Here is a 144179-nt window from a genome sequence, read left to right on the forward strand (position 1 = left end):
TCAGATCATTTTACCATTTTAATTACATTTTTAATATCCTGGCTGCATAAACAAAGATAAATTACAAACCCTGCACAATCTGGCTGCTAGCTCAGGCATAGTCAGTAATAATATCAGCTTTTGTTTGTGCCTCCTCTAATTAGATTCTGAAATCTAGGCTTTGTCAATCAATAATTTTAATTTTAGAATCGCTTTTTGATCTTGCATTTCATGTTTGTTTGGGAAAATGATCAGTAGGACAAAGCTGATAATTTATGCAGAAACAATCGCTCAGCAGAGCTACATGCACATTCCTCCCCATCAACAGAAGCCTGCAGACTAAGCTTGACACAGGTCTAATTAGCATGCAGATACGTCGCTTCATTGGCAATTCAAATTGCTTTTTTATAATGTACCTCAAATTGTGCTACTCAAACATTGTATTTGATTTCCAAAGCCCCCTGGGCATCCCATAATGTCTCCCTTCATCCTGGGTATGAAGCATTTATTGAACAATCTGCTGAGACTGGCTGTCTTTTTGAAAACACCCAAACATCGTATTCCTGGGACCAGCTTTTCTTCTTGTCAGAGAGCAACTTGTTCTGCGGAATTCTTTGTGCCACATTTGTAGGTTTAGAGATGACATGCTACCTCATGAGTTGCTTCTCCCACGTGGTTGATCTATAGAGGGCTTCACTCCTGTGCCACTCATTTTTAAAGTGGGGGAGAATGTCTGGTAAGCACACATTAATATGCAACACATAACCACATCTCTGAATGCCAGTCCTCCATTCTTCATTAAACAAAAATGGCTGGATTGCAGGAATTGTTTTTCCTTTCTCCCACATACATATGCACACACACTCACATTTACTTTCTTGGGCACACCTACATGCACACAACCACATTCACGCGCATCTACACACCTATGCAAGACACCCACAGCATATCATTGTCAGGATGGAGTTATGTGTGAAAGTTGTCTGCTTCACACATGACAATTAAGGGGATTCCAGCATACACTGGGGCTTTTTAAAAATTCCTTTTTTTTAACCATGCAGCAACAAGTGGCAGAATCAATGGTGTACAGTTATTCAGCAATGTAATTCATTTCACTGGCTTTGGCTCCTAGCCAGATCCGCCATCTGTCTCTAGCTCTCCCTCTCCCCCTCTCTCTCCCTCTCCCTCTCTTTCGCTTGAATTTGTCCTACATTTCGTAATGTTACGTGCCTGCCATCCTTATCCTATGCCAGAGGTACAACACCAGTCTCACCCCCATTCCGGCGTGGAGCTCTCTGAGTTCGGTGGCACTTGGGATATTCCACTTCAGTGCCACGGGAAGAAAATGGTAAGCAAAAAGCAAAAGGAATAATGCAAAAAAAAAAAAAAAATTACAATGTTCTGGTATCCAGTTGCTCCTGCTTCAGCCTTTTATCCAAAGCCTTGAGATGGATCTGCCTCATCCAGGAAGTTTTCCTGCTTCGTTAGAGTATCTTCGTTTTCCTTATCAGACGCTGGCTGGCACTCCACGCCAGTGCACGGCTCCATGGAATGCCTGCTGTTGGACACTTGCAGAGCTCTGCCACCAAGCAACCTCCTGCATTGGAAATCGGGGGACTACTCCAGGATCTTATGCGTGCTTGCTGTTTGAAGCTGCAGAAAAGTGAATAATCAATTAAGTATTGATTTCTTGTAAGATTTGGTAAATTTCAAAGGCAAGACAAAGAGGATGGCTTAAGGAAACACTGCAGGGACTTGGCGTAAATTAGACAACTAACGGAAGCGCAGAATAAAATGACACCTCAACTGAAGATTTCCTTGGAAGAATTAGCACTAGCTATTGGAAGACAATGGTGGATTTAATCAAAACAGCAGGCATGCAAGAATTTTACCCGTGAACCAGAAAAAGGAGCTAATTATAACCACCTTTTTAATGGAGCTAATTTGACTGAATGGATGCAAATGCGCTTTATTTATGGATGAAGAAGCAAGCCTTACTGCATGATCTTGGGATCATCGGATCTGCTAAGCTTTGCAGCTCCTGTTACCTTCAGTACATTTTTTATTTCCGGAGAAGGTATTTATATGTAAACAACAGCTAACCATGCAAAAGATTCATCGGAACAATATACTGTGGTATATGAGATATAATCATAATTTTGCAGCCTCTCAGGATTTCCTCTAACTTGGAGGTTTCTCAACCTTTGTGTGCAATGGGTTATGGTAAACAATAAATGAATGATGCTAAAGTGTTGTGATTTTTCAATGTGTAGTTTATTAATTTTAGCTTTCTTAACATATTGATTCTGAATTATTTGCAATAAATCCATATGAAAGAAAGGGAATTGTTGGGTGGGGTTTTTTAATGCATTTGTAGTCTTCTTAGAGATCGGAATGTGTAGGTCCCACCAGCCCATGAGCTCTATAATTATAAAAGAATGGTAAAAAATTTGACAATCTGAAGAATTGGTTTTATAATGGGAACGATGTGTTATAATCAGTACAAGGAGACTTGTTTTCTCTCTGTGTAGAATGTTCTTCAGTGGTTAACTCCTCTGTTGCTGATGAGAAGTAAATACCAGGACTGGCAATAAGCAGAGATTGTAATGACAATGCTTTGTCCCTGTGCATCCTCCTATTTCAAGCTAAAGTGCATTTTAAGCATTTCCTTCTATTTCTATTATTTTCCTTTCTATTTTTGTTCTTTTCATCATTTTTTCTGTCTTGCAATCTACGTTCCCCGAGCAACCATAGGAACCAAGTTACATTAAGTTTCAACACAAAGACCTTGTAAGAATAATGAATCCTCATTTGCATCGACATTTGTATTCAGATTTGCCAGGCTATAAACTTGGCAGATCAAGCGGAATATTAAGTAGAGGCTTCCATGGTAAATTGTGGCTCTTGAAATTGCTAACTACCCCCTCCCCTTTTTTTTCTCTCTATCTGTGGTGGCAGGTGAAGTCTCATGACTACTGGCTTCTTAAGAAGCGTATTGGCTCCTTCATCTTTCATTATATGATGTCAGTCTCAAGCAGAAGAGGGGCAAAGCCAGTAGTAGGTGTTCTAGTTGAAGGTACAAAATGACATGTGACTGTAGCATTAATTCTAGAGTCCATATATCACAAGAGGTGTCTTTAAGTAGTTGAAGCTGTAAGAAAATTAATTCTCATGTGTGGGCTAAAGTTTGATCTTTCTGGTATGTTCAAAACGCATTAACCTCATGAAAGTTCACACTCATTTTTTACAGCCTCTAAAGGTTGGAGGAGGACCAAGGTAGCTCTTTACTCACAAAATAATTCAGTTACACCATTCTGAGTCATCCTCACTGATCTACTCATGCTCATTCTTGAAATATTTTAAATGCCTCATTCTATTAAGCCTCCATGGATTGACTGACTTAATCCTTAGTTTTGCTTGATTCTGAAATGGTAAAACAGGAATAGTTATACTTACTGCAAGCAAACTTATAAATTCAGCAATATGACCTATAAGGTCATTTCTACAACACAGCCAACAATGGGGTGAAAAATGTAGACTTTAATTTCCATGCTTGGTCCACCCTATGTGATGCCAAACAAGTGAGTAATTGGAAACATTTGTGCATAACTTAATTTTTCATGCATTACCCCAGTGTTTCAGATTTTTGTAAACAGAGCCTAAATCTATGACCTATTAACAAACTCTCACTTCTTGCCATCCCTTTTTCTCTCTAGAACATTTCACTAGTGGGGAGCAATAAAACATATTAGAACTAAAAAACTTACAATAGACATTTAATAGTGGTTTTCCTTTCTATTCTATTTTTTAAAATATAAATGGATTAAATGATAAAATGTAGACTGAATTTATCATAAAGACATTTTCTTATGGTATATTGCAAGGAACTATGAACTTTTAATAACTACTATAAGCAACTGACAGGTAAGCCTTACTCTAGGTTGAGGTAAAGTTTAATTGTATATGGAAAAAAATGGGAGAATGTTTCATGAAAGATGCTAGACCTTTTTCTGAAAAACATACCAGCAAGTATGTAGAATGAGGAGTCATATTTTATAAGCTTCCATAAACTTGTAAAAATATGTATAATGATCTTTCCATAGTGTATATTGGTATGATATTAATAAATCACAATGTAGCACATTTTAAAGTAGGGTTTTAGCTATTTTTCTTAGTAACTGAGTTTTAAATCTGAGAAGAAAAATGTAAATTATGACTTTTTGGGAAACTATGTGCTTGTATTCCACAATCTAACTTTTAAGGAAAATAAACTACTTGATAGTTTGGTACTAAGTACTTCTATATTGAAAAGCAAGAGTATTACTACTAACTGGCAATACTGTACTTTTGTATTTACTCTTTTATGTGACAAGATGGAAGCATGATAACTAACATAAAGTTGCCTTGATCTGGTAATAATAGAAATCTCTGATTACCGTCAGAGTTAGAAGCAATATTTAAATGGAACTCTTTTTCTAGGGTCCTAATGATAACATCTGATGACGGAGTATAACCATCAACTTTATAACACAATGCAAGCAAAGATTGGAGACTGATACATTAGTTTGAAACAATGTTGTTTATACATGTTAAACCAATACATGACTGCATCATTTTTAACATATATTTGCTGTTTCATATGAATCTGAAATTCAATTTATTAGTCTTCAAAATGATATTTTTTCTAATAGATGGTGTCAACCATTTTATTTAAAAAAGTAAGAATACATTTGGTTATATTCAGAGAATATATTTTGGTTGTAATTCAAATAAGATTTAGAAAGGAAAAGATCTATATTTATACATTTCTTCAGCACTGCCCATCAATTTGAAATTGTCTTCTTTAATAAATGCTAATGATTTGGTTGATTACGTTTGTGCATGTACTTACCATGCAGTTTTGGGAATCAACACACTGATGAATCTCTATCAAGAAGAGAAATTATAGCATTAGCTCATTTGCTTTCTAAACAGCAGGAGTGAAAATTCTATCCAAAATAATATTAATGATACTATTTTAACATCCGCACAGAAAAGCATGTACAATTTCTTATCAGTGTTTTGTAGATATGGTTCATATTTATTGGCTATTATCGCTTCCTTCTGTGTAGGAATACTACTGGGTACATATTTTAAACCAGAAAATCAAAACCAAAACCAAAAACAAACTAAAATGCCCACTTAAAACTGAAGTGTCTCATCCAAGTTTGAGAAGGGAGCAAGCCTATTTGTGCCCCTTGCATAGGAAAATAGTACGATGACATGAGTTCAGGGCAATTTCTCTGTGTTATCTTTCTGTTTATACTAGACGACTTTTTACTAACTGGTCAAAATGCACATTATTATTACGTTTTTCCCACCATAACTTATGTAGCCACTGTTATACTAACTAGTAAGGTTGTTAGCCAGAGGAACAAGGCCCAGAAAACAGGGCCGAGCATTCCAGGGCCAGTAAGTCCTTGTCCTGTACAGATTAGAGCCGTGGAGCCCCATGTGTGTTAAACTGAGAACTTCAGCCTTGCTGAATTTAACGTTAACATGTTTTGTTGGTCTTTTTAGTAGGGTAGCTAAGGGCTTTGCCACGTTTACAAAGCACTCAGAATTGTCAGACTTAGGCCACAAAATTTAGAACACACACGCATTCATGACTCGGCCTTTAAAGTCAGTTTAATATTTTCCTTTTACTAAGAAGGAAATAATCAACCGCACTGTTTTGATTACATTTTCTTCATTTTCTTCTACACAAATAATGAAGGGGAAATTTCTAGACCTATAAGAATATACATGTATATATATTTGAATAGATAAAATTATAAAAATAAACATATTTATTTAAGTAGCTATATATAAACTATATGAATATACAAATATATATAAACAGTATAGATACACAAAATAGTATAATAATTTATTCCCAACTATAGGAAGATATGTAGATAGATACAGATAGATATATATGTATATACATATAGATATTTGTATGATGTCAGTCTCAAACAGAAGAAAGGAAAGCCAGTAGTAGGTGCTCTAGTTGAAGATACAAAATGACATGTGACTGGAGCATTAATTCTGGAGGACATATATAGATATTTACATCTATAGGTGGATAGACAGATATAGGTATTTGCTTTCCTCTCAGATTTTAAATTATATATACATCATTGCTACTTAGAGAACTATTAACAGTTCATAACTACAAATTCTTTCAATTAAGAATAGAAAATGTGTGTGGACTTATATGGTATATGTATTTGCGTACATATGCAGGACCAAAAGTGTTTGATGGTAAAAATGGATGATTGACATATATAGACATCAAGAAATGAGGAAATCAAAGTAGAGGATAGAAAACATCCCCAAAACATAGGATCAAATAAAAATTATTCTTAGTTTTGGTATCACCTGACAGTCTCTATACTTAAATAAAAACATAGGTTTAATTTTTATATTTAAATACTTAGTCTGATCCTTTTCATAATTCATAGAAGAGGCCATTCCAGGAATAAATAGAAAGACTTACTAATATTTCAGTGATTTTGAGATCATTTGGAAGATTTTACTTTAATCATGAAAAAAACACATATTCTATGACAATTAAAATGACATAAGAGAATTAATGTGTATTTAAATCTCTGCCTTAAGAGTTCATTTTAAATACTAGTTACTTAAAAATAAATTGGAGCAAGATTTTATACAAGTAATATCTACTTTGTGTTATCAATTGTTACTGTAAAATAATTTTAAATAATCATTCAAAATCTTTTTTATAATAGTCTTATTTCTAAATATACTGAAAATTGTTAAGTATAATGATACTCATCTAGGTAGCTGTAAGAAAACAGTAAAAATTCTTATTTTTATTTCAACTATTATCTTCATCAAACTAGACTACATTCTTTCCCAGACACCTGAGGCATAAATCAAACATCTCTCTCCCTTTTCTCTCTGCAAGGACTCACCTACATCCAGTTCAATATTTTTTTTTCAATAAAATATTCACAGATTGACTACTCTCTCACCTATTGGACATTCTGACATTAGTAGGCAAGCCTCAATTTCAGGACCTAACTTGAAATGGACAGCTTCTCAGAAAAACACTTTTTTTCTAATTTTCTTATTTTGATTAATCTTCTAAGACAGTGCACTAGGTTGGTCAGCTATAATTTCAGGTGTGGGAAGGGCTTCCTGCCCTAAATTTTAAAATACCACCCAATCAGCTTCACAGTTTCCTCTGAAGGTGCTACTCACTCCTCCTTTGTTCATATAGGTAATCACATCTCAGCTGAGTCAGTTTCACATCTTCAATCAAAGGCCGTGTTCTTCATTCCTTAGTTCTCTTTCTAAATGAATTTACCTTCTTCCTCCTTCACTAAACTATTTATCATTTTGAATATTTTATATTGTCCCCAGTCTGTTCTTTTCATTGCTATTAATGCTGAAAAGTACCCTTTACTTTAGAAATCCAACCTCTTTCATGAAGCTATACTGATCAAGTAGTTATAAAATATATAAATTATATGAATATATAAATCTCATAGCCTGTATGATATGGGAAGATGCCAATGAAAGGAAATGTATCATGTACATGTAACTCATGATTGCTGTACATTTTGCTGTTTGAAAATGACAGAAATAGTTTTACTTTATAGCTACATATAAAACAATGCAACACAGATGCATGGAGCCTCTGTTTTGTGTTATGCACTTTTATAGAAGCTTTATGACTACAAAGGTGAGCTAGACAGAGAAAGTAGGCAAACTGTTAAAGTAGTAAGCAATACAAAAATCTGCTCAGGAAGATATACACAAACTTACAGCTAGACATTTTGTTCATTCTTATGTACATATGGAAGGTCTTTGGGAATTCAAAATACAATTCAAAATGCTACCTGAATAAATCATAACCTTTCTATTCTAATTCCATTTGGTAACCCTGTGGTGGTTCAACTATACTTAGCAATGACAGCTTAGAACAGACTACTCTACACTATTAAAAATCACTGAGATTATAACAGCTTTTGTTTATGCAGATAACAGTTAATCACATCTACCATATTACAAAATAAAACAGAAATTATATTTTAAAATTATTCCTCAATTAATTTAAAATAACTATAAACATATTAAATGTTAACATAAATAGTATATTATACTAAAACAATTATATTTTTCAAAATGAAAAAGCAAGGAAAATGTCATTGTATTACACTTTAGCAAATCTTTTTAACATGGCTTAATCCAAGATGCTGAATTTTAATATCTGTTGTTACATTTAGTCCTACAATATTTTATTTGGATGAGGTTATGAGGAAAATCCACATTTCCACAAATATATAATTGAAAAAAAGAAGGACATTTTAGTAGACTTTTCAGTTAATTGTAGATATTCTTCTTTGATACACCAAACATCAACAAGTAATCATTTCTTAAAAGTTAGTTGCAACAGGGAATGAGAAAACATATCAATGAATATTTCACTCTTAGGTTAAAATCTATCAACTATCTTGCATTTTTAATGGATCTTTGGCCCATGTATAATTTTGTAGCATCATGAATTGGTCTTCTATTAAATATTGGTTCACTGAGTTATGCAAATTTTGACACATTTCATTATCTAGTATCAAAAAGTAAGCACATGTATTAATACAACTTCTATGATCTTATCAGAAATATCATTAAGTATTGGCAATCTGTCATGCTCACGATGGCAGATAAAAATTCTCCAAAATTCTAATTCTCCTTGAACGTTAAAATCTTATCATTGACAACAAACATTGTGAGTTGTTTCACTTGTTGTAGATATTCAAGTAGATATTTGTATAAAAGGGGCTATTTCAGCTCAAACTGAATCACACAACTCCTTTACCTCAAAGTAGCCATCACAGTTAGTACTTCAGTATGTAGCACAAGTTCTTCATGGGCACTTCCCACTTTGTGATATAAAGTATTAAAAACATACACAACTAAGAGAAAACATTTAATTAAAGTAATTGCTTCTTCAAAGAGCAACACTTTTTTTTTTTTTTTTTTTTTAGTGGAAGTGTATCATCTTTGCTCAAAATGAAGAACACAATGATTTCTAGCAAAGTTTGGTGCTGTTGATTGATGCTAAGAAGCCAAGACTACTAAGGCTCCAGCACTGCGAGCAAATTTCAACCCAAGAAAAAAAGTAAATAACAAAAGTATTGATATAAAAGTGGTTTTGGACCTCCAGGACTCCTTAAAAATATGTCAGTGTTCCTCAGTGGTCTGGGCTTATGCTTTGAGAATCACTAGCCTAGAAAAAACTAAAATATCTATAAATATTTTCTAATCATTTACTAATAATCTGATATTCAGTATCACATAAAATTAACTAGAACTCACTACCACTTATAACAACACCTGTCATTTCTATATTGTTTTGCAATGCATTATGTATATAATTATATATATACACATATAATGTTCTCATAGTGTACATACTTGTTTATATGTATACGTATATATTTTGTTTAATCCTTTCAAAAACCCAATGCACTATCACCATTTTTTAAAAAGAGAAAATTACAGCTGCATTTAATGACCTTTTCAAGGTCACAAGAACTATAAATGGCAGAATCTAGATTTATATCCAGATTTTCTGAAGTTTAATGTTCTCGTTTTACCATAGCTGTTAAAAATAACTCTTTCACAGCCTCCTCTAATTTAAGGAATAGTGAACAAGTCCTGTACCATCAGCCTGTTAGCAAGTCTTTATTTAAGCACTATGAGAAAATTATATGTATATGTATAAATCTTATTTCAAATCCTTTCTGGCATGGAAGTCCCACATTATACCTATTTCATCACTGTTCAAAATTGCACTATAATCATGTGATATTCCTCATCATGCCTAGTTTTCTTAACTGCCATAATGATTGATAGCTGATTTGGTCATTATATTGGCTAAAATATCACCAACCAGTTCATGGTCCAGTTATTTCAACCTTCAAAATGATCATTTCAAATCAGCGTTGTGGTCTATTCAGCTGCATACAGGTCAGCTTTAACTGTATTGACTAAGAAAAACTTACCTAAATCTTAGGGGGTACAGGAATACAGGGAGCAGAAGTTTAAAAAATAATTTCTGAAATTTATGAAGTGCTCTTGTGTAAAACTTTTCAAGTAAAGGCAACAGAAGCCCTGAACACTAGTCTTGATGCTAACTATTTAGCTACGTTAAAAAAGTATTTACCATGGCCTGGGTGCGGTGGCTCACGCTTGTAATCCCAGCACTTTGGGAGGCCGAGGCAGGCAGATCACGAGGTCAGGAGATCGAGACCATCCTAGCTAACCCAGTGAAACCCGTCTCTACTAAAAATACAAAAAAATTGGCCGGGCGTGGTGGCGGGTGCCTGTAGTCCCAGCTACCTGGGAGGCTGAGGCAGGAGAATGGTGTGGACCCAGGAGGCGGAGCTTGCAGTGAGCTGAGATCACGCCACTGCACTCCCGCCTGGGCAACAGAGCGAGACTCCGTCTCAAAAAAAAAAAAAAAAAGTATTTATCATCACTATGCCTTGGTTTCCTTATCCATATGATGAAAGAGAATTACTACATGATCTGTTTCTCTTCTATTTTAATATTGTATAATTGTGCATAGAAAAAATGTACACCTCCCCTTGTGCATTCATAATTTTCTTAATTTAAAGTAAGTATTCTTTTCATGCCAGTCTGACTTTACACTCTATAGAGAAATTTTAAAAATCCAATTAATTACCCAAATTTACAAGGGAAAGTTTTATAGAAGCACTTTATCAGCCTCTTAAACCTCTTTAAAATATGATGTTTAATAAAATACACTCAGACACTCTCTGTTTTCTTTCACTAAATAAAAATGAAATTGTTTTTATAATTGTTTTATAATATTTATGTTATTATAAATTTGATAAAGGGACTTTGATTTCCTCTTTTAAAGATGAAGTATAATCCATCCTGAAATATTAATAAGAAATCTTCAGAGCAATGTTAGGGTGGCGAGGGGTAGATAAGCAAGTTTTTTGCTTGTTTGCAATTATTGAAATTATACAGACAGAATCCTTCCAGAGACAGAAATACAATCACAATTATCTGGCATGTAAAGAAATTGTTTTTATCTATGTAGCCAAAGGACAGCAAATTATAGGTATTGGGAGCCCTTTTTATAGAGAATCTTCTTTTGTATATCTGTAGTATTTGTTGTTTACAACATTTCCCCCTTCTATCTAATATTGGAATCAGAGACATCCTATTACCAATGAGAAAGTGTTTTAAAATCAGACTGTGCTCTGAAACCTGGGCTTTGCTGCTTGCAAACTACAGGAGTGTGATTCGGTGTTTTGCCCTTTCTAAATCTTGATGGAAGACAATAAACCAGTTCTCTCTAAGCTACTGAGAGACATGCAGGCAGTATCTTCATGGTCAGGTCATTGCTGTGCCTTCCACACAGCTTACTCTACCTCTGGATGGTGAGAAGATGGGATGGCACATCGTAGGCAATCAATGCACAGCGGTTTCCCCGTGCTGTTCATGCTATCCCTGAAGCTAAACTGTGAACTTGTAAAAAATGGAAATGGCATCTTGATTTGTGGAGTAATGTGGGGACATGGTTATAAAAATATTAACTGAAGATAGCAAACAAAAGTTTTATAGCCATTAATTCAATTGCATGCCCAAAACAAACACTGGGGAGAGGCCATTGTGTGATTCTCATTAGGTGACTGTTCAAATAAGTTAAGGTACATCAAAACAATAAAATACGATGTAGCAATTAAAATAATAATGTAGTGCTTTAATGCGTTTATATGGAATAATTTCCAAGATATGTTAAATAAAAAAGCAAGGTGCAGAAGAATGTAAATAATATGCTCCTATGTATGCAAAGATATGTACAGTAAGGCTGGGTGTGATGGCTCACGCCTGTAATCCCAACACTTTGGGAGGTTGAGGCATGCGAATAATCTCAGATCAGGAGTTCAAGACCAGCGTGGTCAACATGGCGAAACTTCTCTGCTAAAAATACAAAAAATTAGCCGGGTGCAGTGGCTCACGCCTATCATCTCAGCTACTTGGGAGGCTGAGGCAGGAGAATCACTTGAACTCGGGAGGCGGAGTTTGCAGTGAGCCGAGATCATGCCTCTGTATTCCAGCCTAGGCAACTGAGTGAGACTCCATCTCAAAAAAAAATACATATATGTGTATATGTATATGTGTCTGTGTGTGTGAAAGTACCCCCTATCTTCCAGGGGTACTTTCTAAGATACCCCAGTGGATGACTGAAACCTTGGATAACACTGACCCCTGTATATCCTATGTGTTTTTTCCTATACCTAACATACCTATGATAAAGTTTAATTTATAAATTAGGTACAGTAAAAGATTAACAACAATCATAAAATAGAAAAATTATAAATATATACTGTAAAAAATAGTCATGTGAATATGTTCTTTCTCAGTTTCTCTCAAAATGTTGTAATATTTTTGGACCTTGAATCGAAACCACAGAAAGCAAAACCATGAATAAAGGAGAATTACTGTACATGCATTTAATGGAATATGCAAATAATGATGCAAGGATCACAAACTAATAAAAACAGTTGTCTCTGTGGGAAAGAGTTTAATTTTCACCACATATGCTTTTGCATAGTTTGCTGCTTTTTAAACATGAGTACACTAATTTTAAGATAGAGAAGAGGAAATGTTTTGATGTAAAATAGAGAGGATTTATGTATTTATAAGGCAAATCCTTGATATACTCTCCACCCAAAAACAAAACAAAAATAATAATAAAAGATTCTCTCAGGTTTAAGGCATTAAAAGTTTATGCAACATGTAATCTGGCTACAATCTATCTTTTCAAATTTATATTCCCATATTTTCTTATTATCCCACTGTGTTACCAACAAATTAATTCTTCCTATGGTTTAGCAAACATGCCTTACCTGCTGAATACTCATTCAGTGCTGACTTTTCTACCTTTCTACCCATGTTAAAGGGGATCATGGATCTGAAATGTCAAGAGTCATCTTACTCTAACTGCTTCAGTTGAAAGGTAGTTTTCCTTCTGTGATCTCATTTGCAGAGTGCTTGTTTTACAATGTATTCCATTACTACAATGTGTGCACATGTCAGTGTCCCTAATGGATAAATAGAAGCACCATGAAAGTAGGAAGCAATCATTTCATCCAAATCTTTAATTGCTACATGTGTTCCAGCAGCCTGGCCTAGTATCTTCACAGAGGTTATAACCAACAGAGTCTGATAGATGTGTACGTGAATGGTAATGGATAGTTTAGTTCCTCTGAAGGTTAAATTCCAATCAACTTTGAATCTTTAAAGAAATTGCTACCTCAACTCAACATATAATAATACCTATTTATAGTTTAAAATAGTCATTATATTGATCTTCAACCATATTATTTCCAGGCTAAAGTAAAAATTAAATTCCATGTGCTTTACTTAATATTTCTATTTTATTTTCTAATTCCTTAATAATTTTTGCATTGCTTTTACTAGCCTCCAAGTTATTCAATTGTTCTTTAGGCTGTGGAGTGCAGAGGGGGCATTATATTCTAGTGAATTAGGTCAGTGATGAAAGATTTACTTCTTCATGTTCAACGCCTTTTGAGTCTTCCCAGTATAATGTTTTACAAAATAGCATATTAATTAACTTTTAGACCTATACATAGTCATTTCCTATATTTGGACAACTTGTTTCTCTTTTAAGTAGTCCTTATTAAGTGATTCTTGCAAATTAATTTAGTCCCTTCTTTTAGCAAGGACATTTTGATTGCTGTTTCTAACTACAAGGAGCTATTTCCCTGTTACACTGAAGCTATTGTAAAACACTCATGGTGCGCAATTAGTCTTACCTTTCAGTCAGTTACGTTTAAAACAATGATGCTCAAATCCTAGTCTGGTGCTGCTTCATGATGAAGTGTTCACTCTTCCATAAACAGTTAAATAATAGATGCTGGTAATTAGTTTTTTTTAATGAAACTTTATAAAGTTTTTTTCTCACTTTTATATCTTAAAGTATTTCTCTCATATACTGGGTAACAGATGGTAGTAATTATTTTTTAACTAACACTAAAGCATTGGACACTTTATGCCAGACCCTTCTTTGATTTTTAAAAATATTCTTCCATGGAATACCAATTTGGGAAATCACTAAGTTAACAGTATCCATAGAAGTTGTAATAAGAATAGCTAACACCTGAAAGTTAATTACTATGTGCAAAGGATTGCTCAAATAACTTTAGCTATATTAATTCAATGTAACGGTCGGGCGCGGTGGCTCACGCCTGTAATCCCAGCACTTTGGGAGGCCGAGGCGGGCGGATCACGAGGTCAGGAGATCGAGACCATCCTGGTTAACATGGTGAAACCCCATCTCTACTAAAAATACAAAAAATTAGCCAGGTGCAGTGGCGGGCGCCTGTAGTCCCAGCTACTCGGGGGGCTGAGGCAGGAGAATGGCGTGAACCCGGGAGGCGGAGCTTGCAGTGAGCCAAGATTGCGCCACTGCACTCCAGGCTGGGTGAAAGAGCGAGACCTCATCTGAAAAAAAAAAAAAAAAAATTCAATGTAACAACTCTCTGAGAAACTTGCCATTTAATATGGTTTATCTCTGTGTCCCCACCCAAGTCTCATGTTGATTGTAATCCCCAGTTTCAGGGGAGGGACCAGGTGGGAGGTGATTGCATCATGGGGGTGGATTCCCCCCATTGCTGTTTTCATCATAATGAGTCAGTTCTCACCAGATCTGGTTGTTTGAAAGGGTGTAGCATTTTCCCCTTCACTCTCTCTTTCTCCAGCCAGCCATGTGAAGATGTGCTTGCTTCCCCTCCACCTTCTGTCATGATTGTAAGTTTCCTAAGATGTCCCCAGAAGCAGAATCCTATAGAGCCCACAGAAAGATGAGCCCATTAAAACTCTTTTCTTTGTTACCCAATCTCAGGTATGTCTTTATAGCAGTGTGAGAACAGACTAATACACCATTATTATTCAAATGTTCATAATGAGAAAACTGAAATATAGAGAAGTTAAAAAACACATCCAAAGTCACACAACTGCCATATGAAGGAGCTGGAATTAACACAGGAAAGGTCCTTCAGACCTCGTGCCCCTAACTTCTGTGCTAACTGGCAACTCATGTTAGATATTAAGCCATTTTTATGCCCTGATACTAAAATTGAGCCGCTAAACTGCTTTAATTCTACCACATAGGCATTTGATAATGTTTTCCTACATCTTTTTCATGTTTTGAAATCTTTGAGGTAGGATAGAATCTAAAGTCACAATAGATTTCAACCAGTGTCCCTAATGAACACATTTCCCTCACATCATGTAGAATTCTCGCACTTCTGGAACTGCATGTTGATTTTTAAGATAATTCCTTTGCGAGTTCTCTCAATGTGCAAGAAACAGAATTGCAACTAGTCTGTGGAAAATCAGAAGTTTATCCTGGGGCCCTAAAATTTAGAGCACATAAGCTTTGAAAATAACAATTTTAAAAGGTTGCCATGTCATTAGCAGAGGTCACGAATTAAAATAGGAGCATTAGTGCCACATCAAAGATGACTGAGCAGCTCCACCTCCAATGTAAGCACAAAATATAAAGATATAATTAATAAAAAAAAATTAAGCAAGCTAAAAAGAAAAAATCAGTGCTAGGAAATAAAAATAAGAAACTCACAGCCAGAGTAGTAAGTAACCGAGCTCCTATCCTTGGGATCAAGGAAGATCCTATTAGATTTAGGCCCTAACACGTAGTGATTGTTATTTTAAAGGTCATGTAGGGATAAAAGAGAAAAAATACATCTTGAGTCTGGGGTGAGGCAGGGAGCATAAAGCTGGAACCCTTGTAGTCCAGATCCATTATCACTCTAGAAAACTAATAGCTCAGGGAAGTAGATGGGGACCTATCTCTGCCTGGGACTCTGTATGGAAGAAAAAAATAAAGTGAGTTGAAAATAAATTAAAATGCAAAGCCTATACCATACAAGTATGTGGAGTTTGAATTTCTGTTGCTCAAAATACGGTTATCTCAGACTGAGAAATTAAGATAAAACTGCCATCAAAATATGAAAGCTTTTATTCATTCAGGACTTTAACATTAACCATCCACGTCTTATTCCAAGGGACTTAGGGTGGGAAGGGTGAATGAATCAACTCTAATAGAAAATGAATTCATAATAAAAAGAATCACAAGCTATACAATAAAATAGACTTATAATAACTTGAGACAAATAATTTGAAAGATGATACTATACAAATATTAATGAAAGAAATAAAAATGAAATAGAAACCTTAATAAAATAACAGCTCACTGTGAAGAATAGAACTTCTAGAAAAAAAAAAATACTGAAATTTAAAATTCGATGAATGATTTGAACACCATATTAAATACAGCTAAAAAGTTAATTTGTGCTGGAAGGTTTATCTGTGAAATTTACCTAGAATGAGATAAGAAAAATTTGAGAAAATTTGAGGTTGTGAAGGACAGAATAAGCAAACCCAATATATATTTAATAGACGGCTGAAAAGAAGTAATTATAAAAGATGTGAGAGGAGGCCAAGTGCAGTGGCTCACACCTGTTATCTCAGCACTTTGGGAGGTCAAGGCGGGTGGATCACTTGAGGCCAGGTATTCAAGACCAGCCTGGACAACATGGCGAAAACCCATATCTACTAAAAATACAAAAAATTAGCCAGGTGTGGTGGCACACCCCTGTAATCCCAGCTACTTGAGAGGCTGAGGCACAAGAATCACTTGAACTTGGGAGGCAGAGGTTTCAGTGAGCTGATATTATACCACAGCACTCCAGCTGGATAAGAGAGTGACACTGTCTCAAAAAAAATAATAAAATAAAATAAAATAAAATAAAATAACATAACATAAAATAATAAAAGGAGAGGAAATATTCAAAGACACAAAACTTTAGATTTCCACACAGAATCATACCAATCTATGTGTTATATTAGCAAAAACAAATCTACATTCAGATATATCTAGCGAAACTGAACAAAACAAAGATACTCATCATCAATAGCAGAAGCAATAACGGAAAAACAATTTTAGTGTGTAATGCCAGATACTCAGGAAGCTGAGATGGGAGGATACTTTCAGCCCAGGGTTTTGAGACCAGCTTGGGGAACACAGCAAGACCCTGTCTCAAAAAAAGGAAGGACAATAAAAAGTAAAAAGACATAATAATTCTAAATTCTCAAGAGCAAATGTCTATCAAATAATAACTTTATACCCAGATAGACTACCATTCAAAGTTAAAAACATTTTCATACAAAGGGAACAGTTTTCTACCCATACTATCACTAAAATTACTAACATATGTACATCATTAATTTAAAGAGAAAAAAACAGAAGGGATGGGATGTATAATGCTATACTGAGCAAAAACCAAAGCTAAATCTAAATAAATACAGATTAAAAAGTAAAAACAGTAAAAGTAAAAATCATGTATTTTTAAAATTTAAAGAGTTGAAACTATACAGCGAGATGAAAGATGGAATAAGAGTAGAGATATTAAATTTACTGTCCTTTTGTTGTGTTCTCTGATTTGTTTTTCACTGCTGCATCCTCAGTACCAAGGACACAGTAGATGCTCAATAAGTATCTTTGAATAGATCACTGAACCAAAATTCCATAGTTAAAGGTGACTATAGACATGATCTTCAATTGCATTCCTCAGACTCTGAGCACAGCATGCGGTTTGCTCAGGGATCATCGAGGGTGTGCCCATGCATGTGGTCTTTGTAGGCAGCTGAATTCCTAAAAGTGTGATGGCCTTTGAGGTTCACCATTCTGATCTGCCTTGAAGGGAACATGCTGCACCTGCAGACTCAACTGACGACCTCCAGCTGCTGCCCCTTCTGATCACCTGTAGCTTTAACGCTGAGGCTGTGCTCCATAGCCTACTCCCAGTCATAACTGAGCACAGCGAGCGGAGGTCCCACAGCATGGCAGGTCTGCCCAAGGCAGAACTCCTCAAAGGGGAAACTTTGCCGTGGGGCATCCCCACAGCCTGGCCAAGCTTTTCTGAACCTCACTATAGACCCAGGCTCTTTCTACCTAATCCTCCTTCTTTCCCTCTCCTATCAAAGGTATTAGACATGCATTGAGGTCTAAGAGCTCTCTCTGCCTTCTCTTTCCTCTTCCCACTCCCTTTTAGTCTTCACAGTGACTTCTACCGATGAATCTCTTTTATAACGAAGTTTGTCTTGATATCTGTGTGCATCTTGGAGGACCCACACTGACATATAAGGCAGAAGGTTTTCTTCTCTGGAGACAGAGGGGACCAGGATGAACAGGATGGTCCCTTCATCTGAAGGAAGAGCAGTCATGAATTAACTGGGTATACTCAGGGTGTAGACTTCCTGGAGTGGGAAACCTGCGGCATACCTCTTACACGTTTTGTACCTCGACTTTAGCAGAGCTGAGACATCCTGATAAACAACCAAGTTTCAGGGCTATGATTTTCTTACGTATTCAGTCTGTGTTCTAACTTGGGAAGGTGGTTCAGACCTAAGAACTTTAAAGTCAATTATCATTCTACTTTATGGCAGTAAGCTATATTACCTGAAAACTCTCATGGACTGACATCCTTCACACTTTTTAAGATTGTTGGAGACAGGTCAAGTTTTCTGGTCTTTTCTAAACCTCACCATCCTTTTGTTGAAATCATCATATTTGTGAGTTATCCATAAATCACAGTAACATCTAAATTTCATGAGCCTTGCGCAGTGATACATTCATTCAGTGCTGTGGTTACATTAGGACCACACACTACCTCTGATACTTTCAATTCAAATTTCCCATTTCTGAACACAACCTCTGATACCTCCAGCTTGCATCATAACATCATTATGTCACTGAACCTGTTTTTATCTTTTTATTACTTCTTGCCAGGCACTCTTCTATATTCATTCTATGTATCCATTCCCTACTATCCTCACTTCCCACTATATCCAGCCTATATGCTATGATGGATCTTTTTTATATTTTTGATTCTTTATTTCCTTGAAACATATTGTAAACAACCAACTGAGTAATGAAGTAACACAATGTCAGTAGATAGAGCTAAAAATATAGGATTGGTTGGGGGGCGGTTTCTTATTACATGAGACCCAGCATAATAAGCATTCAGTGGGTTGTAATAGTCACAAGCATAGGTCTCGTCCTTTATAAAAATAAATGATTATTTGTTGTTGTTCACTACCCAAAGCAATATTATTTTGTTGCATGTATATTTATATGTTGCATTGACACTTATCTTTATTGAAAGGCTATTATAAATTGGACTGCATCAAAATTTAGAGTCTAGTGAAAAGTCACGTGGAAAAAAGTCTTCAAGTTGTTTCTAAGTTGTAATTTGCTTAAATATTTTTAGCAGGTCTTTCAATTCTTGATTTTCTATCTGCCCTGTTATAATATGCCAGCTTTAGTTTTAAATTTTAACTCAGTATAGATTGAATTAGTTAAAATAAACCGCTGAAAAGCTCAGCTTTTTTTTTTTTTTTTGAATCATTCTTTCTTTCACACATTTTGTTAAAGTCCCAAAAGTTGTTTTGACATTTTTATAGTTTTATTTCTCTCTGGTGCATTACCGGAGCCACAAGGATTGAAAAACCGTGAGTAAAGATCTCTCTTGTACTATTTCTTATATGACAAAGATAAAAACATTATCCAAGATAATTCAATTTTAATTTATATACATTTCTAAACTAGTTCAGAAAACATGAGAAAACCATAGAAAATGTGTGGTTACTAAAACTACTCATCTTAACTTCTTTAAGGTTATTTCATCACATATAGATGCACATCATTGCTGGAGTTATTAATAAAAATCAGTTTCCTAAAGTCAAGATAACTTAACAATGGAATGATTTTAGGTACATAAAATATCCAGAATTCATGAGCTATGGAAACCAGACCTTTCTGCTCTGCCTTTTCTGACTAATTCACAACAAATAGAGTATCTATTGCTCTGGCTCCTTATGTCCCCTGCTCAGTCTCAAATAGCTAGCCTGGGAATTAGAAGACTATGTATTTTATATCAATGTCAGAAAATTCTATTTCTTTGGTCTACAAATTATAAAGTTAGTCCAATAACTTCTATAAAGGTTATTTGGTAACACTAATAGATACATGAAAACTTTTTTATTTTCTTCATAAAGAATCCATACATGGCAGAAAAAACTAGTAACAGTTTTAGAAATAAGAAGAAAATAACAATTTTAATATTTATTTTGGTAACTTAGTGATTTTTTTTTGCAAATCTTCCTTTAGTAGAGGAAATATATCCTTATTAAGTAAAATAAAGCTGGGGCTCATAGTCAAAGGCAAAACACCTTACATGAAGAAGGTTACATACACTTAAAAGATCACTTAAAAGAAACACTTAAAAGACCAAGTCTTGTTCCAAGTTGTTTAGCCAAGAAACATGTGGAACCCAGAGTCTAATTTATAAATTAATTCATATTATCCTTTGACTCTCATGCCTAAAATCACCCATTTTTAAAGAGGAAAAAGTATTCATTCTGTTCCATTTTCTTCACTATTTGATAGATAACTAAAATAATGTATTAAAAATAGATATTAAGTAAAATCTGTCATAGAAATGTAGTTATTACATACACAAAAAAATAAAAGAAAAATAAATAAGTTCTGTTATCCCAAATAACTGCCTGAGTGGGACGATGGGCTGTGAATGTTTTGAGGCCAAAAGAACACACAAACATTCTTTTTCCACTTCTACTGCATTTTTATATTTCAAATGCACAGAGTGAATCCCTGCTCAGAGAATCACCAGTCCAGAGTACACAAAACCCAGATGTACTTACCACATAGACCTACTCCTGACTCTCGACATGTTATTGTAATCACAAAATAAATAAACTAAAAGTCTCTCTATTGCAAAAGCCTGACAGAGTCATGTCCGAAGAGCCTAAAAAATGGTCACTGGATTTAAGAAAAGTGGTAGATCATATGGTGTTTGGCTAATCTAAGTAACAATTTGTGTGTGTGTGTGTGTGTGTGTGTGTGTGTGCGTGCATGTGAGAAATGCTCAGAAGCAGCAATTATAAAAGCAAAAGTTTTAAAATGCAATTATGGGCACATGCATTTCTAGAGTAATTATGTCTTCTATTTATATGAAAATCTAAACTTATATGAGCCAGGTTAACAATATGTTTAGTAAATTTTCAAAAATTTTGTAGAGAAAAATACGTGGGAAAATTCTTGTACTTTCTATTTTGTAAGTTTAGCATGGTATATTTAAACTTTTGCTTCACCATTTTGTCACCTAAAAAAAGAGACAATTATGCATTAATTTTATCTAGTACAAATTAGTTTATAAATATGTGTGGGAGCATATACATATACATATGTATAAATAGCCACATCACACTTGCTATGAATTACCTTTTCCCTGTTTCATAAAAATTATTCTCTCATACTTTATAAAATCCAGCTGGAAAGTCAGTCTGAGATTTCAGTGACCAGGTAATCTCAACCGAGTATCACCCGGAGACAGTGAGTAACTTTGTGCCAAAAATAGCACTTGATCTCCTGCATCTGCGTCCATCAACTTTGTCCCTGGCTATTATTAACCCATTTATGCCAGAGGTTGCCATTTTTTGAACTTTTACATGAGTGAAAAAATCAGACTTTGGTGATAACCTTGAGCAGCAGGATATAAAAACTCTCACATGCTTAGCGCTCCAATTATGGAACCCTAGGCATAAGTGGGTCAATTCTTCCTAAACTTTACCTTATCACTTATTTTCTTTCCACTAAATGTGAACCTAAGTTGGTAAATGAGTAAGTTGCCATGTTTAGTGGTAGATACAGACTTTGGGTTGTTAACTAGGTGTATGGGGAGCTGGTTTTAATCAAGGAAGGGGACTGGTATTTCATAAATATGACTGGTATTAATTTAAGCTAAAGGCTGGTAAATAAGACTAGTAGGTGCTATGTAAATATTTGCTATATGCCATGTACTGTCATAAGTGTCCTGCCTGTATCAACTAATTTAATACCTCAACTATGAGGTAGATAATATTACCGCCATCTGAAGATGAGGAAATAGAAGAACAGAGAGAGTAGGTAAGTAAGTTGAGCAAGGACACGCAGCAAATAAATAGTGGATCTTGAAATTAAACACAAGCAGACCAACTCTAGAATCCATGCTCTTAACTACACTACACTGTCTCTCAAAATGAAACATCCATGGAAGTTTTCAGCATAAAAGCTGTCAGAGAAAGTTCTCGGTGGATTTACGGCTCAAAAATATTATAGCAAATTAAATTTTTGACACCCCTCACCATCCAATCTCCAATTCCTAGGCACCACCTCGGTCTTCTTGACATTCGGGATGCCTCTGGACCCAAATAGGGACCAATTCAGATACAAACAGGCTGTACCCTCCTTTACCGAAGAAGCACCTGTAGCCCTAAGTGAATCCACGTGTTTCCTGTGATTATGGAATTCAATTCCAGGTTTTGTCTCCTATTTATTTTTCTATAATCCAACTCAATTTTAAAAGGTAAAATGGGACTGTAATAGAGGCAAATACTCAAATGCACAACTAGCTTGTTTTCACTGTATTTAAAGACTTAAGACGTTGCAAATTATCATTAGCTTTTCCTTTTAAAGTTCTGGAGGAAAACAATACAAACTTTGGGGAAAATACATGAAATTTACATTGAGCAAAGTTCTCTACTCCTATGATTTACCTAGCTATTTTATTTAAAAATATTTTAGGACAATTGTAATATTTTGAAATTTACATGTTTATTATGTGTAATAGGTTAAAAGTAGTGTTTTCAGTAATTAATCAATTAGTTTTGGTTTTTATTTGGAAAGCCATTTTGCCTAGTTCTATGTTATACATTTTTGAGTATCACAAATAAAGTCAAACTATCTCTTCCTATATATTATCTGAATCAATACCATATTGACATGTCATGACAAACATGAGACATCGTGAGACACTGTTTCTACAAAAAAAAAAAAAAAGATTTTTAAATTAGCTGGGCGTGGTGAGTGCACCTTGTGCTTCCACCTACATGAGTGGCTGAGGTGGGAGGATTGCTGGAGATAGAGGCTGCACAGTGAGCCATGTTCATGCCACTGCACTCCATCCTGGGTGACAGAGTGAGATGCTGTCTCAAAACAAACAAAATAGGCCTAACCCAGCCTTTAAGATCTTTACCATATAATGGAGAAATAGGATAAAGTGAATATTTTGGAGTTCGAACAATAGTAGAAATCAGCCATAATTCACTTATTAAGTTTGCTATGGAGAAAGTGCAAAAGCTCGTAACTAATGACCAGATGATGGAGAAGGAAAAATTCTGGCTCAGGTTGCTTATTTCAGACATCTGGGAGGAACAATCCCCACCTTAGAGCTCTTCCTGGGATTTAATATGGCCCCTGTGGCAAATGCATTACAATTCACCTTCTCCCTCCACACCCTGCTTCCTAATTCCTCACAGGAATTGTTCCCCAGATCACTTTCCAAAAAACATCCTGCATGCATTTCTCAGTCTGTTTCCCAGGGAATCTGAACTATGACAAAGGTATTCCCATATAAAATAATAAACAAATAATGAAATAAAATATTTGGTTTTCCTGTTTGTTTCTTCACATACATTCCATGAAGTATTTGAAGCAGTTAGGAAATGTTGGATAAACAACTATGTCAATGACATTTATTTTAAGATTTGGAAACTGTTAGAGAGACTCAGATCAGAAATCTTTAATCACTGTCCCCTCCCTGCCCCAATGTGTGCATGCACACACATACACACAACCCTCTGTATGGCAGCCAGAAGTCAACCCAGTTAAAAAATCTAAAAGACAAAATTAGGTCAAAGATATAATTTTCTTTCTGACTTGGGCTTCAACTTTCATTGCAACTATTAGCTTTGAACAGTTGATGATTTAAGAGGAAATTGAGCTGCAAAAAATATTTGAATGTGTGGAAATCATTATCCAAATACATTCCAATCCATTTCATAAAATGACAAGCTTAAAATTATAGCTGTACATGGGAATGCTATGAATTATTATGTGATACGATTATATTGTTGTTACTAACTTTGATATTGTCATTCTCTGTTTCACTTCTTAATTACTTTACAACCGAGTTCATTTACGTGACTAAAGCTTGTGGGTAGGTGGGCAAGATTCTTTCTCTAAAATTAATTGTGACTATCAATTTCAAAAAGTATGATTATTCTTTAAAAATCTGTAGGTCCAAATCCCTGGATTTTTAAGCAACTTTTAAAAAAATTTTTATTTTATTTTAAGTTCCGGGATAGATGTGCAGGACGTACAGGTTTGTTACATAGGTAAACGTGCCATGGTGGTTTGCTGCACTTAACCCATCCCCTACATATTAAGCTCCACATGCATTAGCTATTTACCCTGATGCTTTCCCTTCCACAAGAACCCCTCTCCCAACTGGCCCCAGCATGTGCTGTTCCCCTCTCCACATCCACGTGTTCTCATTATTCAGCTCCCACTTATAAGTGAGAACACGCAGTGCTTGGTTTTCTGTTCCTGTGTTAGTTTGCTGAGGATAATGGTTTCCAGTTCCATCCATGTCCCTGCAAAGGACATGATCTCATTTTTTATGGCTGCATAGTATTCCATGGTGTACATATACCACATTTTCTTTATGCAGTCTATCATAGATGAACATTTAGGTTGATTCCATGTCTTTCCTATTGTGAATAATCTTGCAATGAACGTATGTGTGAATGTATCTTTATAACAGAATGATTTCTATTCCTTTGAGTAAATACCCAGTAATGGGATTGCTGGATCAAATGGTAATTGTGGTTCTAGGTCTTTGAGGAATTGCCACACTGTCTTCCACAATGGTTGAACTAATTTACATTCCCACCAAGTGTGTAAAAGCATTCCTATTTCTCCACAGCCTAGTCAGCATCCATTGTTTCTTGACTTTTTAATAATCATCATTCTGACTAGTATGAGATGGTATTTCATTGTGGTTTTGATTTGCATTTCTCCAATGATCAGTGATGTTGAGCTCTTTTTCATGTTTGTTGGTCACATGTATGTCTTCTTTGAGAAGGGTCTGTTCATAGCATTCACCCACTTTTTAATGGGGCTGTTTGTTTTTTTCTTGTACATTTGTTTAAGTTCCTTGTAGATTCTGGATATTAGACCTTCGTCAGATGGATAGATTGCAAAAATTTTCTCCCATTCTATAGGTTGCCTGTTCACTCTGATGATAGTTTCTTTTGCTGTGCAGAAGATCTTTAGTTTAATTAGATCTCATTTGTCAATTTTGGCTTTTGTTGCAATTGCTTTTGGTGTTTTAGTCATGAAGTCTTTGCCCATGCCTATGTCCTGAATGATATTGCCTAGATTTTACATTTAAGTATTTTAGGTTTTAGGTTTTACATTTAAGTGTTTAATCCATCTTGAGTTAATTTTTGTATAAGGTGTAGGGAAGGGGTCCATTTTCAATTTTCTGGATATGGCTAGCCAGTTTTCCCTGCACAATTTATTAAATAGGGAATCCTTTCCCCACTGCTTGTTTTTGCCAGGTTTATCAAAGATCATGTGCTTGTAGGTGTGTGGTCTTATTTCTAAGATCTCTATTCTGTTCCATTGGTTTATGTGTCTGTTTTTGTACCAATACCATGCTATTTTGGTTACTCTAGCCTTGTGATAAAGTTTGAAGTCAGGTAGCATGATGCCTCCAGCTTTGTTCTTTTTGTTTAGAATCGTCTTGGCTTTCCAAGCTCCTTTTTGGTTCCATATGAATTTTAACATAGTTTTTTTCTAACTCTATGAAGAATGTCAATGATAGTTTAATGGGAATAGCTTTGAATCTATAAATTATTGTGGGCAGTATGGCCATTTTCACAATGTTGATTCTTCCTATCCATAAGCATGAAATGTTTTTCCATTTGTTTGTTATCTCTCTTATTTCCATGAGCAGTGGTTCATAGTTCTCCGTGAAGAGGTCCTTCACTTCCCCTGTTACCTGTATTCCTAGGTATTTTATTCTCTTTGTAGCAATTGTGAATGGAAATTCATTCATGATTTGGCTCTCTGCTTGTCTATTTTAATATATAGGAATGCTGTGATTTTTGCATATGGATTTTGTATTCTGAGACTTTGCTGAGGTTGTTTATCGGCTTAAGAAGTTTTTGGGCTGAGATAATGGGGTTTTCTAGATATAGGATCTTGTCATCTGCAAACAGAGACAGTTTGACTTCCTCAGTTCCTATTTGAATACACTTTATTTCTTTCTCTTCCCTGATTGTCCTGGCCAGAACTTCCAATAGTATGTTGAATAGGAGTGGTGAAAGAGGGCATCCTTGTCTTGTGCCAATCTTCAGGGGGAATTAAGCAAAATTTTTTCTAGCCTCCTCTTTTTACTTTTTCATGAAATTTCTAGGAAATGTTCGTATAAAAAGTAAGATAATGTATTTAATTACACTCCAGCTAAAAATAAAGGGGAAGCTTTAAGAGATGTTAAGATCACCTTTACTATGGAAATCTAAATCTACTGTTGAAAATTGCTCACCATGCCATCAGTTGGATTGTTGCCAAGTTGGTTCAGTTGAATAATTTAGAGAACTTTAAACAATGTCTCATACTTCACTGTTTTAATAGTAAAAATAAGATCAAATATACTATACTGTAAATGATTTCTCAAAATTTAGCAATTTTGTTGCTTGGGAGTAAAAAACAAAAACAAGGAAAATAATAACAACAATAACAATAATAATAAGCAAAACCCTGATCTTAATTGAATTTTACCAGACCAGCACTAAGTGACAAAATATCAACAATATCAAAACATACATTACTGATGTTGTATGTATTTGCCCATAAACATTTACTAAGTATCTGCTGTCTGCCAGATATTTTAATAGGCAATGAGAGACAAAAAGTCTAATAAGACGATTTCTAGCTTCTGATAAATGATACCATAGAAATTTACAGTATAACATGTGTCACCACATAGCAATGTTGGTGGGGGGCGAGTACACGGGGTTCACAGATGAGAGACTAACACAGCTTAGGAGAGCTGAAAAGCAGATTTGAGTAGGATGAGTAAGACTTTGTCAGATGAAGTGAGAGGGTAGGAATTTCAGCCTATAACGAAGTGTTCAAAAAGGCAGACTTTCGAAAGTGTGTCAGAGAATACAGGGCAAGGAAGAGGCATGGATAGATATTTTGGAGTAAACTTATACAAGGCTTGATGTGCCTTACTAAGAGACTTAGAGATTATGCTGCAGACAACAAGGTGACTCATAAAAGCTTAAATGAGCTAGGGGTGTTTAGTGACTCCTGAGTCTAGGTGAGAAAGTCAAAAGATGAAAAATAGACAACATTTTATAGGGTCTGCATAGTAAGGAGACAGAAAGAAATTTTTAAAAGGAAGGAAGAAGGAAAGAAGAGAAAGAAGGAAAGAAGGATGATCCTAGGACTATGCAGTCATTAATAAAATTGTGAAATAGAGAAAGATACTTCTGTATATAATATAAATCCATCACATGTATCATGTGTAAAATAAAATATAGATCACAAACAGTAATAAATGCCTGACATGTACATAGTTTTTTTTTTGGTTTTGCTTTGTTTCTTTTTTGCCCCCACTCCACTGGGATATATAGCTCTTTACAGTTCACAATACGTGTTTATGTTTATAACCTTATTTAATAATTAAAGTCATCACAAAGAAAGGCAGTATCTCCATGTAGGTCTAAAAGTTAGACAGCTCATGTGGAGCAACCTAAAAACTAAAAACGCTGGATTCTCAACCCAGCTCTTAGCCCCCAATGCCAGTGTCCTTGCAATTAAAGCAACAATTTATGCACAGAGTGAATGTATTCCAGCAAATTTGGCATGTGCATAAGTTCAGATTTAGTTTATACATTCAAATATCAAGCAACCTGAGCACCAAAACTTAGGTAAAGGAAGGAGCAAAACCAGACATGAGTACTTCAGTAAACATAGCAAACAATTCAGAGGTCTGCATGTTGTTAGTTAGGATTCACCTTCTTTGTGGGAATAAAATTGATTCTTCTATCTTTTTACTTCTCCCTAATCCGCACTTGTCTACACCACGCTTCTTTAGTCCAAACTGATAAAACTTTTGTCCACAAGCACTGCCTCAAAAACAGGACATGCTAAACACACACAAACACACATATACACAAGAGAAAGAGAGCTAAAAGAGTCTCATAGGTTAACTTGACCACCATTTGTTTGATATAATTTAAAAAATGAAGTCCAGAGAGCCTAATGGCTTGACAAATGTGGCTCCTTAATTGGTGAGAGCTGAGTCTGAACCCCAGGCTCACTAACCTTCCATCCATAGAGGTTTCCACAGCCTCCAGCCAAGAATCATAGGACATATTCTGCCAAGAAGAAAACTGAAAGAGAGACTCCCAGCAATGCCCACCTGGGACTCGAAAGGGGGAGGAAGCCAGCCTACTGCAATGTTTCCCAGACTTAGATTTCGTGGAGCAACAACATTTCAAATAAATACATAAGTTCCATCATTGGGCTGCCAATATTTTAATTTTGCCAAGAAAAGACATTTTAAACAAACAAAGGCAAAAGAAATATAAATGACTTTCACCACAATTTCACCCAAAAACAGACACTGCCATATCAAAGTTTAGGATATTCTTACTATGGAATGAAGTCTGCTCTATGAAAAATTCACCTTATTGTGGCCTTTTTTTTCTATCTAGCTGAGGATTAATGCATGCTTTCTCCTGCATCAGCACTGGGCTGAAGGCCAAGATTTAGAAACTGCCGTAATATGGGAATAAGCCCTAAACTAAGTATTAGAGGACCAGGCTTTAGTCACTCGCTATCACTCAAAGACTGTGCGACATGGGCTCAACTCTGAATCTCACACTAGCTAATTTAGATTTCCAATCAGCTCTAGAATTCTAGCATTCTAGGAAGAGTTAAATATCTAAATCAGACCAACCCTACAGATGCCACCTGAGAACCCAGGGATTTCAGAAAGCCTGTTTCCCAGGTCTTGTCCTTTCAAGCCTCAGGGGAAAATTTGGGCAAGTGGGAAATAATAGCTGCTCAACCTGGCATGACACACTTCACGTAAGTCCAGTAGTAGCTTTAAAATCACAGTACAGGAGATAAAAAGTCAGGCTGATCAGAACTGTTGATATTTAAATTCTCAATTGCCCCGTGCCTTTTTGTCCTATGGTAACTATGATTTCTGACAACATATTGCTCCTGTCTTTGTAGGAAAAAACGGCCACAGAAGAAGGAAAGAGGAGAGAATGAGGAGCAGACACTAAGGTGTAGTGAAAGGAGGAAAATGAAGGCTAAGTCTAATGATGTGAATCCTATTTGCAAGTAAGCCATGTCAGACACTGCTCTTTACAAAGAGTCTCCAATCTCAGAGTCTCTGCTGGTACATTCAACCCCTTATGTGTCCATAACTAAAAAATATAAGTAGCGGGGGATGGAATAGAACTTTGCAATGCATCAACAGAGGAATGCTATTTCATCCTTCTTGTCCAGGGTCCTGCAGAGGGAAGACTGAAAACCTGCACATTCAGTTAAATCTTAATGAGGCCTTTAAAAGTTACTTTGGATCAAATACAGAGTGAAAGTGCAGAGATGAAACCACAGGAAACCTAGAAACAACAAGGTGGAAGCAGATTTAACCAAGAATTTCCTTCCCTCAGTCTCTTTTAGTCACATCCATAATATAATTACAGCTTAGCATTTGCATTTAATTATATAGTGTTGAGAAACACTCTGAATTTTATAGCAAAGCTGAACCAAAAAGCTTTATTGCCAATAGGATTTGTAGTTCCAATGTGGGGAAGGAATTGCAGAACAGGCAAATACAAATCTTGGCTAAATAGAACAGAATGAAGATGTTTATGGTCATGCCAAGCATGGACATATTTGCACAAATATGGTACAAATAAACAAATGTTACAAATTTGCTTAGGCAAATAGAAAACTCTCAGTAAGTGTTAGGTGTTATCATCATCGTATTTGCAAAAAATGATTCAAGAATTTGTTGGGGTTTTTTTTAACTTCCATGCCAATAAAATAAAATCTACAGAAGAGTTAGTGTAAGGCCTTCAAGCTACCTTTTTAAGGAAAACCCACAGCATTCAGTTGAGCCATATACACCTTCTTTGGTGTTATTCCACTTCCTTTTTTTCCATCCTAAACTCCAGAGGTGTTAAAAAGAGGGTAAGGTCTTTCCTTGGGGTGGATTTTGTGGTACCAACCACAGGAATTTCGCATGACTTTAGTGCCTAAGTAATTGCTATCATGAAAATTCCTGATTTTTCAAAAATAAATGATGCATAAAATGCACATAAAAGTTCAGTTAATAAGTCCCAACGCGTTCAAGAACATATCATAGCGCAGCCAATGGAACTAGTTTTTTATTCAGTGGAGACCTCTTAAATGCATTGCCTCAGTGCACAGTAAATCTATTCTTTTAGCAGGTTTATTCCTTTATCTGGTAGTCAATTAAATGGCCTTTCATGAAATGTAGCAATGACATACATTTGTGGAGGGAGGTATATTCTTATAACTTGTCTGATTATCTTCAGGCTTTAGCATGTATTATTTATGAGTATTATTTCTTGAGCATGTTTATGCCTTCATCAAGTAATCATGAATACATTTTAAGTATAAATATGAGTCGATAGCAACTGGAAACCACCATGGTTTTAACCAGGTTCATTCTTGCACAAATATCTCATTCAATTTTGAAGAAATTGTATTTTGAGAATAAAATTTATTTTGTCATTTTCCCTCCTCACTTTCCAAATTGTAATACCTCTACTACAAAGAAAAGCAATCATCGTTGTTGCATGCATTCAACTAAATATTTCTAGCTATAGAAATGCCATCAGCTTATTTCAGACATCTAAGATGAACCGAGAGAAAGCTTTTAAAATGCAACAGCATCTATGATAATTCCTCAACATAAGAGGAACTTTGCAGAATAAATGTCAGAAAAATGTATTGACACACTTTTGTGGGTGATAGAATGTAATCAGATTTTTAATGTTTGGCTGTTAGATTTTTGTTGTTGCTTGTTTTTGTTAAAATTTTCATCTGACCAATGAATCACTTTTTCTGTTGTAAAAATGGTTAAAAACTGAAAGTTATTATTATTTTATTTTCAAAGATGGAATCTTTAAATTTTTAAAACTTTATTTTATGCATGAAACAATTGAAATATTAGATGAATCAAGAATTATAATTTTGTCTCTAATCTTATTATTAAACCAACATTTTAGGCAACCATCCTGTGTTTAATTGAATATTTTTTGAATCATCATTATTTTGGAAATAATTAAAATAACAACATGGTTGGCTGGTATTATTTCCTATACTCTATAACCTTTAAAGGTATGAATTAGCTGGTCTTGAATTAAGGAATATTATGATCCAGTAATGGTATGACATTCTTTTTTATGACTATAGCTCGGGTTATAATGTGACAAGGAAAAAAATGTAATGTTTCCAAAATGACAGTTTCTTAGATTTGTGTTGCCTGAGGTAGTTCAGCTGCACAATAAACTATAATTTGATCGATGGAAAATTGAAGTGGTCCATCTAATCTGCCAGTCTAGCCTACCTCGGCTTAGTTTTGCATGTATGATGATGTATCACACTTTTAGAGATAATGTTGTTTGTGTTAGACAGGAGATTTTTTCTCCCACATAAAAAAGAAGGACTTTATTGCACAAAAATGATCAAAATATTATGCCATAGATTAACATGGAATCAAATTCGTTGGAGTATAAGTTTGTAAGTTCAAATGTAGAAGACTAAATGATATAGATAATGCCTCAGAATACAGTTATTGGTTGATAAATTAGCCATGTACTGACGGTAGAATTATTAAGTCTGGGGAAAGGTGATATCTGCACCTAGAAAAGCAAACAGACTATAGCTATTCCACCTTTTTCTTTAAATAACTGCTGCCTTAATCAAGAGAAATTTTATGTACCAATTATATTAAGACTCTTAAGCTCTAGAGTAAAAAATGTATTTTTTTGTATTATAATTTAAGTTCTGGTTTACATGTACAGAATGTGCAGTTTTGTTACATAGGTATACACATGCCATGGTGGTTTGCTGCACACATCAACCCATCATCTACATTAGATATTCCTCCTGTTATCTCTCCCCTATTCCCCCACCCCCCACAGGCCCCAGTGTGTGATGTTCCCCTCCCTGTCTCCATGTGTTCTTACTGTTCAACTCCCACTTATGAGTGAGAACATGTGCTGTTTGGTATTCTGATCTTGTGACAATTTGCTGAGAATGATGGTTTCCAGCTTCATCCATGTCCCTGTAAAGGACATGAACTCATCCTTTTTTATGGCTGCATAGTATTTCATGGTATATATGTGCCACATTTTCTTAATCCAGTCTATCATTGATGGACATTTGGGTTGGTCCAAGTCTTTGCTATTGTGAAGCGCCGCAATAAGCATACGTGTGTGTGTGTCTTTATAGTAGAATGATTTATAATCTTTTGGGTATATGCCCAGTAATGGGATTGCTAGGTCAAATGGTATTTCTAGTTCTAGATCCTTGAGGAATCGCCACACTGTCTTCCACAATGGTTGAACTAATTTACACTCCCAACAGTGTAAAAGCATTCCTAATTTTCCACAACCCCTCCAGCATCTTTTGTTGCCTTACTTTTTAATGATCAGCATTCTAACTGGTGTGAGATGGTATCTCATTGCAGTTTTGATTTGCATTTCTCTAATGACAAGTGATGATGAGCATTTTTTCATAAGTCTGTTGGCTGCATAAATGTCTTCTTTTGAGAAGTGTCTGTTCATATCCTTTGCCCATTTTTTGATGGGGTGTTTGATTTTTTCCTGTAAATTTGTTGAAGTTCTTTGTAGATTCTGGATAGTAGCCCTTTGTCAGATGGATAGATTGCAAAAATTTTCTCTTATTCTGTAGGTTGCCTGTTCACTCTGATGATAGTTTCTTTTGCTGTGCAGAAGCTCTTTAGTTTAATTAGACCCCATTTGTCAATTTTGGCTTTTATTGCCATTGCTTTTGGTATTTTAGGCATGAAGTCTTTGCCCATGCCTATGTCCTGAATGGTATTGCCCAGGTTTTCTTCTAGGATTTTTATGGTCCTAGACCTTACGTGTAAGTCTTTGATCCATCTTGAGTTGATTTTTGTATCAGGTATAAGGAAGGGGTCCAGTTTCAGTTTTCTGCATATGGCTAGCCAGTTTTCCCAACACCATTTATTAAATAGGGAATCTTTTCCCTATTGCTTGTGAGTGTCAGGTTTGTCAAAGATCAGATGGTTGTAGATCTGTAGTGTTATTTCTTAGGGCTCCGTTCTCTTCCATTGGTCTATATATCTGTTTTGGTACCAGTACCATGCTGTTTTGATTACTGTAGCCTGGTAGTAAAGTTTGAAGTCAGGTAGCATGATGCCTCCAGCTTTGTTCTTCTTACCCAGGATTGTCTTGGCTATATGGGCTCTTTTTTGGTTCCATATGAAGTTTAAAATAGTTTTTTCCAATTCTGTGAAGAAAGTCAGTGGTAGCTTGATGGGGATAGCATTGAATCTATAAATTACTTTGGGCATTATGGCCATTTTCATGATATTGATTCTTCCTATCCGTGAGCATGGAATGTTTTTCTATTTGTTTGTGTCCTCTCTTACCTCCTTGAGCAGTGGTTTGTAGTTTTCCTTGAAGAGGCCCTTCACATCTCTTGTAAGTTGTATTTCTAGGTATTTTATTCTCTTAGTAGCAATTGTGAATGTGAGATCACTCATGATTTGGCTCTCTGTTTGTCTGTTATTGGTATATAGGAATGCTTGTCATTTTTGCACATTGATTTTGTATCCTGAGACTTTGCTGAAGTTGTTTGTCAGTTTAAGGAGATTTTGGGCCGCAATGATGGGGTTTTCTAAACATGCAATAATGTAATCTGCAAACAGAGACAATTTGACTTCCTCTCTTCCTATTTGAATACCCTTTATTGCTTTCTCTCGCCTGATTGCTCTTGCCAGAGCTTCCAATACTATGTTGAATAGGAGTGGTAAGAAAGGGTATCCTTGTCTTGTGCCTGTTTTCAAAGGGAATGCTTCCAGTTTTTGCCCATTCAGTATGATATTGGCTGTGAGTTTGTCATAAATAGCTCTTATTATGTTGAGATATGTTCCTTTGATATCTGGTTTATTTAGAGTTTTTATAATGAAAGGCTGTTGAATTTTGTTGAAGGCCTTCTCTGCATCTGTTGAGATAATCATGTGGTTTTTTTCATTGGTTCTCTTTATGTGATGGATTACGTTTATTGATTTGTGTATGTTGAACCAGCCTTGCATCCCAGGGATGAAACTGACTTGATTGTAGTGGATAACCTTTTTGATGTGCTGCTGGATTCGGTTTGCCAGTATTTTATTGAGGATTTTCACATTGATGTTCATCAGGGATATTGGCCTAAAATTCTCTTTTTTTATTGTGTCTCTGCCAGACTTTGCTATCAGGATGATGCTGGCCTCATAAAATGAGTTAGGGAGGATTCCCTCTTTTTATATTGATCAGAATAGTTTCAGAGGGAACAGTACCAGCCTCTCTTTGTACCTCTGGTAGAATTTGGCTGTGAATCTGTCTGGTCCTCGACTTTTTTTGGTTGTTAGGCTATTAATTATTGCCTCAATTTCAGAACCTGTTATTGGCCTATTCAGAAATTCAACTTCTTCCTGGTTTAGTCTTAGGAGGATGTATGTGTCCAGGAATTTATCCACTTCCTCTAGATTTTCTAGTTTATTTGCATGGAATTGTTTATAGCATTCTCTATGGTAGTTTGTATTTCTGTGGGATCAGTGGTGATAGCTCCTTTATCTTTTTTTATTGTGTCTATTTGTTTCTTCTCTCTTTTCTTCTTTATTAGTCTTGCTATACAAGACTAATACAAAATAAAGTGTTTATTTTGTTGATCTTTTCAAAAACCAGCTCCTGGCTTCATTGATTTTTTGAAGGGCTTTTTTGTGTCTCTATCTCCTTCAGTTCTGCTCTGATCTTAGTTATTTCTTATCTTCTGCTAGCTTTTGAATTTGTTTGCTCTTGTTTCTCTAGTTCTTTTAATTGTGATGTTAAGGTGTCAATTTTAGATCTCTCCTGCTTTGTCTTGTGGGCCTTTAGTGCTATAAATTTCCCTCTACACACTGCTTTAAATGTGTCCCAGAGATTCTGGTATGTTGTGTCTTTGTTCATTGGTTTCAAAGAACTTCTTTATTTCTGCCTTCATTTCGTTATGTACCCAGTAGTCATTTAGGAGCAGGTTGTTCAGTTTCCATGTAGTTGTGTGGTTTTGAGTGAGATTCTTAATCCTGAGTTCTAATTTGATTGCACTGTGGTCTGAGAGACAGTTTGTTGTGATTTCTGTTCTTTTACATTTGCTGAGTAGTGTTTTACTTCCAATTACGTGGTCAATTTTAGAATAAGTGTGATGTGGTGCTGAGAAGAATGTATATTCTGTTGATTTGGGGTGGAGAGTTCTGTAGATGTCTGTTAAGTCTGCTTGTTGCAGAGCTGAGTTCAGGTCCTGGATATCCTTGTTAACCTTCTGTCTTTTTGATCTGTCTAATATTGACAGTGGGGTGTTAAAGTCTCCCATTATTATTGTGTGGGAGTCTAAGTCTCTTTGTACGTCTCTAAGGACTTGCTTTATGAATCTGGGTGCTCCTGTATTGGATGCATATATATTTAGGATAGTTAGCTCTTCTTGTTGAATTGATCCCTTTACCATTATGTAATGGCCTTCTTTGCCTCTTTTGATCTTTGTTGGTTTAAAGTCTGTTTTGTTAGAGACTAGGATTGCAACCCCTGCTTTTTTTTTTTTTTTTTTTTTTTTTTTTTTTTTTTTTTTTTTTTTTTTTTTTTTTTTTTTTTTTTGCTTTTCATTTGTTTGGTAGATCTTTCTCCATCTCTTTGTTTTGAGCCTATGTGTGTCTTTGCATGTGAGATGGGTCTCCTGAATATAGCACACTGATGGGTCTTGAATCTTTATCCAATTTGCCAGTCTGTGTCTTTAATTGGGGCATTTAGCCCATTTACATTTAAGGTTAATATTGTTACGTGTAAATTTGATCCTGTCATTATGATGTTAGCTGATCATTTTGCCCGTTAATTGATGCAGTTTCTTCATAGCATTGATGGTCTTTACCATTTGGCATGTTTTTCCAGTGGCTGGTACTGGTTGTTCCTTTCTATGTTTAGCACTTCCTTCAGGAGCTCCTGTAAGGCAGGCCTGATGGTGATGAAATCTCTCAGCATTTGCCTGTCTCTAAAGGATTTTATTTCTCCTTCACTTATAAAGCTTACTTAGGCTGCATATGAAATTCTGGGTCGAAAATTCTTTTCTTTAAGAATGTTGAATATTGGCCCCCACTCTCTTCTGATGTGTAGGGTTTCTGCAGAGAAATTCACTGTTAGTCTGATGGGCTTCCCTTTGTAGGTAACCCAACCTTTCTCTCTGGCTGCCCTTAACATTTTTTCCTTCATTTCAACCTTGGTGAATCTGACACTTATGTGTCTTGGGGTTGCTCTTCTTGAGGAGTATCTTTGTGGTGTTCTCTGTATTTCCTGAATTTGAATGTTGGCCTGCCTTGCTAAGTTGGGAAAGTTCTCCTGGATAATATCCTGAAGAGTGTTTTCTAACTTGGTTCCATTTTCCCCGTCATTTTCAGGTACACCAATCAAATGTAGATTTGGTCTTTTCACACAGTCCCATATTCCTTGGAGGTTTTGTTCATTTCTTTTCACTCTTTTTTTATGTAACCTTGTCTTCTGGCTTTATTTCATTAATTTTATCTTCAATCACCGGTATCCTTTCTTCCACTTGATAGAATCGGCCACTGAAGCTTGTCTATGCTTCATGAAGTTCTCGTACTGTGGTTTTCAACTCCATCAGGTCATTTAAGCTCTTCTGTACACTGCTTCTTCTAGTTATCCATTCGTCTAACCTTTTTTCAAGGTTTTTAGCTTCCATGCGGTGGGTTAGAACATGCTGTTTTAGCTCAGAGAAGTTTGTTATTACCAACCTGCTGAAACCTACTTCCGTCAACTCATCAAACTCATTCTCCATCTAGTTTTGCTCCCTTGCTGGTAAGGAGTTGTGTTCCTTTGGAGAAGAGGCGTTCTGGTTTTTGGAATTTTCGGCCTTTCTGCTCTGGTTTCTCCCCATCTTTGTGGTTTTATCTACCTTTCATCTTTGCTGTTGGTGACCTACAGATGGGGTTTTGTTGTGGATATCTTTTTTTGTTGATGTTGATGCTATTCCTTTCTGTTTGTTAGTTTTCCTTCTAACAGACAGACCTCTCAGCTGCAGGTCTGGTGGAATTTGCTGGAGGTCCTCTCCAGACTCTGTTTGCCTGAGTGTCACCACTGGAGGCTACAGAACAGCAAATATTGCTGCCTGATCCTTCCTCTGGGAGCTTTGTCCCAAAGGGGCACCCGCCTGTATGAGATGACTGTCAGCCCCGACTGGGAGGTGTCTCCCAGTCAGGCTACACGGGGGTCAGGGACCCACTTGAGGGCACAGTCTGTCCATTATTGAAGCTCGAACGTCATGCTGGGAGAACCACTACTCTCTTCACAGCTAACAGGCAAGGATGTTTAAGTCTGGAGAAGCTGTCTGCTGCCTTTTATTCAGATATGCCCTGCCCCCAGAGGTGGAATCTAGAGAGGCAGTAGGCCTTGCTGAGCTGCTGTGAGCTCTGCCCAATTCGAGCTTCCCTGACGCTTTGCTTACACTGTAAGCATAGAACTGCCTACTCAAGTCTCAGCAATGGTGGTTGCCCCTGCCCCTGTCAAGCTCCAGCATCCCAGGTCAATCTCAGACTGCTGTGCTAGCAGCGAGCAAGGCTCTGTGGGTATAGAACCCACCGGGCCAGGTACAGGAGGGGATCTCCTCATCTGCCGGTAGTGAAAACCGCGGGAAAAATGCAGTATTTGGGCAGGAGTGTACCATTCCTCCAGGTACAGTCACTCATGCTTCCCTTGGCTAGGAAAGGGAAATTCTCCGACCCCTTGCACTTCCCAGGTGAGGTGACACCCCGCCCTGCTTTGGCTTGCCCTCCGTGGGCTGCACCCACTGTTCAACCAGTCCCAATGAGATGAACCATGTACTTCAATTGGAAATGCAGAAATCACCCATCTTCTGCATCGATATAGCTGGGAGCTATAGACTGGAGCTGTTCCTATTCGGTCATCTTAGAAGCGCCTCCTAAAAAACGTATTTGAAAAATAATAAAAGGGCAGTAAACATCACTAAACACCTTAACTACATGCAAATTCAAATAACAAATTGGTAAACAAAGAACATAAGGCTATGTATAATTAACTGCTGAATATTGATGATTTTTCATATTTAACCATGGCAAATTGAAATTAACATTCGTTGGTTAATTTCTGAGCATAATTTTGAACAAGATAGTTTTAATTCACTTCTACTACTAAGAGACAGTCAAAACAACTTTGTGAATTTTATATACAATTTAAATAATAATATAAGAAAGTGTATCCAATTATTTCTGTCTTTAAATTGCTATAAAAATTGAATTTATAGAGAGGTTTTATAGTTACTTAAAATTTAATATTCCAGATAGTAATATATCTTTAATCAGACAAGTGATATATTTTAAAATAAAAATTACTGTATTGGAAATTTTGTATGACAATTTCTTGTCTATTCAAGAATGAGCAATGGTTATTAGAAAGGAAACTACCAAAAAATTTGGGAATTCAAGATCATTTCTGGACTATACAATTTATCCAAAATAACCATGGAAACATTTTTTCACTTATCAATTAAAAAATATTTTAAATATTTATTAACATTTAAAAAGTCACCGTCACCAGTTTATTGTGAAATGAATGCTCATTTAACATGGGTGGAAGGGCAGGCTATTATGACCTTTCTGGAAAGCAATTTGAAAATGTAAACATCATTACTTGAGTACTTACAATGTTTCAGGAATTGTGCTGTCCATGTGTTTGCTCGAGCATAAACTTTATATCAAGAGCCATAAAAATATTCATAACCTCTGACTCATTAATTCCAATCTTTTTTTATTATTATATTTTAAGTTTTAGGGTACTTGTGCACAACATGCAGGTTAGTTACATATGTATACATGTGCCACGTTGGTGTGCTGCACCCATCAACTCGTCATTTAACGTTAGGCATATTTCCTAATGCTATCCCTCCCCCGTCCCCCCACCCCACAACAGTCCCCAGTGTGTGATATTCCCCTTCCTGTGTCCATGTGTTCTCATTGTTCAATTCCTACCTATGAGCGAGAACATGAGATTCCCTTTCCTAGTCAAAGAAAGGGGTGGCAGATGGCACCTGGAAAATTCCAATCTTTAAAATAGATCTCAAGAAAATTAATGTAACATGAGAGAGATATATATGTATATTGATTGCAACACTACTAACAAAGGAAAAATTGAGGATAACTATCGTTTTCAATAATTATTTAATTATGCTATATTCTTTTGATCACATATTATGATTATTCAGTCATTGAAAATTATTTTATGTAAAATATTTTATAACATGCAAATTGTTTATAGTATGTTAGGTTAGAAAAAACAAGAAACAAAATTGTACTCATTACATATATTAATAGCAAAGTATGCAAAGTTAGCATAGCAAAATATTCTGAGGAAACAGTTGGTGGAAACATAGTTTTACTCTTCTTTTACTTTTCTATATTCCCATATTTTTTTGATCAGCATACATTACTTTCATGATTGAATACTTTCATAATTGGAAAAAGTCACGAGCCCTACTTCTTTGATTCTATCCATACTTGCTTACCTTGGCATGCAAGGTCCCTTAGAAGTGAGAGAAACAGCATGAACTACAAGGTCAAATAAGCCTGGCTTGCAATGCCAGCTCCACTGATTTCTAGCTATCTGGCCCTGAACAGGTTATATAAACTCTCTGGGATTCAATTGCCTCATATATAAAATAAATTCATCACTAACCCCATATAAAAGATTCAAAGATTAGAGACTGATCAACATTAACTTTAAAGAGGAAGAAGGTCCTAGGAAGGGGTTCAACAAGAAGATAATGTTTAATGAGTCCTGGAGGAAGAAATGGCTGTATATATCTGACTTTTGCAGGATGAGTTGGCTGCATATATATATATATATATATATATATATATACACACACACACACACACACACACACGTATATGTATATATATACACATATATACATGTATATGTACACAGATATATGTATATACATGTATATATATAAGTATATATGTGTGTACATATATATGTGTGTGTGTGTGTGTGTGTGTGTGTATATATATATATATATATCTCCAAGCAGAAGGTACAGAATGAAAAGGGATAAGAGGAAAGAGACAGAATGATGTAGTCTGGAACTTGCTCTTCCTAGCCTCTTAGTATTGCAGAGCAGTAGTTGCAAAAGAGGTACCCACTTGGCTGAATGTAAGTCTTGATGTTATAATATTAATGAGATATTCTAATTTAGAGATGTCCTTAAATTTGTGGATTTTCCCCAAGTTTAGTGATCACTGCCTTTAGACATCAATTTTCAATTATTTTAGTTCCTAAATTAATTTGCTTGTCTTATTCTGGAAAACTGTTTAGTTTTCCCTCTCATGGGATTAATAAAACATAATTGAATTATGGAAATTGAGAGACAAGAGACATCATATTATCACCAAGACTACCATCACCTTCAATGGGCAAGAGAAAGGAGACTCATATTTAGAATTTGCCACAATGTTTGATGTCTCCATAACCATATGCAACATGGAGGATTGTTTGTTTGCTCCTATAACTACCCAACTAATACACCTCTCCTTGGAATTTAAACTAATAACCTAAGTAATATGCCATTTTAGAAAATTTAGCATTTATTGTTTTTCATCAGTTTTTGCTTCTGCCATCAAAAAATCATTCTGGAATTCATGAGAGCTTGCTGATCTCCTTTTCTAGTTATTTACTCGTGTATAGATTCATGTTTTGCATGATATTTTGCTCAATTTGTTATGGTTACTTATAATCTTTTATATTTATTTATACTTTATTTGCATTATTCCAAAAATTCATCCTAAAAGCTTCATTTATTTTATATCTATTACTTAGATTTGGAAATTGAGGTCCCTACTAAGCAGGTCTCACTTGATTTAGCAGTAAAATTTAAAAATAATATTTTTATGGTATAAGAATAATATACCATGCATACAGTTAAAACAATATTGAAATGTTTACACATATTGAGATCCATATATTTTATTCACATGATGACTGCTGTTTCTATGGTAGACTTCCGTAGTTTAAGTCAAGGGTCTGTAGATTATAGCTTGCCAAATCAACCCACTGCTTCTTTTTGTAAATAAAGTTTTATCGGGACATAGTCATGCTCCTTTTTTTTTTTTTTTGCTTTATCTATGCCTGCTTTCTTGTTACAATCTCAGAGTTGAGTAGTTGCAACAGAAACGAAGTGGCCCACAAAGCCAAAAATATTTATGGTCTGCCCCTTTCAGAAAAAATGTGTCAACTTATAGCCTAAGTAGTCAATACTGTTTTACTACATGTTAATTGGTATGGTATGAAAGTTATTTTTGGAGGCATTAATTTCAACTTCGGTAATATATTTCATTATCAAAATACTAAGTGTATTTGCCTGTTCTCGCATTGCTATAAATACCCGAGTCTGGGTAATTTATAAAGAAAAGAGCTTGAATTCGCTCATGTTTCTGCAGGCTGTACAGGAAGCGTGATGCTGGCATCTGCTTGTCTTCTGGGGAGGCCTCAGGAAACTTACAACTATGGCAGAGAGCAAAGAGGGAGTAGATGCTTCACATGGCCTAAGCAGGAGCAAGAGAGAGCAAAAAGGGAGATGCTACACACTTTTAATCAAACAGATCTCATGAGAACGCACTCATTCTCATGAGGACAGTACCAAGGAGGATGGTGCTAAACCATTCATGAGAAATCCACCCCCATGATCCACTCACCTCCCACCAGGACCCACCTCCAACACTGGTGATTACAATTTGATGTAAGATTTGGTGAGAATACAGATCCAAACCATATCACTAAATAATCATGAAGACGATTACCTCTTATAGAGTCAGAGTCATTGCGATTGGGAATTGAAAGTACCCTATGTACTCAATTAAAAAGAAATGTTTGGGCAAACCAATAGTTAAAAAATTTCTATAGCAGAACACCACTTACGAAAAACCCAGCTCATCTAAAAACCTAATGTTTTATATATATAGATGTGTGTGTGTGTATGTATAAACACGTATATACATATATAATATAAAACATACCTATTTAGAGAAAGGCTAAGACAGAGAGAGATAAAGAGACAGAGAGAGCTCTTATGAAAATATGGGGAAGAAGGTCCATAACTCTACCTCCCCAGCTTCCTCCCATCCCCTGGGACAAGTTTTGATATACAGCAGTAAAACTCAGGGCTCTTGAGACTATAACATGTCACTCACTATTACAGAGTTTCCATACAAGAGTTTACCATCAATTTAGTCTTAGCAATACTTGTCATGCTTCAACCAGACACAGTTTATTTAAACTGATTGTCATTCTGTACAATACCACTACCTTTACTTCCTTCACCAGTCAATCTGTCCCTACCTATATATCTCCAGTCTGCCAAAATAATCATTTAGTAATAAGACATGTTTTCAATCTCCCTTTTTCAATAACTTCTAACTACTTCTACCAGAATTCACCCAAAACCGTGTGCCCAAACCTTCATGTTTCTGCTATGCCTCTTTGCTACTACAGAAATAAACAGCATAAAAATCTGTTACTTACAACTATGAAAATTAGTGACCAATAATTTATTGACCAAAGCATTAAACACTAAAGTTTCAAAAAATTTTAAGATTTTTGCAGATTGTTATCTGTGACAAATTCTTAGACATAGTTAACAAATCTGCATTCTTTTATCCTATAGTCATATTTTTAAAATAAAAAGCTTATCGACAATTTTCCAGAAAACTATGGGCTGGCGTACTGGTTTTAAAATTGTTTTTTATAATTTCCTTCAGTGACTACACCCTGAGGACACCAAACTGGATGTTGTGAATAGATAAAGCCGTGGTGGAGGAGAAAGCAGAGTTGTAAGGCATATCTCTCTGGAATATTAATTTTATTTATAGACTTTTTAAAAGAAAAACAACAAAAAGCACCCATTTGCATGTAGAATATTAGGGAGTAGAATTAGAAATTCATATTAATTTATAGGAAAACACAAGATGGATAAGCCTTATTGACTGTGCCTTCAGACTTCTCACTTGCCCACCAATTGTTCCCCAACTCCACTAAGAATTCATAGTTTGCCTTTGTATGCACTTTAATGGAAAGGTTTGCAAAGGACACCTATATTAAAAACATTTTGGCCTGGTGCGGTGGGCTCACACCTGTAATACCAGCACTTTGGGAGGCCAAGGCGGGCGGATCACCTAAGGTCAGGAGTTCAAGACCAGCCTGGCCAACATGGTGAAAACCCGCCTCTAATACAAATACAAATATTAGCTGGGCCTGGTGGCAGGTGCCTATAATCCCAGCTACTTGGGAGGGTGAGACAGGGAGAATCGCTTGAACCCCCAGGAGGCAGAGGTTGCAGTGAGCTGAGATCACGCCATTGAACTCCAGCCTGGCAACAGAGTGACACTCTGTCTCAAAAAAAAAAAAAAAAAAAATTGTGCATACTGGCATAATATATTCTGCATTTCAGGCTACGTGGGGTGATCCTGGTCAAGTCACTTAGCTTTTTCACCTCTTCAGCAACCTTGCTTTTTAAAGAAGAAAATATAATAGTATGATTTTCACAAAATAATTAAGACACTAAGCTGTCATGAAAAACTACTGTCTGGGCAGCCCACCTGTCCCTCACAAGGAAATAAAAATTGGAAAGAAGATTTACAGAAAGCATTTTTGGAGCCCAATAAGCTGAGAATTTTGAAACAGACCAAATTAAAGGAAAAACAGGTTGTAAATAACATCCAGCCAATTCCTCCATCAGGCTTCCATTGTGTGCTCCTACCTTCTATCAGAAGCCACTGCAAACTATATACATTTGTGAACATTTAAATTCTAAAAAGTATATGCTTGCTCACCGGTATCACATAAAAATAATTTATGCATACATTTGCATACTTAAAAATGCATGTAACTAACATCTACCTGTCACATGAGGATATTAGTGGATGGTGTCAGTTTGCTTTTGACACAGATACATAGATAAAGAATCACACTCGTGGTTTTAATCTTTTTAGTACGGGGACTAACCGAACATCTGGAAGTTTTACAGCGCAGGGATTGAAAGTTGCTGAGTTAAGAAGAAGGCCTCCTGTTTTTCAGCACAAAATAAGGCTGACACGATAACATTTAGATAAGCAATTTTTTGTTAATTTTAGAAAACTTATGCTCCAAAGCAATTCAGGATTTCTGTGTTTGTTGATATTACCTTTTAATGTGACAACCATGACACCATTTTCCAAAACAGATGGATTAATGTCATTTAAAAAAAATTACTTCACCTAGACAGGTGTTTCCTGTGTATGTTTGACGTGAAATTAAACATAGCTCCAGATGTTCTGTTTGTAGCAAAGCCAGTTAATTTTATTAGAACATTTAATCACAGATCAACAGTGTACTAGAAGGGCAGGGAATGTGAAGCAGAGATTTAACAGAACTTCCTAATGAATTGTGAATTAGTTTATGGAGGGAGATCCAGAAGAATACAATGCTGCTTATGTGAATCCCATCATGTAGTGATTTGAGTTTGTTATTTTTCTGGAACTCTGATACTATCATATTTAAGAGCTTCACTAGAATTGTGAAGCAGTGTGTGTGTGTGTGTGTGTGTATGTATGTTTGAAATTGACAATGCAATAATTACATAGTTACTTAGTGTGAGTAGAATCTTTTTTTCTTAAAAGTCCAACGTTGTACTGTTTTGTCAACACTACTTCTTAGGCATGAGTGAGGCTGGAATTCTCTCATGGGCCTCAAAGTGCATTAGGGTGTCGCTGGTATTCACAGCAAATGCTCTGCCTACCACTCACATAATCAAGAGACAGCAGCTCAGAGTTCTGTAATGCCAGGTTTAAACATCATTATATGCCTAGTTATTTTTCCTCCAAGATTAGCTATAGATTTCCCATTAATTATAACATCAGGTTGATTCATCATTAATAAAATAAATCTCAGTGAACTGTCACTGATTTCTTGACTAAAATGAAAACAAATGAAGAAAAACCAGATCCTGTCTTTGTTACACTCTTATCAAATTTGTCTTCGTATCAGCCTGGTCATTTCAGAGGCAGAGCAAAATATTCATAATTTTCTACTTTGAAATATTAGTGTGCCCGTATGCACTAATAAAAACTTAAAGCCTTGCTATGATTGATGTTTTTTGTTGGCCCATCACCTCATTGTATAGAAGTTTGTTTTAATGAGTTTCTCTAATGAATATTTTATATTGCTACTTGGATGAATGGCATATGGTAAATGCAAGGTAAATTACAGCTCTTTAAATAAATATTTTTCATAAATTATTTATTTTGTGATGCCTGTATTGGTAAGATGTCATGTCAGATAAAGATTGGAAAGTATTTACTGTAATACTTATTTGTAACTTGAAGAAGTAAAATTTTTTAATTATTAACAAGCCTCCAATATATCCATGAAACTTATAGCAAAATTAGAATAAACTCTATCACATTACAAATTTGTGTAGACAGCTTTCCATTCTACAATGCAAAAATAAGATGATCTCTTATGTTTGTAAAAATTTTTATATAATACTATGAAAATAAAGGAGAAAAACTATTTTTATAAGGATAAAAAGGGAACTTGGTAATAACCACATTTGAATGAAATTTAATGTTGAGAATTATCCAATCTCTGAATTATATTTTTAAAAGAATAATAAAATTATTTCAGTGAGTAACCACACAACATTTTTTATAGTATTCCTTATTTTCTTTGGGGATATAGTTGAGTGAATGGATTTTTCATCTAATAAATATTAATAGCTACTATTTATTGACTGCCTTTCAAACATTATCTCACTAAATACTCAGGATAACCATAAAATTGTGGTTGTATTATTTCTATTTCTACATATAAGAAAATTAAGACTCACATGGGTAGGAGGTAATAAAGATTTGAACCCAGCATAGATTGGCTGCAATGTGTATGGCCTTCCAGCTAAATCAACAGGGTCCAAAAATATTTTATCTCCTACGAACAATTAGATATGGGAAAAGCAAATATTCCCTAGTCTTACAGTGTCTTATTATTAATAATAGTAACAGCTAATACTTAGCAATTACACTGTGGCCGACACTAAGTGCTTTGCCTATATCAATTTACTGACTCCTCACAATAATGCTAAGAGATAGATATTATCATTACACTCACTATACAGATAACGAAAATGAGGCACAAATCATTTAGGAAACTTGCCTAAAGTCACAGAGCTTTTAAGTAGCAGAATTAGCATTCAAACTCAGACATTGTGCCAAAGTCTGTGTTCTTAATAATAAAGCCTATCATGTTATACTGAAGCATGTACATGTGTTTATCTCTCCCCTGAAATTACAAGTTCAGGGGAGAGATTATGCAAGGAGAGAAATACGAATTCAGAGGAGACAATTATAAATGTGTCTCATGTGTTACCCCTATACATATAAAATTGTTTGGGAAAGAGTAGACACTCAATAAATATTTGTTGGACTCACCAGTATCTATTGTTTACATATATTTTCAAAATTGATTTTCTCAATATTTTAACTCCAAAATGAGAAAAAGTAAGCCAATGCTAACAGTTGTGTGCTGAAATTAATCATGTATGGGTCCATCCTTGCTATCCCCAGATTAAGTTTGGGGTAAAAAAGAAAATATAATTTATACCACTTGCAGTTTGGCTATACTCATTCTCTAATTTATTTATGCGTATGTGTTTGTGCTGTCATTGCTTTGTGAGCATTTGAGGTTCTATGCTGAATACCTTAGACACATTGGGATAGAGGATATGTGGACCTGGTGCTAACAATTATATTAAGTGAGACAAGAAGTCATTTTGGTCCTTAGAATGCTATGCATAACACTAGCTTAACATAAACATCTTAAAGTAATAAAATATAAAACCACTTCCTTAAAATGGTCAGTAAGGTGAAACATCATTAAAAATTAAATTAGTATGATCCATATGAAATTACTAATATTAAATCATTTTTAACCTACAGAAAATGGCAATTTTATCTGGTTCAACCGAATAGGTAACTGAGTGCCCACTTTTACACCATACTTCGATTACCAGTTTCAGATTAGAACACAGTATTCATGTTATGTTAAACTATGCAAGGTGCAATCTAATCTCTTTTTAGTGATCAAAAGGGACATGAAGATTTTATAGTAGTTTTAGAGATATCATTACCAAAAATATACTTTTTAAAAACTATTGTAAGCATACAGTTCAACATTTCCAATTACTCTACTATTGACCTGATTTTAGAAAATAGAAATTTATGCTACATTTTTTTACCTTTAAAAATTGTTATGGGCACATAACAATCCTCCAAGAAGATGGAGGATGTAAATCAAAGCACTTTGACAATCACTGTCTTCAGACTTTCTAAATTATAGTGGTAACTCAACTGTTGAGAGGAGGGGGCAATAAAGAAATTACCTGGGAACTCTTCTCAAATTATAGGCATACTGTCATTGTACATATGTATGGGGTACATGTGATATTTTGATATAAGCATATAATGTGTAATTATCAAATCAGGGTAACTGAGACATCTATTACCTCAAATATTTATCATTTATTTTTATTGGAAACATTCCAAATCCACTCCTCTAGTTATTTTGAAATATACAAGCTGCATGTTTTTTAGTATTAATTCATAAACTACTTCCTGCAAGAGCTGAAGTTTTACCTTTTATTGTCTGCAAGTTAATTCATAGACCCAAATGTAAGCACCAGCAATCAAAAACATGTAGTTGGCAACATATTTTGGAACATATTGATTCTGAAATATCTAGAGAAACACAAAGAATTCATCCATATGTTGCCATTTTTTTTTCAATTCTAACAGATGGCATACTTGAGAATAAATAAAAACAAATGCCTAAAATGAGAAGAGTTCTTATATCTTAATTGCAGTTAACAATATGAATGTAAAATATTATTTATTTAGATTTAAGTTGAGATGCACAGAAAATACAACGGATTGTCACTGATTATGAAAAGTGGGGAAAAGAAGCAAAGTGAAGGTTGCAGCATTTTAAGATTCACAATTTACCCTCCTGTTCAATGCAAAACATGTCAATAGTTTTGTGATGGACTCAGACTAGCCACTCTGGTAAGTCATATTTGAAAAGCTTCATTGAGATGCCACTTTCACTTCTCTGAAAACAACTTTGTAAAATACTTTTGCCTTCTATGCTATTTGTTACCAGAGATTTTTTATTTCTCTTGCCAAATTTTTATTTAATATTATTTTATTGTCCCAATGATCACATATTAAGATAAAATATGCATAAATATAATGATTAGCAAAGCAATTGATATTTGCGTATTATGTGGGCCCTACTTGAGGGGTAGGACATTTTTCAAATGACTTGAAAATGTTTTAAAATAACTATTTCTAATAACTATGTTGAAAGTGTTGGTACCATTATACATAAACAGATGAAGATGAACTCCAAAAGTAGCAGCTGGAAAACCAAATACACACTATATGCGTGTGAAAGCAGGCAGAAAGGCTATCACACAGGGCAGAAATAAGGAGTAACTACTGCCAAGATCTCTCACCCTTTCAACCTGTTCTTTCTTTCCAGAACCACAATCGGCCCTTCCCTTCTTGCCACATTGGAAACCGAAAGAGAAAACGTTGGCAGACTACAGTGAACGTGGGTGGCATCTGTGCTCAGTGAAGAGGGAGGGATGTGATATCTGTGGTCAGCACTGCCTCTATCTGAGGCATCATTGGATTCTGAGTCCATAGAGTTGGCTGCAGCAATTTACTGCTTTGATGCAGGAGTGCAGGGGTTTGGGGCTTGCAGGAAATAACCATAAGAATGAACATACATATTCTATGTGATATCACAGACATTATTATATTATATATACCTATATATTATATATACTATCACAGACATATATTACACATATAGAGAATATATATTTTTATGAGTGAATAATATCTATTATACACAATAGAAATAAACATATTAATGCTAAGTGACCAAAGATCCAAATTTTGGAAATTAAAACATATGATTTATTCCATAGACTAGATGGATTGGGGATGTCAAAATAAGTGCTTAAGTAAAAGTGCTTAATATCAAATAAAACTGACTTTCTGTAAGTCATCCATATTTACCAAGGAACAGATTATTTGTCCAAATTCCTGGAGTAATACCATGGAATTAATATATAAGTACCTTCTCAGAAATTTTACAACTTATTTTTTCCAACATCACTATATAACAAAAGAAGCTTTATTTTGTAAGTAGAAAATTCTAGCTTGAGACATTTTATATCTTTCAAAAGCAGCCATGGACAAACGAGTCGTAAATCTTCGGAAGGGGAGAAGATGGAGGATGTAAATCAAAGCACTTTGACAATCACTGTCTTCAGACTTTCTAAATTATAGTGGTAACTCAACTGTTGAGAGGAGGGGGCAATAAAGAAATTACCTGGGAACTCTTCTCAAATTATAGGCATACTGTCATTGTCCACACCCTCCCACATCATTCCCCCAGGAAAATATTGTTAATAAAATATGTCACACATCACCCAGGTGTTTGCTGGGGGCTGGGGGTGTAGGGAACAGGGTAGTAGGTATTGAGAAACCCCAGCAAATCACACTGCAATTCCAAAGACTGTGATTTGCAGGTAAAGGCCATCTTAAAACTTAAACTCTAGGGCAGGGCTTCCTAACCTTGCACTACTGACATTTTAAATGGAATAATTTAGGGAGCTGTCCTGTGTGTTGTAAGCTATTTAGCAACATCCCAGCCTTCCACCCTCTAGAGGCCAGTAGCCCCCTGCCCTCCGCACACAGTCAAGACAATAAAAAATGTCTCCAGACATTGCCAATTGTTCTGCTTGGGGGTGTGGGGTGAGGAAGGGATTGCCCTCTGTTGGGAATCACTGAGCCAAAAGTATGTGTGGTATAAACAGGGAGAGACGTGTTGATTTAAATCAAGCAGGAGACATCTTCATAAGATATATATTCATCACAATTGGTGAACAAGATAATAATTGGGGTGTCATATTCAGGAATAAAAGGTTTAAAAAAACAGAGCAGTGTATTTTGTCAGTATTGGAAAAAAGCAAGCAAACATAGCTGTGTTATGGTCTACTGTAACTTTGAGAAAAAGTGCTATTTTTAGGACACAAAGTTTTCTCTCTTGGGAAGGAGAGGAGTGCCAACATTTCCCTGAAGAACATGCACTTTGTCAATTAAAAAGTTAAAATTTGCGAAGTCTTTTTTCCCAGCAAAATAGACTTTATGAAGATATATGCCATCTTTGTGTGGAAATGGATCCCCTTATTGAAAACAGACTTGTCATCACAAGGTACTGGGTCACCGTAAGTTTTTAATGGACCTAGCTCTGCAAGGATTGTCAGCCACACTGTGCTCCTTTGCATAATTTCCCTATATTTACCATAAAAAATAGTTTAAAGTATTAATAATTCATTAAAAATTACTTCTAGAAAATATAAATATGAAACAATGCACAATTTTACTAGAAATTAATAAAATAAAACATAAACACCATTAAGATCTGATTTTCACCAGCTGTTAGATTAGAAAATACCACATTTTATTGAATCTAAGGTACTTTCAATTAAAAGACATAATCATGATTTTATGTCATGGAGAAAGTAAACATGCTGCCAATTAAACTATTACATGTCATTGGTTATAAGACATATTCAAATTTTGGAGCTGCTAAAAATGGGGGAAAAAAAGTGCATCTGAGAATCAGTGAAATCTACACTTGTAAAATTGAAACAGTCCAATGTTGTCAAAAGTGTGGGAAATAGACTTTCTCCTACAATTTTGGTGGCATTGTAAATTGGTACAGGTTTTTGAAAAGAAATTTGGTCTACCTTATTACCTAGGATTCACATATCCAGGAATCTATCCTACAAAAATGAATATAAACCTATGTAACAAAACTGCATGTTCTGCATATGTAACTCAGAACTTAAAGTAAAATTTAAAAAAAAGATATAAGAGATAAAGAAAATGAAGCATTACATAAAATGGCAGGTTTTCTTTCTTTTTCTTTTTTTTTTTTTTTTGACTCAGTCTTGCTCTGTCGCCCAGGTTGGAGTGCAGTGGCGCGATCTTGGCTCACTGCAACCTCCGCCTCTTGGGTTCCAGCAATCCTTCTGTCTCAGCCTCCCAAATAGCTGGGACTACAGGCGCACGCCACCATGCCTGGCTAATTTTTGTATTTTTGGTAGAGACGGCATTTCACCATATTGGACAGGCTGGTTTTGAACTCCTGACTTCAAGTGATCCACCTGTCTCGGCCTCCCAAAGTGCTGGGATTACAGGCATGAGCCACCGTGCCCAGCCCATAAAATGGCTTTTTAAAAATTAGAAACAACGTCAACGTCCACCAATAGGTAAGAGCATATAAACATTTTAACATACACTAAATTCTAATTTTAAGCAGTCATTAAAAAACAAGGTGGATAGCCTGGGCATGGTGGCTCACGGCTATAATCCCAACACATTGGGAGGCAGAGGCAGGCAGATCACTTGAGGCCAGGAGTTTGAGACCATCCTGGCCAACATAGCAAAACCCCATCTCTACTAAAAATACAAAAAATTAACTGGGTGTGATAGTGCATGCCTATAATCCCAGCTACTCAGGAAATTGAGGCATGAAAAGCACTGGAACCTGGGAGGTGGAGGTTGCAGTGAGCCAAGATTATGCCACTGCACTTCAGCTTGAGCGACAGAGTGAGACTGTCTAAAAAAATAAATAAAAAAATAAAAATAAGGTGGATGCGAACATATAAGTTTGAGAAAACGTTATCAATGTTAAACATAAGCAAGGGCTAGAAAAGGGATATTACAAAATTCCAATTTTTTTGTAAAGACAATTTTTAAAACCATCTAATTTTTTAATAGTTGTTACTTTTAGAAGATTGAAGGAAAGAAGTTTACTTTTTACTCATATGCTTCTCTATTTTTAAAATATGTTAATTTTATGACAATAATGATAAAGAAAGTCAAGTGCAAGAGGAGGGGCAGAAGAGTGAGTATAGTATGCTACCATTTAATTAAGTAGGTGATCATCTATACACATATATGCTGTATAATTGTGGAGCATCTCTTGAAGAAACTCAGAATGTAGTAATAATGCTGGCCACTGTGTTGGAAAAATTGGAAGACTAGAAAACAGCAGTAAAAATGAGGTTTTCTGGTACATATTTTAATATACTTTTTTTTTTTTTTTTTTTTCTGAGACGGAGTCTCGCTCTGTCACCCAGGCTGGAGTGCAGTGGCGCGATCTCGGCTCACTGCAAGCTCCACCTCCCAGGTTCACACCATTCTCCTGCCTCAGCCTCTCTGAGTAGCTGGGACTACAGGCGCCCGCCACCACGCCCGGCTAATTTTTTGTATTTTTAGTAGAGACGGGGTTTCACCGTGGTCTGGGTCTCCTGACCTCGTGATCCGCCCGCCTCGGCCTCCTTAATATACTTTTTAACGTTTTTACTGTTTACATCCATTACCTACTTAAAAACAAAACAAATAAATATTTTAAATATTTTTCATTTTATTTTAAAATGTGTTTATCACCTGGCATTTATATGTCTAGTTATATAACTTCAGATATTTTAATGCTTGCTCTTTCGTCTGGAGTTTATATGGTTGGAGAAGAACACAGAAGTTATAAACAAGTTTAGCAAAAGCAATGTTGCAATGTCTAGACTCCAGCACCTGGGTTGCAATCCATTAACATTTTTCATCAGTGTGACCTAGGGCAAGTCACTTTCTATTTGCCAGATGCTGCTTTAAACATTTCACATACACTAACTTTTCTTAGTCCTTATTACAATGGTCAGTCTTGTTATTATCATGATTTTAAAGCTGAGGAAACAGAGGCACTACCAGAAATCAAAGTCTCCCACACCATATCGTAAGAAAAGCTGGAGATGTGAGATGAAGAAAGCAAGTGCTATTTCCATCTGGAATGGTTCCTAGTCCATGGAGACTCTGGCTTATCTTATCCTCTATGAAGTAAGTTCTGAGCCTCGGTGTGTGGTAGGGATTGAGTAAGTGTGTTGAATGAGTGCCTGCCAAGGGCCCAGTTTTACCCAGAACTCGAAGGAAAGGACAAGATTTAAGAGAATGGCTAATATCTGAACAACTAGACTTGATTTAGGTCTATGGTTGTTTCAAGAAGTATCTCAGCTCCTGTTTTACTAACTGAGGATAGATGACCTCATTGATGTATATGGGCCAAAGTCCTGGGGCTGTGGAACTGGTAGAGGTGGGAGAATCCATTTATCTTCTAAAAAAGTTTGTTTCTATCCAAGCTCCTGATTGTGTTGTTTTAAGCATTTTAGTTGCATCTTTAGTAAGTAAAGACCACTTGCATTCATTTGGCAGCTTCATTAGTCTTCCAATAATTCTTCGAGATAAAATTTGTTATTCCAGTGTAGATGCCCATAAACCTAAAATACTGAGAGATTAACTAACTTCCCCAAGGCCACATAGCTAGTAAGACTCAGCACCAAGATTCGAACCTTCATCCACCTGGCTACAAAGCCAGTGAATCTGTGCAGAATCATGTGACCCAGGAATGCTAATCCAACGCCTAAGGTGCCTCACGTGGTTTCCGGATTATAGCTAGAGTGGGTTATATCTAGGTCATCTAGGACATGTATTAATGCGGATTCCAAGCTTCATTTCAAAATTGCTGAATGAATCTTCCTGGGACTGAGGCCCATAATCATTATTTACACCAAGCTGCGCTCCACAGGCATAAACTACTAAAATGACTACAACTCCCAGAAAAATATTATTATTTTCTCATGGTTTATATTTATTAATGATACATATACATAACATTTTATATGCACACATAAAATTATGAGTATATATGTTATACTTACTTAACTATATTACATAATTATAATTACAAGTATAGAAAAAATGTCTAATTGCGCTTTTTAAACAAGAATTATAGAATTCATGCATTATATCAGGTAGATAGGTTCATTTTGCAGCATATCAAAAACTTATTAGACAGTACATTAGGAAAAAGTAGAAATAACATTTTAAGTGGAAATGTTTGTATTTTATTCTGCACTGCTTTGTATATTCCTATGATGGACCAGGAAAATGCAGAGGTGATTTACCATGTAGCCCCAGCTTGGTCATTTGAGTATCTTTATTTCCACCAATCAGTTAAAATATTATGCAAACAATACTTTGAAAAATAATCCGTAAACACTGAAATACATATCATGCCTTAACAAATACCAAATTTCCTCTTTAGAATGCCGCTTGATAGACCTTGCAGAGACCTGCATACTTCCCTCTGAAAGCTTTACATTGGTTCAGCAACAGCCCCTCAAATCTATAGCTGAGCTTTGTGCGTGTCAAATTCAAAGTATCACTGAAAATTAGATAATTGCATTGAGTGGCCATAAATTGTCCATTTACAAAAAAACCTGTTTTTTTTTAAAGAGTATTTTGAGTCCAACAGCTCCCTTTAATGCCTCTGGACAGTATTTTCAGAACTCATTTGTTTGAGGGGTTTTTAATCTGAGGACATTGAAAAGTTACACCCGCTGTGCTGTCGTCAATCACGCCAGGAGGAAAAATAGTGGCATGATTTGTTATCTGTTATTCCCCTTGCTGTGGTGACTGTTTCCCAGTGCCAGCTCTGTCCTTAAGGCCATCACTTATAGGGACCACTGTCTGTCAAAACCACAGCCAACTTTGAGGGCTGCCTTTGTTGGAGCAGACAAATGAGTATGACCTTTAACAATAAAATAGGCACCTACTGAGAAAGATGAAACAGCAGCTGAAATTAAGAACACCATATAGCCATTTCAAACACTTGAGAAAAGTTAGAAGTAGAACTAAAACTTAATTATAAGAGTAAATGTGGGTAGACGTTGTCAATAATGAAACAGACATGGTCAGAATTATCGATTTGACGTCTGGACTAAAACTTCATCCAGGAATCATCCTACCTTTCATTAATTATAAATGGTATTGATGGGGTTTATTTAAAAGGGGGTGGGGGATTAAATTATGGTAGCTAAAGATTTACCAAGTGGTGATTTTTTCCAGTGGATGCAAGAGATGTGCAATTTGTTTATGAATATTCTAGAAGGGTATAGAAAAAATGAGAATACACAAAATCTTTGATTTACACTAATAGCTACTTCAAACGATTTGAAGCAAAGTGCTTCTGCCTGGATTGGTATTGGCTGTGAACTGGCCATTGATATTTTGTAGTATTTCAGAGCTTAGTGTAAGCATTCCAGGCATTGCATTGTAAAGACCACAGCACAGTTTGTGGTTTGAAAGGCTCTTGTAACCCAACCTGGCAAGTGGTCAGTGGAGACTACACTTCACAGAGAACACAAATCAATTTTACTGAGCACTTTTCAAGTAATATAATATTCTGCCTGTGACAATAATGAAATTAGTCTATGGATTTTTTTATATATTGAAATGTCATTTAAATATTGGATGAAATACAGTACTTTATAAATATGCATATTGTGCGGGTTTTATAATAATAATTTTACTGATTTTTAGAGAGAAATCATTGAGAATAATTTCAGAAAATCCCTCTTATTCAAAATTAGTTGTATTTGTTAATTCAGCAACACAGTGTATATGTTTGAAGTAGTTAAAGAGTTCATGGATTTCCCACCTATGATTCTATCAGCTCCTCTGTAGTATACATTTAGGTTACTCACCTGTATTTCCAGTTCTTCTCTTCCTTCAGTTTGTGGTGGGGGTGGAAGAGAGTGGTCACTGAACTTCCCCATCCCCTTGATATTCTTTGGCCAATGAAACATGAGTGGAAGTGATGTATTATTTCCAGGTGAATGCATTCATTTATCCATGGGAGACTCCAAGCTGTCTCTTCCCTTACTATGGAGATAAAGGAGAAAACCTATGTTGAGATTTTGGGTAACTTGGATCACTAAGAATGGAAGACAGATGCCTGCAGGGTCCTCAGGGCTTCTGTGAGGGAGAAATAAACAAAGTATATTCAAATACATTGGGATTTGGGAGTTGCTTGTTACTACAGCATAAATAATCTTACTTATCCTGACTAACATATTCTAAGTGTTTTTTAAAATTTCTAAATTACCAAAATGCAATGATATCGTGACTTCTCCTATATGATCTATTTTCATATGTACATATATGCGTGTGATTATTTTAACATGAGATATTAGATCCTGTGTGTAACTTTTCTACATTCCTGACAAATATGTTCCTGGCATCATTTATGTGTGTACTTTGTGAGTTTAACTTGAGTTGGTTCTCCCCATAACTCTTCTAGCCCAAAATACAATCACAATACTTTTCAAAAAAGAAAGGATCTAAGGTCTGGGTTCTAATCCTAGAATTGGCTGCACCTGTAATAAGTCCAGGGCTCACAATATAACCTTGAGTACAGAGGTGTACATCATCAAAAGTCCATAGAATTTTTTTATAATCAAAAGCCTACACCAATGTAAAGGCCCAAGTTTTTAATAGGTTTGGAGTTTCAATTGTAACCCCACTCTGAAGTGGTTATCCTTTCAGCGTAGGGTTAAAAAGCTTTGACAAAGCACTGCAGGGAACATTGGATTGCCCTCACCTACATTGTACCTAGCTTGGGATGGATAAATACAGTCTTATTCTCTAATGTTCCCGACTGTCTCTAGGAACACTAAATTTTAAGAGAGAAAAACATGAATCCTGTATTTCAAGAGAGGTGGAACTAAGCCATTGTTAACTCCCCTTAAAAAGGATATTCAGTGGCTAGTTCAGATTGCCCCTGAGACACCTAAAGCTGCATTAAGTACTTGTGAAAGTGAAAATCCACTGGGAACCCAATTCCAGTGTTTAAACCTCAGCATGAATAGTAGAGTTCCTAGCAGGGTGCACTTTTACATGTCTTTATAAGCAGATTCAAAACTTACTGTATGCAGTCAGGCTACACTATTTCTATTAACCTAACGCTGACCATAGTCTTCAGTAAAATGAGCAATCCAAATCTCAAACATTATGTAATCTTTATAAAATTAGAGGGAAAAGGCTGATGAGTATCTGAAAATCCGGAATGTATACATTATATACCATTTAGTTAATATTTGAACCATAAAATATTAAAGAGTTAAGCACATAAAATATCTAGGTTCCTATCTTCCTACCAAATATGGCATAATATAAATTCTCCAAATTTATTTTAAAATATATTGACATTGGATTTTGAGTAGATCATTTATATTTTTAATAAATACTTTCCTCAGATACGTACTTTATGAATGTACAACTTGATAGAACTGTATACAATGTATAAATAACCATTTGGTAGCATAAAATGGTTCAGAATTTACTTAGTATGTAATATATAAAATATGAGACTACATAATTTTAAGTTAATAGTATAGATGCACATATATTTATTTTAAAACACCTGTCTAAAGGTAACCAAACTTTGAAGATTTGAATTATTTCCCCTGAAAAGTAAAAAGACTTAAGCATCCTCCCTTAATGCCATACTTGTTCTTCATATTTTAAGCTTATATTTGAACAATCTAACAACTATTTTACTAGCAACTACTGAGAAATTTGCATTTCATTCAATATTGCTTAGCAAATTGTGTTCTGCTTTAAAGTCAGTTTTAAACACAGTATCTTGATTGCTATTTGACAGTAGAAGGTCAATCATGAGATATTTTAGATCCTATTAAAATATTTCAGGTCAAGCAGAGGCGATAGAAAAATAATCACTACAGGATCTTTATTGTGTATGATGGGACCACAAATAAACTTTGCATCCCTACTCCCAAGTTGTTCAGGCTTGACTGAAACCTAACGGGTGAGCTTATGTATTGATTTTCACAGGTAAGCAAAGAGGTAAAATAACCCCAGCTCTTTAAACGTACCAATGTGGTGGATGACTTGGCACCTTATACCTTCTGAAAATAAAATTAGCTAAATGTTAGACATATGGTAGGGTCGTTAATGGGAGAACAGCACAACTAGATGTGCTCACCCTTTGGGCCCCTGTTTCTTAACTATTCAAGACTCTACACATTGACTGTTACACTTCAACACTTCCCACTTGCTGAAGGGACATTTGCTTTTAACCAGGGTCTTGAACACCTTCCTTTATTTTCTAATAGTCACACCACTTTCAAAGTTTGGTAAATGATTACTAAATTTGTTGTTTCCAAAAAAATTCTTTTTTGGAATAAAGGATCTATAAAAACTCTATGAATGGAAATAATTTATAGCTTGTGTGTGAAAGATAAATGCTATGAATCTGCATCTCACATATAGCCATTAAGGAGACTAGGTTTGGATTTGATTTTTTTAATGTACTATCAAAAAATAACAAAAGCTGCCCATTTATATAAGAATGAATGATTGAGATCATTGTCCCACAAGGACCATATTCAGGAAATGCTTCCTCTCTCCCTAAAGTGTTCCTACATTTTTGTGTGGGGTGTGTGTGTGTGTGTGTGTGTGAGGTCTTTATATCTGTCTCCATTTTATAGTACCTTTTTAAAAACATACTTAAGCCACACACTTCAAAGATGGCCAAAGATTAGATAGAAAAATATTATTTGAAACAATATTAAATGAAAAAGATGAGATTATCAAATAAAAGCTCATATCACAAATTACTTTGAAGATTTAAAGATATTTCAAAGTTTAAAATAGGCATTTATATCTCTAAATCACAGTTTATCCTCTTTAATATGCATATATGTGTGTTTGCACGTGTGTGTGCATGTATAGATTATTGATAGATATATGTTTAATGTTAGGATATAAGACAAAAGAGGATTTCAATAATAGTATTTTTACTTTTCTTTTAAATTTATGAAAACTTCTTTAGGAAGTTGTTTACCTTTGTAATCATAGACTTCACATTTTCATTTCACTTCCCTATCATCTATCTCTCCAATATGATTCCCTCCTCTTCTTATCTTACCCTACTCTCAAATAAATGCTCCAATATACTGCTACATTAACAAGGTGATTATTACAAAGTTATGTACGAACTGCATTAAAAGGCATGAATGAGTCCATGTAGAGTATGAGATATCAGATACACCTGAAAAATGTTAAGTATAAAGGAATTTTCAATGAAATATAAAGTGACCATAAGGAAGCTCTATAGGTAGACAAAAATAATATAAAAACCCAACTCTTTCTATTTCAAGGATTTGCTTTATCATTTTTGCTTCTGTCTTACCTCTTTCACAACCGTAAGCCAGCCCTTATTTCTGTCCTAGGTGACCTGAGTTGTGCTTATAACCAGGGCACTGTTCTGCAAGGAACATGCTCTGAGGCTTCCTTGCATAATCTTTAGGATGAATTCCACATAGTAGTCACAGTGACAAAACCCATGTTCTTCCATGTTGGAGAGAAGCATCTGATTAGATGTTGGGACTTCAGGCAGAGACTGCTGTCTTCCTAATACTGTAATTTTGGACAAGAAGTTAACTCTTGGTACTTAGAAAACAAATGATTTTAAAAATAACTTCAAGCTCTAAAACTCTGATCCTGCTCAACAACCAATGCTTAAAGAATCATAGAATCTCAGAATTCAAAGGAACCTTCAACGATACTTTTAGCACATTTAACACATCACTGAAATACAGAAGAGAGACCCAGAAGACCTAATAGGACCATTGCCATCACTACAAAGTTCAGATAACGGCAAACTCAATCTTTTTCACCACCAGATTAAATGAGTCAGACAATCAGGCTCATGATAAAACATTATTTTTAAAAGTTAGATACATTGTTTTGTTTGCTCTGAAAATATTGATCAGAATAACAATCACAATTGACTTTTTAATGGAGAAAGAAATATAGAAAATTTTGACACATCCGTTAACTACTAGTTGCAGGAAGTGTGTTAGATAAAGAAGTATTGAAAGTCCTTTATCTACTTATTACAGATTCAGCCTAGAAGCTACAACTAGCAGCAAGTAATTTCATTCCCCTTCCCTTTGGTCATCTTTGGCAAGTTCTAACTCTTAAATTTAACCCTATTCTCTAAAGAAAAGCTATTACAGGATTGGCTTAAAATATAGGCAAAATGACAATAAAAGACCATGAACTACAGCTTAATAATGAAAACACAGCCTCAAAGAACATGCTCCTTGTTTTAAAACACCAACCATTTTGGTTTGAAACTTGGAAAAGGAACAGAACCTTTTCAGCCCCTGCATTTACTTTAGAATAGTATCATTATTAAGCATGTTTAACGTCCCACGGAGAATTTGTTAATTATTTAGATCCAGGTTAAGTATGGAAAAAGGAGCTTGTTGCTATTGTCCTGAAAACCATTCAAACAAGCTACAAATTTGCATGAGGTTGAAGCACTCTTTACTTATAGAATTAATTTATTTTAGTACACATAATGAAACTTGCTCTTTTCCAAAAATAATTTGAATCAGTACTTACAGAGAAGCAATTTGTAATCATTTTGGGGAGAGGAGTGGGTTATAGACTCCATTGAGAAACTGACGAAATGCACTTTCACCCGGAGATACTATCTAGAATTTCAAGAAGTTTGCCATTTTCTGAACCTCATTCATTAACTACATATAAGTGACAAAATTATTTTTGAAATCTGCCTCCAGTATTGCATGATTTACATGTATTTATGGAATTAAGTCAATGAATGAGTCATCGTAAGATGTTTACACAAAGTTTGACAGGTAGGGTTCAATTAAGAATAATTTATATTATCATTAATACATTATTTTGCTTTATTTTTGGAGGGAGTAGAAAATTATTCTCTTTAAGATTTTTTTGGCATTGCACTAAATCTATACAGCAGTTTGGGTAAAATTGTTATTTTTAAAATATTGAACTTTCTGATCAGTGTATACACAATCACTCTCCACTGATTTAGATTTTCCTTAATTTCCTTTTGCAATGTTTTGTAGTTTAAGGAAAAAATTATTAATTTTTTTCATTAATTTTTTTAACTTTTATTTCAGGTTCAAGGGAACATGTGCAGGTTTGTTATATAGGTAAATTGCATGTCACAGGGGTTTGGTATACAGATTAATAAGCATAGTACCCAATAAATTGTTTTTCAATCCTCTTCTTCCTCCCTTCCTTTACCCTCGAGTAGGTGCCCATGTCTGTTGCTCATATTTTTGTGTCCATATGTACTCAATGTTTAGCTCCTACTTATAAATGAGAACATGTGGTATTTGGTTTTCCATTCCTGCGTTAGTTTGCTTAGGTTAATGGCCTCCAGCTCCATCACTGTTGCTGCAAACGACATGATCTCATTCTTTTATATGGCTGTGTAGTATTCCATGGTGTATATGTACTAAATTTTAAAAATCCAGTCTACCATTTATAGGCATTTAGGTTGATTCCATGTCATTCCTATTGTGAATAATACTGTGATGAACATACATGTGCATGTGTCTTTACAGTAGACTGTTCCTTTAAGTATATATCCGATAATAGGATTACTGGGTTGAATAATTTTTGCTTTGAGTTCTTTGAGATATTGCCAAACTACTTTCCATAATAACTAAACTAATTTATATTTCCACCAGCAGTGTATAAACATTTCTCTTTCTCCACAAACTTGACAAAATCTTTTATTTTTTGACTTTTTAATAATAGCAATTTGACTAGTGTGAGATGGTGTTTCATTGTGGTTTGATTTGCATTTCTCCAAGGAATAGTGATGCTGAGGATTTTTTCATATGCTTGGTGGCCACATATATGTCTTATTTTGAAGTGTCTCTTCATGTATTTGCCCACTTTTTAGTGGGGTTGCTTTTTGCTTGGACATTCGTTTATGTTCTTTATAGATTCTAGATGTTAGACCTTTGTTGGATTCATAGTTTGCAAGTATTTTCTCCCATTCTGTAGGTTGTCTGTTTATTATGTTGGCAGTTTCTTTTGCCATGCAGAAGCTCTTTAGTTTAATTAGGTCCCAATTGTCATTTTTTGTTTTTGTTGTGTTTGCTTTTGAAAACTTAGTCATAAATTATTTGCCCAGGCCAATGACTAGAAGAGTATTTCTTAGGTTTTCCTCCAGGATTTTTATAGCTTGAAGTCTTAAATTTAAGTCTTTAATCCATCTTAAGTTAATTTTTATATATGATGAGAGTCCTTTCCCTATTGCTTTCAACAAATTCAACTTTGTTGAAGATCAGATGGTTCTAAGTATGCGGTATTATTTGTGGGCTCTTTATCCTGTTCAATTGGTCTATATGTGTGTTTTTATATGAGTACCATGCTGTTTTGGTAGCCTTGTAGTATAGTTTGAAGTTGGATAATTTCATGCCTTCAGCTTTGTTCTTATTTCTTAGGATTGCCTTAGCTATTTGGTCTCTTTTTCATTCCCTACGAATCTTAAAATTTTTTTTTTTTTTACTAATTCTGTGAAGAATATCATTGGTAGTTTGATAAGAATAGCATTGCATCTATAAATTGCTTTGGGTAACATGGCCGTTTTAAAATATTGATTCTTCTTATCCATGAGCATGGAATGTTTTTCCATGTGTTTGTGTCATCTTTGATTTCTTTCAGCAGTGTTTTGCAATTCTTGCAGAGATCTTTCACTTCCCTGGCAAGTTGTATTTCTAGGTACTTAATCGTTTCATGTCTATTGTGCATGGGATTATGTTCTTGATTTGGTGCTCAGCTTGCATGTTGTTGGTGCGTAGAAATGCTACTCATTTTCATACATTGATTTTGCTTCCTGAAACTTGCTGAAGGTGGTTATTAAATCAAGCATCTTTTGGGCTGAGACTATTGAGATTTTAGATAGAATCAGGGAGTCAAACTATCCCTGTTTACGAATAATGTGATTCAGGGATAGTTTGACTCTCTGATTCTATCTGAAAAAGCCCACAGATTTTATGTAAAAAGCCCTGCAAGCTCTTCCTGTTGGCAGATGATATGATTTATAAATAAAATATTTTAAAATAAATATTTCTAAAATATTTATAAATAAAATCATATCATCTGCAAACAAGGATAGTTTGAAACACTCTCTTCCAATTTGGATGCTTTTTATTCCTTTCTCTTTCCTGATTGCTCCGGTCAGGAATGCCAGTACTATGTTCAATAGGAGTGGGAGAGGGCATCCTTGTCTTCTTCCAGTTGCCAAGGGGAATGCTTTCAGCTTTTGCCCTTTCAGTATTATGCTGGCTGTAGGTTTTTCATAGATAGCTCTTATTATTGTGAAGTATGCTCCTTCAGTGCCTAGTTTATTGAGTTTTTAACATGAAGGGATGTTGAACTTTTTCAAAAGCCTTTTCTGCTTCTATTGAGATGATCACATGCTTTTCATTTTTAGCTCTGTTTATGTGATGAATCATATTGAGTAATTTGTGTATGTTGAACCAACCTTGCATCCTAGGGATAACTTCTACTTGATTATGGTGGATAAGTTTTTTGATATGCTGCTGGATTCAGTTTGCCAGTATTTTGTTGGGGATTTTTGCTTCAATGTTCATCAAAGTTATTCATCTGATGCTTTCTCTTTTTGTTGTGTCTCTGCCAGATTTTGATTTCCCCTCAATTTCATTATTTACTCAGCAGTTATTCAGGAGTAGGTTGTTTAATTAATGTGGAATTGTATAAGTTGTGGAATTTTCTTAATATTGACTTCTATTTTTATTGTACTGTGGTCCTAGAATGTGTTTGGTATGTTTTCAGTTTTGTTTTGTTTTTTTTAATTTGCTGAGGATCTTTTTGTGGCTGATTGTGTGGTCGATTTTAGAGCATGTGTTATGTGCAGATAAGAAGAATATATATTTTGTTTTGGGGTGGAGAGTTCTGTAGATGTCTATTAGGTCCATTTGGTCCAGTGTCAAGTTCAGGTCTTGAATATCTCTGTTAGTTTTCTGCCTCCGTGATCTGTCTAACATGGTCAGTGGGGTGTTGAAGTATGCTACCATTATTGTGTGGTTACGTAAGTCTCTTTGTAAGTCTCTAAGAGCTTTCTTTATGAATTTGAGTGCTTCTCTGTTGGGTGCATATATATTTAGGATAGTTAGGTCTTCTTATTGAATTGAACTCTTGACCATTATGTAATTCCCTTCTTTGTCTTTTTTGATCTTTGTCACTTAAAAGTCTGTTTTGTCTGAAATTAGAATACCAACTCCTGCTTTTTTTCTGTTTTCCATTCGTTTGACAGATTTTTCTCCACTCCTTTACTTTGAGCCTATGGGGTCACTGCATGTGAGACAGGTCTTTTGAAGACCACACATACTACTAGGTCTTGCTTCTTTATCCAATTTGCCATTTATTTAATTGAGGCACTTAGCCCATTTCCATTCAAGGATAGTATTGATATGTTTGGATTTGATCCTATGAATCATGTTGTTAGTTTGTTATTATACAGATGTGTTTGTGTGATTGGCATGTAGTGTCACCGATTTATATACGTAAATGTGTTTTTGTAGTGGCTGGTAATAGTCTCTCCTTTCCATATTTAGCACTCCCTTCATGACCTCTTGTAAGGCAGGTCTGGTGGTAAAGAATTCCCTTAGCATTTGCTTATCTACAAAGGTTCTTATTTCTCCGTCACTTATGAAGCTTAGTTTGGCTGAGTATAAAATTCTTGGTTGGAATTTCCTTTCTGTAGTAATGCTGATTATTTATAGACCTCCAGTCTATTATGGCATGTAGTGTTTCTGCTTAGAGGTTCACTGTTAGCCTGATGAGGGTTCCCTTTGTAGGTTACCTGCCCCTTCTCTCTTGCTGCCTTCAACATTTTCTTTCATTTTGACCTTGGAAACCTGATAACTATCTGTCTTGGAGGTTATCTTCTTGTGTAGTATTTTGCTGGGATTCTTTAAATTTCCTGAATTTGAGTGTTGGCCTCTCTAGTGAGGTTTGGGAAGTTTTCATGAATGATGTTGTGAAATGTTTTCCAAGTTGGTTGCTTTCTCTCTCTTATAGGGACCCCAGTGAGTCATAGATTGGGTCTCTCTATATAATTCCACATTTCTCAGTTTTTTTTCATACTTCCTTATTACTTTTTATGTATTTTGATCTGACTGAGTTATTTTAGTGAACTTATTTTCAAGTTCTGAGATTGTTTCCTCAATTTGGACGAGTCTCCTGTTAATACTTGCAATTGTAGTCTGAAATTCTTGAAGTGAGTTTTTCAGCTCTATCAGATAAGTTTGTTTTTTTCTTAAAATGGCCATTTTGTCTTTCATCTCCTGTATTATTTTATATATTTCTTAGAATTGTTCAATTGGGTTTCAACTTTCTCCTGAATCTTTTTTTTTTTTTTTTTTTTTTGGTGATGGAGTCTCGCTCTGCTGCCCAGGCTGGAGTGCAGTGGTGTGATCTCAGCTCACTGTATGCTCCACCTCCCGGGTTCATGCCATTCTCCTGCCTCAGCCTCCCAAGTAGCTGGGACTACAGGCACCCACCACCATACTCAGCTAATTTTTTGTATTTTTTTTAGTAGAGATGGGGTTTCACCATGTCAGCCAGGATGGTCTCGATCTCCTGACCTCGTGATCCACCTGCCTTGGCCTCCCAAAGTGCTGGGATTACAGGCGTGAGCCACTGCACCCGGCCAACTTTCTCCTGAATCTTGATAATGGTTTCAGTCTACATTCTGAATTTTATTTCTGTCATTTCGGCCATTTCAGCCTGGTTAAGAATCATTGGTGGGGAACTAGTGTGGTAATTTAGAGGTAAGAGGACACTCTGCTTTTTGAGCCTCCTGACTTGTTGTGCTGGTTCCTTCTCATCTTCGTGGGCTGATTTTCTTCAATTTTTGAAGTTGCTGTCCTTTGGATGGGATTTTTTTGCTTTTATTTTCATATCCTTGGTGGGTTGATTGTGGTATAAGGTAGGTTTAGTTAACTGGCTTCATTTCAGTAATATTTTAGAGGGCCAAGGCTCAGCTCAGCACTCTGGGCTACATGTTCTCACTCTGTGGGGCTGGCGGGCCCTTTGCCTTGTTCTCTGTTCCTGTGAGGTTAGGATCCTGCTGCACGGGAGAGGTCGAGGTGTTCCCATACTGCTGGCCACAACACTTCAATGGGTGGTACCAGCCAAAGCACTTCTTTGGGTGGTAGCAGCAGGATCCAGGCTCATTCACAAATGCCAGCAGGAGCAGTAGCATGTAGGGTTGCGTGCTCATGAGATCGGGCAGGGCATGGGCACAGGGCTACAAGCCTCTGTGCAGGCTTTGGCTGTGGGAGCAGTGGTAGCATGATGTGGGGTGGAACCATTAGCATCTGTGTGCACATTTGCACTGGCAGCAGTCTTGGTGTGGGGGCAGGGCACTGGTAAGTGCAGGGCTGACAGCCTCTGTGCACGGGTTTGCTATGGCAGCAATGAAAATGCAGGGCCGCTGGCCTTTGTGCATGCATTTGCACCAGCAACAATGGTGATGCAGGGCAGGGGAGTGGACCTACTAGTCTCCATGTGCATGTTTGCATCAGCAATGTTGGCATGGTGAGGGAGAGAGCAGGGTGTGCTTATACCATCAGCAGTGGCACAGTGGGTGCACACACACACACACACACACAGGAACCTGTTGGGGACGAGAGGTGAGGTCCACTTGTGCACACATACACCAGCAAAGCAATGGGGTCCATGGATGAGTGTGTGCCAGCAAAGAGGCATGAGAGAGGCTGCTGTGGGAGGAAGGTGTGAGTGGCCTGGTGCATATTGGTGGAGCTCTCCAATGGTCAGGTGCATCCTGCCAGTGCAGCAGCTCTCATGCAGGTTCCCAGGAGTCACCCCAATTGAGCATCCAAGGCTGCACTGCAAGTAGGCACAGGCAAGCTAGGACCCTGGGAGAGACCAACAGATAAAGAGGTGCTCAGGTTGGACTGGTCCCATCTCACTGGCAAGAATGCCCTGCTATCTTCAGGTCCAATGATCACCCTAAGGTTAAAAATCTCCTAGGGGAGCATGGTAAGCCTTGAGGGATGGGTATCCCTGGCCATGCTCCACTGCAGATGTTCTCACATCAAACCCTCTGGGCTCTGCACAGGTTGGAGTCTGGCCCCTACCACCTCTCTAAGCAGCTCTCCCTGCCAGCTCAAGTGTCCAGAGGGATTGTGGGGTCTCCTGCTGTCAGGATTCCAGGGGTTCATGGTAAGAACAGGTTTCTCTTTGCCTGCTCAAGTCACCCCTTCCCCAAGAGTCTTTAGGGGCCAGGAATGAGTGCACAGTAGCCCCGTGCATGGTTCCCAGTTTTCTCCCCCTTCAGCCCGGTGCCTATATCCTCCCTCTGTCCACTCTCAATAACTCCCGTTTGAAGACCTACTCGGAGTGCACCAGTCTTCCTGATGTCCCGGTCCCTCAATGGCAGATGTTCCTCCTGGCTGGGTCTAGTCCACCATCTTGCCTCTGTTCCCATATTTTCTTTAAAGACATAAGAAAATTCTTCCCAATCAAATACAAAAAGTCTATTCTAAGTTGAATATGAAAGAATATATATACTACCAGTGGTAAAAGATATTGTCGACTTTTAAACAAAAACTCATAAATCAAAATACAGTTGGCCCTTAAAGAACACAGGTTTGAGGCTGGGCGCAGTGGCTCACGCTTGTAATCCCAGCACTTTGGGAGGCCGAGGCGGGCGGATCACGAGGTCAGGAGATCGAGACCACGGTGAAACCCCATCTCTACTGAAAATACAAAAAATTATCCGGGCGTGGTGGCGGGCGCCTGTAGTCCCAGCTACTCGGAGAGGCTGAGGCAGGAGAATGGCGTGAACCTGGGAGGCGGAGCTTGCAGTGAGCCGAGATCGCGCCACTGCACTCCAGGCTGGGCGACACAGTGAGACTCCGTCTCAAAAAAAAAAAAAAAAAAAAAAGAACACAGGTTTGGACTATATGGGTTTACTTATATATAGTTTTCCTCCAGCTCTGCCACCTCTGAGACAGCAAGAACCCCTCCTTTTCCTCCTTCTCCAAAGCTTAATCAACATGAAGATTGTGAGGATGAAGACCTTAGGATGATCCACTTTCACTTAATGAAATATAAGTAAATATATTTTCACTTTTTTCAATTTTCTTAATATCATTTTATCTAGCTTCATTGTAAGAATAGAGCATATAATTCATATAACATACAAAATATATGTTAATCAACTGTTTATTTTATCAGTAAGAATTTCAGTGAACAATTGCCTGTTAGTAGTCAAGTTCAAGGGTTAATTGTAACCACAATAATAACAAAAGCATTTGTTCAGTTTTTAAGATATTCCAGATTTCATCTTCATAAGAACCTTATGAGGAACATAATACTGTACAAATAACTCCATTATACATGTGAGTGAACTAAAGTTTAAAGAAGTTAATGTAGGGGAGTAAAAAATGGCTTCCTTCAACTCTTCTAGGTTTCTTGGGTAGAATATGAATTAAATTGATGTAAGACATAAGATTAACAGGAGGAAAATATATTTAGTGATGTACACATGCATGGGAGTTCCACAAAATGAGACTTGAAGAAGGATCAGGTGACTAAAGCTTCTATAGCATCCTGGGCTACAGAAAGGAATAGGGACTTGGGGCTTCTGGGAGGTGGTGGCACAAGTCATGGGAGGCTGAGGGGAGAAGTCCTGGTGAATAAATGTCTTGTTATGCATATAAAAGTCTCTCAGATAATGGAAGCTATCAGGATCAGTGCTAGGTGAATAAGGGTGGGGCATAGTGTAGGAAAGTGAATCCCAGAAGGAAAAAAAAGGTTCTAAAGCAGCCCAGTGCCCCCTAAATGCCCACCCTTTTGTTCTTAGTCCTCAGTGCAACCTCTTCCAGTAACACCTAAAGCATGCATGCCCTGGAGCTTGCCTTCAAGTTGTCCTTGTGCAGGTGAAGATGGCTGGTTCCCTGCTCTAACTGAACTAGGCTACAGTTTCATAACCTGTCTGTACCTCTCCGTTGGTATTAATTAATTTATTCAGAATTCTATTTATGAATTGATGCATGCATTTATTGAGCATCTTCTTAGTAGTAAGGGTCAAAGGCAAAGTCTGTGGGCTCATTATGTAAGTAGATGGACAGTCATGTAAACCACATAATATAGTGGGACAGTACAAGAACAAGATATCTAACAAGAAGCAACAGTAAGGAAAAATCAATGAACTGGGAGGTGCTGGGGTGGAGAGTCTGGGGAAATTTTTACTAAGGTGTTAGAAACCTTTGAGTTGAGTGTTCAAGATAAACCTAATGTTAACCCAATCTCTGCAGTGCTGCTTGACCCCTATATGCCTCCCAAACTCCACAACGTTCAGCTAGCCTGTGGCATACTAAAATGTGAGTGTTTGCTTAAAAAGCAAAACTAAGAAATGAATGAATTGGGTTTATGTTTATTTTTGTGGGGACAGTTCCAGCTTTTTACAAAAATGAAGTAAGTGCAGCAGGAACGAGTATTTGGGGTAGATCATGGAGATAATGGAAAATATTTTACCCTTCACCCTCTCCCTCCAAAATGTCTGTAGCAGATGCCATTTAGCAGCAACCTGATAATTAATATTAACCAGAGTAGTTACTTTTTCTTAACACGGACACCTGACTCAGTGTTCTGCTGCCATTTAGCAGCAGACTGATAATATTAACCAGAGTAGCTACTTTTTCTTAACACAGACACCTGACTCAGTGTTCTGCATATATTAATAATTCTTCAGAATAGGTACTAGTCACCCCATTTTAGATGTAGTTAAGGACATTTTAATTCAGGGACTTGTCTAGGTCACAGTATGTCCCTGAGCAAGGATTGACTGGGCCTAACTTCTGTTTCTTGTGCACATGGAGAGGAATCTCCATATTCCTAGCTGTAGCAGCTGCCAAAAATGAAATGTGCACTTCCCCTCCACAAGTACACAAGAAAAACAGAGCCAATGCCATTGACTTTTGATAAATGTATACTGTCTCAGACCAAATATTGCAAAATGCCCTCATTTAAATTAAAAACATAAACTAACATCATGTTTTAGCAAGATATTTAAATCTGCTCCCTCTCCCTCCCTGCAATAAAATGAGGACTGTCATTTATTGTCATTGACAAAATCCTTATCTTTCATTAGCAAATAAATAATAAACTGAACTCGTTAGACACGACTTCACGTCATAGACATGGTATCTTTGTCTACAAAATTTCTACATAAAAAGTAGTGAAGTGGGACTCCTTTCCTAAAGGCAACCTAACAACTATTGGTTCATCCACAGTTCCATCAAAGGAGGGATCTTCCTACTGACCAGAAGACCTGTACAGCCTGAGAATGATTCCTTTCAGCTCTGAGAGAAGAAGCTGCAGATGAAGAGCAAGTAGGATGGTGAAGTGCTTAATCAGTGGCCAGGCAATCAATAAACACAACAGGTCAAATCAGTTGAATTGAATTAAATTGACCTTATATCTTTGGAGAAAAGCCTAAAGACAGACAGAAAGAGAGCAGGCTGGCCAGGCACAGTGGCTCACGTCTGTAATCCCAGTACTTTGGGAGGCCGAGGCTGGTGGATCATCTGAGGTCAGGAGTTTGAGACCCGCCTGGCCAACATGGTGAAACCCTGTCTATACTAAATATACAAAAATGAGCCAGGCGTAGTGGTGGGTGTCTGTAATCCCAGCTACTTGGGAGGCTGAGGCAGGAGAATTGCTTGAACTCAGGAGATGGAGGCTTCAGTGAGCAGCCTGGGGAGCAGAGTGAGACTCCATTTCAGAAAGAAAAAGAATAGAGAGAGAGAGAGAACAGGCTAGGGTTGCATGGGCTTGTAATAGCAAAGGAAATCCAGGAGTTAAGAAATTTAAATGATAGCTTATAAAAGACCAGTTAGAGATGTATGCATCTTCAATGTGAGGAGGCTTAAACAGAAAGAAAAAACAGTATTGTCTGTACATGTATAGTGTTTGCAAATACAGATAATTTTCTGTGCCCTTTTCCTTCTCACTGTGTTTCCCTGTCTGTTGGTTATTTTTCTCAGCCAGTAAACTTAAAAGTTTTCTTTTGCTATCAAGCTCCCATTCAATTTTATTCTCCTCCTTTCTCAAACTTTCTTACTTCTTGTTCTCTGCTCAATGTATACTTTCTCATTGCTCTGCTGAACTTACACTATTGACTCCTTAATTGCTTAATTCTCTAATTGTAGAAATAAGAATCTTGATCTACAAACTCAGATGTACAAGAAATATATCACAATTTAATTTAGTACATTGATTCTTTAAATCAACCTAATTCTAGTTATAAGCCATATCTTACTCAACTCTTAAGATAATCAATCTCCATCTTGCAAGATCCTCCAGGACCTTGCATTGAAGAGACCTTTAAAGTCTTCTGTGACACTGGTTAGAGACAAGCAATTTCATGTTCAAGCTGACATGGAGCTTTTTAGTGCAGATTCTCTGATGCTTTGAAATCATTTATTCCTGGGACCAAGACATCGTTTTTGAGAATGAGAATCCTGTACCTAGGGTGCAGCATCTCTGAGTTCATTCATCCTAAAGTGTAGGATTTCCACAGGACACCAAACAAGGCAGGGATCAGGGTGTGTCTACTGAGGGACTCACCCACTTTCCAATTTTATGAATCTGGTGGACATGTTCTCATTGTCTGTCTCCTTGTCCTCAAAAGACTTCCTCACTTTTGCTCTTATCTATGGTATCTACCATGATCTAGGCTTTCAAAACAAAACTGTGAGAAACTTCACTTCAAGTGGCTCCCCTTCTTCCCTTAAAACTTGCTAAGACTAGGAACAATACATAGCATTGGCACGTAGAAAAAGAAAGAAAGAATTGTATAAGAATAAAACATTGGCTAATCCCACCATAAGTCAGGCTACCACACAACCTATTGAGCACTTTCTTTTTTGTCCAGGTAAACTTGACCTAATTTTTCTGGTCACCCAAAGTCCACAGTTTACATTAGAGTCACTCTTGGTGTGGTACACTCTATGTGTTTGGATAAATTCTTAAAGACATACATTCATCATTGTAGTATAATACAGAGTAGTTTCACTGTCTAAAAATCCTCTATTCCCCACCTATTTCTTCCTCTTTTCCTTCTAACCCCTAGAAACCACTGGTACTTTTTATGATCTTCCTAGTTTTGCCTTTTACAGAATGTCACGTAACTGAAATTATACAGTAGATAGCTCTTAAAAAGTGGCTTCTTTTACCTAGAAACATGAATTTAAATTTCCTCCATGTCGTTTCATGGCTTCATAGCTCATTTCTTTTTAGTGCTTAATAATATTCTGTTGTCTGAAATCAACTGTTTACGGTTGATTTATCCATTCACCTATTAAAAAACATTTTGGTTGCTTTCAAGTTTTGAAAATTTTGACTAAAGCTTCTATATACAACTCTGTGCAGGATTTTGTGTGGACATAAGTTTTCAACTCATTTGGGTAAATACCAGGGAGTGCCACTGCTGGATTGCATGAAAATAACATATTTAGTTTTGTCAGAAATTGTCAAACTGTCTTCCAAAGTGGCTATATCATTTCACATTCCCACTAGAAATGAATGAGATTTCCTGTTGCTCCACATCTTCACCAATATATATCATTGTCGGTGTTTTGAGTTTTAAGTATTCTAATAGCTGTGTAGTGATATCTCATTATTGTTTTAGTTTGCATTTCCTGATGGCATATGATGTGGAGCATCTTCTTACATGTTTATATAACTTTCATATATATATATATAGAGAGAGAGAGAGAGAGAGAGTTGTCTGTTAAAGTCTTTGACCCTGGACCTGATTTTGATGTTGAATATGATAGAGCATTCTTTTTTTTTTTTTTTTTTTAAAGACTTTGGCCTTTTGGCTTCAATACAAGGGCATTCTCCTGGTATCCCCTAGCTATTCTGACATTTTCTTCTCTGTCTCATTTATATTAAATACTTCCCCCTGACTCCTTGACTTTTGGTTTTCTCAAGGTTCCCTTCACAGCTTTCCCTGGGAGCACTCACCCACAATTATGGTTTCAACTACCGTTATATCAATCCCTATATTATCTAACTCAGTAAGTTTTATGCAAATGCTCAAGTTGGAAACATAAGAAATATTTTTGACATCTTTGTCTTCTTCACCCTCACTCCCAAACCTATTTATCAGAATATCTTGCTAACTTTCCAGCTCAATCGGATGCAAATGACTCTTTATCTCACTTTCATAACGTACATTTCCATTGAGAACATTCAACTCTATCACATAAGCATCAAATATAAATCATAGGCAAAATGTTTAATATGTTTTGAGTACAAATATGAAGCTAGCAAGCTAAATCTGGTAAGGCATGGGCAGAATTCATTCAATATGTTAAGGGTAAGTTAAGTATACAACATATAAAGCATAACATAAGTAGTTAGCAAGTCAAGTACATATGTATTAAACATAGAGAGGAATGGCAGGACCATAAGATACTGAATATTCCTCAAGTACTTGAGACTAAGCCTGCAAGAGGCACTAAAATATTCAAAATGTGCTAAATATACATAACACCTAATAGTCATGAGATCTTAATTCAGTCACCTATTGATTAAACCCATTCTGATGCATGTGACCTTCAACCAAGAAACACATATGAAATTCCTGAATGTTCATCAAACTAATTGGCAAACTGCAAATAACTGCACATACTTATCTTTCAGTGTCTTTGATAGAGGTAGTGTCTGCTATTGATTCAGGGCACCTTCTGTCCGTGGTTCACCATCAGCAAGGGAGACTGATGTGGCAGAATGAGAGAGAAAGAGGAAGAGAGGGAGAGAGTTAAAGAGAGAGAGAGAGAAGATATAAAAATATTGAATACCCCAAAAATTCAATTGTGTGGTTCTTTACTCAACTTGCTCCCTATTCTAAATGTGTTATTTTATTGTATCACTTTCCCCATAGTTCTTGTGTGGTTTAAAATGGACTTAATGAAGTGGTGATTCAGTTTCCACTGTGAGTCTTTCTATTCCATAACCTCTGGGACAGGTTACCTGTTGGTGTGCTTGGAGGTGATCATTGCATCAATTTTTTTTTTACTTAACACCATCTTGTATCAATGTCCTAGAGCCTCTCTCATCACTCTTCACTTTAGCCTTCCAGCTCACCTCCGTTACCTCCAATACTATCTGCCCCCATTCATCAGTCAAATGATAGCCAGACTGATCTTCTTAAGATACACTTTGACCATGTTCATTCCAAACACTACTGAACACTCAGCATGTGTCAAGTATGATGCAAGTCCTAGGGATATGGCAGATATAGCTGTCTTCTCTATCACAGGTTTAGCTTTAGTGGCATTGGGGTAAGTTAGGGTAGAAAGTGAGGCTGGATTTACCAGGCAACAAATACTCACCTAAGTAATTGAAAATTTCAATTTTAGTATGAGTTATTAAAGAAAGGTAAAGGTTTTAAAACAGGAGTAACAAATAAAGTTTGAGAAGAAAATTGGGGAAAATCTCCCTGAGGAAGTGAGCTGAGGGGCAAAAGAGTAGGAATTAGCAGGAGGTAAAGAGAGGACAGCCTTCTAGCTGAAGGAATAGCAAATGAGGGAGGCTGAGAGCCCAAAGGAACATAGCACACTTTAGAGATTGGCAAGAAAGCCACTGGTGCCTTTAATTCATTTTACTAAGAAGCTGAATGGCCTGAGATGAGGTTATAAATCTGGATAGAGAGAAATCATTCACCCATTTTAAAGATGTTTACCTTTATTCTTAGAGCAATGAGAAACCACAGAGCAGTTTTCAGCACAGGAATGACATACACTTATTAGTGTTTTAAAGGTTAGATTGAGTTTTGCTTGAACCAGAGCAAATGGAGAGAAGTTCAGTTGTGGATAAGCCATTGTCAAGCCTGAGCAAATGGTGGCCTTGCTTAGGCTGTGGACAATGAAGAAGAAAGTGAATGTTTGCACTTGAGATTTAGCTTATATATTTAAAATTTTACAGAAATCACCAGTGAATAAATATTATGATGAACCTATTTCCAGCAAGAAGGAAAAAATGTTTAAAACAAAAACATTATATTAATTGTGACTTATTATAGTATGATACAAAGCAAAATAGTTCTCCTTATCATCTCCCCACATGAAGACATTTTCATTTTATGTAAATTTTCATTGGTTCATCCACTTTAATCTGTTGAAGAGGATTCCAAATTGTCTACAGGATTCCACCGTCTCCCTTCTTTAGTCCTTTCCCATTAAAACTAATGACTATTTAAAATCCACAGATCTGGTCCTGCATAAAAATCATACATGACTCTCCATTGCTTAAAGAATGCCTTAAATAATTTTAAAAGCTTATTTTCAGGCCGGGCGTGGTGGCTCACGCCTGTAATCCCAGCACTTTGGGAGGCCAAAGTGGGCAGATCACAAGCTCAAGAGATCGAGACCAGCCTGGCCAACATGCTGAAACCCTGTCTGCACTAAAAATAAAAAATAAAAAATTGCTGTGCATGGTGGAGCACATCTGTAGTCCCAGCTACTTGGGAGGCTGAGGCAGAAGAATTGCTTGAACCTAGGAGGCAGATGTTGCAGTGAGCCGAGATCACGCCACTGCAGTCCAGCCTGGCGACAGAATGAGACTCCATCTCAAATAAATAAATAAATAAAAGCTTATTTTCAACCTGCAGATGGAAAATATAAAAAGACATGAGAATCTCTGCATAGAAATGTTTTCCTCTAAGCAACTAAATTCCTTTTATTTCCTTCCCCTATAATCTCCATTTCAAATCTGAAAACCCCACATACCCCAATTGTGAATCTTTGATTTATAAAACTGAGAAACTTCCACAATCTAGCTCTAAGTTACATTAAAATAGTGTCATCTTCTGCTTCTCTTCACCATGCCATCCTACTCGCTTTTTCCAAAAAAAAGCACTATTAAATTTCATCCTTTATTCCCCCAGAATGGTGTCATTCATTTTTTCTCTAAGTATAAAAAATCCTACTCATCAGTAAGTAAGTACATAGCAATTGCTAAATTTTTTGACACCTTCCTCATTTTTCTCGGCAAAATTTTTTTCCACACTGTAGTACGTTCTTTTCTCTCTTGTGATGGCCTGTGAAAGTTTGCCTTGTGTTAAGCTTATTTTTGCCTCTCTGAGAAAAATGTGAACTTTCTGAGGAGGAAGGATGTTTGTGGTCTTCTCTAGAGCCTAGTCCATTGCCTGATATATAGTGTGTGTGTTTGGTTATTTTTATAAACTCTTTTTTTATCTTAATGTTTTTATTTTATCTCTGTGAGGAGAAAATTTGCAATGGGTCTCTAGCATTTGTGTACTTCTTGTGAGTAGAAGCATGGACTGTCTGCTCTGGAATATCTTTGCAGGGATAGTTGGATAACAAACAGGTGGAAAGGAGAGCTAGTGTCTCTCTCAGAAACAAAGGATCACTCTGTTCACTGTCTGATACAATAATAATGATGTCTCCCTCTGGGGCCAAGATTAGGTAGGCTTACTGCCTCTTATAAAGGATTTGGCTTCCCCAAACTCAGACTGCTGTCCTGGAACACAACCCACTGTGTTCACAGGTATCACCTGACCCTGCTTGCTTTGACTTTTGGGAACTGGCGTTCAAGGAACTGGAACAAAGGCTGAGACTCTGGATGCTGCTATTGCTGTCAGGAATAAAATCCTTTGTCTCTGATCCTAGAGTCTCAAGTGTTCTGCCAGCTTCTATGAATCTATAGCAGATTAACTTGTTAGTGGATAAGTAGGATAAAATCTCAGACCCTTCATGGTTCTTAACAATGACCAGGACAACAACTATCATGCCAGATTCTGTCTGCTTTTGATTTTTATTGGAAACCAACCAAACATTAAGAGCTTTCCTCCAAAAGAGGCAACATTGAAGACAAAAAAGAGAGAATTTTCCTATGTTCTCATGCCTGGAAATCATTAATCTTTAATCTGTGGGAAAGGCTATAAATCAATGGGAACTGACACTTCAAGTTATAAATGAAACTGCCTTAATATTTCATAGATACTGAACCTAAATGTCTTCCAAAATGTACAGGTCTGCCCCAGTGTGTAGAAAGTTTAATTCTAGATTTTTGAACATACATTACTAAAACTATTACTTAGCACTACATTGATGACAAAATAAATACCTCTTAGGCTGATAACACATGTTACTTGGGTCATATTCCCATTTTATAAAAAGATAAATGTATGTTGCCAAACCAATTTTTTATTTTTGAAATGATATACTCTGTCAATATTCAGCTGACTGCTAATCTACAGAAAGTGTAAATTTTTTAAAAGTAGAAAAGTAATGTCTTGGTCTGCTTGGGCTGCTATAACAAAATACCATAGACTGGGTGGTTTAAACAACTGACATTCATTTCTCACAGTTCTGGAGATTTGGAAGTCCAAAATCCAGATGCCACCTGACTCAGTTTAATGTGAGGGCTTCCGTCTTCTCTGGCAGACCCCAGTTTTCTTGTTGTTCTTCTCACATGCTAGAAAGAGATAAAGAGTGCAAGCTCTTTGATCTTTTCTGATAAGGGCACTAATCCCATTATGAGGACCTTTTACCATCATGATCTCACCTAAAGTTAATTACCTGCCAAAGGCCCCATCTCAAAATAGAACCACATTGAGGGTTAGGGTTTCAACATATGAATTGTGGGGAGGCACAATTCAGTCCAAAGCAAGCAATATACTGTTTATATTAGTAATACTATGCTCCTACAAAGAAAGTATTAGCATCTCTTCTTCTAAACCTAATCTATATTTGCAGATAAATCTAAAATGTTGATAACACTAAGTTATAAAAAGTTTTTTTCTCTTCTTTATTCTATAATTTTTGTTATTTAAAAAAATATGAAAAATATTTTGTTTTAGGCTTACATGTATTTATTATTTTTAAATACCAACAAAAGCATGGTTATAACTTTTACTTAGATATGTTTTATAAGAAACTATTCCAATGATAGTTAAAAAATATTAGACAAAGTGAACATAGAATATGTTTGTATGCCCACAATGGTCCTAATTGATTAATATTTGTGAACTAAAAGAAAAAAATAAATACCACCATCACTTTACACATTTGTAATTGAGATATTATATGCACACTATTTAGGCAGCTAGTCCTATCTCCTTTGTCTAATATTTCTCATAAAATAATATCATTTAAATTTTCAAATTTATCACAAGTAGAGAAAATAGGAAAACATGAGAACCCCTCACCCAATTTCAATAGTTACGACCACTTGGCTCTTTAGGAAAAAAAAACCTTTGTAATCCAGAATGAAAAATTTTAAGAGCAAAATAGTAACATTCCTTCTTAAATAATTTATTAAAGGGAAATTTTGGTATACTGGCAGTTAGAAAAGGTGTGGGCCTGGAGAACTCATGGACACAGGAAGGGGAACATCACACTCCGGGGACTGTTGTGGGGTGGGGGGAGGGGGGAGGGACAGCATTAGGAGATATACCTAATGCTAAATGATGAGTTAATGGGTGCAGCAAAGCAACATGGCACATGGATACATATGCAACAAACCTGCACATTGTGCACATGTACCCTAAAACCTGAAGTATAATAAAAAAAAAAATTTCAACTTTATAATTTTCTTTTAAATCAAGACCCAAAACTTAACCCAGCATATCCAAAGTTCTTTCTTTAACCTACCATATGTTTTCATTAGAAACCACAAATAATATAATGATTATAAGAAACTTGTAAATAATATTATCACAGATTACCTCATATATGAAAATAAGTGATTTACTTATGTGGTAGAGAATAATAAAAATTAATTAGTACAAATACCTATGCTGTCCAATGGAAGTTTACTATAAAATGTATGTTCAATGATTTCTTTTGTTTTGCAAAAAGAGATGGAAATGTCACCACAGATCTGATTCTTTCCTTTACTTCATACCTAAACAAACAAATGGAGAATTAAATAACTTTGTAAAAATTCCAAGTGAAACTTCTCCTTCAGTGAAAGTTGATCTTGGAATACAGTTAACCTAATTAGGTAATCTTCTCTATATATAGCTTTAATTAACACATAACTGATATTTTCTAATGTAGAACATACTGAGAGTCTTCAGGTTGCCTGTAATGATGGTTGTGCTGCTCTTAAGGGATCTTCTCAAGTGGGACAACACATCTTTCAGGTCATCATTGCTTGCTATGGAGAGAGTGACTGCCTGGAATGTAAAGTACTTATGGTGCAACTTGAAAGTTGAGAAAAAGTATAATTCTGTTGCTGTATTTGGCCACAAATTTTATTAAAATGTATGTCAAATGCTATTTTTCATTACTTCTCTATTTTACTGTGATTTTTAGTTAAGACTATCATTTTGTAGCAAAGTCACTGTCTCCATCTTAAGAGTTATGGCATAATATTTTGGTGCTAGTTATTAACAGAAAATGACTATTTTCTGTTAATAACTTTTAACAGAATAATTATTTTATTATTAGCAGAATAAATGTTTGTTTATAATTTGTTTATATTTGTTTATTCTGTTAAAAATATTTGTTCTGTTAATAATTATTAATTAATTATTTTAATATTTAATAATTAATAATTAATTATTAATTAATTATTCTGTTGATAATTATTAACAGAATAAATAAATGACTTGCTTATCTAGATAAATTGTCATCTTTTAAATGATATAGATGATCAGAGACTGGACTGTTTTCATTATTGGGAGAATTAAAATGGAAGAAGAATGTTCAAATGGTGTAAAGTTGTTAGTGGGAGCATTTGATTCTCACCTTTCTACCCCAGAACTATGCTTGAACTCTAGCTTCCACCAGAAAAAAATAAAACTTAAAAGAAATTCCTCATGTTATTTCAAAATGCCTGACATTATTATAGATATCTGCATATTATTTAAACCTTGAAACCCATCATTTTAATCCCCCTCCTTTTATTCTGTTACCACATCATTAGGGAGTCCCTATAACTAGGGAACCCCAGATAAGACGCATGGTGCCATGGATCTTTCTGCCGAACCAGTAAATAAACACTGCCATTAGGGAACCAAAAATGTAATAGATGCTCAAATAATGTCCTGGCAAATTATACCTGCTTGATGTCGATTAGCACAGAAATGGCGACAGCAGTAGTTTTCAAACTTCAGAGTGCATCAGAATCACCTGGGGATAGAGGCAGGGTGATGCTGAGGCTGCCGGCTCAGGGAGTACATTTTGAGAATCTCTGGGCTAGAGTAATATAGAAGCTGAGAGGTGGACCTCAAGAGTTACCCAATACAGTCATGTGTAGCTTTTAGATAATTCATGACCTTAAGCCCCAAAACATCAAGGTGGTGGCTAGCCTCAATCTCTCCAAAAGAAAATATAGGATGACGAGTGGAATGAGTTCTTTGCTGTTGCAACTGATCTTGAGGCCGTAATAGATACTCATAATCTCCTTTCTTTACCACATGTTCTAGATTTATCTCACTCTTGGCCAGCATTTAAGCAGGTCAAGTGGTATGACTTGCCTGGTATTATGACTCCGCTTTTCATCTCCAAAAGAGTTAGAGGCCTTTGTTGCTTTACCTAGTCAGGCATGTTTGCTCCCACGGGCCCTGCAAGCCTGAAAACACCAAAAATGGTGTCAGTTAATTTCCTGAGTCCCTTCACTCATTGCAGAGAAGCAACACCATTTTTCATTGGTACTATGGTTTGGTTTATACCCACCAAAATTCAAACTGTTGTAATTTGATCTGCAACATAGTGATGTTGGGAGGTGTGGCCTAGCAGTAGGTGTTTTGGTCATGGGGGCAGATTCCTCATAACTGACTTGGTGCCATTTTGTCATTAGTGAGTGAGTTCTCATTCTTCACGACTGAATTAATTCTTGCCAGAATGGATTAGTTCCCTCCAAAATGGGTTGTATAAAGTGAGGATGCCCCTTGGGTTTTGTCTTTTCGCACATGTCTGCCTCTCTTTTGACCTTCTTTACCATGTTATGATGCAGCACAAAAGCCCTCCTCAGAAGCCAGGTCCATGTCCTTGAATATCCCAGCCTGCAGAACAGTGAACTAAATAAACCTTTCTACCCAGTCTCGGGTATTCTGTTATAGTAGCAAAACAGACTGAAACCATTGGTAATCATCAATACATTATGTTGAACTATGATACTGCCAATCCAATACGCTGCCCAGCCCCTGAATTCGTATGTGTAATTTCAAGGAGAGAGGCATCAGTGCAACATAGGCAGATGACATAGCAACCTGTGCAACCTGTTCATGTAAGTTATTTTTACCCTCTGGGATCTGCTTGGATTCACTCTTGAATATATCATTTTCAATCATGAAATGGCTTGTTTTTGTACTAACCCAAATGTATGCCTCATAGAACTCAATTTGTTATGGACAACCCATTGTTGTCCACGGTCAGGTGTTCAGTCTTTATTGGGGCCCAGTGTCATTCCAGAAGATATGCCAAATGCTAAGTTTTCCCCCTCTTGTTCCACAACTATAATGGTTTGCTCTGTGACTCAGGGTATGATAGGGGCACCACAAAATATCCTCATCCAACAGATACCTCCAGCACCATCCAATTTGCTGAGTAATACAATCCAAGTGACAGGGCAGCTTAAACCTCAGCCTGAACCTACTTCACAGTTCTTTCTTCCTATGGGTCCCACTCAAAACTAGTAGTCACCAGGTATGTAGACTGGAGCAGAATTACCATACGCAGTATATGGCCTCCAAAATCCAATCAGGCTCATCAATAATCCATTACTTTCTTAGTTTTAGGGGATGCAAAGTTCATACCTTCCCATGAATTTCTTAAATTGACAAATTAAAATTGTATATGTTTATTGTAATACACCATTAGCTTTTAAATATATATATTGTGGAATGGCTCAATCAAGCTAAGTAACATGCACTTTATCTTCCATACTAATCATTTTTTGTGGTGAGAACACTTAAAATCTACTCAGTGATTTTCAAGATATTATATATACATTGTTATTTACTATAGTCACCATGTGTTACAATAGATTTCTTGAGTTTATTCCTCTTGTCTAACTGAAATTTTGTATCCTATGCCCAACATCCCAGGCCCTGGTAATCACCATTCTACTGTGCCTGGCTTATTTAACTCAATATAATGTTCCCCAGGTTCATCCACATTGTTGCAAATGACAGGATCTCCTTCATTTTTAAGGCTGGATAGCATTCCATTTTATATATATTATATTCTATATAATATTATATAGAATATATATATTCTCTCTCTATATATATACACACATATATAACCTACTTCACAGTTCTTTCTTCCTATGGGTCCCGCTCAAAACTAGTAGTCACCAGGTATGTAGACTGGAGCAGAATTACCATATATAATATTATAATAATATAATATGATAATTATAATTATATTATTATAATACAATAATTATAATTATATTATAATATAATAATTATAATATAATCTATATAATATAATATAATCTATATAATGTTATATATAATACATATATAATATTATATATATATTTATATATATTATCTGTTGATGGACTCTCAGTTTGAGTCCATAACTTGGCTATTGTGAATAGTGCTGCAATTAACATGGTAGTACAGATATCTCTTTGACATACTAATTTCATTTTCTTTGGATATATCCCTAGTAGTTGGATTACTGAATCATTTGGGAGTTCTATTTTTATTTTTTTGAGAAAACTCCACACTGTTTTCTATAGTGACCATTTAATTTTATAGGGTATATCAGCAAGGTCCAGAAAAATTTTATCAGTCTGGCAAGGTCTTGGATCTTCATGGGGTTATCTCTCCTTCACTTTCATTTACATGCCTTGTTAAGGTATTCAAAATATTTCCTAGCTTCTTTTCAACAGGTGCTATTAGTATGCCACCAATACGGTGGACTAGCCTAGTGTACTGTGATATGTCAAGCCAATCAGTGTGCCTCTGTTCTATATTTTAATGAATAACAACAGAGTTAGCATAGTTCCAAGAAAGTGAGATCTATGTAGAACAATTATACTAAAGTTCTGTCAAGTGGCACCTTTAAGAAGCTGTTTGTTACTCCGGAGAAATAGAACTAATAGAATTTGTGTGTGAAGTGATTTGTTATAATTGGCTCATGCATTATGGAGACTGGCAATCTAAATCTGCAATGTGGACCAGCACACTCAAGACCCAGGAAAACCAATGGTGTAGATGAAGTCCAAAGGGAGTCTGTTGGAAAATTATCTTGCTCAGGGAAGTGACAGCCAATATTTTTATTCTTTTGGGGTCTTCAACTGATCGGATGAGGCCCGCACCCATTATGGAGGGCAATTTTCTCTACTGATCAAAAGGTTAATTTCATCCAAAAATACACTTACAGAAACACCTAGGACAATTTTTCACCAAATATTTGGATATTTCATGATCTGATCAATTTGATGTAAAATGGGTCATCATGGCTGTAATAAAATGTGGAGCAAAAGGATATAAGGTTAGGGAAGAAGATAGTATCCAATGTACCTTCTCTTTGGAACTTGGAATCTAATACAGAAATGCAGTAAAAATAGTTAAGTCAAAGCTGACGCATAGTGTACAAAGAGTGGAGCAGAGGGTGCAGTCTTCCCCAGTACAGACAAGAGTGTGCATTGTCTATAGACAATTTAATAACAATAACAAATTGGCTACAATTTTCCCTACTATTATCACTGTGTTCCAGTAATTCTAAACAATTCAAAAATAAAATATTCCTTGAGAAACATCTTTGATAGATCTAATTTCAAAACAATTGCTGAGGTTCCCATTGAGATTTAATAATATTATATACATGCAAGATTTAAGCTAGAAAAAAATACTTATTCTTTAATAAACAATGTATTCTATGTGGAAGTTAATTCAAAGAAGCCCAGTTAGACAGACCTCCCCTGATTGTGCTGCACATGGTAACTCTGAGACTGTTTGGAATGGTTGGGAGTCATTCAAGCTCTCTTCAGATGTTCCTTGTGTCTCCAATCCCTTTGGTTTTGCATATTCTTGAGTTACACCTTTAGCTTTCAAATAAACGATGACAGTACAGTGACCCGTAAAATAAAAAAATGGAACTTGAGTTATTTCAATTTTGTCACTTTAATAATACATACAAACTATTCTCTAAACCATAGAGAATTTACTCTTTTGGAAATATCTGTTACTTTTTTCTTGTTCATTTTTTCTGATTATTATTTTTGATTTAATTTTATTATTATTGAAAATAATAGAAAAGGAAATAAAAATAATGTGCTCTGGGTGTGAAATAAGAGAGAAAAGGATTAAAATTATCTGCCCCAGCATCAAAGGTACTAAGCTGAGAGAATTCTAAGTGCTCCCAACAGTTGTAAAAGAAACAGATGAGAAAAAGAATGGAATTCTAGTTGTGGGGTAAAAGAGGAAGCAGTTAGGGAATCAATTCAAAAGTTTTAATTTTAAAAGGTTTTTTACTTTTATGGGTATATAGTAGGTGTATATATTTATGGGGTGCATGAGATATACTGATAAAGACATACAATGTAAAATAATCACAACAGGGTAAAGAGAGTGCCCACTGTCTCAAGCATTTATCATTTCTTTGTGTTCCAAACATTCCATTATACTCTTAGTTATTTTAAAATATTCAATACATTTTTTTGTTGACTGCAATCACCCTGTTGTGCTATCAAATACTAGATTGTATTTATTCTTTCTAATTACATTTTTGTACCCATTAACTATCCTCACATGCCCCCTCACCCACTACCTTTCCTAGCCTATGTAACAATTATTGCACTCTCTATATCCATGAGTTCCATTGTCTTAATTTTTAGCTCCCACCAATGTCTTTCTGTGCCTGGCTTATTTCACTTAACACAATTCTATCCATGTTGTTGCAAATGACAGAATCTCATTCTTTTTAGGGCTGAATAGTATTTCATTGTGCATATGTACCACATTTTCTTTATCCATTCTTCTGTTGATGGACACTTAGGTTGCTTTCGAATCTTGGCTATTGGGAATAGTGTTGCGATAAACACAGAATGCAGACATCTCTTCCATATTCTGATTTCCTTTCTTCTGGATATAGCCAGCTGTGGGATTTCTGGATCATAGGGTACTTCTATTTTTAGTTTTCTGAGGAAACTTCATACTGTTCTCCATAATGGCTATACTAATTTACATTCCCACCTACAGTGTACAGGGTTCCTTTCTCTCCACCTCTTCGCTAGCATTGTTAGTGTTTTTCCTTTGGATAAAAGCCATTTTGAGGCTGCGCACAGTGGCCTACGCCTTAATCCCAGCACTTTGGGAGGCCGAGGAAGGCAGACCAAGAGGTCAGGAGTTCAAGACCAGCCTGGCCAACATAGTGAAACCCCGTATCTAGTAAAAATTAGCCGGGTGTGGTGGTGGGTGACTGTAATCCCAGATGCTTAGGAGGCTGAGGCAGGAGAATTTCTTGAACCCAGGAGGCAAAGGTTGCAGTGAGCCGAGATCTCACTGCCACTGCACTCCAACCCAAGCAACAGTTTGAGACTCTATCTCAAAAAAAAAAAAAAAAAAGCCATTTTGTCTGGGATGAGATGGTATCTTATTGCAATTTTGATTTGCATTTCTATGATGATCAATGATGTTGAGCACCTTTTCATATATCTGTTTGGCATTTGTATGTCTTCTTTTGAGAAGCATCTGTTCAGATCTTTTCCTAATTTTTAAATCAGATTTATTATATTTTTTTAAATTGAGTAGTTTGAGCTCCTTATATATTCTGGTTATTAATCCTTTGTCAGATAGATAGTTTGCAAATATTTTCTCTCATTCTGTGGGTTGTCTCTTCACTTTGTTGATTGTTTTCTTTGCCTTGCAGAAGCTTTTCAACTTGATGTGATCCCATTTATCCATTTTTGTGTTGGTTGCTTGTGTTTATGGGGTATTACTCAACAAATCTTTGTCCAGTCCAATGTCCTGGAGTTTCCCCAATGTTTTATTTTAATAGTTTCATAGTTTAAGACCTTAGATGTAAGTCTTTAATTCATTTGACTTAATTTTTGTATATGGTGAGAGAGAGGAGTCTCGTTTCATTCTTTTGTATGGATATCCAGTTTTTCTAGCACCATTTATTGAAGAAACTGTCCTTTCCCCAGTGTATGTTCCTGGCACCATTGTTTAAAATGAGTTCATTGTAGATGTATGGACTTATTTCTGGGCTCTCTATTCTGTTCCATTGGTATATGTGCCTGTTTTTATGCTACTATAATGCTGTTTTGGCTACTATTTATCTGTAGTATAATTTGAAGTCAGGTAATATGATTCCTCCAGTTTTGTTCTTTTTGCTCAGAATGGCTTTGGCTATTCTATGTCTTTTGTGGTTCCACATAAATTTTAGGATTTTTTTCTATTTCTGTGAAGAATGTCCTTAATATTTGGAATAGAGATTGCACTGATCTGTAGACTGCTTTGGGTAGTATGGAGATTTTAACAATACTGATTCTTCCAACTGATGAGTATAGAATATCTTTCCATTTTTCATGTGTCCTCTTCAATTTCTTCCATCAATGTCTTATAGTTTTCACTGTAGAGAGCTTTCACTTCTTTGGTTAATTCTTGGGTATTTTATTTTATCTTGCTTCTTGGGTATTTTATTTTATCTGCAGCTATTGTAAATTGGATTACTTTCTCGATTTCCTTTTCAGATTATTTGCTGTTGGCATACAGAAATGCTGTAAATGTTTGTATGCTGATTTTATATCCTGCAATTTCACTGAATTTCCTTATCAGTTCTAGCAGTTTTTTCATGGAGTTTTTAGGCTTTTCCAAATATAAGATCATATCATCTGCAAACAAGAATAATTTGATTTCTTCCTTTCCAATTTGGATGCACGTTGTTTCTTTCTCTTGCCTGATTGTTCTAGCCAGGATCTCCAGTACTAGGTTGAATAACAGTAGTGAAAGTCAGCATCCTTGTCTTGTTACAAATCTTAGAGGAAAGGCTTTAAGTTTTAACCCACTCAGTACGACACTACCTGTGGGGCTATTGTATAAGGTTTCATTGTGTTGAGGTATGTTCTTCCTACACCCAGTTTTTTGAGGGTTTTTGTCATGAAAGGATGTTGAATTTTATAAAATACTTTTTCAACATTAATTGGCTGTATGATTTGAATCCTTCATCCTGTTGATATGACCTATCACACTGATTGATTTACATATGTTGAATTATCCTTGCATCCCTGGGATAAATCCCACTTGGTCATGCATGCTGAATGATCTTGTATATGTATTGTTGAATTTGGTCTGCTAGAATTTTGTTGAGGTTTTTGGATCATGTTCAACGGGGATAATGGCCTGCAGTTTTCTTTTTTTTTGATGTGTCTTTGTATAGTTTTCATTTCAGAATAATACTGGGCTTGCAGAATGAGTTTGGAAGTATTCTCTTCTATTTTACAGAATAGCTTGAGCAGAATTCATTTCAGTTCTTCTTTAAATGTCTGGTAAAATTCAACAGTAAAGTCATTGTATCTCAGGCTTTTCCTGGCTGGAAGACATTTTAGTACAGCTTTGGTCTCATTACGTGTTATTGATCTGTTCATGTTTTGGATATCTTCATGGTTAAATCTTAGCAGGTTGTATGAGTTTAGAAATGTATCCATTTCTTCTAGGTTTTCCAATTTATTGACATATATTGCTCATAGTAGGCTCTAATAATTCTTTGAATTTCTGTGGTATCAGTTATAATGTATCCTTTTTCCTCTCTGATTTTCTTTAATTAGGCCTTCTCTTTTTTTCTTAGTCTGGCTAAAGGTTTGTTGATTTTATCTTTTTTAAAAAAAAAAAAAACTTGTAGTTTTGTCGATCTTTTGTATTTTTTCTTTCAATTTCATTTTTTTTTCTGCTCTGCTCTTTATTATTTCTTTTCTTCTGATAATTTGGGCTTTGGTTTGTTCTTGCTTTTCTAGTTCTTTAAGATGCATCGTTAGGTTGTTTAATTGAAGTTTTTCTACTTTTTGATGTAGTTCCTTATTGCTATAAACTTTCTTCTTAGCACTGTTTTTGCTGTATCCTATAGGTTTTGGTATGTTGTGGTTCCATTTCCATTTGCTTCAAGAAATTTTTAAATTTTCTTCTTAATTTTTAATTGACCCACTGGTCATTTGGGAGCATATTGCTTAGTTTCCATGTGTTTGTATGGTTTCCAAAGTTCCTCTTCTTATTGATTTCTAGTTTTATTCCATTGTGGTCACAGCAGACATTTGTATAATATTTTAATTTTTTTTAAAAAATTTAAAACTTATTTTTGGCCTAATGTATTTTCTGTCCTTGAGAATGATCCATGTGCTAGGAAAAAACTGTGCATTCTGCAGCTGTTGGATGAAATGTTCTGTAAATATCTATTTGGTCCATTTAGTCTACAGTGCAGATTAATTCCAATGTTTCTTTGTTGATTTTCTGTCTGGAATGTCTGTCCAATAATGCAAGTTGGGTGTTGAAATCTCCAGCTATTATTATATTGGGATCTATCTCTCTCTTTAGCTCTAATAATATTTGCTTTATATATCTGAGTGCTACAGTGTTGGGTGCATATCTATTTAAAGTTGTTATACCCTCTTGATCATTATATAATGATATCTTCATCATTATATAATGACCTTCTTTGTTTCTTTTTGTAGAATTGTCTGAAATCTATTTTGTTTTCCATAAGTATAGCTACTCCTGCTTTCTTTTTTCAACTGCAATGATATCTTTTTCCATTCCTTTCTTTTCAGTTACGTGTTTCTTTATAGGTGAAGTGTATTTCTTGTAAGGAATGGACTGTTGGGTCTTATATATATTTTTTTATTCATTCAGCCTCTCTCTATCTTTTGATTAGAGAAGTTAGTCCATTTATATTCAATTTTATTCTTGATAACTAAGGACTTTCTACTGCCATTTTGTTATTTTTTTCTGTTTGTTTTGTAGCCTTCTCTTCCTTCCTTCTTTGTTATGAAGGTGATTTTCTCCAGTGGTATGTTTTAATTTATTGCTTTTTATTTTTTGTGTATCTTTGGGAAGCTTTTTGATTTGAGGCTACCCAGATACTTGCAAATAACATCTTATGACCAATTGTTTTAAACCAATGTCAACTTAACACTCATTGCAAAAACAAGCTAATAAATGAACGAGCAAAGAGAAATCTAATAAAAACTTTACACTTTAATCTCATCCCCCAACTTTTTAACTTTTTGTTGTTTCTATTATATCTTATTTTATTATTTCCTGAAAAGTTGTAGTTTTTTTATAATTTTATCTTTTAGCCTTTCTACTCAAGATATGAGTAGTTTCCACACCACTACTAGCATTATAATATACTGTTTCATAAACAGATCTAAAAACAAAAATCACATGATTATCTCAATAATTGCAGAAAAGGCTATCAATGAAGTTCAACATCCTTTCATGTTAAAAACTCTCAATGAAATAAGTATTAAAGGAACATATGGCAAAATAAAAAGAGCCATCTATGACAATCCCACATCCAACATCATACTGAATGAACAAAGGCTGGAAGCATTTTCCTTGAAAACCAGACAAGAAAAGGATGCCTTCTCTCACCACTCCTATTTAACACATTAGTGGAAGTCCTGGTCAGAGCAACCAGACAAGAGAAAGGAATAAAGAGCATCCAAATGGGAAGACAGAAAGTTAAACTACCCAGTTTTCAGACGATGTTATTCTATATCTAAAAAACCCCACAGTTTCAGCTCAAAAACTCCTTTAGCTGATAAACAACCTCAGCAAAGTTTCAAGACACAAAGTCAATGTACGAAATCACTAGCATTCCTATACATAAAAAACAGCTAAGCCAAGAGCCAAATCAGGAAGGCAACTCCATTCACAATTGCCACAAAAAGAATAAAATACCGAGGAATATGGCTAACCAGGGAGATGAAAGATCTCTACAATGAGAATTACAAAATGTTGCTCAAAGAATCAAAGAAAACACAAACAGAAACTCTTTACATGCTCATGAATAGGAGGAATCAGTATCAATAAAACGGCCATACTATCCAAAGCAATTTACAGATGCAATGCTATTTCTAACATACTACCAATGAAATTCTCCACAGAACTAGAAAAAAAGTATTCAAAAATTCACAGGGAATGAAAAACAGACAAAACAGCCAAGGCAATGCTAAGCAAAAAGAACAAACCAGGAGGCATCATGTTACCTGACTTTGAACTATACTACAGGGCTACAATAACCAAAACAGCATGATAGTGGTACAAAAGCAGGCACATAGATCAAAGGAACAGAATAGAGAGTCCAGAAATAGTGCCACACTGCTAGAACCATCTCATCTTTGACAAAGCTTACAGTAAGAAGCAATGGGGAAAAGATTCCCTATTCAATATATGGTGCTGGGATAACTGGATAGCCATATGCAGAAGATTGCCTTCCTTACACGATAAACAAAAATCAACTCAAGATGGATTAAAGACTTAAATGTAAACTCCAAAACTATAAAAACTCTGTAAAACAACCTAAGCAATAGCATCCTGGACAAAGAAACAGGCAAAGATTTTATAACAAAGATGTCAAAAGTAATTGCAACAAAAGCAAAAATTGACAAATTGAATCTAATTAAACTTAAGAGCTTCTGCGCAGCAAAAGACAATATCAACAGAGTAAACAGACAACATACAGAATGGGAGGCAATACTTGCAAACTATTCATCTGAAAAAGCTCCTATATGTAACATCTATTAGAAATTTAAGCAAATTTATAAGAGAAAAACAAACAACCTCATTAAAAAGCAGGTAAAGGACATGAACAGAATATGTTAAAAGAAGACATACATACAGCCAATGAGAATATATAAAAAAAGCTCAATATCACTGATAATTAGAGAAATGCAAATCAAAATCACAATGAGATACCATCTCATATCAGTCAGAATGGCTATTACTAAAAAGTCAAAAAAGAACAGATGCTGGCGAGTTTGCAGAGAAAACGGAATGCTTATACACCATTGGTGGGAGTGTAAATTATTTCAACCATTGTGGAAAGCAGTATGACAATACCTCAAAGAGCTAAAATTATAATTACCATTTGACCCAGCAATACACCTGGAAGAATATAAATCGTTCTACCATAAAGACTCATGCATTCCTATGTTCATCACAGCAGTATTCACAATAGCAAAGACATGGAATCAACCTAAATGCCCATAAATGGCAGGCTGGATAAAGATAATGTGGTACAAATACACCATGAAATACTATGCAGCCATAAAAAAGAACAAGATCATGTCTTTTCCATGAACACAGATGGAGCTGGAGGCTATAATTATCCTTAGCAAACTAACACAAGAAACCAAATACCACATGTTATCATTTATAAATGGGAGCTAAATAGTGAGAACTCATGAACACAAAGAAGAGAACAACAGACACTTTAGGCTACTTGAGGGTGGAGGATTGGAGAAAGGAGAGGAGCAGAAAAAAATAACTATTGGGTACTAGGTTTAGTACCTGGGTGATGAAATAATCTGTACCACAGACCTCTGTGACATGAGTTTGTCTCTATAACAAACCTGCACATATACATCTGAACCTAAAATGAAATTTTTTAAAACTTAGAAAAAAATACCAAAAGAATTTTGTTAATAATTGATATTGATTACATGTTGAAATAACATTTTAGATATTTCAGGTTAAATAAAATACATTAAAATTTTAAAAATCCATGTTTGTGTGTTTACTATTACCAGTGAGTTTTGTACCTTCAGATAATTTCTTACTGTTTAACAACCTTTTTTTCAGATTAAAGAACTCCCTTTAGTGTATTTTGTAGGACAGGTCAGGTGTTGATGAATGTCCAAAGCTTTCACTTTGTTTGGAAGTACTTATTTCTCCTTCATGTTTGTAGAGTATTTTCACCAGATGTACTATTCTAGGGTAAAAGGTTTTTTTCACCTTCATACTTTGAATATGTCACGCCAGTCTCTCCTGGCCTGTAAAGTTTCCACTGAAAAGTTTGCTGCCAGATGTATTGGAGCTCCATCGTTGTTGTTTTTTATCTTGCTACTTTTTGGATTCTTTCTTTATCCTTGCCCTTTGGGAGTTTGATTATTCAATATCTTCAGGTAGTCTTCTTTGGGTTACATCTGCTTCATGTTCTCTGACCTTCTTTTACTTGAATATTAATATCTTTCCCTAGGATTGAAAAGTTCTCTGTTATTATTCCTTTGAAGAAATTTTCTACCCTGATCTCTCTTTCTACCTCCTCTTTAAGACCAATAACTCTTGGATTTGCCCTTTGAGGCTATTTTCCAGACATTGTAGGCATGCTTTAGTCTTTAGTCTTTTGTCTTTTGTCTCCTCTATGTATTTTCAATATCCTATCTTCAAGTTCACTAATTCTTTCTTCTGTTTAATCAACTGTGCTACTGAGATACTATGATACATTCTTCAGTATATCGTTTGAATTTTTCAGCTCTAGAATTTCTGCTTGATTCTTTTAAATTATCTCTATCTCTTTGTTAAATTATCCATAGAATTCTGAATTTCTTCTCTGTATTGTGTTAAATTTTGTTGAACTTCCTCAAAATATCTATTTTGAATTATCTGTCTGAAAGGTCACACATCTCTGTCTCTCCAGGATTGGTCACTGGTGCCAAATTTAGTTTTTTTGGTAAGATCATATTTTCCTGGATGGTCTTGATGCTTGTGGATGTTCATTGGTGTCTAGCATTGGAGAGTTAGGCATTTATTGTAATCTTCATAGTCTAGGTATATTTGTATTCATTCTTCTTGGGATGGCTTTCCAAGTATTCAAAGGGAATTATGTGTTGTATTCTAAGTCTTTGGTCACTGCAGCCATATCTGCATTAGGAAGCAACTCAAGCCCAGTGACACTGTGACTCTTGAAGACTCGTAGAGGTATCATATTTGTGGTCTTGAGTAAGATCTAGGAGAATTTTCTGAATCACCAGGAAAAGACTCTTGTTCTCTTCCCTTACTTTTCCACCAAAAAAATTGATTCTCTCTTTCTTCGTTGAGCTGTCTGGAGCTGAGGGAGGGGTGACACAAGCACCGCTGTGGCCACCACCACTGGGACTGCCCTTGGTCAGACCCAAAGCCAGCACAGCACTGCTTCTCACCCAAGGATCTTGGCAACCGGTGCCTGGTTACTGCTCACGTTCCCTCCAGGCCCAAGAGCTCTACAATTAACAGGTGGCAAAGCCAGCCAGGCTTCTGGCCTTCCCTTTGGGGTAGTGAGCTCCCCACAGCCCAGGGCAGGTCCAGAAATGTTGTTTGGGAACCACAGCCTAGAGATGAGAACGTTGGGAATCTACCCAGTGCTCTATTTTTCTGGGGCTGAGCTGACACCCAAGCCACAAGACAAAGTACTTCTCACTCTCCTTTCTTCTTTCCTCAAGCAGAAGGAGCCTCTCCCCATGGCCATCACCACGCCAGGCCTGCGGCAAGTATTGCCTGGCTACTGCCGATGCTCACTCAAGGCCCAAGGGCTCTTCAGTCAGCTTCTGGTGAATGCTGCCAGACCTAGGTCTTTCTGTTCAGGTCAGTGGGCTCCCCTCTGTCCCAGGGTGGGTCAAAAAATGCTTTTTGGGGACCAAGGCCTTGCATCAAGGACCCCAGGAGCCCACTTGACGCAGGATGGAGAGGGCTGGTGACAGCAATTCAGGAGTGGCTTTTCTACCATCTTCAGTGCCTTTTTCTTTAATAGGGTTTTAAAACCAGGTACTGTGACTGCTCATCTGATTTTTTGTTCTTATGAAGGTGCTTTCTTGCGTGGATGGTTGATCAATTTAGTGTTCCTGTAGAAGAGCGGAGGATGATCACTAGAGGGTTCTATTTGGCCATCTTACTTTTCTCCTCAGTATTTGAGTTTTAATTTTTTTTTCAAATTCTGTACCATATTGCTACTGACTCATAATTTTTTTCTAAATTAAGTTATAAATAGGGTAAATCAAAACAAAGCAAATGCCTTTCTTCTAAAGTTTATATCTAAATAATTTGTTTTCCCATCTGCTCTAGCAAATAAGCATATAGAAGAAGAGAATAAGCCTTTTCCTCTCTTGAAATTGTTTTACTAACATATGGTAATAGACATCTTAAAAATACATGCAGACATTTGGCTAGTCATTTTCAAAAATATCTTGATATAATCAGGCTTAGATGTAAACCAGTAAAATTATACATACTTGAGATTTACTTTTTTAAAACTTTTACTTTAAGTTCAGGGGAAGGATGTATGGGCAGCTGTGTTACATAGGTGGAAGACCATGTGATGATTCCCCAAAGACCTAAAGACAAATACAATTTGGCCCAGCAATTCTATTACTGGGTATATATATATACCCAAAGGAATATAAATCGTTTTATTATAAAGACACATGAATGTGCATATTCACTGAAACACTATTCACATTAACAAGGACATGGAATCAACCTAAATACCCATCAGTGATAGACTGGATTAAAAAAGATGTGGTACATGTATACCATGGAATACTATGCAGTCATAAAAAAGAACAAGATCATGTCCTTTGCAGAGACATGAATGAAGCTGGAGGCCATCATCCTTAGCAAACTAACACAGGAACAGAAAACCAAATACCACATGTTCTCACTTATAAGTGAAAGTTCTGGCCAGGGCAATCAGGCAAAAGAAAGAAATAAAGGGCAGCCAAATAGAAAGAGAGGAAGTTAAACTATCCCTGTTTACAGATGACATGATCCTATATCTAGAACACCCCATAGTCTCAGTCCAAAAGCTTCTTAAGCAGATTTACTTTAAAGTGATCCATCAGGGAAATGGAATAAATGAAAAGATACATAAAATGAGATGGCAAAATTCTGAAGTTGAGTGATATATACCACTGTCTTTGAGTTCGATATATCATTCTCTACTTCTGTGTTTGTTTGAAATGTCTGATAATTTTAAAAAGGTCCTCATTTTAGAATACTTAGAATTATTGTCAAATGCTAAAGCAGGCATAGTAAATTATTGTTTCCTTGACCATTGAGGATATATATTGCAAATCCAATGTTTTATATATTTCATAATTAAATCATCTCATGGTCAAGATTGTCAATTAATAATAACCACCTTTTTAAAAGCCAAGATAAACTCTTCCATGCATTTTTGTATACTAGTACATTAGTATTTCATTTACATATGTATCCCAGTAGATAATAAAATTGTAATACCTCAGTTTGGGCTCTGTCTGCACATATACCTACAGTCTATATTCCTCTACAATGGCCTCTGTCTCAAGCTGAATGTGCTAGGCTCTGTAATGTTCATACCTAATGTCATCTTTACACCTGTTTGCATTGATTTTAATATATAGTATCTTTCCTTAACATATCCTAAAACATATCATGATTTGAAGCATTTATCAAGGAGGTCAGCTTTGACCTAATGACCACCCTGCAGAAGCATGATGGAAATTGCTTGTGTGAGACAGCATAGTTTTTCATATTCTCTGTTAACAGTGACCTGTAAACGAAGTCTAAATCCAAAGCAACTTAACTCTCAGCCATTGGTGGGGTAATGCCTCAGACAGCTAGAGACACAAGGAATCTCAGATATATTTACTATTATTGAGCTGTGGATCCTGTTCCAAGGCAACAAATCTCAGATGACTCAGGAACCTCCACTTTTGCCTTTCCCCTGGAGCCACATATTGCCAGCAACACACCTACAAGTGAAACAAAATTAGGTTTATTCGCTGATTGTAGCAAGCAAAACCACACACCATAGGGGGCAGTTAGGAATTGGGAGGGACTTACAGGATTTGGGTTCAGTAAGGACTTGGAAGAGACTTACAGGATTTATGCTCACATTAGATAATTGTTGGGGAGTGTTCCAGGAAGGAGGGGCTTGTTCTAGATTGGGAGCTTTTAGAGAGGGGGCAATACTATGATTAGATATCTTAATAATTTTTATCAGGATGAGATAATAAAAAATAAAACAGATCTGAATGGTAAAGAAGCAGAATTCTGTCCTGTTAGCCAAGGAGTCAAGGGGGATATTTGGTAAGTTTTGAAGTTTGCATAGTAACATTGAATTTGTTTGTACTTAAACATAATTACCAAGTAGTCTTGTTTGTGTCTCACTTCCCACATTCACAGAGCAATGTTATCAGATGTTGGTGATCTTTAAAACAGTTTATATCCCACAGTAAAATTCAATAGCCAACCTATAAGGGCCAGTCCCACTCTTAACAACATCAGGCATAGATATTAGGCCCAGCTGTTAGAGATTCCTTTTTTCCTTCTCAGAGGTCTATCCTTCCATTAGCTTGAAACATGGTATTATCATTTATGTGCATCAAACTTGATCAATATTGACAATTTCATATAGTTCATATTACATTAAGATGAAGAGGATGTTATGCTTAGTCTACATTAGCTTAAAGCCCACAAAGTATGTGTTCTTTGTATTACAAAATTTATAGATGCCATTTTTAATAAAGAATCAATATACATAAGGTCTTATCAAGAATAGGATGCATATTCTGCAGAATAAGGCAGTAGAAAGAATACACGTGGGCTTTGGAAGACAGGCTTGAATTCAAGTTCTGACTACTACTTATTACTTATGCAACCTTGAATAAATTGTGTAATCACTCTAAATCTCCATAAGATCATCTACAAAATGTGCCTAACAAATACTAAGCATTCAGTAAAAACTAATTAGTTTGATTCCCTTCTGTTGAAATCTACAGCTGAATACAATCTCCATTAATTTTCTCAATGCTTATATATACTTATCATAATAAACTTTTCCTGAAAAATAGGTCTAAGAAATATATTCCAAAAATTTGAAGAAAAAAAAGTGTGATTTCTCGTGTCATATAAAATTCTCCTATCATTTTATTTCCCTCTAAGGCCTGGTTGTCAGGAAATTCACACTTTCATTAAGAAACATAGGAGACAATTGCAAAAATTATTTCAAGTTTCTAACACAGCTATTTCCATTATTCTTTATTATTTACAAGTCCTCTTTTATCTTTATTTCAAATGTATTGTTCTACATATGTTTCTTAATTTTTAAAGCCACATGATATTGTATTTTAAAGTCAAGGAAGTATAATTTTTAAAAAAAGTTATGTAAATGATCCCTCCAAATGCTTATAAAGTTCAAGAAGACAGCCGGGCATGGTGGCTCATGCTTGTAATCCCAGCACTTTGGGAGGCCGAGGCGGGCGGATCACGAGGTCAGGAGATCGAGACCACGGTGAAACCCCGTCTCTACTAAAAATACAAAAAAATTAGCCAGGCGTGGTGGCGGGTGCCTGTAGTCCCAGCTACTCAGAGAGGCTGAGGCAGGAGAATGGCGTGAACCAGGGAGGCAGAGCTTGCAGTGAGCCGAGATTGCGCCACTGCACTCCAGCCTGGGTGACAGAGAGAGACTCCGTCTCAAAGAAAAAAAAAAAAAAAAAATTCAAGAAGGCAAAAAGGCAAACAAAATTACAAACAAAACCACGTACTATTTATTGTAGTTAGTATATCAGCTGAATAAACATGTAATAGTTCTTTATAATATGCCATAGTATTTTTGTACACACTTACAGGACTTGAAACACACAATCATAATTTCTTTTTTTTTTTTTTTTTTTGAGACGGAGTCTTGCTCTGTCGCCCAGGCTGGAGTGCAGTGGCACAATCTCGGCTCACTGCAAGCTCCACCCTGCCTCACCTCCGGATACTGGGACTACAGGCCCCCACCACCCCGGCTAATTTTTTGTATTTTATAGAGACAGGGTTCACCGTGGTTTTGAGTGAAAACTCATAATACGAAGGTTAGTTGGGTGAAGCTCAGCCCCTACTGCTGTAGTTGGTCTTGAGGTGAAACTTATAGTCATTATATCTCTCCACCATCCATTAGAGATTTCCTTTCTGTCAGCTAAAAGTTGTGTGGTATATTTGGCTGCCTTGTGGATTGACATGAACTGTCCTGACCACTTGATTATTTACTGTGTCTTACACAGCGGATTCTCACTGGTGTGGTATACAAAGATGTTAAGCATTTTACTAATTCCTATAGTTCTACTTAGTGCCACTTTCTCAGACTTCCTTGCTATGTATTCCATTTTTTCCCATTTGAGGCCCTAACTAGCCAAACCATTCACTATTTCCCATGAGGCTATACATACCTATCTTTGGGTCACTTCTCTCTTCACACAAAGTAGATGACCATCAGATATCTGCAGTTTGATGTGTTGACAAGATTTTGTCTCACTGCTTCTCTCTTGGCCACCGAAGAAGGACTGTCATGTAGCATCTCAAGTACTTGCCACTCCTTGCTCATCTGTTCCAGATAATATATACAATACCATCAATGGCACCAATGAGGTGCCCTGCAAAATGTTAAAATATAGTCTACAACCCACTGGGTAAGACCATAAATAAATGCTGTAAATATGAACTCTTTCTGATAAATTTTTTTTTTTTTTTTTTTTTTTTTGAGACGGAGTCTCGCTCTGTCACCCTGACTGGAGTGCAGTGGCGCAATCTCGGCTCACTGCAAGCTCCGCTTCCCGGGTTCATGCCATTCTCCTGCCTCAGCCTCTCCGAGTAGCTGGGACTACAGGCGCCCGCCACCACGCCCGGCTAATTTTTTGTGTTTTTAGTAGAGACGGGGTTTCACCGTGGTCTCGATCTCCTGACCTCATGATCCGCCCGCCTCGGCCTCCCAAAGTGCTGGGATTACAAGCGTGAGCCACCACGCCTGGCTCTTTCTGATAAATTTGTGATGGGTGTCTTTGTCCATTTTCTGTTGCTTTTAAGAGAATACCTAAAACTGGGAAATTTATAAAGAAAATAATTTATTTCTTACAATTATGGAGGCTGAGAAGTTCAAAGTCAAGCGGCCTTATCTACTGAGGGCCTTCTTGCTGGTGGGAACTCTCTGGAGAATCATGAGGTGGCACAGGGAATCACATGGTGAGGTGGCTGAGTGTGCTATCTGAGGTCTCTCTCTTCTTAAAAAGCCACCAGTCCTACTCCCATAACTCATCAATCCATTAACCCATTAATGCATAAATCCATTAATTCATGAATGGAAAGGCTCCACCTCTCGAAACTGCCACATTGAGGATTAAATTCAGCATGAGTTTTGGAGGGGATAAGCATTCAAACCATAGCAATGTGTATTAAAAGGAATGCTTTCAACAAAGTACTAGAAATATATTGCATGCCAGAGACTATATTAATTTAGTAAAGCTACAGCATCCAGCACAGTAACTAAAAATGGGGCTATTACTCTTTAAGTTTATAGTAGTCCACTGTTGTATACAGTGATCTATCTTATTTTTTGCTGGGACCAAACTGGTGAATTAAATGACGATATAATGGAAACTGAACCTTGCATCCTTTAAGTCTTTTTTGAATTGATGTATAAAATTTGTGCAAGTTTATGGGGTATGTGTGGGATTTTAATACATGTATGCAATGTGTAACAATCAAATCAGGGTATGTAGGATACCTGTCTCCTTGGACACTTATCAATTTTATGTGTTGAGTTTTATGTGGCCTTTCCTACCATAATAGCTTTTACTCTACTGTAATTGTTTTAATCCTAAGTCAAGGAATTAATAAGAGAATTTCGCCAACTGCTAAGTGCTTCAATGACACATTTGGGAAATGAGGAATGACCACCAAATTTCCCACCGTGAGCTGTACCTGATTGAAAACTTCATATCACCTGATCTACATGTGGCCCTACTCTAACAGGGATCTGCAATGGCACTATAGGTCCCTAGATACCGGAGACAACTTGAACCTAAACCTAATAACCCTTGAAAGATATGAGTATTTCTTCTTTTTGAGTATATGAATATCCAAGTAAATGGCAACAAGCAATCTCTGGGTCTGAAAATTGACAGGTTGGAAACTGAAAAAGAATGAATGGATATCCATTGTAGTAGTTAATCTCAGTCTTCTGTTTATTTCTTAACTCTTTGGATTGTAGCTAGTAAACAACACCCTTTTGGATGCTCATCTACCATGCTGTTAGGACAGCATGTTATATTAGCCCTTTGTATATCAGTTATACCCTATGACTCATAGTCTGACTCTTCTGTCAGTTACAGTGATTATCCCATCTTGTTTCTGATGGTCAAGTGCTGCCTTTGCTATTGCATCATCCTATCACCCTAATTGCTACTAGATGGCCACTGGGGAAAAAAAAGCACCCCTCTCCAAAAAAAAACCTCCCTCTGATACCCCAGGACTACAGAGAAAAGCCACTACTGAGTGCTAGATGATCCTGATCCCTTCACCAGTGTATTTCTTATTGTTTTGTTAAACAGAGTGTTCTCCATTCCCCCTTGAAGGACAACTAGTGTGTTTTCTCTTCTTCTGTAGTAGATCCATTCTAGCATAACTCTTGGACGTACAATCCCTTTACTCCCTCAGAAGGTGGAATTTTTGATCCGGTGGCCAGCAAGAGAGGTGTCGGCAAATTTTGAAAAAACTGACTATTGCCTTGTAGGAAACATACCTTACGTGTGACTTTACATAATTTTCAAGCAAGGGACAACCACTGTCCTCAAAAACAGGAGAATGGGCCAATTCTGCAGACTCGGAGTGCTTCAGGGGATATCAGATATCATGATATGCCTATCCCAAGTCTCTATATCCAAACTATTCCTGTCAGGACTCTGGATTTAGCATAAGAGTTGTTGAGACTGACATTCAGCCTCTTCAATAATTAGGTCCTGAGACTGATTTTCAGTTTGGCCTGACCTCCAGCTTTGGGAGATTGAGTTTCTTTAAATATTACCAAGGAGGCCCTCCAGCTTTCACTTTAAACTCCACAGTTCTTACATTGCTCTTCACCCTAGACCTATCAAACACCACAGATATTACACATACCAGTGCATTTTCTCCCACTTTCATCCCATCCCAATTCACCACAGATGAAGTTCTAGCAGATGTTTTATACAGCATGTCAGGGACTATCGACATTCCACAGACACCACTAATAGTCTTCACTGCCAACTAACCAGTGAGTGATCCAACTTCAAAATCCTCTCCTCAGAATTTGCCTCTGGTACCAAGTGTCTTGGGGCAGATTCTTCACAAGGAGAGAGCCTGACACAAGAATTCAGGTGCATGTGATTTATTAAGAGTATGCTCTCAGAACAAAGGGAGTGGAGGAAGCAGGACAAGACATGGGAAGGAACTAAGCACAGACGTAGTTTCACCTGGATTCTAGCTTTAGCTAATCCCACAGGAAGCTTTGGAACATGAATGACACCAATTTGTTGGTACTACCCTGAGACAAGATAGCCTCATAAAATGAATTGGGACATAGTCTCACTTTTTTATCTCAGGTTTTTTAAAGATTTGAATTATTTTTTATACTAAAAGTTTGCTAGAATTCACTACAAAGCCAACTGGGCCTTAAACTTATTTACTTTGAGAGAAATTTGAAAAATCAATCCATTTGTCTTAGTCTGTTTAGGATACTGTAATGAAATACTTTAGACCGAGTAGCTTATAAAGAGGAGGCATTTGTTTTTTACAATTCTTAAGGCTGGGTAGTCTAGCATCATGGTAGCAACAGACTCAGTGTCTGGTTCGGAGATGATGCCTTCTAACTGTGTCTTCAGAGGGTAGAAGGGGCAAAGGGGCTCTCTGGAGCCACTTTTAAAAGGGCATTAGGCAGCCGGGCATGGTGGCTCATGCCTGTAATCCCAGCACTTTGGGAGGCTGAGGAGGGTGGATCACAAGGTCAGGAGATCGAGACCATCTTGGCTAAACCCGTCTCTACTAAAAATACAAAAAATTAGCCGGGCGTGGTGGCAGGCGCCTGTTGTCCCAGCTACTCGGGAGGCTGAGGCAGGAGAATGGCGTGAACCCAAGAGGCGGGTCTTGCAGTGAGCCGAGATCATGCCACTGCATTCCAGCCTGGGCAATAGAGCAAGACTCCCTCTCAAAAAAAAAAAGAAAACAAAATAAAAGGCATTAATCTCATTCAAGGGGCTGGTGCTCTCACGATCTAATTGACTCTCAAAGGTCCTGACTTCTATTAACATCACATCAGTGATTGGGCTTTTAAAATGTGAATTTTAGGGGACGCAGGCATTCAAACCATAGCACAATTCTAATATATATAAAATATTATTTTGATTATTATGTATAAAATTTTGATAAGTTGTATTTTCCAAGAAATTCATCAGTTTCTTCTAAATTTTCAGATTTATTGCCATAAAATTCTTCATAATCACATTTAATTATCATTTTAATGTTTGTGGAATCTGGGTTGAAGTTCCATTTTTATTTTTGATATTGATCATTTATGTTATCTTTTTTCTTCATCTTGCTAGGGATCTTTTTATAAGCGTTTCAAATTATAAAATTGTTATTATTTTGATGATTTTAATTTTTTATATTTATCTTCTATTTTGTTGATCCCTGCTCCTTACTATCATTGTACTTCTTTTTTTTCAAACTTTTTCTTTAATTTTGTATTTTTTTTTTATTATTATACTTTAGGTTTTAGGGTACATGTGCACAATGTGCAGGTTTGTTACATATGTATCCATGTGCCATGTTGTTTTGCTGCACCCATTAACTCATCATTTAGCATTAGGTATATCTCCTAATGCTGTCCCTCCCCCCACCCCACAACAGTCCCCGGAGTGTGATGTTCCCCTTCCTGTGTCCATGAGTTCTCATTGTTCAATTCCCACCTATGAGTGAGAACATGCGGTGTTTGGCTTTTTGTCCTTGCGATAGTTTACTGAGAATGATGTTTTCCAGTTTCATCCATGTCCCTACAAAGGACATGAACTCATCATTTTTTATGGCTTCATAGTACTCCATGGTGTATATGTGCCACATTTTCTTAATCCAGTCTATCGTTGTTGGATGTTTGGGTTGGTTCCAACCCTTTGCTATTGTGAATAGTGCCGCAATAAACATACGTGTGCATGTGTCTTTATAGCAGCATGATTTATAGTCCTTTGGGTATATACCCAGTAATGGGATGGCTGGGTCAAATGGTATTTCTAGTTCTAGATCCCTGAGGAATCGCCACACTGACTTCCACAATGGTTGAACTAGTTTGCAGTCCCACCAACAGTGTAAAAGTGTTCCTATTTCTCCACATCTTCTCCAGCACCTGTTGTTTCCTGACTTTTTAATGATGGACATTCTAACTGGTGTGAGATGGTATCTCACTGTGGTTTTGATTTGCATTTCTCTGATGGCCAGTGATGATGAGCATTTTTTCATGTGTTTTTTGGCTGCATAAATGTCTTCTTTTGAGAAGTGTCTGTTCATGTCCTTCGCCCACTTTTTGATGGGGTTGTTTGTTTTTTTCTTGTAAATTTGTTTGAGTTCATTGTAGATTCTGGATATTAGCCCTTTGTCAGATGAGTAGGTTGCAAAAATTTTCTCCCATTCTGTAGGTTGCCTGTTCACTCTGATGGTAGTTTCTTTTGCTGTGCAGAAGCTCTTTAGTTTAATGAGATCCCATTTGTCAATTTTGGCTTTTGTCGCCATTGCTTTTGGTGTTTTAGACATGAAGTCCTTGCCCATGCCTATGTCCTGAATGGTATTGCCTAGGTTTTCTTGTAGAATTTTAATGGTTTTAGGTCTAACATTTAAGTCTTTAATCCATCTTGAATTAATTTTTGTATCAGGTGTAAGGAAGGGATCCAGTTGCAGCTTTCTACATATGGCTAGCCAGTTTTCCCAGCACCATTTATTAAATAGGGAATCCTTTCCCCATTTCTTGTTTTTGTCAGGTTTGTCAAAGATCAGATAGTTGTAGATATGCGGCATCATTTCTGAGGGCTCTGTTCTGTTCCATTGATCTATGTCTCTGTTGTGGTACCAGTACCATGCTGTTTTGGTTACTGTAGCCTTGTAATATAGTTTGAAGTCAGGTAGCGTGATGCCTCCAGCTTTGTTCTTTTGGCTTAGGATTGATAGGTTTGATTTATTTTTCTAGTTCCTTGATATGAAACTTCAAATAATTGATTTTCAGTCTTACATTTTTAAGTATATATTGTAATGCACTTCTAAGCACTGCCTTAATGCAATCTCACAAGTCTTAGTACATTATATCTGTGTTAACAATCAGTTCAAAATCTTTTAAGATTTTATTATGATTTCTTATTTGACCTATGAGCTATTTGAAGTATACTGATAATTTCCAAATGTTTGCATATTTTTGTTATACATTTTTTATTCATTTCTTGTTATTTTAACAGTGGTCAGAAAAGATACTTTGAATTATTTCTTTCCTTTGAATTTTTTTGATATGTTTCATGTGCACTTGAAAAGAATATGTATATTCTGTCACTGTTGAGTGTGGTTTCTGTACATTTCAATTAGGTTAAGGCTTTTTATCATGTTGCTCAGGTCTCATGTCTTCTATATTCTCACTGACAACTTATCTCCTTTTTCTATCAGTTAGAGAGATGTATTCAAATCTTCCAACATAATTGGGAATTTATATATTTGCTCTTAATATCATTAATTTTTGCATTATATTGAAGTTATTATTGCATTTATACAGATTATGAATTATTATATCTTTCCAGTAAATTGACCTATTTTCATTAGGAAGCATTCTTGTTTACCTCTAGTAATCCTTCCTTCATTAATATCTACTTTAATATTAGTATAACTACATAAGTCATATTTTTTAGGGAGGTTCATGTTGCATGGCTCTGTGTCCTCATATTCTAAGAGTGTCTCTTATAAGTCTCATATTAAAATAGCATAGAGTAAGGTATTCTAAAATTATCATTCTGTCTGACATTGTAATCATTTAATTGGAGTATTTAGTCCATTTATGTTTAATGTGATTATTGATATGATTTGTCTATATCTAGTATCTTACTATTACTTTGCCTTAGATTTACATATTTAAATGCTTCTTTCCTCCTCTTTCTTGCCTTATTTTATCAATATGTTATTATTTGCCTTTTTTCCCTCCTTAAATGGTAGTTTTACATTCTTTTACTATTATTTTGCTTATGCTAGCTATTGCTATTTGCTCCGTTGACATATTATAAGCCCAAAATATAAAACCACTGAAGTTCAAATGCCTGATTTTACTAAGTACAGGTATATCTCCTTCAAACAATCAATCTGTCTTGGACAGAACTTTAAATCTGAAGAATACATTCTAGTATAAAATCAATTCTGACAGCAGTAGTGGTAAGAACAAAATCAACTTATTATGGTTATTGGTGACAATCCACAGCATCTAATACACAATAACACTGCCAGCTTTGAGATCCTTACTAGAAAGTTCCTTCAGAATAATTTTGCCTATCTTTGTCCAACATGCCTCTTGGTTCTGGCCCAATTTTCAAAACTGATTCTTTTGTTTTATTGAATTTTTATGAATTATGCATAGTCTTTCAGGTTATTTCTTCTTTTATCATTTAGCATTGGTTCTTGATCAATACATGCAGATTCAAGAAATGTATATTGTCAAAAATTAATCATATTAATTAATTTTTCTTTTTTTATTATACTTTAAGTCCTGGGATACATGTGCAGAAAGTGCAGGTTTGCTACATAGGTATACACGTACCATGGTGGTTTGCTGCACCCATCAACCCGTCATCTACATTAGGTATTTCTCCTAATGCTATCCCTCCCTTAGCCCCCCACCCACTGACAGGCCCTGGTGTGTGATGTTCCCCTCCCTGTGTCCATGTATTCTCACTGTTCAACTCCCACTTATGAGGCAGAACATGCAGTGTTTGGTTTTTCTGTTCCTGTGTTAGTTTGCTGAGAATGATGATTTCCAGCTTCATCCATGTGCCTGCAAAGGACATGAACTCATCCTTTTTTATGGCTGCATAGTATTCCATGGTGTATATGTGCCACATGGGAATGAGTTATACTAAAAGCAATAGCTATGTAAGAAAAAATTTATAGATTTGAGTTTATAATTAAAAATTATAATTAAAAACACATTATGAACAAAGCTAAAAAGAAAGTAACTAACTGAAAAGATTTGCAATGATGAAAAAATTGTTAGTATCCTGGATATGTGAAAAGATAAATGAACACATAACTACAATTTTTAAATGATGAAATACAAATAATAAATACTTGACAAAAGTCTTTAATTCATGAGTAATTGAATAGATGCAAATGAAATTATATTAGTAACCTTTCATAGTGATAAAATGCATAACGATATCTACTAATATTGGAAAGAAACCCAGAGAAAAATTCTTCTTTTAAAAACAGTGCTGGGGAAGTGCAAATAGCTGCAACCTTTCTGGTCATCAATCTAGTATTAAAAGGCTTAAAAATGTGAATACATTTTTTAAAAATAGAGTTTGATACTTAAGAGTGTAGACTTGGAAGTCTACACTTGGAATTCAATGCCACCTCTGCCTTTAAAGAATACAGAATCTTCAACAAGTTATCATACTTTATTAATACTAACATGCATATTTAAATATTTCTCATAAATGAATTGGCAGTACTTGTTTTTACTTTTATTTGCACTTAATAATGGTGTTTCATACACCAGACGACCATTTCAATTCAATTAGGTTCAGTCTTAGCTTCTTTATGTGTCAGTATCTTAGCACCTTATACAAGTAACCAATTAATATTTGTTGGAGGAAAAAACAGAACAAAAGTAATCATGAAGCAGCATGTACTTTATAGAGTTGTTCTGAGAATTAAATGAATAAATGCATGTAATGCAAGTATTGAGTGAATGCATTTAAAGCACTAAAGTATTATTATTGTCATTCTGCAATCATACTTCCAGAAAACTTAGCTTAAGAAGTAATTAGAAAAAGATGTATGCATAAGTATATTCAACACAGTGATTTGTATAATAGATTTTTTAAAAGAAACAATCATAATATATGACAGTGATTGGTTAAATAAATGATGACAGTAAATGTGGTAATCATATATATTTCTAATAAATATGTTTATGTTTTTATGGAAATATGCTCAAAGTAGATGGTTATATTAAAAAGTTACAAACTACATCTATAAAATTAAATAACTTTGTAAATAAATAGAGTACATATATATTCATGTAACTATACTTAGAAAAATAATTGAAGTAACGGTGTATATATATAATATGTATATATATATATACAAAGTGAGAAAAAATATTGAAAGAGAGATTTCCAACTAGTCACATTTTATGCAATCCTTTTTTCTTTGCACATTTAAAATTTTCTTCCATGAGCCTTTGTTACTATATTTAACAATAATCATAATTCAAGTAACTACTTTTTACAAGCTACTTGTGTGGTAAGAAATATCTTTGGCTGAATTTGGCAGGAAAATAAATTTGAAAATCCATTCACGGATCTTAGCAGTAGAAAATGAACACATTCCTGTTTTCTTACAGTGCCTGATACAAGTGACCAATTAATATTTGTTGGAGGATAAAATGAAACAACAGTAATCATGAATAAAATAGTTGATAATTTGGAAAATTAAAATTTTGACAAAACAGACATTTTTCAAAAGCAATAATACAGGAAATATATTTGTAATTGTGAATAAATAGTATTCTTACATATCAAACAAAGGCACTGTTTTAAGAAGAGAAATGGTAACTACAGACACTCTTATTTTAACATCTAAGTGGTTCAAACTCCTGTACAGTCAAATATGATAGAACATTTACTTTTACATTTTTATAATAAGCATCTAGGCCCTGCCTTTATGGCATTGTAAAGAATGCTGATATAAGAAGAATTAATATAAACACCTCAAATTCTAACATCATTCCATCACTGCCTTGCTAAAGTTTATTTCACCCCTAGCAGTAGCATTAATTTTTTAGTCACTGCAATGATTATCTAGTTTTGTTTTTAAAAGATTCTTGGTAAATGCTTTGCTATCCATATTTGTCATGTTTCTTAGGTAGAGGTTAACCTATTTAGTGTCAGAGAAGTTGTAAAAAATAGCAAATGTAAATACGGAATGAGAAGGGATCATTGAGAAAATACTGCCTTTTAAAAAATTTATGGTGCTATGGGAAATCACAAGGAAGTGAAAGCATTTAGCAAATGAAATGTATCTGTAGTCTTATTTATAAGAACAAAAGGAAAAAGCCTTTATATCTTATCTCATATGTTTTAATATATTTTATATACTTTGTATGTAAAAAGATTGAAAAGTTTCTTTATGAAATTGAGATCGGACACAGATTTGTTAATCCGAGGCTTCAAAGAGGACTTTGTTTATTATTCATTTGTTTTCTTTTTCATTTATGAAATACTCATTGATGTTGACTGTGTGCCAAGCAAGGTGCTAGATATACAAGAAAAACAAGACAGACATTATTTTTGCCTTGGCTGACATCATATTTCAATGGCACACACACACAGACATTAAACAAATAAACAAAGAAACAGCATAATTGCAGATTGGGTGAGTACTCTGAAGTATCTACATAGTGTGCTGTCATAAAACTAATAGCAGGGGTTGTGAACTATAGAAAGAATGTTATAGAAGCCCTTTTGAAGAATTTAAAGTTAAGCTAAAGCCTGAAAAATAAGAAGTTATCCATGCAAATTATCAAGGGAACAAGGTTCAAGGCAGAGAGAACAGGAAGAGCAAAGATCAAAGTTGTGAAGAACCTGACCTGTCCTTGGAATTTATAGAAGGCTAATCAGCAGTATAAGACCAAAAATGACTTGATATCTACTGATGGAAGGACAAGGCTCACGGCCCTTTCAAGAAGATATGATAAATTTTGAAGACTGTTTTTTGAATTTAAGAAAGGTTTCATTAAGTAAGTCCATATTTTCACATTTCTACCTTTTTTAAATTTAATATATGCCTTATCAGATATCCAAATGAAGTAAAAAAAAAAGGAAGATGCAAAGCTGCATCTTGCAGTTTTAGATGCAAAGCTGTACAAGAAACTGAAAACAATACTTCTCACAAGGAGGGCAACCAGGTGACTCAGGAAGAAGACAGGAGGATGCTTATTGTTCAGACCAGCATTTTGTACCATAGTAAATTTTTTGTCATATACTTGGATTACATTTGAGAAAGAAAAAAAAAATGTTTCATTATGGAGACTCAGTCCAAACTTCCTTAATTTCTTTGTGATATCCCATTGGTTTCTTTGAAGATAAAGGAGCATATACCAAAAAGGCTTCAGTGCGAAACAACAGAGATGTAATCTCCCCTTTAAAAAGCATATTATTCTATTAGATATCCTTCAGAATTATCAAAGTAATGTGATTTACTTTATTTTTTTGTATGTGTTCATGATAGCCAAAGCAATCTTGAACAACAACAATGAAAAAACACAAAGCTAGAGGCATTACATTACCCAACTTCAAACAGACATATAGACAAATTGAACAGAATAGGGAACCCAGAAATAAAGCTGTGCACCTACAGCCATATGATCTTCAGGAGAGTTGACAAAAACAAGCAATGGAGAAAAGACTTCCTACTCAATAAAGGATGCTGGAAAAATTGGCTAACCATATTCAGAAGAATTAAACTGGATTCCTACCTCTCACTGTAAAAAAAAATTAAGATAGACCAAAGACTTAAATGTAAAACCAAAAATTATAAAAACTTAGTATAAAATTTAGGAAATACTCTTCTAGACATTGGCCTAGGCAAAAAAAAATTATGACTAAGTCCTCAAAAGCAAACACAGCAAAAATAAAAGTTAACAATTAGGACCTAATTAAACTAAAGAGCTCCTGCACAGCATAAAGAAACTATCAACTGAGTAAACAGACAAGCTACAGAATGGGAGAAAATATTCGCAAACTAGGCATCCAGCACAGGACTAATACCCAAAACCTTTAAGGAACTCAGACAAATCAACATACAAAAACCAAATGATCCCATTAAAAAATAGGCAAAGGACATGAATCGACACTTCTCAAAAGAAGACATACATGTAGCCAACAAACATGAAAAAATACTCATCAACAATAATTTCAGAGAAATGCAAATCAAAACCACAGTCAAATACCTTCTCACACCAGTCAGAATGCCTGTTATGAAAAAGGCAAGTAGAACAGATGATGGCAAGGTTGCAGAGAAAAGGGAGCACATATACCCTATTGGTGAGAACGTACATTAGTTCACTCCTTGTGGGAAGCTGCTGGAGATTTCTCAAGGAACTAAAAAAGAACTCCCATTTGACTTAGCAATCCCACTACTGAGTATATACCCAAGGAAAACAAATAATCCTGCCAAAAGGACACATGCACTCATATGTTTATCACAGCATTATTCATTGAGACAACAACATAGAATCAACCTAGGTGTCCAATAATGGCGGACTGCATAAAGAAAATATGATATATATACCATGGAATACTATGTAGCCATAGAAAAGAATAAAATAATGTCCTCTGCAGAAACATGGATGGAGCTGGAGGCCATTTTACTAAGTGAATTAAGACAGAAACAGAAAACAAAATATCACATGTTCTCACTTATAAGTGGGAGCTAAACATCATTAATACATGGACATAAAGATGAGAAAAATAGACACTGGAAACTCTAAAAGGAAGGAAAGAGAGAGGGGTTAAGAGTTGAAAAACTATTTATTGGGTACTATGTTCACTATCTAGACAATGGGTTCAATAAAAACCCAAACCCCAGTATCATGCCATATGTCCACATAACCTGCATAATAAGTACCCCTGGGTCTAAAATACATTTAAAAGAACAAAATTGCTAATAAGCTCCTAATCATACACCACCAACTATTATAATAAATTCAGAGAAATCACAAGTTCTTCAGCTGCGTCATTATGAAATGAGAAGGTAGAAGTAGATGACTTACAGATTCATTGCAGTTCTAAATTGCTGATTTTTGCAATTCATCTCTTCATTTACCACGTATTTCCTGATTCATAATGTGAAACAACACTGTGCTAGGCATTAAGAAATCAAAGATGTATTCTATGATATAACCTGGTAAAGTCTCCCAGTATTTGTTCTCTGCTTTTATAGTTGTAGTATTTTCAGTGGCCAAAGATTGACAGCTAATATAAGATTTTATCTCCCAGCTTCCAAACCAATGTGATGGAAGTGAAGTATATGTGTTTTGAGTGGAAAAATATGGAAATGAACTCTAGTTAAATTTGAGATCTTGCACCCATCCCTCACCTTTCCCCTGTTCTCTCACTGGCTGAAATATTGATGTAATGAAAAATAATTTTAACTTCATGAAACATAATTTGAATATGAACAAATACACATTTTTCAGATTGGCCAATTTCAGAATGACAGAAGGGAAAGAAGCTGTCCTAGATGACAAGATGGGGGCAATAGTTAAAAGATAGTAGAGGAAAAAGTCAAAGGAGCTATGTCCTGACATTGCAGAGTTGACATGTCAACTGTGAACTGCTTATATCAGATGGATGAAAGAAAACCGATCTTGTTTAAGCTATATGGTTACTTTTGTCCACTTATTTGTTTTGTTTTATGAACTTAATTGTATCCTAATATGGGATCTCTACACTCCTTTTATTTCTTTCAAGTCACAATCAAGAGTTAGAGAAACTGTTAATAAATGATTGCAACATAAATTGGCAAGTGATTTAATAATGGTATAAACTGAGTGTTCCAGAAAAGAAGGATCAACTCACTCCAGTAAACATAATCAAGAGGACATTTACAGAAATAAAGTGACATTTAACTGGGCCTTAAAAGATAAATAATATTTTTCTAGATATAAAAGAAGATAAGGATATTCCTGGAAGAGAAAATAGAATATAAAAACCCCAAGTCATGACAAGACATATCTTGCATGCAAACTATTGAGAAGCTCATTGTGACTGACATTTGAAGTGTATAAGAGGAGAATGGCAAGAGATGTTAAGTTGGGTGAGATTCCAAAGACAAATCAGTTTGGTCTCTTTCCCTTAGGTAATGTGGAGCCAGGAAGACTCGTAAACAAGAGAGTGACACCATCAGATTTATTTCTCAGGAAGTCATCAGAAAGACACAGAGATTAGAGAAGAAAGATATGTGGAAACAAGACTAATTTTAACTTCGTGGATTGCATATAACTTGAATAAGAAAACATACATTTTTCAGATTGACTGATATAATTATTAAGAATATGCAAGAAAAGCAATCTTAACCATCTTTCTTGCTTATATTATGTTTACATCTTAAAAATACTAGTGGATGCCTATAAAGTGTAATAAAATTATTATTAACAAAAGTAATCGGTATGAATTAAAATTTAATTTGTATGTTTTTACACACATATGAATGAATGCACATATACATATATGTTTATGCATGCATGTGTATATATATATGTAGAGACAGAGGGAGAAAGATATGTAGATATAATTAGGTTTCATGTTCATGTTTATATATGGGTATCGTTAATAAGTGAATTTCCAGGAAAAATTTATGTATGTTATTATCTGTGTGGGAGTAGAAGACAGAACCAACCTAATAATTGATCTGTTCTGTCAGATGAGCATTCAAAGAGAAGACCAATTACACTAAGGCCAAATTATACTATTCAATTACACAGGTGAATCAATCCAGCTCAACATGTCAAAGCATAAAAAAAATGTTTTAGAAAAGACAGGCAACATACTAAATTTCCCTACCCATTACCTAGAAATAAGTACTACTCGGAAGAGTAAAATGTCATTCTGTCAATATTCTTGAGCTTATGAAGGTTTCTCAAGCCCATCCTTCAAGGTGCCTTCTACTTCACTCTCAAATACTTTCCTAAAACATATTGTCCTGTGAATTTTCTTTGAAATGTTTTTGAATTAAAGAAAATAGGGCAACAATAAAATAACAATATGCAGAGACTCATCAGTGTTCCCAGTATTTATAATCTCATCTTTTTCTCGCTGCATTTTGTTTCATTTTAAAATCTTACTTCTGAATTAGTGTGTGTGATACATAGAATTTGGTTAATGCAGTGAAATATGTAATACTCAAGCAAGCAGTTCTTTTTTTAAAAAAAAAAAACTTGGCTATGTGTTCATGATATTGTAATGCAAAAATTGAGGGGCACTATGGAGAGAGATGAAGCAGGAAAAGTAGGTTGGAGTAGACCATGCAGAGTTTTTAAACCCACTTAATGTTTTCGTCTCTATTGATAACAATGGGATGCCAGTGAAGGGTTTTAAGCAGAAGAGTGTTATAATCAGATTTGCATTTCTTAAAAGATCTCTCTGACTCCACTTTGGAGAATGAATTGCATGGCGATAAGGAGAAGGAAGGGCAGACAGGAAGCTACAGCCATAAGCTCTCTGGTAGGGAGAAAATGGTAGCTTCCACTAGGTTGTGGTAATAGCAGAGAGAAGTGGACTTGTTCTAAAGGTATTTAGAAAGTCACATAGACAAGACTTTGTGAGTCACTAGATAAACTAAGTGAGGAATAGAGAGAAGTTGAGGATAATATTAATATTGTACATTAGTATGGCAATTTGCTATTCACAAAACTTTTTAAATTATTTCACTAATTCTAACACTAAGGAAAAATGACGATTGTTATTGTTGCTCAGTTTTACAAAGGAGTAAACAGAGACCATGAGAAGTTAAGCAACCTAGCGAGGGTCTTAGGCACTTGTTAATATTTGGAGTTTATACTTGAACTTAGGAATTCTTTCTACAATTTCAGGATACTGTATACTGAAAACCCACCAATTCGATCTTTTATGAGAAGCTAGTCCCTGAAAAGGCCCTTGGATCAAAAGTGGGTACTAATTTTTCTACTCATCTTTCAATTCCAGTCTCTCTGGGCAATGAGCCCAGTTGATTTGTTAAGAGCTTCAAAGCAAAGAAAGACAAGGTCATAAGCCACAAGCATTCAAAAATATGGGGAAAACAAAACAAACCAAAGAAGAAAAAAGAAACAGAGAATCCTCTGTCCCACAGTCAGCTCTGGAAGGAGTCATAATTGTATATAGTTAAATTATACTTAAATGTTATGTCACCAAAAATTGTAGAAAGATAACAATAGAAGTGAACTCCTCTCTTAGCAGTGAGTTCAGATTTCAGTTATTCAAAGCATTAGTTTCAGGCATATGGGCCAGTGAGTTTCTTACACAGTAATAAGTGGTAAATATGATAAGCCTTTTTACTATTATCACAATCGTTCACAAATATTTTTGAAATAGTGAATTGACATAAGGGCAAATTGATGTGCCAGAAGCCAGCTTGATGAAATTGAGGTGAAAAAGTACCTTTGGGTATACCTGGACATATGGTCACAATGCTTCCCCATATTGTCTTACATGGAGTGATAGAGGTAAAAGTAATTTTTATGATAAAGCAAAGAAGGAAGCAGTTGCCTGAGACAATTTTAGTAATTCTGAAAATATTACCCAATAACTTATGATCCAATGCAAGAAATAAAATAAAATTAATGCATTTGAAACTACTAGTATGTTTCCTGATTTGATCCAATTGTCAACATATAGAGGTATCACTATTTTGAATTTTGTGTTGAATATTCCCTTGTTTTTTCACTTTTACTGCATTTGTATGTATTTCTAAGCAATATGTTTTTTCTGAGTTTTGTATTTTTAATTCTATCATAATATACAGTCTTCTCTGATTTGCTTATTAAATTCAGTTTCTTGCAAAATACCTCAAAACAGATCCTAACACAGTTGTGTGCTCTGAAATTAGCCCTGAAAATCCACCAACCTAAAGGAATAAGGCAACCAAAAAGAATTATGATGATGCTTAAGAAACAGGCTCACACCTGTAATCTCAACACTTTGGGAGGCTGAGATGGGCAGATCACCTGAGGTCAGGAGTTCAAGACCAGCCTGGCCAACATGGTGAAACCCCATCTCTACTAAAAAAAAAAAAATATATATATATATATATACAAAAATTAGCCGGGCATGGTGGTGGGTGCCTGTAATTCCAGCTACTCAGGAGGCTGAGGCAGGGAGAATTGCTTGAACCGGAGAGGCAGAGATTGCAGTGAGCCGAGATCATGCCACTGCACTCTAGCCTGGGTGACAGAGCAAGACTCCATCTCAAGGGAAAAAAAAGAAAAGAAAAAAAGAAACAGCTCTCACCCAGCCATAGCATGGTCATCTCTTCAACACTGAAACTCCTGGGTAGATAAAGGATTAAATTTGGTCTTTATCAGTGTTGGGAATTGTCTTTGTTTTCTTTTTAAATAATTTCAACTTTTGTCTTAGATTTTGGGGTATATGTGCAAGTTTGTTATTTACATGGGTATATTGCATGATGCCGAGGTTTGGGGTATGGATCCCATCACCCAGGTAGTGAGCATAGTACTCAACATGCAGTTTTTCAACCCAGGACCCTCTTCTGCACTACCCTCTCTAGTAGTCCCCCGTGCCTATTGTTTCCATGCTTACGTCTGTGCGTATCCAGTGTTTAGCTCCACTTATAAGTGAGAACATGTGGTATTTGCTTTTCTGTTTCTGCATTAATTCACTTAGGATAATGGCCTCCAGCTCCATCCATGCTGCAGCAAAAGACATAATTTCATTTTTTATGGATGCATAATATCCCATGTACCATATTTTATTTATCCAGTCCACCACTGATGGGCACATAGGTTGACTCTATATCATTGTCTCAGTGAATAATGCTGTGATGAACATGAGTGGTGTCATTTTGGTAGAAGTATTTGTTTTCCTTTGGATATATACCCAGTAATGAGATTGATTGCTAGATCAAATGGGAGTTCTATTTTTAGTTCCTTGAGTAATCTCCAGGCAGCTTTCCACAGGGACTGAACTAATTTACATTCCCACAAACAGTTTATAGGAGTTCCCATTTCTCTGCATCCTCACCAGCACCTGTTATTTTTGCCTTTTTTAATGATAGCCATTCTGACTGATGTGAGGTGGTATTTCATTGTGGTTTTGATTTGCATTTCTCTGAAGATCAGTGATGACAAGCATCTTTTTACATGTTTTTGGCCACATGTATGTCTTTTATTGAGAAATGCCTATTCATATAGTTTGTCTATTTTTTAGGGTTTATGTGTTTTCTGCATGTTGGTTTGTTTAGGTTCCTTAAATATTCTAGATATTAGACCTTTGTCAGATGCATAGTTTGCGATTATTTTCTCTCATTCTGTACGTTGTCTGTTTACTCTGTTGATAGTTTCTTTTGCTGTGCAAAAGAAGCTCTTTAGTTTAATTAGGTTCTAATTGTTAATTTTTATTTTTATTGTGTTTGCTTTTGAGGACTTAGTCATAAATTATTTGCCAAGGCCAGTGTTTAGAAGACTATTTCCTAGGTTTTCTTCTAGGATTTTTATAATTTGAGGTCTTATGTTTAAGTCTTTGATCCAACTTGAGTTAATTTTTGTATGCAGTGAAAGGTAGAAGCCCAGTTTTATTCTCCTGCATATGGCTAGCTAGTTATCCCAGCACCATTTATTGAATAGGGAATCTTTTCCCCAGTGTTGTTTTGTTTCAACTTTGTTGAAGATCAGTTGGTTTTAGGTTATGTGGCTTTGTTTCTAGGTTCTTTATTCCATTCCACTGGTCTATGTTTCTGTATCAGTATCATGCTGTTTTGGTTACTGTTGCTCGGTGGTATAGTTTGAAGTAGGATAATGTGATGCCTCTGGCTTTGTTCTTTTTGCTTGGGATTGCTTAGGCTATTCAGGCTCTTTTTTAGTTCCATATACATTTTAAAATAGTCTTTATTCTGTGAAAAATGACATTGGGAGTTTGATAGGAATAGCATGGAATCTGTAAATTGCTTTGGGCAGTACAGCCATTTAACAATATTGCTTATTCCAATCCATGAACATGGAATGTTTTTCCATTTATTTGTTTCATCTCTGATTCCTTTCATCAGTGTTTTGTAGTTCTCCTTGTAGAGATCTTTTACCTCCTTGGTTAGCTCTATACCTAGATATTTTATATTTTGTGTGGCCATTGTAAATGGGATTGTGTTCTTGATTTGACTCTCAGCTTTAATGTTATTGGTGTATAGAGCTGCTACTAATTTTCATACATTGATTTTGTATTCTGAAACTTTACTGAAGTCATTTATTAGTCTAGAAGCCTTTTGGTGGAGTATTTAGGATTTTGTAGTAGAGGATTATATCATCAGAAAACAAAGATAGTTTGGCTTCTTCTTTTCCTATTGGATGCCTTTTATTTCTTTCTCTTGCCTGATTTCTCTGGCTAGGACATCCAGTACTATGTTGAATAGGAACCTAACTTTTGAAAGCCTAAGCAGAGACTTGAGAGAGGAAGTGGAAGTGGTCTGTTTTTCCCTGAGGGCCACTGGGAGCTATCCCTGGTGCTGCCCCAGAATCAACCATTCTAACACCAATTTTCGGCTGTTTGACCTCAATAGAACATGACTACTAAGCTGAGCTAAATTAAGCATCAACTGTTTGAGTTAATGAATCTTACTAAAAATTTAACTTCAGTTTTGCAAGTGATTTTCCTATGTTATGCGCTCTGTATCTCCACCGCACTTCTTCCTTTCTTGTATTTGAGCACCACCTCTTTGAGCACCACCACCACCAGCAATACTACAACAACCATATCTCAAAGGCCTCCTATCTCCAGGCACTGGCTTATTATATATACTAACATCTCTCCTGCTAAAAAACAAAAAAGAAACCCTGTATAATTAATATTATCATTTCGTTTTACAGAGAAGCAGGCTTAAGAGTAGCTAAACCAAAGTTAAAAATCTAAAAGAGTCAGGGCTCTTGACTCCAAAGCTTGAATCACTCCCCTACTTCTTTAATTGTAAACTGCCTGAACCACACTTCTTTCTAGAATCTCTAAAACTCCTGCCTTTTCTTAGAACGTGTATATATTAGGCTGTATTGTACTGTAACACCATTAAAAAAATCTTACTTAAAACAATAACTAATGCATATCAAGTATTTTATACATTCCAGACACTGTTCAAAATATTTGCATGAAATTCCTACAACAATTTCATGAAATATAATTTTATACTTTCTCTCATTTCACAGGTCGAAAACTTGAAGCACAGAGTAGGATGTCAGATGTCAAGATTCAAATCTAGTCATTTGATTCCAGAGCCCACATTTTTAAATAATATGCTACACTGACCTTTATTATCTTTAAACATTATCTTTATTTAATGTGTTTCATAGAAATTACTTCTCAAGTATTCCTAATTTTATTTTTAAAAATAATAAGGTCATGCTATCACTATAATATAGTTTTTTAAATTAACTTGAGAGGTAATGTAGTATGATCAATTTCCTTAATGGCCTTTTAAACTAGAAATAATTATTAAATATTTTTAATATTATAAATTAACAGGCAAGATGGTGAAAAATCTAACATCTGGTTCTTAAAAGTAAGTTGAAATATAAGATCAGATTTGAATGCACATGGAAAAATAGAAATGGCAAATAATGCCATATTTGAAGATCTTTTAGCATTCTCTGGTATTTTTCCTTTCATTTCAAAATTGTTATATTCTTTTTAATGACTTCAAATGAATTAGGAAATGTCAGGCTTCTAAAAATCAAACAGAACGTCAAACCAGTAGATTTCATTCAGGGCAGTGGGAGCCTGTTCGGTTGTTTCCTCTTTCTCCCTCACTTTTAAAAATCCTCAATCACTGCCATTTCTCTTCTCAGCTTTCACAACACTTTATAGGCAGCTGAATGAAAGGGCAGAAGCTTCCTCTGAAACTCCTGTTATTTCAGCTCTAAAATCAGCTGAAAAGGATGCCCTCCCCAGAGACAGAAATGCATTCCCTCCATCATGAACCTGCAATGCCCTCAGGTTGTGGCAAGGGAGAAGTTTAGCACTTGAACCTAGATAATGCTATTTTTTTTAATCAAAGTGCACCATTCTCGTTTCATATGGCCTGTGGCACAATTTATTTAAAACAATATGGTGCATCAAAGAAGGTAAACAATAACAATAATAATAACAATAACAGTAATAATAATAATAATATAGGAATAGCAATGTGTACATAAATAATATAGGAAAACACATGGCCTCAGTACCTTCATGAAATGGGACTTCAATATACATATTTCTTATACAGCTTTATGCATGACTTCATTTCTATGGTTTGCACTTCACTGCTCTGTTGTGTCACTCCACCAATAAACCTATACATCATACTGAGTGAAATATGTTCACAGTCTCTTTACTTGACAAAAAAAAAAAAAAAAAAAAAGGAGCAGTGTGGTTTAGGAGAAGAAGCACTAAGCTAGAAGCGTGAAGACTAGATAGAACTTGAGTTCCATCTCCAGCACTTTTGGGCTCCCAGCTGTTGGTTGAGTTGTGCGTCCTCTTTAAAAATCAGTTTGCAGACCAATGGTACATCTCTGCACCTGCTAGAGTTCTTGTGGTAACTAAATAAGGTAATGTATAAGAAAGCATTCTGAGAAAATTGCTATAAATAAAAGGGGATTTTTTTCTCATTGTGAATTTTTACTACGTTTTTACTTTACAAATTTACAAATTTTTACTTTTCTTGAATTTACTTACCAGTAAATTAGTTCACTGCGGGCACTTCTTTGTAGTCTATTGCTATGGGAAGTAATATGTTTATCTGAAAATTATGAAGATTCCTAGAGTTTCTTTACACTTGTAATATTTTAGGGGCAATAAAAAAAGTATAGCTTGAACTCGAATTGTCTTTATTTTTCTTTAGTGCATTATAATTTCACATCTAAATACTGGTATGTTTGATCCAAATTAGCAAAGCAAAAATGCAAAATGATATTAATTGACATTGGTCATTTTTATTCATACCATATCCCCATATCCTATCTATTTGATTATAGATGTCCATCTAATTTAGAAAATCATTATCTAACCTGTTTCATTTTACCAAATTGTCTTTTTTTAATAATTTTGGCTTTGAGCATTTTCTCCTAAGCTTTTGAATCCATGCTGACACAATTGCATTGATATTATTTAAGTCACAGTGAGTTGTTCAAAGTCTCATCTTTGAAATGAGAGGCTTATTTTAACCAAACATATTGACTTTCAATGCTGTTAGAACTCATTTTATCAATATAATTTTCTATGACATTCATGATATATAAAAGCATACAAACCTGTACAGAATGATAAAACTTCAATATTTTCTAAGCGCACATGATCCACGTGCCACGTTACAGTTGCAAATCAAGGTCTAGTATGTTGCAGAAATCAGCCTTCCATACCATAGTTTTCCTCCCTGAATGAGGCAAGAGTCAGTCAGTAAATATATGTGGTCAACCTCAGATTTGCCTCACTGGGAGTTCACATGTATTTTTAACTGCCTTCAATTGTTAATGTATTCCTCAAATGAGATGCATCACCTTGAAGAATGACTTCTTGCCCTCTGGGAATAGGCCAAACAAGTATTTCATTCGCTATGATAATCAGTTCTACCTTCAGCAACATATAAACCCAAATTTAATAGGCACTGGTGATTAGGTTTTAAGTCAGAGAGTCATCACTGTCCACTGTGAAAAATAATAAGAAAAAATACAAATTATAACGAATTTGCCTTCAGGAGGCCTTGTTAGACATAATGGGACCATAACTATTTCAGGATATAGTGAATAAATGTTTCTCCTTCTCATTATAGACATTTTTGAGTCACCAATTTTCAGTGATAAGAAAGATTTCCTTTAACTCATGCTAAAGATATCTTAGGCCATTTGTTTTGTCCACTTAATGTGTAACAGTCTTGAAAGAGAAAAAGGAATACTTACCATAAAACACTTATTTAAATCTTTTAAAATGCTTAAAACCATACAGAGCCATTCAAAGCTATAGATAAATTTAATCTTATCCAAACCTTCCACTGTCAAATTTATCTAAGACTTTTCTTCAACTTAAACTTTGCATTGAAATAAAAAAAGAATTGTACATGACATTATGGAAAATAACAAATCAACCCTTAAATCAGCAGCTTAGGTTGTGGACAGTAAATGATACAGTGGTTCCACTTTCTTGGAACCGAGTAGCAGAAGAAAATGAAGAAAGATACTACTGACAAGGCAAGGATGATGAGAGCAGGCTAGCATTATGAATGATATGTTAAGTGATGGGCTCAGATGGAATCATGGGATTGCTGCTGCCTTTTTCAGAAGCTGATTTTCATTCTTATTGTTCACCTCATAAGACTCCAACATATGGAAGGGGGAAGGGAGAGGAACAACTACGTGCACATGCATTCTCTACACATATACATATTTAGAAACATTGTGAAAATTTGTCCAGATATACAGAGTGCTAGGAAAAAAACCTAATGCCAGAAATGTATATCTTGTCAGTAAGATTTATTAGTTTTAGTATTCATGTATTTTCTCTGCATTCTTCCCTGTGAATTGAAATGTCATATTCCTTTTTACTTGATAAAGCCAAAGACATATATATTTTCAATGCCAATGTAAGTAAAATAATAATTCAATACTCTATAATAATATAGTGCAAATAATAACAAAGAAGCCTTATAGGTTGTTTTGATGTGCTTAAAGATGCATTCTCCATATTTCTTTCTTCAAGCCAATAGACAGTACCTGATTCATTTGGTTGGCCTGCGGGGTGTGTGTGTGTGTTTGTGTGTGTCCATATTAGCAAAATGAAGGTAAGAAGGGAGGGGTGAAAGACCAGCACTCAGAGAAAATAATTGTTACATGATCCAGTATATTAGAAAGACATGCGTAAAATTAAACCTATGTGGTGTCAAAGGGTTCATTTACTAAGATTTTCTTTAATTTTTTTTCCTACACAAATATGATTAACTCAGAGCTTCCTTAAGTACAAATTCTTGTGCACCAATGCTTAAATTTGTAGCATAATTAACACTGTAACTTGTTATAAATTTCTGGGTCCCAAAAATTATCAATATTGCCAACAATTTATTTATTTTTATACATTGTTAAATCCAAATTAGCAGTCTATGTATTTTTTTCAGAGAAAAAATATAACAAGCATCACCAATCCAAAAAACAAAAATTCAGAGCGACTTTCTTATAAGCTAAGCAATTGTGGTTTATAAACTTGAATAAATATATACAGATTACCATGCTAATTGGGGAGAAAATCTTTGAAAAGTATATAATAATCAATTCACTTACCAAATTTTATGTAACGAACCATTAGAAAAAAATAAACATTTTAACAGTTACCTTAGGTGGGTGATGAATAATTTTTGTGATCAGCAAATAGAAATGTAAATCTGAAAACTAATTTTTACTTCAGGATGGACAACATTCTAGTTATAAAAAATGCCCTTAGAATTTGAGTGGAAGGCAAAACGAGTGAGATTTAAGGAAGGTGAGAAAACAAGCAAAATGAGCAATCAGCAGACTACTATAATTACTAAGCCTTCGAAATTGATGATAGAGTTATACAGTTGTTAGTATTATGGTACCCTACAGATTTCATTTTCTTGGGTCTAGCCCAGCAGGCATATTCAGTGACTCCCCCTCTACCACTCAGCTCACCCCCTGAGGGGAAATGCCACGTGCATTCAAATCAAACGTTTTCCTATCAAGTTCTCAACTAATGGCTTTCCTAGGAGACCCAAGCCTGTCAGTCACCTACTACCTATTTAGACATGTTAAAACAGAATTTGTTGTTTATTTGTATTTCATTGAAGTGAGTCTGTTTTCTCATATTGAATTTGTATCCAAACCCCAGGTTGTCAATACTGCTTAGCTAGGGCTTCTGTTTGTTTTGTTTTTCTCTGCATGTAATCCAGAAAAAAATGGTGCTGTTCATGCCAATTTCAACCCTTCTATAAATGTTTAGGGAGTGTATTAACTAATTGTTTAAAATCACTAGTGCTAATGTCAGGAGCTAAAAATCACACATTTTCTATTGAAAACTGTTTTTGTCAAATTCACAATTTAATATATTAGTGTCACAGTTCCACTTAAGTTCCTCCTATATGGAAGAAATAAAAGAAGGAAAAAAAAGATATCCATCTTTGACACCAAAAACTAGGAGCATCATTTTAATTTAATTATTTTCTGTGTTACTTAAAGCATATCTATTTTCCTTAGAGAAACATCTGGTAATGTAAAAACACATACTTGACAAGGTTGTGATTTTTTGGTAGAAATATATATATATGTGTGTATGTGTGTATGCACATGTGCATATAGATAGATAGATAGTAGATATTCCTGTGCTTACAAACTCTAAGTTAGTTTAAGTCTTGTGTTTAAGTGTAAGTATTAAGTATTCCATAAAATCAAGAACTGTTATGTTTGATATGCACTTCAAAAGCCTAAAATGCCAAAGAAAGCCCTTCCTTAATTATTGAAGAAGTGTCTGTAAAGGAAACATGAGCAAATAGCATTTATGCTTTCATCCCCAGTAACCTTTTATTGTCCTTTTCTTCAGATGGCCAAGTCAGTATATTTAATAAAGGCAGCAGCAACCATCAAAGAAGGCAGGGCTCTAATAAATGGTCCTGATTAAAGGCCCTGACAGGGTATGAACTTTGCATAAATTTTCTTATGGTGTCAGGCTAGGATACTGATTGAAAACTCATTAACATAATCACACATTTAGAGGAAATGCTGTAATGTATCAACAACATTTCCCTTAGTGTAATAATTTTAAGAACATTAAAATGCAAATGATAATAAGGAGCTGTGTTTAGTGATGTTCTGAAAGCCTGATTATTCAAATATTTAGTGTGAAGTATGGAGCTGCGTTCAGTAATACATCTACATGAATTCAAAAATTTAATCTATATATGGACTCAAAAGTCGTCTTTGGTCTTACCAACTATTTTCCCAGCTCATAGGCACATAAAATTAATAAGAACATTTGGCTTAAGTATTACAAAACATTTTTTTAAAAAATTTAAATGTAACTACATTAAAAAAATGAATGCAAGCTGCCAGCATCATTTTTCTCCAATTAGGAAAAAAAATATTGAAAAGTAGTTAGCATTTTTAATTCAGTATGATTGTGCTTTGAAAATATGTTGAAGTATTTTTAGTGTCTTTTTGCCTGCTTTTATTAAAATGTGTATAAAGCAGCAGAGAATGTGGCAGGTCACAGCACCGCTATCCCTTAATGCTAATTCTTAACAATAAAAGAAACACTGCCCTCCCCCCCACACAAATAGCCATAATTATGTAAAGAATGACTGCTTCAGACTGATGACTTTCAATATGCTCAAGTCTAGTCTACTGGTATAAGAGGCCAGAAAGGTCAACAGTAATTCATAACTGCTATAAAATTGTGTAGCATCCCAGGGCTTCTGCAGGATGCTGACATTATCATGAGTCTTCTGCTGGTTTGTATATGTAAATTTGTGATAGGAAGTGCACTGCTTTTACCGTATCACATGCAGAGCATCAATCAAGCAGTGGAATACATCAGAGTATTTTCATTACGCCTAGTTATTTACTGCATCAGAAGAAATTACCCTGGCAAGCCAAGCGGCCTTCTCTGGGTAGCACGATACGACCAACCAGGCTTCAGCTCAGGAGTCTTGTAAACATTACAGGATTAATCTCACAATCACAATCATCAATCTTTCCTAGTCCTGCCTGGGTGCAACTGTGGAGATTGGTAACCAGGCCATGTGGATTTGAATTTAACCCTGAGCATCAAAAACTAGATTGTCAGACCTAAGATGCATATTGCAAAACACCTGTTTTTTCCATTTTGGTTGAAGACAATAAATAGAAATGTAAACTGAAGTACTTTAAAATTATATTTAATTTGTCACTTTCATTTCAATACATGCTTGGGAAATTAGAATTTTTTTAAGCCACTGTTTTTCAATATAAGCTATAAGTGAGAAATGAGAGACCACTTTCTATTCATATAGACAAATCTCCTGTATGACAATGTAGATACCACAGGCAGCTCTGCAGAGCTGTGAGATGGGGATTTCTCTGCCTGAGGTTTGGGGACCTGATCAAGCTCCTCAGGCATTAGGCCAGAGAAGGTTAAAGCTCTAGGGAGTAATAGAGTCAGCCCCTAACCAAGAGAGCGTTCAATGTGTCTTGCTGACTCATAAAATGACACTGGCATTGATTGCTGAAACAACTGCTTTCCTACCCTCTTGCCAAAAGAAAGGAAAAAAAAAAGAAACTGTCTCCCCTTTCTTTCCCTCCCAACAGAAAGGAGGGGAGAAAGAGATGGGTGAGACAGATGGGCTAAATGAACATTCTATCATTTTAAGTTTAGCAACTGCACGGAACATAGCCTATTCTATTTAGATAATGCAAAAGATAATGTGCATTCATTTTTGAAAGTCAGGTGAAAACCATGATGATAATGATCATTTTTCCATAGTCAAGAAACAATAAATATATAATGAGCAGGTCATGTATAGACTGCCTGGCAGTTTAATTTGAACTGTGACCTTTTATTATTACTATTTTTTTTGTCCAAAGCACTTTTTCCTGAACACAGCACAGAGTCAATTTTTTCTTTCTTTCTCTCTCAATATCTTGCAGGCTCCCATCTTTGAATAAAAAATGTGGTAACCACAAAGATATGCCTTTCCCTTTCTTTCAATAAGATTTTCAAATCTAGAAGCTTATATTCATCCCATATATAAAAAGTAGATATTTATTCTATACGATGTAATCCCCAGTTGATTTAATCAACCCTATAGGTACTTGTCTTCTAGGATTGTATGACTACAGTAAAAAATATTTTGTGTCATGTATTGAGAATGCCACAAGATCTATTCATCCCCACTCAAGTGATTATTTTTATATGGCTTTCTTGATCATATAAAGGTTAGCTTTAAAAAATACTGAAAACAATAATAAATAAGATTTCTCAAATAAATCATATGACAAAAGAAATTCACCTTCAAGTGATTGCAATGACTGAAATCTTAAGGCGCTTGCTTCTCTTTTCCTTTCTTGTGTGGTTTTGTTTTATTTTTTGGTTTTGTTGCTATTGATAATAGTAAGATTTTTGTTGTTAACATTTTTCTTGTATGCTGTCTTCCAGACTAGCTTTAAAGTAGCTAATATTTTGATGCTATGTTTTTGCTCACAGAATTTTAGCTTTCCAAATCCTCCTTAAGGTTTTGGGTTCTTTATGTGAGCTTCCAGGTGCAAGCGCATCGTGAATCTGTCACTTCCCACGAAATGGGAAATAACATGCATGTTTCTGACTCTTGCCATTATATAACCAAAATAGAAATTCTGCTTTGTTGTTATTTAAGGGCACAGTGTGTTATATGAAACTAGTTATGTTTGTAAAAGTACTATAACGTATGATCAATTGACATTGTTCAAAGCAGGAAGGCTGGAAATGCAGTTTGTGTATGTGGATCACTATGGCATCAGTTTGAACAACTTCTGGCACCACTTTTTTGTGCGTTGTTAAAGCTTTGAAACAACAAATAACTACTAGATATTCGTGGTGAAGATGCTAGAGCAGCAAAATGTCTGGTGCAGTGATCATCGGAATGGTAGACAGAGAAGAATCCAATCCCCTGAGAGAGGAAGGCAGAACAGTGGTACACTCCCCACCATGAGCAGCACGCAGGAAAATCCTTGGATTTCAGAGTCAAGAAACATGGGTTTGATTCTCATCTCCACTACTTTCTGGGCACATAACTTCAAACAAACCATTTTACTGTATTACTGTCAGTTCTAACATTTTACTTTTCATTCATTTCCTCAACAAACATCAACTAGACTCCTAGGCATTGTACCAGGTACAAAATAGTGAACTAAGTTAAAAATACTTGGTCTTAGTCTTTAAATAATTAAAGCAGCTGATGTGTGAGCCAGGAACTTTGTGAGTGCTTTATACATCTTTTCGTGTTTAATCCATCCATGATCCCAACCCTGGAAAAAAATTATCCTGAGTTTATATGGGATGATATCAAATCTTAAAGAGGTTCAAAAAGCTAGTGGGAGAGGCAAGATCTGAACACAGGTCCATCTGACATTAAAAACAGTGCTCATAATTTTGTAGGGCATGTCAAAGAACTTTACCATTTTACAAAATTTTAGTGAGAATCAAATGAGAAAGGTACATGACAGAACGTTATAAACCGTAACGTACCATACAAATGTCTGTTGTCATTACTCTTAACATGAACATAACAGAGAATTTTCCTCACATCACTTCCAGCCTTAATTATCCCTACTTGAAGATCTTGGACCATCCCACATAAAGGATAACCACAGACAAAATATATTATCTATATAAACAAAATACTATCAGGGATTCCAAATCAGCATTTCTAAGCTAGTTATATGCATGGCCCCTTAGTGAATATTAAACAAATAGAAACCCAAGTAAGACATTTTCCTACATATGAAAATGTCTGAAAAGCACAAGTCTAGTGTTTACATTAGCCCTGGAACACCTTTAGTAATTCCTTAGGCACTTTAGTGTTATCTACCAATTAAGTGAGAATGGTGACATTAATGCAGCACCTGCAGATCTTATAAATGTAAAGTGTTTTTCATTCAGCCAGAATCTTTAATGTTGTTGCCATTTAACACAAAATTTTCCTCTTTTAAATAATTTTTATATTTTTTAATCTCAGACCAGGGCTATATAGCCAAAACGTATAAGATTAATGAAACCAACTAAAAACAAAGAAACCTTCCATGTCTTATCTTTGCATAGTTTACACTATCCCTACTACTGAATATTTGTGTATCTTTATAAAACAAGGTGATTTTATGAACAAAGCAATAGAGGTGGATTTTAAAAATGAATGACCTTCTTTGTTAATACAACCACAAGTTTATAGTTCAACTTTAATTAAGTTTTGCCAAATTTTGGTGCCCCATTTTTCAATTTCTCATGTTCAATGAGTAAAAGCACTTACCTCAAGTTCTTTATATGAGAAACAATACGAAAAGAAGGAATGCTTTATTTAGATATTAACAAGACAACTAGTTAAAAGGAATAAAAAAAAAGCACATGATGGTTTTGTCCTTGTTATTTTACATCTGAAGCCACAAAAAACAATTTGATTATTTGGGTTTTAGTTAAACTAGTGCCTATAGATTTAAGGATGAATGGTAGGTAAGAAATTTCATTCTTTGCATATCCCTTTTCAAAGTTAAATGAAAATAATATTACTTTATTTAAAGAAAATAAATATTAGCTGTTGAAAATTGAGGAATCTAACAGTTGCTAAAAGCATACAGAGATATTCCAGACTTTTAAAAAGTTATAATTATCTTTGCCTTCAAAAAAGTATCTTTTTTTAAAAAAAATTATTAGGATGCATTATTCTAATTAATATTGAAACTTCTGTGCCTTCCAAATATTTCCAAATAACCAAAATCTTGTCATACAAGGTTAATAGTTACGACTGGTATGATTTTCAAGTAAGTTCTAAATGAATTTTTCATCATGTAAAAAAGCATGTCACTAAAGATAAAATGTGTTTCAACTGATATTGTAACAAATTGTATGGAAATATTAATTAAAATTTTAACTCTTAGCCAGCGTAAATATGTGCAATTGGTCTTTATGTATATAATATTTGGTTGATGATATATGTTCATTAGAGTTTATTCTATAGTACAACCTGAAAATTTCTTCACTGAAAGATACCTATAAATATCTTCCTTGAATCTTGTTCACCTTTAATATCTTCTATTTTCTAGAAGCAGTTATGAGAAAATGTGCATAGATTTTTCTCTATATTAATTAAAGCACCAGATATTTGTAAACATGTATATATATATAAACACCTACTATTTGTAATAAAGAACACAAATTTTGGATTTTCTTATAGAAAATATGACATAAAATAAGAATAAAATAATGCTATCATACTTTTTTTTTTTTTTTTTTTTTGAGACAGAGTTTCCAGGCTGGAGTGCAATGGCGCGATCTCAGCTCACTGCAACCTCTGCCTCTGAGGTTCAAGCGATTCTCATGCCTTAGCCTCCCGAGTAGCTGGGATTACAGGTATGCACCACTAAGCTCGGCTAATTTTGTATTTTTAGTAGAGATGGGGTTTTGCCATGTTAGCCAGACTGGTCTCAAACTCCTGACCTCAGGTGATTCCCCATCCACCTCGGCCTCCTAAAGTGCTGGGATTACAGGCATGAGACAACACGGCTGGACTATTATACCTTTTTTACTATGCAGACTACTTTGGAAATGAAGGATTTTCTATTGTACGCTACTGTTCTCACTTTCAAACATACCACCACCAGTGTAGACATATTAGAAGTGAAGTAATGACAACTTCTCAAAGATTACATTATTCTGATTTTGTGACGAACCCTGCAGACTTACTTTTTCTAACAAACTTGCCTGGACATCATTCATAAGTTTATCAAGGACAAATTGGATTGTGATTTGACCCGATATTAAGTAATAACATTTATAAGTGAGTATATAAGAACTGATCAATTCATTTGGAGACATGAGAATTTCTATCAACTTAGAGTTTTTTCTGTTTAGTTAACACAAAAAAGGTAATAACATCCTGTATGAATGAAATTATCCATCCTCTAATAAAGTGACGGCCAAGTGATAACAGTGAAGTACAAGCATTTAGAACTTATTTATAATCACATACAACCATATATGTGTCAATGTATTAAAGTAACCAGAGCAGTCAGTTATCTTAAAGACAAACAAAATCATGAAATAAATTTTTGACAGCTTTGTGGTTTGTGTAAGTTGTTGTTACATAGCAAAGGGTATTTGTTTGTCATATTTAGTTTCAGTATACTTCCAAAATTAAAAGTACACATATATAGATACACACACACACAAACACAGTTCTCTAATATTAAAAAAATAGCTACTACATATGCATGTATTGTTTAACGTTATATCTTAAAAAAGCTGAAATGTTAAGCATGGCAAAACATATCAGGTGAAATCTATGAAAATTTACAGATTACCTAAAATGCTAGGAGTTAATTATAGTCTGCTATCCCTGGCATGTCAGCTTGATTAAATTTGGAGTTCGGAGATGAATTGGCCCAAATTCATTAGTGTTCCCTGGGTGCAGATGTTGGTCAAGGTCAAGCGAAGCACATTGACTGTAATGCTAGAGAGGAGGGGGGAAGGGATACCAAAGAAGGTAGATTCTTAAAAGGTCTGGGGTTGCAGCAAGTAACTTTGATACTTTTTAACTTAATAAATCTTGACAGCCTAATCATGGCTAAGCCTTTGCAGTGTTATTGGTACACATGGCAAAGCTAGACATATTTAAAGAGATCTCAGAAGCTAGTAGCAAGAGAGCACTGAATCCAAATGTAGTGTTGGGCTCTAGGAGAAAGTGAAAGAAAGGAGGATAAAAAGCTACACGGCATTTCCATCTCCTGACATCTCCAGCAGCCTCAGATACAAAATATGATAAGGCTCCTGCTGAGCTAATAAGCCCAACAAATGTCTGTGTCCGTGAAGTAGATGAAGTGGGATCAAGCAGAGGGGGCTGCTGTATGAAAATAAGCCAGCGCCCAGGGTATAATGGCACTAGAAAAAGCTACAAGGTCAGGCTGATGACAGAGACACCAGTTAAGTAGAGACCCCATCAGTAAGAAAGGTTTGCCTGCTGGATCCAAGACATAACCATTAAAATAAAATGAACTCTCCATTTAAAGAAAGGAAGAAAAGAAGAAAGCAAAAATGCTCCCTAAGGATTTTATTTTTATTTGTTTCTCTTATATGGCAGCTACATCCTTTTGTTTATTTACATACACCCTGCCCAGGATAGAAACTAGAGTATCGAGTTGAGGGGTAGAGAATTAAAAACAGACATGCATTGCAAAATGCCATTAGATTTGTTGGTTCTGCACTGTGATTTTAGTGGGTTCACAACCTATGCTAAGCGTTATTTGTTTAATCATATACTGCATTAAGATGAACAGAGTAATGAAGGATTCCTTATGATCCACAAGGTTTCCCAGAGAGAAAGATTCCTAGGAGAAACATACCTTAGCTCCAAAACTTCTCCCTTTTTCCGTTTCCTTTTAACCAGAAAATATATTAATTCATTTTTGGTGTAAAGTAATATATTTTTCAGTAAAATATAGAATTGATTGAAGTTGAAATTGTATGATCCAGAAGAGCAGAACTGACAGAGGTGCCGTAAAAGTTAGCCTATGTGCTTGGCTCTTGACAGCATACACACCTAGGATGACGAGCCTCTTGGTTTTTCCCAGACTATCCTGTTTAAGCACTGAAAATCCCCATGCCCTGCAAAACCTCTCAGTGGTCACTGTACTCCCATGGCTGAACCAGCATTTCAGAGGTAAACTATACCAACTTGTGTGGTGAATCTGACTGAGACTAGGAGAAAAAGTGTGTAGTAAGGGAGAGTGATGAGTCAGTAGACAGACAAGCCAGATGACTCAGGACAAGAAACACTCATAGGAGACTAAATCATCCAGGTTGGTTATAGCATTGAACAAATTAGCTTTATTATTCCCAACTCTTTCCATTGTATCTTGAAACCATTACCTTTTATTTACACACATTTACACACACACACACACACACAAATGAAATGTATAATAATTAAAATGATATCTGTGAACTGTAAGTATTTTTTGTTTTTCCTAATGGTTTAAATGATCCACCTTGACCTTAAAACCAACCATGGAAAGGCCACCTAAGGGCTAATTCATTCTGCAGCCCATTGTCCAGGCCAACAAAAACAATCATAGATTAGAAGACAATGACAATGCTTTTCTTCAGATGTATGGTAACAAAAGCCAGCATATTGGAAATAATACTTAAGAATTAATATTACAAATCTTTTTTTACATCTTGAGAAATGGTTTTGCACAATCTTTGCTTTTTTATTTGAGTAATAATTAGACTATGCTTGAAATTTCAAGTCTGTCACATTAATACATTAATTCTTAAGAGATCATGTCACCTTCATAATATCTGTGAAGCTTTGTTAAAAAGGTGAAAAACGTTTAAATACCATGTGAGGTGGTTCATTAAACATTTAAGAAAGCTTTGAAATTCTGACAGCATTACCATGGCAGATCAGATTGGGTACACTTCTAGTACTTTTTTAAACCCATCTTTAGTTTTCATTTCATACAAATGCAAATGAAATACTGGTAAACAGCTTAGAATCAAATTTGAGGATATAGTCCTGAAATATCACACCATTGGATTTAGAAGTAAAAACTTTTTGACTTTAAGATAATTATGATAAAGATGAACAGATGATAGATTGCCAAGAGTTGCTTTTTACAGTTATGGAGATTTTTTTTCTCAAGCTATAATTAAAGTCTCTTAAACATCTTCCCAGGATTGGGTGGGGGGAAGGAGGAATCAAAAGAAAGCAACTATTGTTTCCACTTTTTTCAGTTTAGCTATTTCTTTTGTTTTTTTAAAGCCATCAATAAAACTCATCTCTGATTTCCAATAACATACAAAACATGTTTAAGGAAGTATTAATTTTCAAAAATAATGGCTGCCATAAGTTTCCAAATCCAATTGTTCTTATTGAAGCTTACTTTAGGACTGCTGGAGAAGAGCTTCCTAGATTACTCTAACAGTGACTGAAAAGTCTGTCCATTTTCTTCTGGCTATGCATATGAGATCATCCCTACAGGTTATCCATGAAAGTGAGATCTGCCAGTAAGAGGAAACATAGAATTCTAAACCTTTTTCCTGACATTCTTATGCCTTTCCTCTAGTTTATTCTGTGCAAAACAGCATTTGTTTTAGGAAAATGAAAGAAGTAGTAACTTTTATCTGGAAAAAAGGGCAGATCAGTGCTGACATTGCCACAAGTAGTACTAAGGAAGATAAAGAAAGACTTTAATAATTCAAGTGTTTAATAAGTAGAAAGCACCATGCAGATAGTACTATTAGCTTAGTTCAAAGAGATGCTATGGGTAAAGGTGATAAGCAAAAGCAATAACATTAAGATTTTTGTTTGGTACACAGATCAGAGACAATATGTAGTATTTAGAGTGTATTGAAAGTACACAGACTTTTCTGATATAGTTTCCAGTCAGAAATTTGTATTCCTTATAGCTGGTATTGTTTGCATGTTTTCTTGTTTAAAGAAGTATTTTACGGATGACAATTATCAGTATGTTAGTTTGAGTATTGTAGATAAATATGGAATGAAACATTAAGTTTATTTCATTTCAGGACTGTATTATAATTAAGCTGTGTATGGCTCATTATTAGTTTTGCCGAGTGTATTAAGTTGAAATCTATAGTCTTGGAAACTTACATTTATCTCCTAGTATATTTTTTATTACCAAAGATACAGGAAATATATAATTAAATTTAGCTTGCAGAAAATGCAAGAAATCTGGAAAGAGTATATACATATAATAGAGATGTTCAGGAGCTTGTAATCTGAAATCAAGAATGGGGTCAGATTCTAGCTCTGAAACTTACTGTTTGAGCAAATTTAAATTCACTAATCCCCATATTTTCTCTCTAGAAAATGAGAAGAATAACAGTACTTATTTCAGAAGGGTTGTGGAAATATATGTTCAGCTATTAGACAGCAAACTTCTTTAAGGTAGGGGCCGTTCAGGTTGTAACTTTGTGAACTGAGGTTACATAAGAAGCATAATCATAAGTAAGCAGTAGGAGCTCATTGGAAGAAATAAATCACATCATTCTCTCAAAATTAAGTTTTTAAGATAATGAATTAATCCTTTCTTCAATTCCTCAAACTGGTTACTGTTCCCAACTCTCTCGTGTTTCTCAAGGGTAGCAATAATTTCCCCTGGGTAGATTCAGCCTTTCCTTTCATTCTTATCCCTAGTTCTCCATCTTCACTTCCTCTCTTCTCTGTCTCCTCCTTGACTACTACCACCAATAAATAAATATATATAAATGTAAATATAAAGCATACTTATTGGCCTGCTTAATTGTGAAGTCTAGAGATATCTGTCTTTATGAATGGCTGGATCAAGGAAAGCAAAGATTGTCATCAAGCACGTACTTTCTCTCTGTCTTGGACCAGCTTTTTTCTGGGTTACCTTCATTTCTTAGGAAGGTTTCCATAGTTGTTGGCAAAATGACTAACAACTTAGGTTGGTAGAACTATGTATTACTCTGTTAGTCTGTTCTTATGCTGCTAATAAAGACATATCCAAGAATTTGGTAATTTATAAAGAAAAGGATATTTAATGGACTCACAGTTCCACATGGCTGGGGAGGCCTCACAATCATGGTGGAAGGCAAAGGAGGAGCAAAGTCACATCTTACATGGCAGCAGGCAAGAGGGCATGTGCAGGGAAACTCCCCTTTATAAAACCATCAGATTTCATAAGACTTATTAACCACCACAAGAACAGCAAGGAAAAGACCTACCCCCATAATTCAATTACCAGGTTCCTCCCACAACACCTGAGAATTATGGGAGCTATAATTTAAGATAAAATTTAGGTGGGGACACAGCCAAACCACATCAACCTGCATTCTACCAGCCTAAGTTCCCCTTTATATTGCCTCCTGGCTGATTTCTTTAACTTCAGTCATGTTTTTTTCGTTATCTTTTGTCTTTCTAAGACTTATTTCTCATTCATATATCTGGACTCACGCATGAAGTGTTTGTAAGATGCCTATTTCTTTATGCTGCATTGGGCAACGTCAAAATTTTCTACTGAAAGAGAATAGTTTTCAAGATTTGAGACATATACCAATGAGGACACATTTTTAGAAGCACACATGGAACTTGCTTTATTGGATTTCTGTTGGAGATTTTTAGTTTAACCAACAAGAAACATAAAGTTAGCTTTTATCATCAAACCTTATAGTTGACTCATAACCCTATGACTCAGGTCTCTCACTCACCTTCACGAGATTTCATTCCAAATACTTTTGGCTATTCCCAGACATCATTGATTTTCTACAATATATCTCCAAGGGTCTTTGGTAGGATGTACTATCAAAGAAGCCAATTTTTTTTCTTTTTTTTTTTTGAGATGGAGTCTCGCTCTGTCGCCCAGGCCAGACTGCAGTGGAGCGATCTCAGCTCACTGCAGTCTCCGCCTCCTGGGTTCACGCCATTCTCCTGCCTCAGCCTCCAGAGTAGCTGGAACCACAGGCGCCCACCACCACACCTGGTTAATTTTTTGTATTTTTAGTAGAGATGGGGTTTCGCCATGTTAACCAAGATGGTCTCAATCTCCTGACCTCGTGATCTGCCCACCTTAGCCTCCCAAAGTCCTGGGATTACAGGTGTGAGCCACCGCACCCGGCCAAAGAAGCCAATTTTTAGAAAGGAGACTTCTACATTTAGAAAGAATATTAGGAGGCCGGGCGCGGTGGCTCACGCTTGTAATCCCAGCACTTTGGGAGGCTGAGGCGGGCGGATCACAAGGTCAGGAGATCGAGGCCATGGTGAAACCCCGTCTCTACTAAAAATACAAAAAATTAGCCGGGCATGGTGGCGGGCGCCTGTAGTCCCAGCTACTCAGAGAGGCTGAGGCAGGAGAATGGCATGAACCCGGGAGGCGGAGCTTGCAGTGAGCCGAGATTGCGCCACTGCACTCCAGCCTGGGCGACAGAGCGAGACTCCGTCTCAAAAAAAAAAAAAAAAAAAAAAAAAAAAAAGAAAGAATATTAGGATAAGTATAATGCTATCCAAGAGAACTGTTCTCCAAAGGACAACATGTAGTTAGATACATAAATGTTGATAGTTAGGATGTAAAATCACTCATAACTTTTTACATATTCATAGTTTGAATATAAATGTGTAATACATATGTATGGGCATCCTTATATATAAATACACATGTACATGGAGGGAAATATTTTCTGTAAAAGTTAGGAAATATAAATTTGATTGTCATATATTTTCATTTTATCGATCTGTCAACTAAAAATAGAGAGGTGCCTTTAGCTAAAGATACCTATTTCCCCTATGCTTTTTGAGTATGGCCAAGCATAAAACCCAGTACTTTACCTGTCATATTGTGATTCAGGAAAGACTTGCGTTTTCCTGGCCATGTAATTTTAGCCCTTAAGGAATTCACTCATCATTTCATCATTAGTGGTACCTAAACTCCAGGAATACTGAGTGAGTTTGGCAGCCTCATTGAAGGATGCAAGATTATGAGATTATTTCTGGACATATCTTAAGCAAGGTTTCTTGCACCTTTACTATAGATTTCCACATTCATCCTGCTGCGAGTTTTCACCTTAACCAAAATTCTTCAACAGAAAAAGGCAACATGCTTTTTTAACTATGAGCAATAGTTAAAAAACAAAGACTGGCCACAGACTAGGAATTCAGCTTTCAAACTTAGTAAACATGTTTTTCATAGAGATCTAATAACCTCTCACTTTTTAAATATCTTAATAGACACTAAATATTCTAACTTGCCAGAATATGAAAATGTAAAGAACAAGATCAATGCTACAATGTTCTCAAAAGCTCAACATAAAATGCAGCATATTTACAGGGTGGCCTCAGTAAGCTTTTCAAAGTTTTCTGTATTTTCCATCTTGTATGTTTCTCAATGTAATACATGGACACAGTTAAAAATCAAGTAGCAATAAAAATCTCATCATAGTAAACAGTAGCTTTTTGTTCCTGTGTTCTCTGCTCCTAGTACAATCCATTATTTTCATCTTCTTTGTTTTATCTGATTCTTTTAGTAATTACATATAACTTTTTAAGTAATATGCTAGTACTACTGTTTTTTTTTTGGTTTATTAATTTAGTCATTATCCTCTAAAACTGTGTCTTCCTGATAAAACTATGTTTAGTTAAATAAGTAGGCATGGTTTAAGTTATTATACTTATGTAAATATTATTCACTACAGAGCCAAGTAATGTACTATCATTAAATCTGTTTTTTAGTATAACTTTTTGCTATTCCTGGAATAAATGAATGTTTTGCTGTTTGCAAACACTGGCACACATCAATGCATTTCTGTGCTGTAGAAAAATCTTGGGCTTCAAAATTGGTAAACTCGTATTCCATGTTGGCTGTGTTGTTGCTTGTGACCTTTGGCAGGTTCCTTAGACTGCTGAGCCTTGGCAATTATTTCCGATGTGCGAATCAGTAACTTCTTTGAAGACTATATATAGGAAGCTTTTTTAAAAATAACATGTGTAAACATCCACCTGTAACGTATGTGCCCTCCACTTTGTTCCTCACATAAAAACCATGAGGTGGGTGAGATGGAATTATTAGCACAGGTCAGGAAAAAACTGAGGCTGAAGAACACTAAAAGATTTATCCAAAGAGGCCTAGTGGAAAACAGCTCAACTGCAACATTTCTTTTTTTTTATTTTATTTTATCTTATTATTATTATACTTTAAGTCTTAGGAATTCTGAGTCAAGAGCTCTTAGTCCCATGACATGCTGAGGCTCCATCCAGCCAAGTCATCAATATACTACTGATGCCAAATTTAAACCCCTGAGACTAAATTATGCAAAATTCCATTCTCTTAGTTAGTTTGGATTACTTGGGGTGTGAGTCTACATGTTTTTCCTGTGTTTTCTCAAGCCCTGTAGGAAAATTCTTAACAGAGGCAGTCAATGTAAAAATGTGAAAGATTGGTACAGAAAGTAACATACTATTATGTAAAGTCCCCAGGGTGGCATAATCTGGCTGTTAGTTTTCCACTGTATTCTGTATATTTAAAGGCTCCTTTGTGGCCATGAACTTGAAGATGTAACCATACTATTATCAAGCCTTAGTACTTCTCATCTTGTAAATTGTCATAAAACCAATATATTCTTAGGCTAGATATTTTAAGTTTAAAAAAACTATTCTAGGCACTGAGAATATATAAAGAACCAATTATTTATAAGTTGGATAATAGCTTTATTATTTTGGCTATAGTCCTTTCTGTTTTTTCACCTCATCCTTATTAGTGACTCTCCATACAATGGGAATATCAGGAAAGCTATTAGAACCTCTCCATGCCATTCTAAACATCAGTATGTTTTCTTTTCCTTTTGAAAATTCACTAATTTCTATAAACCTTAGCACCTTTCTTTGGCCTGCTTTCTACAAAAAATATTTTATTAACCATCAACTCATTAACCAAGTGGTTATTCTCATGTTACATATGTGTAAAAGTGAAGTGAAGTGAAGGTAGTAATAAACAGCATAGTTGGTGTACAAATACGGAAATTTTAATTCTATGTCTGATAAGTTTTACAATTTACAACATTCATTTTGTTACAAATATTTGAAAGCATAAAATAAAAAATAAAATAGTATCACACACCCAAATACATAGACCAGGAAAAAATTGTCACCACATTAAAACTTACGGTCTTGAATGCTGGGTTATTCTGGATTTGATGACCTTATGGACTGTGGACATTTGAAAGGACATTAGCCTCTGATTCTTGAAGATCCTTGTCCATATGCCTACCAGATTGGACACCTCCAATGATGACAGACTTCAATATTTTGCCAGGAAACTTGTTTTGTCTTTAGACATACTTGACTGTAAGAAAACTTCATTGTCTGAACATTTTCTGAAATATCTCTTCCTGTAAGATACAGGCTTTCATCGATCAGTTCTTCCTCAGAAACAACACAGAACAAATTCAGCTTTTTTCGCTACATAATATTTGAAAACAATTCTCAATTTCCCCTAAGGTTTTTCACTTTTCTAATCTAAACACTCCTAATCTCTTCAATTGTTTCTCTTACGATATATTTTAAATTTTTTTCACTATCCTTTTCTCTTGCTTTGATTCTTTTTCTGTTTGGCATAATCTCTTTCAAAGTGTGGCACACAGAGTTAAAGACGTTACTGAAATAAAGGCTTTCCAATGTCCCACAGAGCATAACTACCATCTCCCTTCTTCTAATTACTATACCTTCATTAATACTGCCTAAGACCACACAGTCACTCAGGAAGCACAATCACAATACAGTGTTGACCTAACATTCTAACATCCATGTGATGGACCCTGGACTCTTAGTTCTTGACCTCAACTCCAGTGATAATTTTCTTTCTTCCCCTTTATTCACCATCTGCCATGATCACATTCTAGACTTCATCGTTACTGGAAGTTGTGAAGCTGTTGAAACTTTAGTATAAAACATCTCACTCTAGTCACTACATAAAATCTTTTTATTTATTTATTTATTTATTTTGAGATGGAGTCTTGCTCTGTTGCCCAAGCTGGAGTGCAATGGCATGATCTCGGCTCACTGCAACCTCTGCCTCCCAGATTCAAGCAATTCTCCTGCCTCAGCCTCCTGAGTAGCTAGGATTACAGGCATATGCCACCACACTTGGCTAATTTTTGTATTTTTAATAGAGATGGAGTTTCACCATGTTGGTCAAGCTGGTCTAGAACCCCTGACCTCGTGATCTGCCTGCCTCAGCCTCCCAAAGTGCTGTGATTACTGGTGTGAGCCACCATGCTCAGCTCCGACATATAGTCTTACAAGTTAACCTGCCCTAATGACCCTGGTGTTACTTTCTTAAAAAAATGTGAACCCCTTTATCTTACCTCTTTTTCACCATTCAAAAGTTTACACCTATCCTTATGCGCCTTATTCTCCAGTATGGAGCTCATTTTCTGTCCTGTCCTAAAACATCTTCAATTCCCTTCCTACTCTCTTCTTTCATAATGTTCCTCTGGCAAATCACAACAGTAGAGGAGCTTTACCATTTTCTTTAGTACTGGAAATGAAGAAGCTGGCAAGAAATGTTAATAGTACCTTTGTTGCTTCATAATCAGTCAGAAAAAGAAGAACAGTGGTCCGCTTAAACTACATCATAGGTTAAAGAGAACATTGCCAGCATAGGTTAAAGAAAACATTTCCAGAGGACTTTACACTTCTGGATGGGCATTATTTGTTAGGTCTCTTTATCCATGGCTTGGAGTAAATGAGGCAATGATTAGAAATTTATCCCCCACAATCGGCTCTATAGCAGATTCTACTGCAAAGGCTATGGTTACACAACAAGGCTTTAAATTCTCTTGTGAAAGTTGTGCTAAATAGTAGAATTGCTGTAGATTACTTACTGGCTGAGCAGAGAAATTTCTACACAGTTGCTGATAGTTCTAGTTGCACGTAGAGGAATACGTTGGGTATTATAGAGGCTCAGATGTAGGAGATTAATGAACAGGCTGCTTGGTTGAAATGAGTAGACTCCCTGTCTAACTCATTGTTTGATCTATTTGATTTTAATTGGTTTGGCTGATGAGGACCCTGGCTAAGGAGCATATTCTGAGCTCTTGGAATTATCCTCCTGATAGACATAATAGTCATCTCCCTGGTGCACTGTATTCTCTCAGAAGTTTTAAATGGTCATATGTAGCTATCTGTAGAATGTCAAATGATCTTTCCTCAACTAAAATGGCAAAAACTGAAATGTGCACTCTAAGGACACAGTAACCTATGAATGACATGCTGAGACCAGAAACCCAAAATGATGGCAACTGAGAGTGGAGCTAAGGCCCCAAGTTTTGGTCACACTCTCGCCTAAATGAGAAGCTGACCAAAAAAGGGTAATTGTTAAACAAAATTATGGCAGGCCATTGTTTTAGACTGAGTTTGTACACTAGGCCCCAACACACCAGACCACACTAAACCAAGATCAGTCACTCATGCTAAATGTGACATAATCAAACTAAAACTTTAAGAAAGTAGATGAGTCCTAAAACAGACCTGGTTTTGTTTTACTTCTGAAAACGAGATAGCAGCACAAGGAGGTCCCCTGTACTCTAACCATAACAAAAAAGTAACCTGAAGTCCTTATTCCCACCTTACAAAATTCACTGACCGGCTATTCCCCAGTAAGATTTGAGACCAAATAAGTACATTTAGAATGATGACAGTGTGACAGCAATGCCTAAGGTCAATCTCTCAAAATTGAAAAGATGACCAAAATGAGGAAACTGTTAAATTCAGTTTTGCAGTTTAGCTTAAAGCTGCCTCCTTACATACTCTAAGCTCAGCCTAAGGTTTCTCGGTGCACAGTGAACTGTAGCCTAACCTAACTGTAACCTAACTGGTTACAGTGAACCTAACTTGATGTGTAAACAAACTGTAGCCTATTCTTGTTACAATCTTGGAGTTCCAGCCAATCAAAAGCAGCCAACTTTTCAAACCAGGTCCAAAAAAGGCAAATGCCGAGCTGTAACTAATCTAGCTGTTTATGTTCAACACTTCTGTTTTCTGCATGTCACTTCCCTTTTTCTGTCCATAAATCTCCACCAAAAAAAAAAAAAAAAAGTAGCTGAAAATATTTGGAGTAAACCACTCAAGCTAACTAGTTCACTTTAAATTCATTATCGCAAACCTCAATTGGATGCTCAGTCCTTCCATATTAATAATACTGTGTTTCCCCAGGAGTCTAATTTTTATATTTCCCACACAATGACTACTTTATGCCTTATATTTTCTTCTCAAACTTCCCACAAATTCTTCTACCCTTTAAGACTTAGCTATTGACATCAACTCATACTTCTTTGAGAAAACAGAAGAAAGTACAACTTCCTCAGGTTCCTACATCCAAAGCTACAAACCGATGTTTACCTGTACTTTGTGTCTCTCTTTGATTTTTCCCTCTAGCATTATTAAGAATTTTGATCATGTAGTTATCAAACTTCCTTTGTTACTATTAGATTTACATAAGCATACTATCATGTGTTAAGATTTTTCATTAAACATCAACACCTCCCTTGACACTACATTTCTTTCCAGGCAGCACTCCACCCTGTTGATGCTCCTTTTACAGAAACTTCTAAAATTATTTGATTAAATGTAATGTTTCTATTTCCTTGCCTTCCACTTTCTCTTTTCTCTATCTCTTCTGTCTATTCTCACCTCCTGTTATCTATCGTACTTCTCTCTAACTTCACTGAAACTGCACTTGCCAAGATCTTCATCACATCCCAGTTGCCAAATCCGGTAGCTTTTTGGTTCTCATCCTATTCCATCTGATTAAGCTGATGTTTTCCCTCACTTTAAAAATACTTTTCCCTCTTGCCTCCCAGGTCTCCTCAAACTACATGATTTTACAATCCTCACTGGCCAGTCTTTGGTCTCCTTCACCACCTCTTTCTCTTGCAACCCCTAAATGCTGAGTTTCTACCTGCTCAGTCCTGAACCCTCTTTTAATGCTTTTTCTATCTCTCTCCCAAGGTAGTCTCACATATTGACAAAGCTTGAAATGCCATCTCCGTGCTTATGAGTCTCATAGTGATGTCTCTAATTCAGACCTTTTCTCTTATATTTAATTGACTATTTTGCACTCCACTGAAAGATCTCACATTCAGTTTTAATATAAACATGGCAACATGGAAATCTTGAATCTCCCCTAAATCTTTTTCACCCTAACTTATCTCTATGAAGTAGCACAATCACTTCATGCTATCTCAAACCAGAAAATTGAGAGACAGTTTTAATTCTGCTCCCTAATTCTTACCTTAACCTCTAATCCAACAGTGGATCTTATCTGTTCTACCTCTAATGTATATTTCAAATTGTCCTCTTTTCTCTATCTCTGCTACTACCTTAATTAAGACCACAATGATGTTTTATATGATTATCATAATAATGTGTTTCAGCATCCTTCTACCTTTAAAATGTCATCATATACTTTTCTCCTCCTGGATCTCCACAGTCCACCATTACTGACCTATTAGCTCTTTCTAGACCACATCAGGCTCTTTTCTGCCCCCGAAACTGTGTATTTGTTATTCTCTTTATGTAAAAAATTCGTCCCATGCCTCTTCATGTGATTAGCCTCTTCTCTTTCTTCACACCTCTACTTAAATATTACATGGTCAAAGAGGACCTCCCTGGGTATTTTATCTAAAATATCCCTTCCCTATTGGACATTCTCTTGATAGCCCTTCCTTCTCCTCTGCCTCTGGCACTTTCAAAATCATTATTTTGTTTACATATTCACTTACTGTTTAATTTTTTTATCTCACTAACTAGGAGGTAACTCCATGAGGTTAAAAAGAAAAGTATATTTGTCTTCTTTACCTTTTCATTCATAACTGTAGCACAGTGACTGGCAGATATTAGATGTCCAACAAATATTTGTTGAATGAAGGTAATTTTCACTTAACACTTTTTAATCACTGTTAAATTACCTATTTTCCCATTACATACATTAGTACAACTGGTTTATTTAATCTTTATGAGGCAATTTCTAAGGTTATTAAATTTTATTTTATTTATTTGGTTTGTAAAAATCCTGACAATATCATAAAAGTCACTCATTGGCTGTTCACTTTTTCCAAAGTGTGACCAGAATGCCATAATTCTTTTCTTTGAAGTCATTAGTATAATTTTTGAGTTGGGAAGGCCCAAGAGAGAATCTTTGTAGAAGAAGGCTGCCAATTCAAACATTCACCTCAAAACTGCCACCATAGGGTTTGGGTCTCTCTAGCTTTCACACTGGGATCCCTGAGCTATTTTGTCAGATGTTTCATGCTGCCCTGGTACATCATCCTTTGGCTGCCCAGTGAATTTCACTTGTTCTTAATGCACATGTACTAGGTACTATTAGTCATAACTTCCTTTTCATTTTGAGGTGAGTCAATAGATTTTTAGTAATCTTTCCAGAATAATGCCAGAAAGTAACATCTATTTATTCACTAGAATGACTAGAATGTACCTTTCCACTTATCAACATTCAGATATTCAATGAGAAAATTGAAGAAAGAACAGTGTGGCAGTCTGTCCTTGTGTTGCTATAAAAAATACCCGAGGCTGAGTAATTTATAAAGAAAGACAGCTTGATTGGCTCATTTAATTGGCTCACGGTTCTACAGGCTGTCTGGACAAGCATAGTACTGGTTTCTGAGGAGGCCTTAGAGATTTATTTACTCATGGTGGAAGGTGAAGCAGGGATGTCACATGATGAGTGCAGGGGCAAGACAGAAAGGAGGGAGGTGCCACACACTATTGTGAGGACAGCACCAAGCCATGTGACATCTTTCCCCGTGACCCAAATACCTCCTACCAGTCCCCACCCCGAAGACTGGGGATTATATTTCAACATAAGATTTTGAGGGAACATACATCCAAACTATATCATTCTTCCTCTGCGC

At 35.6% G+C, this 144179-nt stretch overlaps 1 long non-coding RNA gene across 1 annotated transcript; it reads left to right on the forward strand.

Moving 5' to 3' along the window:
- The first annotated feature begins 3781 nt into the window (after nucleotides 1-3781).
- On the forward strand, nucleotides 3782-119418 carry LOC116813333 (uncharacterized). Its single transcript, XR_004370947.2, has 6 exons — nucleotides 3782-3903; nucleotides 29276-29386; nucleotides 70553-70651; nucleotides 105789-105883; nucleotides 113897-113971; nucleotides 118226-119418. It is a non-coding gene; the product is annotated as an uncharacterized LOC116813333 (long non-coding RNA).
- Nucleotides 119419-144179: the final 24761 nt, after the last annotated feature.

Source organism: Hylobates moloch, unplaced genomic scaffold (assembly GCF_009828535.3).
Source record: "Hylobates moloch isolate HMO894 unplaced genomic scaffold, HMol_V3 SCAFFOLD_9, whole genome shotgun sequence".
NCBI lineage: Eukaryota > Metazoa > Chordata > Mammalia > Primates > Hylobatidae > Hylobates > Hylobates moloch.